Genomic DNA, 144179 nt, shown 5'->3' with positions numbered 1-144179 from the left:
TGCCACAGATCACACATTGCACCCTGGATCACCGGCAAAGAATATAATCCAAAACCATAAAGATATCTCTTGCAGCTCGACTGGAACTGTGGCTGACTGAGCATCAAGTGATCACCTGAAACCAGGCTGGTCTGTAGCTATAACTGTGGGATATGTCTCATGAGACGTCTTTCAACCAGGAAAAATTGCATCTTCTCCTTAAGCACGAGAGCTGTCACTCATAGTGACAGCTGCAGATGGAGTGAAATAGAACCTCTGGCAGCAAGTGATACATCACTCCTCAGCGTCTCCTAGGAAGGTGGCATTCGGCGCAGGTTTTCAGGATGTTCGCCACGTTGTAGGGAGCACATGACCACGCCAGAGGTCATACTGCTTGTTCAAAGCTGACCTTGGGTGCAAGTGGTGAAACAGGTCTCCACAGCTGGCATGACCATCCTGTGGTCTTATGATCTGGACCTACCTCATGAGAGACGCTTTGAACCTTGGTGCCAGACATAATGTAACACCACAGTGAACTCAAAAGTTGTTTCCCAGAAATAAAAGCTGCTTCTCCTTGATATTACATCATCAGTAGAGCGCTCACTTCCACAGTGTTTACCCGCCTCGCCGGGGTCTCCAGAGACCCATGTGTGTAGCAGATTGGTGACTAGTGATCTCACGAGCCTTCTTCTGCCCCTCTCGGGTCTCAGCAGACCTGTGGAAGGTGAGAGCACATGGGTGGTGTTCTGCCTCCACCAACCACCACATTCCCTGCCAGCTTGGATCTTTCTAGATATGCATGCCGCTCTGACCATCAACTCTCAGAGAGTCACTGTCAGCACACTGCAGGCACTGCTCCCCGTGTACAGTGGTGAGCAGGCTTTGGTCAGGGAGGGGTACGAAATGTGGAGAAGTTGGTGTGTGAGGGTGGCAGTACCCTGGCAGAGATTTCTTTTTAGCTAGCGTGGCTGGAGGAGATTACAGAGGATATATGAAGAGGGTTTCAGAGCAACAGGTAGTTTACTTTTTGTTTGAAGAATGGTGAGTGAACGCAATGCACAGAAGGTGGTGTGGGACGATAGGTAGGACGCCTGGAAGGGATTGTTTATGTCAAGATGAGGGGCAGGTGGCAGACACAAGGTTCTGTTTTACATTTAAGTGGGGGAGATATGTCTAATGCATTTGTGTGTGGGTTGTGTGGCAGAATGCCTGCTTCTGTATAGCACTCCAAGATTCCTCTACCCTGTGCTTCTCTTGTGAGCAGGAGAAAAGGGTTTGGGGACTATGCATAATAGAAATTAACAGATAGGAACAGTGAATAAAGGGATGTTTTCACCTCGATGTACTGAGTGATAAATGGACAACTCTACTTTCGCTGTCTATTGGATACTAATTAGAAGCCATTGGTGAAACATATCGCCGTTATTCACATTTACTGATGTGTACATCTATATATCAGAGAGAGGGTTCGTGAAGATGATTGGGAGCTGTCGCTAAGTGGCATTCTTCTAACCAATTTGTAACCTTTGTCTTAAAGCCAGAAAAGTCAGCAAAGTAGTCCTTCGGGCGCTTTTCTCTAATTCCAGGCGGATGAGCTATCCAGGGTGCTGATCGCTGCATCCTGCTTTAATCAGTGCTAGAGGCGTTCACTGGGTGATATAAATATTCTTTCTTTAGAGGGCACGAGGATCGCACACCTTACAAATCAGCCTTTACTCCCCCCCCCCCCACACGAGTCTAGTGAGTTGGCCCAGAAACAGCATTAGAACAGTGGGTGGGCCAAGAAACAATGGGTGACAGTCAGTAGACCCATACACAGCACATTGTTAAAGGGTGGACATTATTGCATAGTAAGAACAGGAGAGCCCATGTGCAGCATGTTCTTATAAACTGCCCCCCCCTCCCGAACCCTCTACCCCACCCCCTTTTCCTTGGCAATAGGCCGCGTTCTACGCGAGTCGTGATCACAGTGGGCTGGCCCATGCAGTGGAACAAGGACCACACAAACAGGGTCTGAGAACCATGTACGGCAAATGCAAATGATCAATACGGGACACGTGCAATGTGTGAGTGGACCCTGCGTTCTCCATGCCTAACCACTGACACTGTGCGACATGGTGCGTGGACTATTGGTGGGTACATCACGGTACGCAGGCAGCGAGCTGATGTTTACACGTGGACACTCCATTGAAACAAGCTGTGATAGAGCCTTCATAATTACAAAAAGGGGGTGGTGATGGACAGAGTATCTGAGTTAATCAGAACACTCCTACCCAGTCAACAGATCAGGGCTTGATCCATCACCGTTTTTTAGCTCACTGCACCATCCCAGTGATAGAGCCTTCAGCAAATTCGGTGAAGGCCTGCACAGCTGTTTCCTTATTCTCATTGAAGAAGTACAGTGGGGTCTGCTGTACCTTCTCGCCCTGCTGGTGTGAGGAGGGATCAATGCAGGGCGTGCGGAGGGGGAGGGGAGCCTAAGGCGCAGCTGTGATTGGGCGAGGGGGTGGGGGTGTTACTTTCCGCCGGGGCAGCTGTCGGCAGAGGCTGCACCCTCCGTGTAAATATACGCATCTCGACCCCCCTCGTCTCAGAGGGAGTGAGCATGTCGAATGAAAAAGACAATAGAGCAAGTGGTATATTTTATTCATAACTGCACGAGAAACGGATCGATTCTTTATAGGGAACAGAGAGGCACTTATGGGGATTACACAGCGCGAGCGACTCAGCTCTCAGCCAGCCACGTGACCAGAGAGGGGTCGATGCCATTAATGAATGGGTCTTCTGGTTAAGTGTAGCGAGCGAGCAGTGCTCGCATTCAAGAAAAACAACGGAAGCTCCGCGTGCTCAGTTCAAATCAAAGCAAGTGAAATGGTGCTTTTAATGTGATTCTTTGTCTTTCTTGGATTTCAGTGCAAGTTTTTTTGATAGAATTGGAGGCCGAATGGTATTTGGGAATCTTAAAATCCTCTCTGGCTGCTGCATTTTGTAAGGTTTGCAGTTCGTTTAGTACGTATTGGTGGGCAGTGAGAAGTAGGCCATTGTAGTAGTCCAGCTTTGCCATCACCAGGGATGTGACAGGTGTTTTTTGCAGGTACATTGGAGTGAAAGGTAGAATCTTTTTTAAGGTCCTCAGAGTAAAGAAAGTTAAGGAGATCACTGCATTGACCTGGTCTGAATAGGTAAGTTTATCATCCATCAATTCCCCATGGTTGCGAGTCTTCCTCACGGGAGGGAGGGGAGCCCAGATCCTGCGACCAACATGATGGGGTCCAAAAGGAGTTTTGAGCTCCGAACAGTAAGACGTCAGTCTTTGCTGAGTTAAGTTTTAAGCAGTTTGCATCCATCCAAGAATTAATGGCCTGCATGCAGTCACAGTATCTGGGCACTGTGTCTTCGTCATCTCTTTCTAAGGCGATAACAATCTGGGTGTCATCTGCATAAGAGGTCAGGACAAAGCCAAATGTTTTTATCTGGTCAACCAGTGAGGTAACATAAACATAAAAAATAGTCAGGCTGAGCGAGGAACCCTGTGGGACACCGCACAGAGGAGAAAAAAGAAGTGAGGTAAGAGTGCCCATATTGATCGACTTCTAACGATCCTGGAGGAAGGATTTCAGAAGCGCATTGGCTAAGCCAGTAATCCCAATATTAGTTAGGCAGTCCAGCAGCCTGTGATTAATGGTCTCAAAGGCTGCAGAGAGATCGAGCAGGATAAGGGCTGCCCTTTTCCCCTGGATGACCACAATCCTAATCTCCATGGTAGCTTTGATCAATGTCGTCTCTGTGCTATGGCTACTACAGAAGCCAAATTAAGTGGATTCTAGAAGATTTTTACTTTGGATATACTCACTGAGCTGAGAGTTCAGATAATTTTAGCTCGGAGAGGTAAAATTGAAAAGGGGCGGTGTTAGAACCGGGAGTCTCTGGTTGGCAAAGGTAAGTACCTTGGCCCAAGTAGGGACCCCTAGCTCCCGTCAGGGCAACGGAATAACCCTCTGAGATAACCCCTGCTCACCCTCTAGGTAGCATGGCGCGAGCAGTCTAGGCTAAACTCGGAGACAATGTGGATAACATTTGCACTTAACACAACAGCAATTCCCAATCCACCACAAACTGAGACCACACAGGTAAGTATATTTAAAATATAACTTTATCTAGTTTCAGCATGTAAATGAAGCAGTTGCATGATAATCACTTCTTTAGAACACATAGCATTTCTAGCTTAAAGGTTGCATGTAATTCTCTAGGATGGTACTTGTAAATAGGCAGTTCTGGTCATTCAAAACAATAGTCTCAGGTTCCTAATCATAAAATAGTCTCTAGTCCCTTAAATCAGCACTGAAGAAAATATGGCCACTGATTTGTACCTCTGATGCTCTCAACATGAGCAAAGACTACAAGGCCCACGTGTACTTGTATCTGTGGGCTTCATGCACTGTTGAAGTTCCCTCGCGAGGCCCAGGGACTCTTTCTCGTCCCCGGGGCAGCCTCGCGTCTTCCTGAGATTCAGGCGCACCACTGCGCACCAGCCGTGCAGACTGCACGCGTCCCCGCCCCGGCCGGTCCCCTTTCCTCTCCCGCCCGCTCTCGACAATCCAACGAGCGGCGGGGGAGGCGGTGAAGCTCACCTGATGGAGGGACGGCGGGCCAGGGGTGCGGGACGCTTCCAGGTCCCTCGGCGGGGTCAGAGCTCTTCCCCGGTCCCGGCGGTGATTTTGGGCAATCCTTCGGCACCTCCCGCAGCTTCAGCGGAGGCAGCCAATCCGGTCGCGGCCCTCAGTCGAGCCCCTCTGAGCGCGAGGCCGCCAACCAATGGCAGCGCGGCCTCGCCGATGACGCTCCGCGGGCTCAGCCAATCACGGCACACCACAGCTGATGACGCTGCGCCGCGCGGGCCAATCCCGTTGCGGCGTTAGTGAGGGGGCTCGGCTCCCTCAGCCAATGGGGTCGCGGCGGCTTCGTTCTTCGCCGCGGCCGCTCCTGGTCACGAACAGCAACTTCCAGGGGTGATCCTGGCCCCGGGCTGCGACGGTGATTTGGCGGCAAAGGGTTTTAAAGGGCGCTGGTCAGAGTGAGACCCCCCTCTCGACCTTGCCACCACCTGGGAGCAGATTTCACGAGGGGAGGCTCCACAAGCCTCCAACCCTCACGATTAATGTGCCGATGAGCACACCGATCTCCTCCTCACGCTCCGCAGTCCAGCACCACGCGTCCCGGGTCCCAACAGCACGATTTTGCCGCTGTTTCCTGGGATAGCTTTAGGAACCTTTAGCCCTGGGTTCCAAGCAGGAGGCCAGCTCTTCTCAGGCCCTTGGAGATTCAGTTGTAGACACAGCACACAGCAGAGTCTTGGCAGTTTCAAGTAGGCAGGGTCACAGCACACAGCAAAGCCCCTTTTCTTCTCCTCAGCTTCCAGGTAGACAGTAGAACAGGTCAGCCCTTAGAGCACACAGCAAGGCAGTCTTCCTTTAGTTCCCTAGCTGTCCTCCTTCCAGCAAAGGTTCCTTCTTGGTTGCAGAATTTCAGAATCTAATTCTCTGCAGACAGGGGTCCTTTCCTTATACCCCCCAATGTCTTTGAAGTTCTTTGTGCATGGAGGCCCTGGGTCCAGTCTAAACCAGTTCTGGGGGTTGCGGAGCACTGAGGTGTCTCTGGCTTTCTTCTTCCTGTCAGCTTCAGGGCCAGTGGGGTCAGTTGACCACCAGGAGAGAGCTAATGTGGGGGAGGTAGGCAGGCACAGCCCAGCACTTATCTGGCATTCCTTCCTCCCTCCTCCCAAGCAGGCAGATGTGCCCTTTCATCCCCGGGATGGCTCCGACCCTCTCCTCTGGGGCTCTGCAGCCCCTTCCTGTCACATCCAGACCAGGCAGACATTCCACAAACCCAGGCACACAGAAAGGTTTAGACAAGAGAACAGCCACTTTCTAAAAGTGCTATTCTCCAACACAGGATTTAAAAACACCCTTCACTAAAAGATGTGTCATTAAATTCTGAGTCCAGGGATATCTTTCACTTATGTCCCATCTTGTTCCTATGGGAAGATAGGCTGGTATCACATGGGCCTAGCCCCCCTCCATGTTACTCTATGGAGCAAGATAGCCTTACAGCAGTGAGCACACAAAATGGCTGTAGCCCACTACCAGAGCATAGTACCTGCACTAGCACATGCTCTACCTTATCCATACACTGCACCCTGCCCAGGGGGGTACCTTGAGCCTTCCATAGGGGTGACTGATGTGCACAGACAGGGAAGGATTAGGCCTAGCCAGTGGGGACACTGGCCAGGCTGACATGGCAGTCATTGACTGCACACAGGCCCTGCGCTGGCAGGCCTGAGTCACCTTTTAAAAGCTACTCATGTGGGTGACGCAATCTGCGCTGCAGGCCCACTAGTAGCATTTGTCATCACCAGCCCTGGCACACACAGTGCCCTCTACTAGGGACTTCGTGGTGATACAAATATGCCAATTAGGTATACTCAATCAATATCACAATTTACAGAAGGAGCACTTACACTCTGACACTGATCAGCAGTGGCAGAGTGTCCAAAACATCTAAATCAGCAAAAACGAAATCCAGCACAGCATCAAAACACATGAGTCAGAGGCAAAAAGATGGGGGAAGAACCACGCCAAAAGGTGTCAGGTCTAACACGTGTCCCCTCCAGCTGAAAGTGGGGAGAACTACCCAACCTCTTGGGAGTCCTCATCACTAAGGCGGAAGAATCTGGACAGACCGTCAGCGTTGGCGTGTTCTGTACCAGGGCGGTGCTCCACCGTAAAGTCCATCCCCTGTAGGGAAATGGACCACCTCAACAATTTTGGATTCTCACCCCTCATCTGCATTAACCATCTGAGGGGCCTGTGGTCGGTCTGAACACGGAAGTGAGTCCCAAACAGGTAGGGCCTCAGCTTCTTCAGAGCCCAGACCACAGCGAAAGCTTCTCTTTCAATGGCACTCCATTTTTGTTCCCTGGGGATCAGCCTCCGGCTAATGAAAGCCACAGGTTGGTCTCCTCCCTCATCATTGATCTGTGAGAGGACTGCTCCCACGCCTTGCTCTGAAGCGTCAGTTTGCACAATGAACTCACTGGAAAAGTCAAGTGCCTTAAGCACCGGTGCTGTGCACATGGCAGTTTTGAGGGTGTCAAAAGCAGCTTGACAGGCCTCAGTCCAAGTCACTTTCCTAGGCTGATTCCTAGATGTCAGCTCTGTCAAAGGGGCCACAATGGTGCCATAACCTTTGACAAACCGTCTGTAATACCCGGTGAGACCTAGAAAGGCTCTCACCTCAGTCTGGGTCTTGGGGGGTTCCCAAGCTAGAATGGTATCAATTTTTGCCTGTAGGGGCTCCACCTTGCCGCTCCCCACCTGGTGTCCCAAGTACACCACAGATCCCTGCCCTATCTGGCACTTACTGGCCTTGATAGTGAGGCCTGCCTTCTGCAGAGCCTTCAACACTTCAGTGAGGTGTTGCAGGTGTTCCTCCCAAGTGGAGCTGAACACCGCAATGTCATCCAGGTAGGCTGCGCTGAATTGCTCCAGCCCTGCCAGTACCTGGTTGACCAATCTCTGAAATGTGGCGGGGGCATTTTTCAACCCAAAGGGCATGACACGAAACTGGAAGTGTCCTTCTGGCGTTGAAAATGCTGACCTCTCCTTTGCCCCGTCAGTTAAGGCAATCTGCCAGTACCCTGAAGTCAAATCAAAAGTACTCAGGTACTGGGCAGCTCCCAACCGATCCACCAGCTCATCAGCTCTGGGGATGGGGTGCGCGTCAGTCTTCGTGACCGCATTGAGCCCACGGTAGTCCACGCAGAACCGAAGTTCTGGAGGGCCACCGGGGGTAGCAGCTTTCTTAGGCACTAAGACCACTGGGCTAGCCCAGGGGCTGCTGGAGGGTTCAATAACCCCAAGCGCCAACATCTTGGAAACTTCTTCCTTGATGCTAGCTCTGACCTTGTCAGCCACCCTGTAAAACTTCTGTTTCACAGGCATGCTGTCTCCAGTGTCCACATCGTGGACGCACCATTTGGTGACACCTGGGGTCAGGGAGAACAGTGGGGCGAACTGACCCAAGACTTGACGACAGTCCTCCTGCTGTTCTGGGGTCAGGGTGGGGGAGAGGACCACACCATCCACTGACCCATCTTGTTCCTTGACTGCCAGGAGGTCAGGGAGAGGATCACTATCCTCCTCCCCTCCAACATCTGTAGCCATGAGCATAGTCACTTCAGTTCTTTCAAAGTGGGCTTTGAGGCGGTTCACATGTAGCACTCTCAGGGGCTGCCTGGGAGTCTTCAGGTTAACCAAATAGGTAACCTCGCTCTTGCGCTCCACCACCTTATATGGGCCAGACCACTTGTCACGGAGCGCACAAGGCTCCACTGGCGCCATCACCCACACCTTCTGACCAGGTTGGAACTCAACCAGAGAAGTGTTCTGGTCATACCACCTCTTCATTTCCTCCTGGCTAGCCTCCAGGTTCTCTTGAGCGAGCTTCCTGAAGCGCTTGGTCTGGTTGCGGATGGCCAGCACATAGCTGAACACATCCTGAGGGGTTTTCCCACGGGATTTCTCCCACCCCTCCTTCACCAGAGCCAGAGGCCCTCTGACAGGGTGGCCATACAGCAACTCAAAGGGACTGAACCCTAAGGATTTCTGAGGCACCTCCCTGTAGGCAAACAACAGGCATGGCAACAAGACATCCCATTTCCGTCTCATGGGCTCTTCCAGGCCCATAATCATGCCCTTCAATGTGCGGTTGAATCTCTCAACCAAACCATTTCCTTGAGGGTGGTAAGGAGTGGTGAATTTGTATGTCACCCCACACTCACTCCACAGGGACTTCATATATTTAGAAATGAAGTTTGTCCCACGGTCCGAAACGACCTCCTTCGGAAATCCCACCCGGGAAAAGATCCCCATCAGGGCACGGCCCACCACTGGGGCGGTGACTGTCCTGAGCGGAAGGGCCTCCGGGTACCGAGTGGCATGGTCCACCAAGACCAGGATAAACCTGTTGCCTAGGGCTGTCTTGGGATCCAGGGGCCCCACGATGTCAATGCCCACCCGCTCAAAATGGGTGCTCACCACGGGGAAGGGTTGGAGGGGGGCCACGAGCCTCCCTCCACTCTTGCCACTGGCCTGACAAGTCTGGCAAGACTTACAAAAGGCAGAGACATGCGTCTTCATCTGGGGCCAGTAGAAATGGGTGACAAGCCTGTGATAGGTCTTGTCTTGCCCCAGATGTCCTGCGAGAGGCACGTCATGAGCCAGACCCAGTAGGAAGTTCCTGAAGCGCTCCGGTACCACCAGCACACGGGCTGCACCGGGCTCAGCGAACTTAGGCTCACTATAAAGTAAGTCATCCTCCCAGTAGATCAAATGCTCCTTGGACCCCAGGCCTGCGGCCTGGTCGGCAGCCTGCTGCCGCACACCAATGAGAGAAGGGCACTCCTTCTGAGCCTGGCAGAATTCCTCCCTGGAGGGACCACCCTCTTGCTGCCACTGGGACAGCTCAGGCAATTCCCCTAGTTCGGCCACCTGCTCCCCTGTAGGTTCCAGGGCATCCCCTTCCGGGTCTGCCTCCTCCTGGACCGTGGGAACAGTGGGGGCCGGTTTCCCGCGCCCTCTACCCCTTCCTCTCTTGGCAGGTCCCTGGGCCATTGTTCCAGGCTCCAGCTCTGTTAGACCGCCCTCTCTTGCTGTCATTGCACGGGTGGACACACAGATCCACGCAGGCAAACCCAACATCTCCAAGTGAGTCCGGTGCTCCACCTCTTTCCATGGGGAGCTCTCCAGGTCATTACCTAATAGACAATCTACAGGCAAGGCATCACTTACAACAATCTCCAAAATACCGGAGACTCCTCCCCATTCAAATGGAACTTTCGCCAGCCTGCAGTAGCGCACTGAACTGTCAGCTGCCACCACAGGCCGGAGTACCTGGGGAACAATTTGCTCTTCAGACACCCACTGACACCTAACAGATGTCACGCTGGCCCCTGTGTCTCTCAGAGCCTCCACCACCCGTCCATTGATGGTCACCTTCTGCCCGTATTTCTTAGTGTTTTGGGGCAGCAAGGTTTCCTGGGCCATCTCTTGGTCTCCTAGAGAGACAAGGGTCATCAATGCTAACCCCTCCTCCCCACTAGAAATCAAATCCCCTCCCAAAGCTACACTGGCTATCGCCGGAGCTGGAGCTGGAGCACCAGTGGGTGCAGATTTCTTCTTTGGACAGTTTGGAGCAATGTGCCCCACCTCCCTACATGCATAGCAAGTGAGGGTCTTCTTGTCCTGCGGGCCCTTATGGGGCCAGGACTTCTTAGACTTGGGGGGTTGAGACACCTTCTCTTGGGAACTACTTTGGGGCCCTTTAGAAGACTCCTTTTGATTACCCGTGTCCCCCCCACTCTTCTGCTGGGGACCCTGTCCACCTTTGGCTGGGGTACTTACCACCCCCTTGTGGACCCTGGTGCTAGTCCACCGGTCCGCCTCTTTAGCAAGCTCACTGGGATCAGTTAACTTGCTATCCAAAAGATGCTGGCGCAGCTCTGGGACACACAAACTACTTAAGTGCTCCCTACTAATCAAGTGACACAACCCCACATAATCAGTAACTTTGCTGCCCTTCATCCAACCTTCCAGTGCACGCGTGTACATACTCACACACTCCACCCAAGTACTTGAATCAAGCTTCTTGAAGTTCCTAAACTTCTGGCGGTACTGTTCAGCAGTGAGCCCATACCTGAAGCACAAAGCCTCCTTCATGGCGGAGTAGGATAAAGCATCCTTTGCTTCCAAGGGTGCCAAAACATCCCTCCCAGAGGCCTCAAAATGCTTCCACAATCCTGCTCCCCAATTCTTCTCAGGCACCTCATTCATCTTTAAGGCAAGTTCATACGCTCTGAACCACGCATAAATATCCTCACCCCTCTGATAATTCTGTACCAGATCCTTTGGTATGTATACCTTACCCGCCTGTACTGGTTGTGCGCTGCCACCATTAGAACTGGACCCCCTCTCTTTATATTTGAAGTCCAACTCCTTCATGCTCCTCTCATGAGCCAATTGGAGCTTCTTTTCCTCCAAAGCGAGAGCATGCCTTCTCTCCTGTGCCGCTCTCTCCTGCGCCTCTTTCTCAACTTCTAGGCGCAGTCTCTTCTCGTCGGCTTCCGCTTTGAGCTTCAAAAGCTCAATCTCATGGGCCCTAGCTCTCTGATTCTCCTCCACCTCCTCTGGAGAAATTATCCTACTGGAGTGGGTGCTGCCGGCCCTAGACGCTGGCTTCGCCACTGGCAAATCACTAGGCAGAAAAACAATCTCCTGTGCGCCACCCTCTTCAATAGTAGCTTCTGGGACACCATGTTTGGCCTCCCACCAGGCCCTCAGAGCTGTCCGTAGCTCTTCCTTATTTGCGCCGCCCCTTACTGGGCATTCAAGCTGTCTGCAGAATTTTCTCAGTTGCTCCTTGTTATAGGTGAGCAACTCCTGGCTTTCAAATTCCACTTCCCCTTCTGCATTCATGCTTTGCGCGTTCTGAGACATGTTACCTCCTACCCTTTTTCAACTAAAAAGGTTTCACCAAAAAGAAAAAATCCTGCGCAACCTGTTCCGCTAAACTAAACTAGTGATGTACAAGAAATCACTGCAGGTCAAGTGCAATTATTAGTTCAAAATCCGCACCGCGAGCCACCAATGTTAGAACCGGGAGTCTCTGGTTGGCAAAGGTAAGTACCTTGGCCCAAGTAGGGACCCCTAGCTCCCGTCAGGGCGACGGAATAACCCTCTGAGATAACCCCTGCTCACCCTCTAGGTAGCATGGCGCGAGCAGTCTAGGCTAAACTCGGAGACAATGTGGATAACATTTGCACTTAACACAACAGCAATTCCCAATCCACCACAAACTGAGACCACACAGGTAAGTATATTTAAAATATAACTTTATCTAGTTTCAGCATGTAAATGAAGCAGTTGCATGATAATCACTTCTTTAGAACACATAGCATTTCTAGCTTAAAGGTTGCATGTAATTCTCTAGGATGGTACTTGTAAATAGGCAGTTCTGGTCATTCAAAACAATAGTCTCAGGTTCCTAATCATAAAATAGTCTCTAGTCCCTTAAATCAGCACTGAAGAAAATATGGCCACTGATTTGTACCTCTGATGCTCTCAACATGAGCAAAGACTACAAGGCCCACGTGTACTTGTATCTGTGGGCTTCATGCACTGTTGAAGTTCCCTCGCGAGGCCCAGGGACTCTTTCTCGTCCCCGGGGCAGCCTCGCGTCTTCCTGAGATTCAGGCGCACCACTGCGCACCAGCCGTGCAGACTGCACGCGTCCCCGCCCCGGCCGGTCCCCTTTCCTCTCCCGCCCGCTCTCGACAATCCAACGAGCGGCGGGGGAGGCGGTGAAGCTCACCTGATGGAGGGACGGCGGGCCAGGGGTGCGGGACGCTTCCAGGTCCCTCGGCGGGGTCAGAGCTCTTCCCCGGTCCCGGCGGTGATTTTGGGCAATCCTTCGGCACCTCCCGCAGCTTCAGCGGAGGCAGCCAATCCGGTCGCGGCCCTCAGTCGAGCCCCTCTGAGCGCGAGGCCGCCAACCAATGTCAGCGCGGCCTCGCCGATGACGCTCCGCGGGCTCAGCCAATCACGGCACACCACAGCTGATGACGCTGCGCCGCGCGGGCCAATCCCGTCGCGGCGTTAGTGAGGGGGCTCGGCTCCCTCAGCCAATGGGGTCGCGGCGGCTTCGTTCTTCGCCGCGGCCGCTCCTGGTCACGAACAGCAACTTCCAGGGGTGATCCTGGCCCCGGGCTGCGACGGTGATTTGGCGGCAAAGGGTTTTAAAGGGCGCTGGTCAGAGTGAGACCCCCCTCTCGACCTTGCCACCACCTGGGAGCAGATTTCACGAGGGGAGGCTCCACAAGCCTCCAACCCTCACGATTAATGTGCCGATGAGCACACCGATCTCCTCCTCACGCTCCGCAGTCCAGCACCACGCGTCCCGGGTCGCAACAGCACGATTTTGCCGCTGTTTCCTGGGATAGCTTTAGGAACCTTTAGCCCTGGGTTCCAAGCAGGAGGCCAGCTCTTCTCAGGCCCTTGGAGATTCAGTTGTAGACACAGCACACAGCAGAGTCTTGGCAGTTTCAAGTAGGCAGGGTCACAGCACACAGCAAAGCCCCTTTTCTTCTCCTCAGCTTCCAGGTAGACAGTAGAACAGGTCAGCCCTTAGAGCACACAGCAAGGCAGTCTTCCTTTAGTTCCCTAGCTGTCCTCCTTCCAGCAAAGGTTCCTTCTTGGTTGCAGAATTTCAGAATCTAATTCTCTGCAGACAGGGGTCCTTTCCTTATACCCCCCAATGTCTTTGAAGTTCTTTGTGCATGGAGGCCCTGGGTCCAGTCTAAACCAGTTCTGGGGGTTGCGGAGCACTGAGGTGTCTCTGGCTTTCTTCTTCCTGTCAGCTTCAGGGCCAGTGGGGTCAGTTGACCACCAGGAGAGAGCTAATGTGGGGGAGGTAGGCAGGCACAGCCCAGCACTTATCTGGCATTCCTTCCTCCCTCCTCCCAAGCAGGCAGATGTGCCCTTTCATCCCCGGGATGGCTCCGACCCTCTCCTCTGGGGCTCTGCAGCCCCTTCCTGTCACATCCAGACCAGGCAGACATTCCACAAACCCAGGCACACAGAAAGGTTTAGACAAGAGAACAGCCACTTTCTAAAAGTGCTATTCTCCAACACAGGATTTAAAAACACCCTTCACTAAAAGATGTGTCATTAAATTCTGAGTCCAGGGATATCTTTCACTTATGTCCCATCTTGTTCCTATGGGGAGATAGGCTGGTATCACATGGGCCCAGCCCCCTTCCATGTTACTCTATGGAGCAAGATAGCCTTACAGCAGTGAGCACACAAAATGGCTGTAGCCCACTACCAGAGCATAGTACCTGCACTAGCACATGCTCTACCTTATCCATACACTGCACCCTGCCCAGGGGGGTACCTTGAGCCTTCCATAGGGGTGACTGATGTGCACAGACAGGGAAGGATTAGGCCTAGCCAGTGGGGACACTGGCCAGGCTGACATGGCAGTCATTGACTGCACACAGGCCCTGCGCTGGCAGGCCTGAGTCACCTTTTAAAAGCTACTCATGTGGGTGACGCAATCTGCGCTGCAGGCCCACTAGTAGCATTTGTCATCACCAGCCCTGGCACACACAGTGCCCTCTACTAGGGACTTCGTGGTGATACAAATATGCCAATTAGGTATACTCAATCAATATCACAATTTACAGAAGGAGCACTTACACTCTGACACTGATCAGCAGTGGCAGAGTGTCCAAAACATCTAAATCAGCAAAAACGAAATCCAGCACAGCATCAAAACACATGAGTCAGAGGCAAAAAGATGGGGGAAGAACCACGCCAAAAGGTGTCAGGTCTAACAGGCGGTAATTGTTTGAGTCTTTGGGGTCAAACGTGACTCCTTTTAGAAGTGGGAGTACAGAAGCTTTCTTCCACAGGGATGGAAATGTGACAGCCAGACCTGAACATAAAATGTAACATGGGCATGAGCATTGAAGCAATGATCTCTGCCGATAACTTGTCCACTTTCGAACGACTCCAATAGTGAGTGGGACCTGTGGCGGAGGCATTGAGTATTTTGACAACATCCTCCAAAAGGGGAGGGGCGAACTCACTGAAGGCATCTTTCTCTGATGGTGGTGGCAAGGAGGCCGAGTCGCCAGGAGAGCTAAGGGCTACGGTAGAGAATCTATGGCACACTGCTTCTACTTTATGTAGAACAAATTTGGCCAGCGGGTTGCAGAACGATTGGCTGTTTTCAACATGTGTTTTGATATTCGTGGTCAACTTAACAACCGCCTTCAACAATTCTTCAGTTGAATTTTCGGCTTCTTCTATCTTGTTAGTATAGTAGGAGATATTTTCTTTAGTAATGAGACTTTTGTATTTTGCTAAGCAGAGTTTGTATTTAACCTTTTTGCATCCTTATAGGCAGCTCTCCATTTCTTTTCCTGTCTCCTGCAGCTTTTTTAAGGGCCCTGAAGTCAGCAGTGAAGCACGGGGCCGAAATATTAGACCATTTGGATTTAATCCATTTTACTGGTGCCAGGGAGCTGGCAGCGGTGTCCAGACACTGGGTATATTGAGAAACAGCAACGTCTACATTATCTGGGAGTTCAGGGAGAGAGCTATTTAACAATTTGGAGAGGAGGTCTGGTTGAATAGTATGCCAGGCCAAGGACGTCAAACTAGTTGGACCGATTTTGGTTGAGGTGTGATGATTGATACGAACATCACAATGGATGGCCGGTCTGAACAGACGAAAGAGAGAGCTCTGAAGTTGTCTAGAGCGGGTTTATTGGTGGAGATTCCATCCAGTGTGTGTCCGGCCTGTTGTTTGGAGACTTCACCAAACTGAGGAAAACCAAGTCCGGACAGTGTATGCAGAAGAGTTGCTGTGTCTGTCCTGACAGGCTTCTAGGTGGAAATTAAAGTTGCCTAGAACCGTTTAATCAGTAGTTAAAATGTGCCCCTATAAACGGCTGCTGATTTCCTTGGATAAAACTCATCTAGGACCAGGTGGTCTGTAAATGTCCAAGCCTTTGAAGGACTGAGTTTTTGAAAGCCTCGTGCTCAAGGAAACTGCTTTGCAGTGCAGAGAGGGAGCAGGGCTACAGCTTATTGTTAGTTCAGCTCTATGAACTATTACTATACTGCACCCCCTTTTCAGCAGCGTACCTGATTTGTACATTACAAAACCCTCGGTTAGGGCTGCCATCATGTCAGGATTGCAAGCAGAGTCAGCCGAGATTCAAGTGATGAAGGCCAGAGCAGGACTGTCTGTTTCCATGAACAGTTGGAATTCGGCGCTGTGCTTTATCAATGATCTAATATTGGTCAAGGCACAGAGTGATAACTCACTGAACATTTTGGCATCGGTTTGAAGCCTGTTTGGTTTAGGACAAACTTCTGGAACCCTGCTTGGCGGGGCAGGGGCAGGAGGGTGGGACTCCACCAGAGCTACATAGGTTCTGCAACTCTGGCAGGTGTGAAGGGCATCATCAGATACGGGAATGCAGTCAATAGTGTGGCAGTCAGCACCCTTACCTGGGTCAAGTGTGAGCAGCTGGTCTCTAAAGTAGATGAATGTTTTTGGAACTGTCCCCAAGCCGCCAGGGGGACTAGGCTGGCACTAGGCATGGTCAGGGCACGGACAGGTGCAGAAGGGCTTGGCGTTGGGGCGCTCCAGCAGTGTGTCCCTGCTGAGAGGACGCGCTCTAGTGTTTCTCAAATAACCTGCCATGACAAGAGGGCATGGCGGGGGTGGGGGTGACTTGCTGAGCAACAGCACGTCAAGCACTAAAATGAAGCGGCACAGTAAAAGCGAAAAAACGGGGTCCAGCAACCCCTGCAACCAGTCGCAGTCTCCCATGCAGTACTGGTTGCTACTGGTAACTTAATACAGATTAAAATAAGTGGGAGAAAGTAAAAACATAAAACATTTAAAAGAAAGGGAATCACCCTTCCAATATTCCCCACGCAAAATGAGGGAGCCAGGCACCTCCCATAAGATGAAAGTGCTGAGCCTACAAGGAAAACAACTATGGGCACTCACTGTGTCGTTCAGCTGCGTGGATGCTCTCTGGATTGTTCCTGTGCCAATCTTCTGAGCCACAGAGCTTTTGAGGTGGAGCTCCTCAGCCATGTGCCGGTCCCAGATGTCATCCAGTCCTTGGAAAGAACCCTGTGCGCAGTTTTATGCCAAACCCTGAAGCTACAAGTTCTTGTAGAGAAAGACTTTGTCATGTTCCCTACAAACCTCGCGGTGAAGGGTTCTGTATCCCTTGTCAATCCGCAGGGTCACAGAGCCCTTACGGTGGAAATTGGTGTATCCTAGCAATCGTGCTAGTGCTTTGAGCAATGTAGGCTTGTGGTGAAAGCTGATTGATTTCTGTGCCTTGATGGAGCAAGGATTCACACGTATAGCGACTTGCTTGTATCAAGAACCTCAAATAATGTTAATAAGAATAATCAACCTGTTCGTGTTACTAATATTGCATATTTTACACTACACGGGGGTGTCCCAGCGAAGCTTGCATATGTGTTTACTAACCTTAATACGCTTGCCTCTAAAATGGCCGCTGCTTAGCGGGAATTTCGTCTGCGCATGCGTCGGTCACACTCACGTGACGTGACGTACTTGCAGTTCTGGTGGGAAATCTTTGCACCTGCGCACTAGCTTTAAAATGGCTGCTCTGTGTTCTCACATGTCCGATGCTTGCACCGCAGCTCGTTGCTATATTGTTCGTCTTGCACTAATCGTAATGCTATAGTTAATATAAAGTAAGGGGAGTCATATAGGGATTCCTGGTATACAGTGTAATCAATTTTTCTGTATTTCTAAATTGTTTTCCTTTACTTTCCATGTATCGAGTCTTTTTGGGCCGGGGAGATGCTTCACACTCCATCTTAGAAGTCCCTACTGCGCATGTCATCCTAGCAGAGGGAAGAAAATCTTGTACCAGCGGAGACCAGCCAGCTGGCAGCCACAGTCAAGATGCTCCTGGGAATCGACCTGCGACCCAGCAGTACGAAGCTGAACTGTACTGCATTTGAAACAATTGTATATAAATTTGTATAATCCTTTCTTAGAAGAAGAGCACATATCATGGGAACCCCAAATTCAATAGGCGGTCCCAAAATATGTAACTTGGGGCTTGTGAAAGTCAAATCCTGGTTGGTGTGTTGACCTGTCCTACCTGTGGACCAATCGAAATTGGGGTCTCTTACACTTGCAACATTTGGGGGGTGGTACACTGACCCGAAAACAGTATAACTAGCCTAGGTTTAGCTAGAGAATTTGTCCGACTTGTCCGAATAGCTGACCTGTCACTGACCCTACGCACTCAATAGCTGATCCTGAAACAGATGTGTTGCGAAGCACTCTGTCCGATTGTCTCACAGACCCATTGGGGTTTTGAGAACCTTAAATGCTGGAGGAGCACTTTGCTGGGGAATTCGATAACCCAATCGGGGTACTTGATCGATAACTGCAGAGAGGGTGTAGCGCAGGCGTTGCAGCTGAACTGCGGGTGGTGGTCTTACCTTGGTGGTCCTGTCCTGATCCTAATCTAGTTTTCCTGTCCTGGGTTTCCATTCTGCACCTGTTGGCCTACTGGCGACCATATTTCCTTGGGTTTCTCCTGTCCTAAAACTGACCCGTGGCCAGGGTTGGTCTTCACACCGTTCTAGGTAAATATAGCGCTGGGGGAACCTATTCTGCATCCTTCATTCTTTTTCCTTGCTTTAATAAAGACGTGTTCTTGCATATTGATTTTCCATACTTTCTCTTTTTGGCTGACAAATGATAAAGTCTTTCATTATAGTTGTAATATTAGCATGTTCCTTTCTTCCCCGTCCTATCAGAGAAATTGTGACGTACAATTCATGAAATATAGATGTTCCTTTTTCTTTACCCTCCTTTAGCCAAATAGAGTGATTGCTCTGGAATATTAGTGTGTTCTACTTTTACCTTCCCTCCTATAGTTACATGTTATCTTCGAGTCTACTATAAATGTATTCAAGTTCTTCTGTTTGCCCACTTTTGCCAGGGTATACAAACTGTGACATTCTAGCAATGTTCCTTATTCTTCCCCGTCCTTTAGTTACTCCACGTCAAGTCTAAATTCCTGAAAATTCTTACTAGCATGTTCCCTGTTCTTACCTTCCTTTAGAGTCCTAAATGGTTGGTCTGATTTATTTCCTCTATGGATATGTGCTCTTTATAATCTTAGTTATTGACAGTTTACTTGCTGTGAATCTCATGCTTTCTGATCTTGATGAAAACTAGATAAAGGTTTTGAAACTTCTTGAGTCTGTGGTTATTATATGAGTGCAAACTATAGTAAAAAGGTATTTTGTATTTTGGTGTCCGCCTTTCTTTTACAGCTAGCTCCCTGATCCATTGTGATCATAGGTACCCATAACGTGGATTGGTAAGTTGGGTACATTGGTAACAAATAGGAAGGAACTAGGCTACTGGTAGTAGAGTGTAAGGTTACACGATTAATAAATATGGTGAATTGAATTTATGGGCCCAAATGTGCATATGGTAAAATTATAAGTCGGGTGACCTGCGCGCTCTATCAGTAATTTTCTGGTAGCAGAGCTATGGTTAGGGACTAGTTAAAGTTAGGTAGGACTAGTTAAGATAGGTAGATAGGTTATTTGCTGCTAATTGTGAAAATGTTACTGCTAAAAGTATCAATCGATCAAATATTGATGTTTATTGCTTTGAAAATTATGAAATGTTTTTTCTTGCTGCTATATTGATTTATGTACTAATAATTCATTAGTGATTGTTATATGTTTGTTTGGAATCCCCGGGGGAAAGAATAGCGGGTGGTGAGGAGAATCCACGCCGTAGTGAGGTCACTTACTCCAGGAAAATTGGTGCAGGTTAGGTGGAACTGGAAGCACTAATTAGGGTTTTCTGTATAAATGTATGAATAAATGATAGCAAAGAGTTCGCTGGCAAAACTTCTATTGTGATATAATCTAGTAAGGGTCACACGGAAGAGTAGCAGGTTCGTCTAAGCTTGGTTGATAGCAAAGGGGTTCACTGGTGAAACTTTTGGCTTAGTACATATCCCGGAGTGGATGAGTCAAAGGAGTAGCAGGTTCACTAATGCTTGTGTGAAGAGTAGGCAGAAGGGTTCTACTTGCAGTATTTGAAAAGTAAATAGAAGAAGTTTACTTGCAGTGAAACAAATCTTTTCTATCTAGACACTCGAGTACAGTGGCGAATGTGTTTGTGTTGTAAATTAAACAGAGCACTTGCACTTTAAAGGGTAAAAATCGAAGGGTTTCTTACCTTGTGAAGGAGGGAGTCAGTTGCGGAGCTGCGCTGACGTCACTCAGTGACGCGCTGGTATTGGTTGAGACAGCGGGCGTGTAGCTGAGGTGGAATTGTAAAGGAGGGGTGAGCACAGGAGCGTGAGAACTCATTTACGATAAACGCCGCGCACCCATTGGTTGAGATTGTTTGAAAAAACGCATTTGATTGGTTGCAGAAAAATAAAAGACGCTTTTTGATTGGAGGTGATTTTGTAAACAAAGTCGCTTGTGGAAAAGTATATGTAGCATCCGTCTAATCCAGAGACTAGACCTGATCCAAAATATATAGGATTCGGAAAAGATAAGTCGAAAGGTCGTAAATATAACATTATGTACGGAAATAAGAGAAAAATGACCTTAGTAAGCAAGGTGAAAAATTATTTCAAGAAAGACAAACCTATCAAAACTAGAGAAGTAGTTGTCATTCCACCGCCTAATACTCCCGCATCTTTTATGATGTTTGACAGGGGCTACCATACTTGCGTATGGTTGGAAAATTGGGTGGAATATACTAAAATTGACGGGATTTTGGCATTTCCGTTAGATTGTACCTTTAATAGCAGAATTCTGTTCAATTTGAGGACCCGAATGAATGATTTACATCCCAGACCCAGACTGACGCAATATGAGGCCATGGAAGAATGGGAGATAGAGGCTTTTGAGCGAGACAGACCAGAATGGACAAGGGGTTGACTAAATGGTATCCAAAAGTAAATAAAGAGTCCCGAGAAAAAAGAATGAATGAGTGGAGACAGAACATGATAGTAGAAGGACTGTACCCTGTAATAGCACTAGAAGCGCCAATGGGAGAGAAAAGGACAGAGAAAACAAAACATTTGATGACCAGTGAGGATTCAGATGATGATTATTTGGAGGAATTGTTAATGAAGAATCCACCTCCTTATAATGAAGGATCAAGACCAGTAAGTGCGAGTGACACCTGTCTAAGACCTCCTTATCAGGAGGAGCCAAGACCTTTAAGTACAGGGAATCCATTCCTGAAACCTAACTATGGTGAGGGACCAAGTATGACACATCCAACTGCCCCGAATTATACTCCTACCCTAACTCTGCAAATAGTGCATGAAACCAGCATGGAAAGGGTATTGCAGGAGAGGGAACGAGAGGCTCTAGCTAAATAAAGAATAGAATTAATTCAGAAAATCTCCCAAATGAATACAAGTCCTGATGCTTTGACAATCCCAGTGACTATTGGACCAGTTGTTCCTTTGTACGGGGATAAGCAGAATAGCCCGAAGACTCCTATGATTACCCCATCTGTAGTACAGCCAAGAAAAGAGCCCTTAATTGTAGATGATCAGGCAAGTGAATGTGAATCTGTGATTTCCTTGATGGATTTACCGATAAGGGAACAAGAAGGGGGTTCACGGAGGAAGAACACTCTTTTCAATTCAGGAGGAGTGCAGATTGAGTCAGCTTCTGGTACTAGAAGTGCCACCGTAGTGACTCCTGAAGAAATTGAAAGATGGAGTCGAGAATTAGAGAAACAAAATCCTCAGTCGAAACCATTAGATATTTACAAATTAAGAATAGAATTGGAAGAACTGATAGCTGGGAATGTGGGTTTGGACAGGCTAAACACATTTACTGAAGAAGAATTGTTATTCATTTGTAAGAGTCTGACCCGTAATACCTGAGTGTTCCATGAGAAATTAATGGACATCGCGGCTAGTATGGGAATAGATATTGGTAAATCTAAAGTGTTGCAAAAACCCTACAGAGCAGAGTTCTCAGACAGAGACTTAGAAAACATGAATGTGTCAGGGAAAAAGGTACAGATCAGAGAATTGCTAAGCCTGTTACAAAAATGGGGAGATTTAGGAAAATGGAAAACCAGGTGGGCTAAGAAAAAAGAGGATAGTAGATCAAAGCAAATGACATCTGAATATGTCTTAAAAGAAGCTGAAAAGGCAGAGAAATTATATCCTATGCGAGAAGTGCCAGGGGGAAAATATGTGCATGTTCCATGGTCCCGACAGGATATTGTGTCCTTTACCAATGACTTCCCGAAATTGCGAGAAAAACCTGTAGATTGGTACAGACAGGTAGAAAGATTTGTGAAGGTTCAGAAATGCCTCTGGAAAGATTTGGATGGTTTCTTTGACATTGTAGTTCCTGTAGATTTGTGGACCGAATGTAAAATTGCTATTGATTGGCCTAGTGAGGAATTCCCGAGGGATCCTAACACAGGGGCTCCTTCAGCCGAGGTAATGAAAAAATACAACCAGGTAATGTTGCATCTCAAAGGAAAGGTGCCTGCCAAGGAAACTGATTGGACCCGAATAGATAGAACTACCCAGAATAGAGATGAAACTGTGCATTCCTATTATGAACGACTGTTACAGGTGTTCAAAACATACAGCGGATTGGACAACATTGAAATGAAGGACATGACCCACTTCATTTATAGATTTGTGCTAGGGTTAAGGCCTGAGATTTCACAATGGATCAAAGACAATAAAATCTGTTGGCAGTCTAAACCAATTGATGAGGTCCTGAAGTATGCTAAATATTTCGAAGATGAGATGGCAGATAAACGAAAAGCATTAAAGGAAAAGGTCATGTGGGCACAGGTAAAGTTAGCGGAACAACAGGAACAGCAGTTAAATAAATTGACAAGTAATCAGAATCAGGGCCCCGGCGGTGGGGGAAAGCCCAAAGTAAAGATGAGCAGGGAGGAGGCCAAAAAGAAGTTCCCCTGTCACGGGTGCGGACAGATAGGTCACTGGAGAGACGAGTGTCCACATGTAAAGAATGGAAATATTCAAATCAATGATTTAAATCCACAGACGCAGAAAGAGACTCCACGAAAGACCCAGCAACAGGTAAAGTAAAATCAGTTGCCGCATGCCCCTAGACCTAATTATAGGAGCAAAGCACAACAGGGCGATAACACCGGGGTGTGGGAAGGAAGGGAGGATAGAAATGCAGCAACTTCACAATTTCTGTTAAATGACACGTTTCTCTGTGAGGACACCTACTGACGGTGCCTGAGGCAGGAGGCCGAGGAGTGCGTGCTTGGCGCCTCCTTGCTGGTGGGCCAGACAGGGCCATACATTGAAGGAAAGGTTGAAGGAAATGATGTCACCTTTCTGTTGGACACTGGTGCTACCCGTTCTACTGTGAGAACAGCAGACGTTCCAAACCTACCCCTCTCAGGAGAAGCGATCCAAGTAGTGGGCGTTTCCAATCAGCTAATTAGTACCCCAGTTACTGAACCTTTGGAAATTAAAATTGGGAATTTTAAAGAAATGCATAGATTTGTGGTGTGTGATTCCAGTCCTGTAAATCTGCTAGGATGAGATTTGTTGTGTAAAATGAATTGTACTATCTTTTGCACACCAAATGGCGTCGAAATCCAGACCCCAGACGAAGACGGAATATACAAATTAATGTTGGCAAGACCCGATTCAGAAATTAAAAGACTGACAATACAAGACTTACCTGAAGAGCTCCAAGAGACAGTGAAACCGAAAGTGTGGGAGTTTACTGGAAAAGATGTAGGATTAATGGCAAATGTTGACCCAATTAAAATAGCCATAAAGGAAGATGCAGTCTACCCAAATACTAGACAGTACAAAATGAGTGCTGAAGTAAAAGCAGGAGTTGCTATTGAAATAAAAAGATTATTAGAAGCCAAAATCATACAAGAAGTGATGAGCAGCCCATGTAATTCACCCATAATTGGAATCAAGAAACCTAGTGGTAAGTACAGGGTAGTACAGGACCTGCGCAAGGTTAACAAAATTGTGGTTCCTTGTTGTCCTGTCGTGCCAAACACTGCAGTGATTCTATACCAAATTCCAAGGAACGCAGGATGGTTTACCGTCATTGACCTATGTCATGCATTCTTTTCGATTCCATTGCATCCAGACAGCAAATTTCTTTTCTCATTTGAGTTCGACAGTCACGTCTATGTCTGGAATCGCGTCCCTCAGGGGTATACAGAAAGCCCCTCAATTTTTAATCAGATTCTGCAAAAGTGCCTCGAAACCCTAATATTGCCCGGGAAATCTGTTCTGGTGCAATATATAGATGACCTCTTGGTGGTGTCTAGGAGCAGAAATGACTGTGTTATTGACACCATTGCCTTGCTGAACCATTTAGGTGAAGGGGGACATAAAGTATCACCTGAAAAGCTGCAGTTCTGTTCCACCTCAGTGAAATATTTGGGGCACCAGATAGAGAAAGGTATCAGGAAAGTCACCTCTGAAAGAATAAGGATAATTCGAAACATGGAACTACCCAATACCCAGAAAGAAATCAGAATGTTCCTTGGAGTTGTAGGGTACTGTAGGCAGTGGATTGTGGGATTTGCCGTCCTAGCGAAACCATTGATAAAAATGACAAAGAAAGGAGCAAAAGATCCTGTAGAGTGGGATGACGAAAGCATAACAGCTTTTACAAAACTACGAGAATGTCTGTGTACTGCTCCTGCATTAGGAATGCCTGACTATTCAAAGGATTTTGCACTGTTCTGTGACACACAGGATAATTGTGCGCTTTCGGTCCTAACCCAAATTCATGGTTTGACTCGACGTCCAGTGGCATACTTTTCTTCCACATTGGACCCAGTAGCAGCTGGATTACCTGGATGTTTGAAAGCTGTAGCTGCAACTTGCATGAGTTTGGAGCAAAGTGAGTCCATAGTTATGGGACATCCTGTAACTGTGTATGTTCCACATTCTGTTGTAATTTTGCTGACACGAACAAAGACCCAGTACCTCACCCCTAGTCGGCTGACTAAGTATGGGAGAATCTTTGTAGGTGCAGGAAATTTGACCATCGAACAATGTAACATTTTGAATCCAGCTACCTTAATACCTAGCTCATTCGCAGCTGAGGTAAGGGAAGAATTTGCACATGACTGCATTGATTTAACTGAGTTCAGTACAAAACCACGGCCAGATATAAAGGAGAACCCTCTGATTAGTGAAGACTATGAATTGTTTGTGGATGGCTCATGCATGAGACATGAGGATGGTGGCCTAAGCGCTGCCTATGCCGTATGCACAGTGAGAGGTCCAGTGGAAGCATCCTATTTATATGGAGTCAAGTCTGCACAAATAGCCGAATTGGTTGCATTGAGAAAAGCTTGCAAAATTGGGAGAAATTTGAAAATAACCATATATACTGATAGCCAGTATGGTTATGGGGTTGTGCATGACTTCGGACAGCTGTGGATGCAAAGGGAGTTCCTGACTTCTTCAGGCACCCCTATCAGAAATGGAAAATACGTGCAGGATTTACTGAAATCAATCCAGTTACCAAAAGAATTGTCTGTGGTCAAGTGTGCTGCTCACAAATCTGTCGAAGACAAAGTGACAGCCGGTAATCGATATGCTGACCAGTTAGCCCAACATTGTGCAAAATACTAAGTTTCAATAAATGTAAAGGTTGGGGGAAACGGAAACAGTTGCCAACTTCTGATGATAGAGGGAGTGAATACATGGGAGGAAGTGAGAAATTTACATGAAGCAGCAGAACCACAGGAGAAACAAAGGTGGAGAAACTTTGATTGTCGAAGGAGAAATGCAGATGGTGTCATTGTTTAGTTGGATGATATGCCTGTGTTGCAAGACTGTATGCTTGCTCCTATGGCTAGGCTGATACATGGAGACACACATGTAGGCAGAGATGCGATGATTCGCATGTTCCGCCAGATTTGGTTCAATTCGAAATTCAGAAGCGTAGCAGAAGCACTCTGCCAGAGGTGTTTGATCTGGCAACAATTTAACGTAGGAAAGAAAACTATAGTATTACCAGGGAAAATTAGAAAGGCAGAAGGCCCTTTTATTAGACTACAACTTGACTTCATTCAGTTGCCCCCTTGTAGAGGAATGAAATACCTACTTGTCATTGTCTGCCTATTTTCGAAATGGGTGGAAGCTTCCCCTGCCCGTAGAAATGACAGTATCACAGTAGCAAAATTATTGCTCAGGGAACTTATACCTCGGTACGGTTTCCCAGTCTTAATTGAATCTGACAGAGGAAGTCATTTCCAGAATGAAATAATAAAGCAAATCTGTGAAGCTTTCAAGATCACGCAAAAACTGCACTGTGCATATCGCCCAGAGGCTTCTGGAGTGGTAGAACAGATAAATGGCACAATCAAATCAAGATTGGGAAAGATGTGTGAATACACTCAATTGGAATGGCCTTATGCTATGCCTCTTGTGTTGATGGGACTCAGAAGTATTCCAGACCGGAACACGGGTTTGAGTCCCCATGAGATCTTGATGGAAAGAGCAATGCGGCAAGCCTGGGTACCAGGATACAAAATAATAAGCATATCTGATGATTTGGTACTGGAATACTGTAAAGAGCTGGCTGACCAAGTACGTTCTATCTCTCGCCAGGTTGGGGGAGAAGACGTCGCCAGGCCAACGACTCCAGCAATTGACTTGAATCCAGGTGACTGGGTCGTAATAAAGAAGCACACTCGGAAAAGTTGCCTTGAACCAAGGTGGGGAAAGCCACGACAGGTGATCCTGGTAACCACCACAGCTGTAAAGTGTGCAGGAGTACCTCGCTGGATCCATGCCAGCCACACGAGGAAAGTGACTGAACCTGACGAAACTGAGGCTGAAGGTTGCGCAGCTGAAGGATCCCGAGAAGTCGGTCCTGAAGTAGCTGAAGAAGAACAACCGAGCTCCAGTCCAGAAGATTGGGTACCGATAATCGATCTAACAATCGACCCTATACGAACTAGAAGTCAGGCCCATTTAGACAGTGGGATAGTGAGGACGAGACAGGTGAAGAAGAAGCTACTCAGATCATCGAAATCCACGTTAAATCTGATTCTGAGGAGGACCAGATAGGGAAAGAGCAGGTAATTGACACTCCTCCAAGAACACCAGTGTCAGAGGAGGGACAGATAGAAACTAGGGCGGAAGTTCAAGCGCAAGAAAATCAAGAGCTCGAAGAGCTTGAACAGGAACAGATAGGATTAGACAATTGTGTTCAGGAAAAAGAAATCGAAACAGATCAAAGCCAAAATCAGCACACACCTGAACAAGGCCAGTTTAGGGACCAGGCAGAAGAAACAGATGAAAGACCTGGACCTAGTCAGTTAGGGAACAATACAGAGGACGAACTTGATCCCAATGTGCCACAACTGAACGAAAACAAAAGGGTGTTTGACGAAGGCTAAGACACAGTGCCAGTTAAAAGACTCAGAAAAGGTGACTCAGTACCTAGATTTGTGAAAAGACTGAGATTGCTTCTAAACACGGTAAACGAGGACCCTGAACAGATAAATGAGGTCTCGAGTCAAACTGACCCAGTAGTGACAAAACCAAAGAGAAGAAGTCCTCGCATCAAGAAGCTGAATAACAAGTACCCGAGTCCTGAGTGGACTTATTTTGTCTTGGAGGAATTTGAGAATCTGGAAATAAGTGACGAAAGTGATGAATGTGATGAAGAATTGATTGCTGAACAGACCAGTGAAGAAGCAAACCCAACCTGATAAGTTACTCGAGTAAGCAAGCTGTGCAGAGTTACTAAGAGGGGTTGAAGCTACTTTTGAGCCAAAAATGTCTGATTCTTCTGAGAATGGGAGGCCGAGACGAGGCTGTTTTAAAACATGCTGCCAAGTATGTTTATGTAGTGTAGCAATAGTACTGATACTTTGGATAGTACTAACAATAACTATTCCCTCTATGATGAGTAAAAACTCGAGTCTGTATCCCAATAATAATCTATGAAGATAACAACCTAGGCAATTCACTATTTGCTTGTCAATAATGATACTAGAGAGGAAAAAAATAATAAGCTAATGACATGTGACGTTATTGCTTTTTATTCATGTAAGAAATTTTCTTTATATATAAAAAAGGTTTACACATAAAACCACATTATTTAAAATGGTGTTTAGCTTGTCAATGAAAAGCTACAACATCAACAATTCAAAACATAAATTAATACAATTACATTTCATTTAATAAAATAAAAGACACAGAAATAATTTTCAATGAAAACACACAAATGGCACAATATTAACGTTAGTGGCACAATGACACAATATTAACGTTAGTGGCACAATATGCCACTAACGTTAATATTGTGCCATTTGTGTGTTTTCATTGAAAATTATTTCTGTGTCCTTTATTTTATTAAATGAAATGTAATTGTATTAATTTATGTTTTGAATTGTTGATGTTGTAGCTTTTCATTGACAAGCTAAACACCATTTTAAATAATGTGGTTTTATGTGTAAACCTTTTTTATATATAAAGAAAATTTCTTACATGAATAAAAAGCAATAACGTCACATGTCATTAGCTTATTATTTTTTTCCTCTCTAGTATCATTATTGACAAGCAAATAGTGAATTGCCTAGGTTGTTATCTTCATATGTTATATCCCTGACCTAGGAATTGTCTGTAATCGGTCAAACAGGGGGTCCTTGTTATTTCCACTTATTTTTACCAATAATAATCTACCTGATGACACTGTAGAATCACATACTAGAAGTACACCACGAAGAGTAGACGTACTATACAAACCATTTAGCCTGAGGCAGACACAGTTAGATTTAGAAGCACCAGATGAGGAAGGATTACACTTTAACAAAATCAGGAACAAAACTCATTTAAATGTTTTCGCGAACCTGTTAGTACATTATGTCGAAGCTATGGAAATAGATGACTGTAACGTTTGCATGAAGCTACCCACTTCAGTAGCTGAAGGTGTGAGATATCACCACTTGCCCTTAACCTATGGAATTTCCTGTAGTATACTAATTAGCTTATTTTATAGAAGAGGACCTTTTTGCAGTATTATTACTCAAACCTTGACGTGACATTTTCAGAACTTCCTGTTCGAAGAAACCTAAACCCTGTACATACAACTAGAGACGTAGCAAAATACATGAGTGATTATTTTCTAACAGTAGGTAAGATAGACATAGATGACTCACATAAAAATAACTTGACCTGTTCATTGCATGAAAAAGAAAAAGAATTCCTAAATATGGTAGAGAAAAGAAGAGAAAATTTCCAAAAGAAAGCCAAAGACAAGAACCAGAAAATTCCCAAATGGGCAGAGAGTATAGGGAGCACCTCAAATGGTGGAGCTAACACTGCGATGTTGCTGGACTTCGAAAAGAAAGGGAAACTTTGTCTTAAAAGAGAGAAAACTAGTTATTATAACAATATTTTCATTGGTTCTAGTGAATGCGAACACAATTACAAGGTAATTGGAGGTTGGGGTTTCAAAGATGGGTCAGAGCCTGTGTTTCCTGGAATTTATTTTATATGTGGAAATAAGGCTTATTTCAAATTGCCAGACCATTGGTACGGGAGTTGTTATTTTGGTATTGTCTTTCCAAAGATATACCATGTGGGGAAAATCACTGGAAGCACTGAAAAGACTAATGAATTAGCGCGTACTAAAAGAGAAAGTTCTGGTGAAATAGTAGGAGATATTTTTAGTGCACTGATACCTACAGTGGGAGTGGTTCTGAACACACACAGAATGTGCAAATTGTCAACAGTAGTGAATCGGTTATTTACTGACACTGCTGGAGGTTTCCTGATGGTCAATACCGAAGTGGTTGCGATCAGATCAATGGTTTTACAGAACAGACTTGCTCTTGTCACCCTATTGGCAACAGAGGGCGGAGTCTGCAGAATGCTGAAAGCACAACATTGTTGCACTTACATACCTGACAAAAGTGTAGAGATCAAAGGGTATGTGAGGAACATTACAAATTTGGGAAAAGAGCTTAAACCACTGGAGGTTGACAGTGCCTGGAAGAGACTTACTGATGGTCTCTCCGCCGTGGGTCATTGGTTTGCTAACTTAGGTAAAAGTTTTTTGATTCAAGTACTGATGCCAATTGCGGGAATAGGATTAGTAGTATTCATCATATTCATTTGTTGTAAATGTCGAAAGCACCAAAAGAAGTACACTGTGAACAAAGGAGGAGTAAAGAGAAATGTGGATGATCTTGAATTAGAGGAACTGAATAATCAGATTTATAAAAGGGTGAAAAACTCTCACCCTAATAAAGAAACTAAAGAAAAACTGAACAGAATGTTTGAAGAAATTGAACTTGGGAAAATGTGAGAAGTTGGCATCTGGTTCCATGAATTTGTGATGATATAAAATATCATCAAAGAGGGGATTGATGGAGCAAGGATTCCCACGTATAGCGACTTGCTTGTATCAAGAACCTCAAATAATGTTAATAAGAATAATCAACCTGTTCGTGTTACTAATATTGCATATTTTACACTACACGGGGGTGTCCCAGCGAAGCTTGCATATGTGTTTACTAACCTTAATACGCTTGCCTCTAAAATGGCCGCTGCTTAGCGGGAATTTCGTCTGCGCATGCGTCGGTCACACTCACGTGACGTGACGTATTTGCAGTTCTGGTGGGAAATCTTTGCGCCTGCGCACTAGCTTTAAAATGGCTGCTCTGTGTTCTCACATGTCCGATGCTTGCACCGCAGCTCGTTGCTATATTGTTCGTCTTGCACTAATCGTAATGCTATAGTTAATATAAAGTAAGGGGAGTCATATAGGGATTCCTGGTATACAGTGTAATCAATTTTTCTGTATTTCTAAATTGTTTTCCTTTACTTTCCATGTATCGAGTCTTTTTGGGCCGGGGAGATGCTTCACACTCCAACTTAGAAGTCCCTACTGCGCATGTCATCCTAGCAGAGGGAAGAAAACCTTGTACCAGTGGAAACCAGCCAGCTGGCAGCCACAGTCAAGATGCTCCTGGGAATCGACCTGCGACCCAGCAGTACGAAGCTGAACTGTACTACATTTGAAACAATTGTATATAAATTTGTATAATCCTTTGTTAGAAGAAGAGCACATATCATGGGAACCCCAAATTCAATAGGCGGTCCCAAAAGATGTAAATTGGGGCTTGTGAAAGTCAAATCCTGGTTGGTGTGTTGACCTGTCCTACCTGTGAACCACTCGAAATTGGGGATTCTTACACTTGCAACATTTGGGGGGTGGTACACTGACCCGAAAACAGTATAACTAGCCTAGGTTTAGCTAGAGAATTTGTCCGACTTGTCCGAATAGCTGACCTGTCACTGACCCTATGCACTCAATAGCTGATCCTGAAACAGATGTGTCGCGAAGCATTCTGTCCGATTGTCTCACAGACCCATTGGGGTTTTGAGAACCTTAAATGCTGGAGGAGCACTTTGCTGGGGAATTCGATAACCCAATCGGGGTTCTTGATCGATAACTGCAGAGAGGGTGTAGCGCAGGTGTTGCAGCTGAACTGCGGGTGCTGGTCTTACCTTGGTGGTCCTGTCCTGATCCTAATCTGGTTTTCCTGTCCTGGGTTTCCATTCTGCACCTGTTGGCCTACTGGTGACCGTATTTCCTTGGGTTTCTCCTGTCCTAAAACTGACCCGTGGCCAGGGTTGGTCTACACACAGTTCTAGGTAAATATAGCGCTGAGGGAACCTATTCTGCATCCTTCATTCTTTTTCCTTGCTTTAATAAAGACGTGTTCTTGCATATTGATTTTCCATACTTTCTCTTTTTGGCTGACAAATGATAAGGTCTTTCATTATAGTTGTTATATTAGCATGTTCCATTCTTCCCCGTACTATCAGAGAAATTGTGACGTACAATTCATGAAATATAGATGTTCCTTTTTCTTTACCCTCCTTTAGCCAAATAGAGTGATTGCTCTGGAATATTAGTGTGTTCCACGTTTACTTTCCCTATAGTTACATGTTATCTTCGAGTCTACTATAAATTTATTCAAGTTCTTCTGTTTGCCCACTTTTGCCAGGGTATACAAGCTGTGACATTCTAGCAATGTTCCTTATTCTTCCCCGTCCTTTAGTTACTCCACTTCAAGTCTAAATTCCTGAAAATTCTTACTAGCATGTTCCCTATTCTTACCTTTCTTTAGAGTCCTAAATGGTTGGTCTGATTTATTTCCTCTATGGATATGTGCTCTCTATAATCTTAGTTATTGACAGTTTACTTGCTGTGAATCTCATGCTTTCTGATCTTGATGAAAACTAGATAAAGGTTTTGAAACTTCTTCAGTCTGTGGTTATTATATGAGTGCAAACTATAGTAAAAAGGTATTTTGTATTTTGGTGTCCGCCTTTCTTTTACAGCTAGCTCCCTGATCCATTGTGATCATAGGTACCCATAACGTGGATTGGTAAATTGGGTACATTGGTAACAAATAGGAAGGAACTGGATTACTGGTAGTAGAGTGTAAGGTTACCCGATTAATAAATATGGTGAATTGAATTTATGGGCCCAAATGTGCATATGGTAACATTTCCCATCAACCATATAACCTAGATGTTAACACATTCCCTTGACCCTGCCAGGATCTGATCTCTTCCAGTACCCGACTGTGACAGTCCTCTGAGCCAAGCAGCCCTATAGGTGAAATATCCAAGCTCCAGACCCCTGGGTCATACCGACTTTAAGGTGAAATGGCTCTTTATGCTAAGCCCCCCGAGCAGCATAACTCTACAAGTGAAAGGTAATGTAGCCATGTGCTACTACCCTGAGCTGTTTACGCCTATATGTAAAGGGCTCTGTATCTTTCTGTATTTACGGTTATATGTGTGCTCCATCAAAAGCCAACCTGCGGTAATCATTTATGAGGACCTTTTTCTACCACACCTAAATCCATAAGATCGTCAAAACGGATTTATGTATCAGGTTAAAAATTCCATGCTAATAAGTGTATTTCACCTCATCCTCAAAATTATATTTTTGCCACTCAAGGATCCTTTTGTTTTATAAGTATGATAACCCCTGCCTTTTTCTTTTCCCTTCACTTCCATTATTTATTCTCCAGCCACCCTCATTCACTTGCATTTTAATTTCCTGTTCACAGTGTCCATGTTTGTGGACTTTTACGGGAGTTCCTGGGCAGTTAGGCAATAGCAGCCGTTCATCACTGGTTTCCAGGGTCCTATCCCTACTGTTGGACCCAAAACTGCCAACCAAGTTTACTTGACTTCCAGGGTACCCAAGTATAGCAGTCCAATGGTGTCCACTCAGTACTTAAGTTTAAGAAAACAAGAAGAACTTTAATACTACATACACTGGAAACTAGTCAAGGAGTGGCAATGGGGAACAATACCCACTGTGATTTGGGCACAGTGTCTAGAGGCAATGGAAGTGGACAATCACAGGAGGCTTACTGTAGTGAATATTGTGGAGTTTGCAATTTCTCTTAGTAACAAGCTCAGTATCCCTCCCAGTTGAGTACATTGTGCTCACCTGTTGAGCGCATAATACCACAATACTTTTGTATCCAATGTGTAATAGTTCATGGCCTCTTTGTGTGAAGGCATCTCCTGCATGATTTGCTGTCTGAGGGAGCAGGCCAATTTCATGGTGGTGTACAGCACATGGCTCGTCCCGTGCAGACGGTGTGTCCATAACTCTGGCCAGCCGACGGATTTCTGTATGTGATGAGCACCGATGCTTGGGAGGGTTCGGTAAGCTGCTTTTCGAGGCAGGTAACTGGTGCAAAGGCCTGCAGTTAAATTCACTACCACCTCTCCCGGTCCTCTGCAGTGCCTGGAGATGAAAGTAGATGCTCTCCTAAGAAAGGTAGGTTCACTCGGTGTTTGTTTCTGACCACAGAGCCCAGCTCTGGATCGTGCTCTGGATCATGGAAAGGCCTCTGTGTGCATGCATTATAGTCATGTGTCCCTAGGTGGGAATAATAAAAATACAGCTTGCTATATGGACTTTCAGGTAGGGGCACACATTCTCCAGACCCACGCATGTGAACTTTCTCTGTTTCAAAGCTGTTTATAATCTCTGCTCCTGCCTGTCTCCCTCACGTGCAGGGCCTCATACAGAGGATTTTTTATAACCCTGCTGCACTTTATTATTCTGTCCACAACCCACCCTTGCAGACCATTGCACCATACCTATGCCACCTTTTGCACCCACCTGTTCTTTCTCACTTTCACAGTCTCCACATTAGCCCTGTCTGTTACTATTGGCTGGTTTTTAATTACACCGTTGTCAAACAGCTCTATTAGTAACAATATACATAGAGTGGGGTTTGGGCCTGCCCCTCTCAGCCATTCGTTTTTTAGGTCTCGTCCTTTTCCATTGCGAAGCAATGGGAAATGGGGGAGAATTATAGTGCTTGATCGGCTAGTGAAACCACTGGCGTTTCTTCCAAGTGCATGTGAGGTCACGTGGCCACAAAGCGGGTCACGTGACCACACAAGCACGAGCATCTCCCTAATCCGCCTGCCCCCACCAGGCTCGCATTCCCGCCCCCTCACCAGGCCGCACATCTGCCTGCCACACTTCTCCTCCCCTCGCACGCATTCCGCTGCCCCTCCTTTCTCCCCCCGCCCCCCCCCGCCAGAAGCCTCGCAAAATCACCCCTCCTTTCTCCCCCTGCCCTGCTGCTCCCTTGATCCATTTTGGCTCTCTTTAGGGCTCGCCTGCTGATGCGCTTCAGGCCCCTTCGCTGCTAACCTCGCCATTGGTATGCACAGCGCACTCTCTCCCCCCTCCCTCCTCCTCACAGCGCTACACGAAGGTTGGCACCCCGGCTTGTCTTTATCTCTCTGCCCTCTCCTGCTTCACCCCATCATGCTCTCTCACAGCTGTTCTTTCCTCCCTCTCCCTGCCCTGTAGCCCCGCTGCAACCCCCCCCCCCGCACGCAGCATTTTTAGTTTCACTTTCCGACTTGGCTATTCTTCTTTTCCTTCCGTCCACACTCTCTGCCTTGCGCTCCTCTCCCTCCCTCGCAATCCGTTGGCACCAAGGCCCTTTCCCCTCATGCTCCTCCTTCCTGTTTCTTTATCTCTCTGCCCTCTCCTGCTTCACCCCATCATGCTCTCTCACAGCTGTTCTTTCCTCCCTCTCCCTGCCCTGTAGCCCCGCTGCAACCCCCCCCCCGCACGCAGCATTTTTAGTTTCACTTTCCGACTTGGCTATTCTTCTTTTCCTTCCGTCCACACTCTCTGCCTTGCGCTCCTCTCCCTCCCTCGCAATCCGTTGGCACCAAGGCCCTTTCCCCTCATGCTCCTCCTTCCTGTTTCTTCCTGCTGCTCTCCTCTGGCTCGCGCCCCTGCCTTATTTATCAGCATTCCACTGTTCCTCTGCCACACTTCCCTTTTCTTCCGTGCTTCTAGATCATTGTTTGTCCTGTTCGTGTCTTACTCCCTTCTCCTGTAGTTTCCCTGTTCTCTTTACTCAGTGCTGCTCTACCTCCAAATAACGTCTCTCAGTCGTCTTCTCTCTTGCTTCCCTCCCTCTTCCACCCTATCCCATTGCCAGGGCTCCCGCTGTCTTTTTTGTCTCCTCTCTCTCGCTGTATGTCCCCTCTCCCTCTTCTTGCCTTCTTGCCTTGTGACCGGAGCCTCAACCACGCCTTATCAGTGTCATCAATCATGATAGATACCAGGGCAATGGCGGATGACTCACTCATCTACTCTGATTCCGATATGTGTGCACTGTCAGGAAACAACATCGGGTTTGAAGAGGAAGCGCAATTGAAGAGAGACTGCTTGCCGGCTGCAGCAGAGAGCTAGAACGGAGCACTTTAAAACGATGCTGCTGCACCAGACAAAGAGAAGATATTGTTTTAAAGTGGTGGTGCTGTAAGTACAGCTCACCGATTACAGTGGTGCAGTGCTAATCTGGGCGGACCAAATCACAACCCAGCGGTAGTACATATGTGCATACCCCTCCTCAATCATCAATAATGTCCAGGCTAGGGTAATGGCAGATGACTCACTTATCCACTCTGCCTCAGCGATCGGGGGAGTGTTGTAAATAGCGCTTCACACCACATAGGCGCTATTCTGAGCACAGAAGCAAAAAATATTTTTCCACAAACATTTGGAATTAGAAGTGGGCAGTTTAAACGTCATGCCTCTCACTCTAAGACCTCAGCTGAGGGAGTCCAAGGGTTTGCAAAGCTGCCTTTGGATTCTTTCTGAAGAGGAAGCCGAACCACTACAAACAAGAAGTGCATGTGGTCTCGTGAACGCTCCGCCTGCCTGCGGAGAGCTTCACACACTTCAAAGGCTCCGCTCCCGCCCCCCGCCTGCACTTCGCACTCTCCGACTTCCCCTTCCACCTCCCACGGCCGCTATTCCCATTCACGCGCCATCTTTACTATTTGCTCCCGAGCCGCATTTCCCCTCCCCCTCCAATGCCAGGAGCTTGTTTTGTAAATATGCGTTGACAGCTGGGGTGGACAGATAGACAACCAGAATATATCCTGCTGGCTGGAACCCTTTGAACCCAGGGGGGGGCTCTACCCTGCATACATATTACACTATCGCTGTATTCTCCGAGCCCTGTCTTGCCTGCATGTTTACAGTGTCTCAAAGCGCTTTGAAACGGCAGACAGGCAGCATACGAGCGCTACATGACAATTTTTCAACACACAAAACAGTTCAAACACTCTTTGTCACTGCTGTTCTTTACAATGCTGCCCTTATGTGTTTGAAACCAGACCCCTGACCCCCAACCGCACACTAGCGCCCACAAATCTTAAGAGGCGCTCAGACCACCAGTCCGGTAATAGCGCCAGAGGTACTTGAGGCTGGGGTTGAGTTTGCATGACATTTTATTTATTTCCCTATGCGCTTTGTTAGCATTAAGTGCAAACTTCTAGTTTCACAGAGCACTGTATAGACTGGATCGCTTCTGGGTGCTATATTTAAATGTAATGCTCTGAAGAATGTCCCAATGACAACACAGGAAATGAAATTGATATAAAGTAATTGCAGATCACACGCTTTTCAGGTTGGGCAGGTCCACCCCCTTTAGATTCATTTGCATCAAGGTATTCGTAGTCTCTCAATTGTCATTCATTCATGCTCAGCACTGTAACTTTTCACAAACATATGTTGATTTTTCTTTAAGTTTTGTAAAAAAAAGCATCTACTCACAGTGTAGACAAGGGCACAGATCAAAGGGCAAGGGATATAATTGCCTCTCGAGGGGCGCACGCACCCCCGCACAGGAAGCAAGGCTCCGACGGACCATGTTAATATGCCTGAAAGCGTAAGAGCTACCCCGACAAATCAGCTCGTTCAACATTTAAAAGTGCTCGGCCCCCGTTGAGGGATTCATTTCACGCGAGGTATTATGGTACTTGTGGTTTTTATAATTTCAATTCATTCATCCATGTTTTTTCACCATTGTAATTCACGACATGTACGTACTTTGCTTTATGCTATACTAATCAGTTAAAAAACCCACACACTTCCTGCAGCAGATGAGCCAAGAAGTGAGGGGAGGCAGAGCCTCGCAGCATCCCTCCCTGCTCCAGGCACCAGGGCCCCCTCCTGGAATTGGAGCCTCCCATATCCTCTGCTGCGTCAGCCCCCAGGGACGCTAAACTCCCATTGCTGCACCCCCCACATCCATACTCCTTCTTTCACCTCTGCTGAGATTTCATACAGGGGTTAGAACTCCTGCTATAGGCTCCTGCTATTGCTTTGCCCACAAGTATGTATTTACTCTACCCTTCCCCTGTGAAGTCATGACTCTCTTGCCCTTCCATTGCAAAATGCTGATTTTAGCCCCAAATACAATTTGTCCCATATGCCTTCCTTTAAACTGCTGTATTTCCAGATCGTGCTGCTACATTTAACTAGACTTAACCGCACAACAGTTCATGTAACTTTAATATTTTTATAACTTTACAAACTTGTTTTTTAAGTGACATCGCACTGGAAATGTCCAATGTCAACCTTGCGCTTGTCTTTCTTTTTTGCGATGTCACTCAAAGTTCATGTTAAGATAGAAAAGTTTGAGTGACATTGCACTGAAAATGTCAAAACATAGCATAGCATAGCATAACAAAACACAACAAAGCATAACAAAACACAGCAAGCATAGCATAGCATAACAAAACACAACAAAGCATAACAAAACACAGCAAAGCATAGCATAGCATAACAAAACATAGCATAACATAACAAAACATAGCATAACAAAATACAACAACACATAGCATAGCAAAACACAACAAAACATAGCATGGCTTAACAAAACATAACAAAACATATAGCATAGCAAAACACAGCATAGCATACCAAACACAGCAAAACATAGCATAGCATAACAAAACATAGCATAGCAAAACAAAGCATAGCATATTAAAACACAACAAAGCATAGCATAGCATAAAACAACATAGCATAACAAAGCATAGCAGAGCAAAACATAGCATAGCATAACAAAACATAGCATAGCATAACAATGCATAGCCTAGCAAAACACAACAAAACATAGCATAGCATAACAAAACACAACAAAACATAGCATAACAAAACAAAGCATAGGATAGCAAAACTAAACATAGCATAGCATAACAAAAAAACAAAGCATAGGATAGCAAAACAAAACACAGCATAGCATAACAAAACATAGCATAATATAACAAAACATAGCATAACATAACAAAACATAGCATAACAAAACACAACAAAACAGCATAGCTTAACAAAACAAAACATAGCATGGCTGAACAAAACATAACAAAACATAATAACATAGCAAAACACAGCATAGCATACCGACACAACAAAACATAGCATAGCATAGCAAAACAAAGCATAGCATAGCATAGCAAAACAAAGCATAGCATAATAAAACACAACAAAACATAGCATAGCATAGCAAAACATAGCATAGCATAACATAGCATAGCATAGCAAAACATAGCATAGCATAGCAAAACATAGCATAGCATAACAAAACAACATAGCATAGCATAACAAAACAAAACATAGGATAGCATACAGCATCACTCAGCACCACCACAGCATCACTCAGTGGCACCACAACATCACTGAGCTCCACCACAGCATCAATCTGTGCAACCATTCAACAACAACTGGTTCAAATATGTTATATCAATGTTTCAAGCTTTATTACAAATGTCACAAAAAGATGTTAATATTTGACATATGTTCTTGGATTTTCGTCACAATAAAATACACTGAACATAATCTTCACAAATGTTATTTACAAAAGTTTAAGCTATTGCCATTATAAATTACAATAACTTTTATTTAAGTATTAATTATTTTAAAAAATTATAAGCCATTGTTATTTGTAATATCAATACATGTAAGTCACGTAAATACAACACATATTGCATTACAAATGCTATAGGTGTCACATTTGCGAGAGTTATAACTGTTGGCATTGTAAATGACAAAGCTATTAATTTCGCAATTTTCAAAAACAAAACCAAAATAAAAAATGTGTCATTTACAATACCAATAGCTCTAACTTTTCTAATACGAGACCTATTGCATTGCAAATGCTTGTTTGTTTCTACGGCCTCCTGCAGCTCATGTGAATCATGCCTGGGCTCAGCCCAGTGCAGTACTCATCTCTCACATCATGCTGTTGGCCCTTTGGTTGCATCTTCCCAGCTCAAATTGAGTGCTTGCATTGAACTGCACGAAGGACTGCTTACATCTACAGCCCTCTCTGTGTGCTCCAGCTGACTCCCTTCCTTGTGTCTCAATTTAATGTAGTAAAGCTGCATGCATTAGCAGCACATTAAACCTGACATCCCGGCCTTGCCATTGCTGTTTTGAAGCTTTTCATCATGTTGCGTATTTTTACTTAGCCTGTCCTCAGGTCAGATTATTCTGGGTTCTGAATTACTAGAGTTAGTTCACCAAGTTTTTTTAGGCCATGTCTAATTATCCATGTTAGCCCCCGAGTCAATAATCCCCAGCATTTCTCTGTCCACTGCATTCTATCGCTAAAGGTGGCAGACCTCATGCAGTTTAGCCTCGCTCTGGCTCTGCACCTGCGCATGAGCAGAGGTCTCGTGACCCCCGCCTAATCCGCACGCGGAGGCTGCAGCCTACCAGGCCATTTACAAGTATTTAATTAACCTCTGCTTGACCTTATGGATTTTTCACAGTGGCTGCGGCCTGTGACTAATTGTCCTCCGCCCTGCCTGTCAGAGGACCAGCACACGGGATGAGCCCGCTTGCTGTGCTCCCTGGAGCGGCTGCATCCATTCTTGGATATCTGAATTCAGCTTGTGGACAATTTATAAATCAGCAGCCTGACGTGTTACCCAGCCGCGCCAGCTTCTCAGATGCCCTGCGTGGCAAAATAGGTCATCTCTCGAACTGAGGTGGGTGGCTTTTTAGGTATCAAGAGATTTGTCGACAAGCCGGCGCCTCTGGGAAGTGATGGGCCAGAGGGAGAGTGGGTGGTACTGGTAAAGCTGCCTTCAGATGCCAGGTCACCTGCTGCCAGTCGACCACAACTTCAGATGGCATCACTTGCCTATAGCAGTACCCACACTGGCATTTAGCATAGACTCTCTGCAACCATTGACATGGTTTTTAATAGCACAACGCAGAACCCACACGTTCTTGTGGCAATTTGCCTTGACAATCTAATGGCCTACCTACGTGGGCCCAGAATATTTCCCAGCGCCTAATATTAATCCAAACATTCTACCCACTTTAGCATGTCACTGCATTTTATCTCCTTGCACACGCTGAGCCATTTCTGCTCAGGTTTGACCATTTAATGTAATTTTAATGTCAACTCAGTAACAACGCTTGCTTCATCAACGTCCACTGAGAACAAGGATGTAATAAGCTCAAAATGAGTTTTAGGGGAAAAACCTTTTTAATATTCTGGTGCCCTTCGCCCAGGGATGGGCCTGGCTGGCATGATTATAATACAATTGAAGGTAATCTAATGGCATCAGACATTTGTAAACACATTAGATGAAAAACTTTCATTATGTTGTTCCACATTGTTAATCATGTTGTGTTGTATGCTGGCACGGCTCGGCGGTGGGAAGAAGGGGGTAGTAAAAAAACATTAATTAATCTTACCTCTTTGCCGCCACGTCTCTTCTCGTTGTCCCTCCTGTCCGCGCTCTGCTCCAGCCGGAAGCAGGAAGCACCCAGGCCCCCTTGAGCCAATCACAATGCTGCAATGCAGCGTTGTGATCCATCTGAGCGCCGAAGGCTTGGGAATGTTCTCCTCCAAGGCAGTAATGCAGCCTGCGTGAACAACATGCAAAGTGAAAATGACGCTTTCACCAGACTGAGATGGCTGGTCAAACTGTCATGCGCACTGATACCAGTGCAGACCACTCCCCGTGGGTGACTGTTGTCCCCCTGGCTCCACCCGAGACTCTGGGGCACAAAATAAAACAATAATAAACAACAGTTTATTATCGTTTTCTTTTTCTTTTCTTTGGGCTGCTGGAAGGGGGGCAATGCTCCTATGCCATAGCGGAGGAGCCACCGCTGGTTGTATGTATGTGTAGGTATAGTGCAAACCTAGCCAAAAGGCAGCAGAGAGTTGTACCGGGTCAAAGGCGAGCACACATTACACAAGACGTGAGAGCGGTTCCTGGGTTCTGAGAGCAGATGTGTATGATACAGGATTGTGATGCACTGTTAGATGCTTCTTCTACTCAGTCATAAACTGACCCAAGGCTCGATGAGGTCCTAATGGATACAGGGATGCTACAGATACTGGGTGCACAGACAGAATGACCTGTTGCTTGGCGTTTTCTTTTTTTGTCTCCATTTTGTTGATGTACTGACTGTGGGCGTGCAGAGAGTCATTGGAGATGGTGAGCTTGTCAGCCAGATAGTTGGCAGTACTTGAGATGATGGCTTTGTACATGGTGGTGCTGGTTTGCAAAGAAGGCGAGCCTCCATTGGGATGGGGGTGATGTGGTCATATTTCTCCAAGCCATGGGTGAGACATGCTGCTGCATGTAGAGTGCCCTCAGGAGGACCATATGGTGTATGGGAGGCCCATCGAGCACAGTGTTTGTACCATCCAGATGCAAGAGTAGGTGGACTTGACAGCAATACTGATGTCTCTTTCTGAGATGAACAGATCCACTTTCTTTAGTGTAGAGAGCTGATACCAGGCCGTCTGTTTTCTTGGCAATGTGTTCCTTGAGGGTTGGGTTGGTATTCAGGATGAATCTAAATGACTTTCTTTTGGGTGTAAATAGCTATAGATTTTGTAAGCTATAAAACTACTTTACACGGAGGGGCGTAAAAATGCCTGCAGTCTGTTGCAGCAATGAGTACCTTGAGGCCGGGGAGGAAGTGATTGAGTATTTATTGCTGGTCCTAAAATGTCCTTGTATCTTTCTAGTTGGGAATCCAGATGAACCACAACCCCACATGGTAGCTACACCTTTAAGTAGATATGCCATTGCAAAATCCCTTCCCAGAAGGTGAACATACACAGGTGGACAAGTGTGGCGCAGCAGCCAGGGCGGTTGACTCCGGAGCTCAGGGTTCAAAGTTCAGTCCCCTGCGGAAGCTCAGCTCAGCATCATGTGACTCTAGGAAATAGCTCATTTAGGGCCAGATGTAGGTAAAGTATATTAACCGATTCTAAAATACCGAATTTTATCGATTCGGTATTTTAGAATCGGTAAATGCTATGTAGTAAAAAAATCGGTAATAATTACCGAATTGGTACGATTCAGTATATACCGAATCGGTATTTACCGATTCGGTAATTCACATTCATTCCTATGGGCCTAGAGGCCCATAGGAATGAATGTGAATTACCAAATCGGTAAATATCGATTCGGTAAATGATGATTCGGTAAATACCGAATCGGTAAATACCGATTCGTTATTTACCGAAACCTCCCCATCATCAGAAATGGCTCAGTACCGGTCGGTAAGCCTGAAATTTACCGAATTTCGGGTTTACCGACCGGTAATGGGCCACCTACATCGGGCCCTTAATCTACCTGACAGCCCCCAGCACCTTGACACCTTAAGGGGGTGATATGTTTGCACTTAACAAATAGCAATTGGTATCATTATTATTATTACTGCATTCTAGCTGCTTATTGTATCACTCATACTTCCTAATTGGAAAATATTAAAAGATCAACCACAGTTTACTTCTGCATTTGCAGTGATTGTGAACATAAGTAAATGCTAAGACCAGTGTCCTTGATGCTAAACATCAATACTACCAAATGGACAACATTAAGGCCATATTTTCAATCCTGTTCCACATAGTCAGAATTCACTTAATTTTAGCCTGGCAATTGGGGTATGGGAAATGTAATATGGCCATTTTATTAAGGTGGTTGACTCTTTGATTACACAAATATATTGGGCCTCATTTATGAGCCCTTGCGTCACTTTTACGCCGCCGGTGTGTCACTTTTTGTGACGCACCAGTGGCGTAAACAATGCGCCTTGTTGCGCCATATTTACAAAGTGACGCATCTAGGTAGATGCCTCACTTTGTAAACCCCTGCGTCACATTATACCTGTGCCAGGTATAATGTATGCAAAGGGGGCGTATTGACGCAAGAAAGGGTCGTAGAAGTGACGCAGTGAAATCTATGAGATTTCACTGCGTCACTTCTAGGACACTGTTGCGTCAAAATCTTGCGCCTGCCTCACAGCAGACGTAAGACTGACACATGCCCTTTCACATGGGGATTGCCCCATGTGAAAGGAAGCATTGCTGGAGTTGCGTCACTTTTGTGACACACTCCAGCAATGCGTCACTTTTGCGCTTACAGATACGTCAGAAATACTGACGTATCTGTAAATCCTTGCGACATGATGCGTCATATATTAAATATGACGCATCAGGAATGTCGCAAGGAGTGCGCACTGAGAAGTGACGCATTGCTGCTTTCACGCAGCGATGCGTCATTTCTCATAAATGTCTCTCATTGTCCTAGGGGCTTTGTGAATTCTCTTAGGAGATGCCACCAGTGAAAGTAGGCGAATGTCTACAACCACAGACTCCTAAATTCATATACCCTTGTATGCAGAATTTCATTGTGAAAATAACTGAAAAAATGTACTCCTGTGAAAGGAAGCAGTAAGAGTGTTTTTAAAGAGGACTGGGCAGGGGACATCTGAAATTGAACAAGGGTGTACGGAGAGGAGATCCCCATGGAGAAACAACAAATGTGCCAATACAAATTAACATCACATTTACATTTGCAGAATGTTCCTCAAGCTGGGAATCCTGCATGTGTATAAAATCATGTGGACAATCCCGAAAGACCATGCCTGCCTTAGTTTTCCAGGAGTACTTCTGAAATGCATGGGAAATTCCATAACAGCCTGCAATTTGCTCCAAATACAAGGACATTCGTTATGAATCACACCCACAGACGCATTGAGTCTCTATAATTGAAACTACAACAGTGGAATTAGATTATTAACTACTGTATGTTATTGATAGATTTTTGGAGGATGGAAGAGGCTCAGAGCATTATCTTGCAACACAACAAGAAGCACAGGAGAAAGAGTGAAAGCATTTCTCATGATGGGACACATTCATGGTATACATCTGATGAGTTCAGAAATGCTGCCAGTTACTGAGCCAGATGAATCAACACTCTTTGTCCAGGACCTTGACCATCTTTACCTGCTGAGCCCGACCATTGACCACGCCAAGCATGCGCTAGGCAAAAAATTTACTTGAAAGCACCCCCTATCCCCAGTGGCACAACAGCCTGCTTGGTATGGCCTGGTTAGAGGTCCAGAACGTATGTAATTAGTGCTGTTTGGAAAAGCCTTCGGCCATTACCATTGGGCACTCTGTGCCTATGTCTTGTGCCTAGCATGTGCTAGGCACGAGCCATGCCCTATAACCATGCCTGTGTCCCTTATAAACTGTGTATGAGCTGAGCATGGCGGCAGGTTATACCCAGAGGGTATATACCCACTCCTCCTTCTAGCGCTTCATGGACCTGCGTGGACCTGCGTGGCCTGGCAGTACCTTCATGAGGCATCTGGAAAGAGCACAGACCTGGGCACAAGTGGATTTGAAACTCCACATGCGTATAGACACTTTTCCACATATAATGTACAATAAAGAAAGACGGTATCCAGGTTAAAAAAAAGCAAAAAGGAAGAAACTGAGTAAGGAAGGAAGGAATCAAAATGTACTGTACAGGGTCATATTTAATGATACAATTCACATCACATGAAAGTGGACGATCAATACTAGTCATTTTGCGTTACAGGAGTGGTATTTTCTTTTGTGCAAGCCGGTCCCCTTATTATGTCTAAGCCTTTTCTCATCTAATTATGCTCCAAGCTGTTTTCTTCTGGGACATAACCCAGAAGCCATTTAGAGCAGCTTTAATGACGCAGCGAGAACAGGCTGCCCTGTTCCGCTGTGCCACTCCCAGGGGGCCCGTCTGGAGGTGCCATGGCGGGAGAAGCTAAAGGGAGCCTGAGGAAAGGGAGCAAAACCAGACAAATATAGAAATCACCTGCAGCTGCCTGCAGGGGCCCGGGGCAGAGAGCGACGCAGAGAATGAGTAGATTCCTTCTTGCACCTGAGATATATATATCTCCAGATATTCATTCATCCTGTAAGCGACAGAGCTGTAGGACACAGATATCCCACGGGACGTTTCACCTTTTCCGTGGGAGGTCACCTGGTTTAGAGTTTGACTGGTTGTCACTAACACTTATAGATCCCTACCTCAGCCATGGACTGCTGCTCAGGAGAAAGATGCAGAAGTTATGCTCTCATTCATTTCCCCCTCAACGGAGTAACCTAACTCAGGTCCTAGAAAGAGTAGGTGGCAGTCTATTGGGATTTTATATGTCTTGGAGAGGGTGGGGTATATTGACCACTTATGTTTTAAAGACCAGAACAAGGCCTAGTCCCTTCACCAGCACTGGTATTACAGGGGCAGTAATCGGCTCATGGCTAAACCATGCATGTCTAAAAAACGCGTAGGTGTTTTTACCACGCATATGCGTGGGTTAGGCGTTAGTGGTTGTTAGCAGTCTATACTCTGGGCGGAGGGTCGGAGGTGACTTCCTGCCTGACTGAGGAACGGCTTGGTGAGTACGATTTTTCTATTTTATTATTTTTTATTTTATTTTATCTAGGATTTTAGGGCTTAGGGCGAGTGGTCAGGGTACTTTTTATGGCTTGGGGTACGGTTTTAGGGCTCAGGCTGGGAGGCTGGATTGTTTTTTACGTCTGGGGGTCAATGTTTTAGGGCTAAGGGCAGGGGGTCGGGTCAATTTAAAGGTTGGTGTGACGGTTTTAGGGCTCAGGGTGGGTAACTGGGGTGTTTTTTAGGTCTGGAGTCAAGGATTTAGGGCTTAGGGCAGGTGGGGCCTAATGGCTTAGGGCAGGGGGGTCTGAGTCGATTTTGAAGGCAATGGGGAGCGTTTTAGGGTGAAGGACTGGGGTGATTTTTAGGTCTGAAGTCAAGGATTCAGTGCCATGGGGAGTCTGATTCGATTTTCAAGGGTTGGGACGGGTTTTAGGGCTCAGGGCATAGGGGTGCTGGGTTGTTTTTAGGGCTGGGTTGGGGTTTGTTTTTGGGGCTGGGGTCTGCATTTAGGAGTCAGGGCAGGGGGCTGAGTAGAGTTTAGGGCTGAGGTCGGGGTAGAACTCGGGACAGGTGGCTGTATTTTAGAAGTCGAGGTGGGGGCTAGGGCAGATTTGTAACAACGCATATACCTTTACCAATGATACCATTACAACTAAATTAGTTGTAAAGGCATGCGTGGTAAAGGCATGAGTGGTTAAAAAGTCAAGTCAAGTCAAGTCAGGTCATTTATATAGCGCGCTACATACCCGGAGGGTCTCAAGGCGCTTGAAGAAGGGAGGGGAATTACTTGTCAAATATCCACGTTTTAAGTTGCTTTCTGAATGCTAGGTGGTTCTGAGTAAGGCGAAGGTGAGTGGGAAGTGAGTTCCAGGTTTTAGCTGCCAGGTAGGAGAAGGATCTACCTCCCATGGTGGTTTTGTTGATGCGAGGTACAGTGGCAAGGGCTTGGTTGGAGGATCGTAGCTGGCGGGAGGGGGTGTAGAAGGACAGTCGTGTGTTGAGGCATTCGGGTCCGATTTCGTAGAGTGCTTTGTGTGCGTGGGTTAGGAGCCGGAAAGTAATCCTCTTATTGACGGGGAGCCAGTGGAGGTTTTTCAGGTGACCAGAGATGTGTTCTTTACGCGGGATGTCTAATATGAGCCTGGCAGAAGCGTTCTGGATGCGTTGGAGTTTTTTCTGGAGTTTTGCGGTGGTACCGGCGTAAAGGGTGTTTCCATAGTCCAGTCGGCTCGTGACCAGAGCGTGGGTGACTGTTTTTCTAGTTTCGGTGGGGATCCAGCGAAATGTTTTTTTGAGCATGCGAAGAATGTTGAAGCAAGATGAAGAAACGGCGTTGACTTGTCTGTTCATCGAGAGTGAGGAATCCAGGATGACGCCCAGGTTCCGTGCGTGATCCGTCGGGATGGGTGCTTTTCCAAGGGCCTCTGGCCACCAGGAGTCGTCCCAGGCGGAGGGGGAGGTGCCTAGGATGAGGACTTCTGTTTTGTCTGAGTTCAGTTTCAAACGGCTGTGCTTCATCCATTCGGCTACTTCTTTCATTCCTTCATGCAGGTTGGTTTTGGCAGTGTTAGGGTCTCTGGTGAGTGATAGGATCAGTTGAGTGTCGTCGGCGTAGGAGATGATGTTGAGGTTGTGTTGGCGTGCGATGGCCGCGAGGGGGCTCATGTATACGTTGAAGAGGGTGGGGCTGAGTGAAGATCCTTGTGGTACGCCGCAGATGACTTCAGTGGCCTCTGACTTGAATGGTGGAAGGCGGACTCTCTGGGTTCTTCCGGTGAGGAACGAGGTGATCCATTCCAGTGCTTTTCCTTGGATTCCGACGTTTCTGAGGCGTTGTAAAAGGGTGCTATGACAGACCGTGTCGAAGGCTGCGGAGAGGTCGAGGAGGATGAGGGCGACTGTGTCACCATTGTCCAGTAGAGTTCGAATGTCGTCTGTTGCTGCGATGAGGGCGGTTTCAGTGCTGTGCTTGGCTCGGAAGCCGGATTGTGAGGAGTCGAGGGATTTGTTGGTTTCGAGGAATGCAGCGAGCTGGTTGTTGACCGCTTTCTCGATGACTTTGGCCGGGAATGGAAGGAGTGAGATAGGGCGGTAGTTTTTGAGTTCGGTGGGGTCAGCTGTGGGTTTCTTCAGGAGGGCGCTGAGTTCGGCATGTTTCCAGCTTTCCGGGAAGCTAGCGGAGTTGAGGGAGCAGTTGATGACATCTCGAAGGTGCGGTGCTATGATGGAGTCTGCTTTGTTAAAGATGTGGTGAGGGCATGGGTCTGTGGGGGATCCTGAGTGGATAGAGTTCATCAGACGGATGGTGTCAACAGTGGAGATTGGCTTCCAGTCATTGAGGATGTTCAGGGGGGGTGGGGGTCCTGCAGGGGGTTGGGTGTGTTGGTCTTCGGGTCGGTTGTCGAAGCTGTTGTGGATGTCTGCAATTTTGTTGTGGAAGAATGAGGCTAGGGAGTCACAGAGGGCTTGAGAGGGGGTGATGTCGTTGGAGTTGGCCGAGGGGTTGGTAAATTCCTTGACGATGTTGAATAGTTCCTTGCTGTTGTGGGCGTTGTTATCTAGTCGGTCCTTGAAAGCGGCTTTCTTGGCATTCCGGATCAGTTGGTGGTGTAGTCGGGTGGCGTTTTTGAAGGTGTCCTTGGTGCTGGTGGTTGGGTCTTTTTTCCAGGCCTTCTCAAGGGAGCGACAGAGTTTCTTGGATTTCTTAAGCTCATCGTTGAACCAGGAGGTTCTCTTGCTGCCTAGTTTGATTTGTCGTTTTTTCAGTGGTGCTAGGATGTCGGCGCTGTTGGATAGCCATTGGGTGAGGTTGGTGGCTGCTTGGTCTGGGTTTGAGGAGTGGGCTGGGGGGTTTTGAAGAAGCGATGAGGAGATCTGGTCGATGGTGATTTTGTTCCAGTTTCTTTGCAGAGTGGGTTGGGGGTGGTTGTTGGAAGTGGGCTTGTTGTAGGTGAAGTGAACGCAGCTGTGGTCAGTCCAAAGGAGAGCTGTGGTGTGGCTGAAGGAGACATGTTTGCTGGAGGTGAAGATAGGGTCGAGTGTGTGACCTGCGATGTGGGTGGGGGTGGTGACAAGTTGCTTAAGTCCAAGGTTGGCGAGGTTGTCCAGAAGGGTGGTGGTGTTGTGGTCGTTATTCTTTTCAAGGTGAAAGTTGAGGTCTCCCAAAAGGATGTAATCCTCGGAGGGGAGCGCGTGTGGAGTGATGAAGTCCGTGATGTCTTCACTAAATTGTGCGCGGGGTCCTGGTGGCCTGTAAAGGAGGGTGCCTCTGAGTGTGGTCTTGGGGTCGGTGTGGATCTGGAAGTGAAGGTGTTCAGAGTTGGCGAGATTGACGTCTGAGCTGGTTGAGATGCGGATGGATTTCTTATGGACGATAGCGATGCCTCCTCCTGTGTGGCCGGTACGGTCCTTGCGAGTGATCTTGTAGCCTTCCGGGATGGCAATGGTGATGTCTGGGGCTGAAGAGGCATTCATCCATGTTTCTGTTAAGAAGGCGACGTCCGGAGAGATGGTGTCTAGTAGATTCCAGAGGTCAATGGCGTGTCTGTGGACCGAGCGGGTGTTGAGCAGGATGCATTGTAGGTGGTTGGGGTCGGATATCTGTTGTGTGTTCGTAGATGAGGAGTTGTTCTTGGTGCCGTCGAACTTGCAGGAGTTGCAGGCAAAGGGTCCATGGGTGTGTCCAGGAGCGGCATGGACGCAGTTGGGGGAGCGGTCGGGGTTAAGGGCTAGGAGGGTGGAGGCGTCGTAAGTAATGCGAGAGGGGTGGACCTTACGAGGACCAGGGGCTCTGGCGCTGGGCGCGGGCCAGGCACGGACGGGCGTAGACGGGCTTACCTTTGGCGCACCTTCGGCACGGCCGTAGCGCGTGGACGCTGCGCGTTGGGACATCTGTACTTAAATGGTTAGTGGGGGGGCGGAGCATGGGCGGGTCGGCTGGGAGGCGGGAGCGGGGAGGAGACACGGGGCCCAGGTAAACAGACAACAACAGCAAGATGGCGGTGGGGTATCCCAGTACAAAGCAGGGGCACAGTCGCCGGTTAAAAAGCCAAAAACACTGCACGAGCGCTGCTTAATTAATATATTAAATTACCGTAATGCGGCAGCAAAGAGCAATGAACAATGGACAGGTATGCCGATAAACTGCACGAGCACTGATGAATTAATTAAAATTATCGTAATGCTGCACTAAATCGTAAAGAATGATAGGCAGTCTAAATATCGATACCAGGCGCTCCAGGCGCTATGCTGTTGTAGAGGCGCTCTCTCGGGACAGGCAGGGATCGAGGGGGAGCGAGTGGGAGCGACCGCAGACCAGAAGATCCAGACGGTCACAGGGTCAGAGGGGGACGGGTCATCCAGAGCAGTCCTAGTGTGTGGGCGGGTCGGCTGGGAGGCGGGAGCGGGGAGGAGACACGGGGCCCAGGTAAACAGACAACAACAGCAAGATGGCGGTGGGGTATCCCAGTACAAAGCAGGGGCACAGTCGCCGGTCAAAAAGCCAAAAACACTGCACGAGCGCTGCTTAATTAATATATTAAATTACCGTAATGCGGCAGCAAAGAGCAATGAACAATGGACAGGTATGCCAATAAACTGCACGAGCGCTGATGAATTAATTAAAATTATCGTAATGCTGCACTAAATCGTAAAGAATGATAGGCAGTCTAAATATCGATACCAGGCGCTCCAGGCACTATGCTGTTGTAGAGGCGCTCTCTCGGGACAGGCAGGGATCGAGGGGGAGCGAGTGGGAGCGACCGCAGACCAGAAGATCCAGACGGTCACTGTTAGGACCGCGTTGTGGTCGCTGTTAGGACCGCGTTGTTAAGGCATGCATGGTTGGGAATTACATGTTTCCGACATACAACCCCAGAAAAGTAACTTTTCACTGAATAGCTAAGGTATTAAATACAATTAAAGGTAAATGATCTTTCCCACCTCCCTTGAATCAGATAAGTAGTGGCCTTGTCCAGACAAATGCTTAGGTGGACTGCACTGGCTCATCGGTGCATTTCTGTGTGTGGTGCTGTTCACTGCTCATTCTCTTGTTCTTCTCCATCTCAGACCAAGTCAAGTCAAGTCAAGTCAGGATATTTGTATTGCGCACATATCACTACTAAAGAGTCTCATGGCGCAGAGACAAAGTTCTTCTCCTTGACACTTATTTGAAGTGATAGAATGACATTCTTATCTGTTAAAAACAAGCTTGCTGCCACTCAAATATGGCATCAAGAATACCTCTCATCTCTGTCTCATGAGTGCAAAAAAACAGTTTTTCCAAAGAACCTTCACCCACTAACCTAGCCAGTGGCTTGCTTCTTCATTGGGTTCCCACCCAAGATGCCTACTCCATCTCAGGTGTTCTGTGATGCCTGAAATACAGCAGAGCGGGTTCTTTTGGGAATTTGTGAGTTAAAACATCCTCAAGGTGATCCATCCCTTAAGTATATTTTAATCATGGATACCTTGCATAGGTTTAAAATTGGTGATAGTGGATGTTATTTGAGATTATAATGGTCGCCCACATCCTAGGACATGTTTCAGCCAATACGTGCTTGCTGGGTCACAATGGCTTTCTTCAGGATCAGGTTGCTAGGAAAAAAACAGGTTCCCAGTGCCAGATCTCTTTCCTAAAACTGTACCATGAGTGGCACAACTTCCGCAACCTCTGTAAGTCCCTAGTAAATGGTCACTGGGACTGAAAAGGGTCCAATATGGCTGCAGCACAAATTGTGCCATCCTAGAGACCCCTGACCAAGACTATGCAAACTGTCATTGCAGGCTGCATGCCTTGGTGCTGAGAAAACTGAAGAGTCGACATGGCACACAGCCCTGTGTGGATGCTCCCATACACTGTATGAGGTATATGTAAGTCACCCCTACTGCAGGCCTTACAGCCCTCAGGCTGGGTGCACTGTATCCCATGTGTGGACATATCTGCATGAAAAGATTTATTTATTTTAAAAGTTTTATAAAGCGCGAGCATGACCCAAAAAAGGGTATCAGAGTGCTGTACATAGGAGGGTACATGGCAAGAGTTTTAAGACAGGTTGCAGTACAAACTTGGTATGTCCCTACAATACTTAAGACCATTCATGCATATTGTAAGTGCACAGGGAAGCTGCAAGAGTTCATGAGCTGGATACTTGTCATCACAAGTTTCCTAGCTCCATCATTGCTTCATTGTATCCTAAGATGTTTGGTACCAAACATCTCGTCTTAATAAATCCTCACTGATACCAGTGTTGGATTTGCTCTGTACCCAGCCCATCCAGCCTGGGTACAGACACATCAGCCATGCTCCCATGGTCATGAGGCCCTTGTAACCTGCTTTACTTACCTTTAAATCCCATTGCAGTGTGCTTTCAGGTAGACCTTCTTCATAGCGCACCAGCTAGCAACGACCTCAGCACTCTGCTCTTGGCCGAATTCGGGACGCTCCTCAGAATCTGCTGGAGGAACATTGGATCTGACCTTGCTACTTACTTAAATCCAGAAAGTGAACATTAATATCCAACTATACGATTTTATATGCATGTTTCTATTTTCTCCCATTGGCTTCAATGGTGCGTAACTGTGCACAAGAGTAATTTATCTAGCAAACTTGAAAAATTCATATCTTGAAAAGAACTTACAATAGAATGAAGTTCTTGGTCTGAAAAATTGTATACAATTCTGTGTTATTTTTGCAAATTGGACTCGGATTTATTCTTGAGTGTGTGTATCATTTATTGCCTCTGTGAGTACAACAAATGCTTAGCACTACCCTCTGATAAGCCTAACTGCTCGCCCACACTAACACAAATAGAGCGTTATTATTATCTACTTTTGCTCCGTATGCCAATCTGGGTCACTTTGGACTCTCTGCACAGTGTCATTCATTTTAGTGCACTATATAGAGAGCATACCTGTCCCACGCAGGATGACAAATGCAAACAGAACAATTGATGGACAGAATGCAGAACAATGTCATACATTTACCCCAGTACAGAGATCTGGGCCTAAATCCATCTGTTTTTTGCTCACCATGCCATTCCAGTTTGGATCCAGTCATATGCAAATCAGTCTTGACCCTGCTCCCAAATGGACACAGTCCACCCCAAACTGCCAAGCCAGGTCCTCCCTTGACTTGAAACAGGCATCCTAGGGCCAGTTTCAAGGTTTTACCCCTCATCAGCCAGGATAGCTTGATTCCAGTGGCATGGAGAGCACGGGACCCACGTCTGGGCATACCCTTCCCACTCAGGGTGACAAATTCAAAAAGAACAATTGATGCACAGAATGCATAACAATGTAATACATTCACGCCAGTACAGAGATCTGGGCCTAAATCCATTATGTGTTTTGCTCACCATTCCATTCCAGTTTGGACCTAGCCATATGCAAATCAGTCTTGACCCTGCTCCCAATGGGAGCAGTCTAGCCCGAACTGCCAGGCCAGGTGCTCCCTAGTCTGGAAACAGGCATCCTAGGACCCATTTTGGGGTTTCACCCTTCATTCATCAGGATAGCTTCACTCCAGTGGCATGGAGAGCATGTGACTCACGTCGGGGCATACCGGTCCCACTCGGGGTGACAAATGCTAAAAGAACAATTGATCGACAGAATACAAAACAATGTCATACATTCACCCCAGTACAGAGAGCCAGCTTCCTCCAACCAGAATGAAAGCTAAGGTGCAAGTAAGCTGGCTGGGAGGTGACTCATTACAGGCATATTTATTAATTAAACAATACACTGTTTACAAATTGTTAGAAATTAGGTTTATGGTTGACTGGGGTGGGTGGCCCTAGTCAAGCAGCAACCACAATCCTAGTCAGGGTAAGGCACAAGCAAACCCCAAATTAATCTGTTCTCACCCTTTGGTGGGTTAGCGCAGAGCAGTAAGGTTTAATTTGAAGGCAACGTGTAAAGTATTTGTGCGACACTTCCAACAGTAAATGTGTGAAAACACCACATAAAAAGATCCCACACCAGGTTGAGAAGAATAGAGTAATTTGTAATGAATAAAACAAGACCAAAATGACAAAACTCTAATCAGTAAAACCGGAGATATTAAATTTCAAAGTTTTCGGTTGAAATAGCACCGAAAAGAATGAAGTGCCAACAAGAAATATCTGGTTTCATCGGACGGGGACAAAGTCATTAGTTCAGGCCAGCCGCGATGGAGCGTAGCTGGCTACAGGCACTTAGGGGCCTATTAGGATGGCGGACGGACCTGCGTCCGTCTGCCACCCCAGAGGAGGAGGGACCGCCCGCAGGGGCAGCGGCGGTCCCTCCATGCTAATTAGGATGTGACCGCCACCCTGGCGGTCACATTCTGTATATTTAACATTGCGGCGGGTGCTGCTTGAAGCAGCACACACCGCAATGTTAAAAAAGGCATGTTTACGTTTGCATGCACGAAGCTGCAGGCACCGCGTGGTGCCTGCCACTTCGTGCACGCAAAGGCAGGGGGGTACCATAGGTACCCCCCATGTGCACCCACCGCCCCCCCTTCACCTCTGGGGGCCCGCAACGGGCCCCCAAAGTAAACACCGTATGCCTTTCCACAGCGAAAATGCCGCCGTGGAAAGACATAGGAGCACAGCCATCCTAATATGGCTGGCGGTGTCTGATAGGCACCGCCAGCCATGTTAGAGATTTTGCGCCGCGGTCGGAAGGCGACCGCGGCGGAAAAGCGGCGGACTGAAAAAAGATGCCCCAGCCATCCTAATCTGGCAGGGGGTCTTTTCTCAGTCCGCAGCATATAATCCGCATCCTCCCGGCCAGCGGTGGCTTCCGCAGGCCCGGAGGATGCGGATTATCCACTATCATAATGGGCCCCTAAGTTAGGCCCCTGAACAGAGTACCATAAATCCTGGTTGTGGAGCTTTGCTTGTATCTGGATCAAAGAAGGGCTCCACAGCCGAGGCGATGCATCGGTTTCGAGATCAGGTGAGGCTGCGTCGGCGGGGCTTGCAATGTGAAGTCCTGATGTTGGGGATGCGGCACACAGCTGGCGATGTGTCGACTCTGAAAGAGAAACCCACTTCCTATAGAAACTATTGCTCCAAATTCCATCCAGACTCTATTTTCTGATCTGTTCTAAACAGATCAGAGCAGAACATTGGAAAACAGCTACATAAAAATATCACAGCCACTAAGAAGTGAAAAGGGCACCTGCCCAGTAGTCAACCACCATCTTCTGGCCATTAAGAAGAAGTAGAGGCGTGGAAGTTCCGACCACATAGTGACGAGCAGAAAATCAGGCTAAGGAATCACTTGGCTGGAAGGGTTCACACACCCAAGAGGTGAAAAGAGGTTAATGCAAGGAAGACTTGGTGAACAGGGGCTCCACATAGAGCAAAGGGGCAGATATTCATTCAGTCTACCAGCATTAATAAGCCTCTTTGTGCCATTCACCTGAATGAGAAAACCTGGGCCAAAATGGAGCCATAAACCATGGTACAGGTGAAAAGGAAGTTCTTCAAGTGGAAAAGAATGAGCGAGATGTCTGACTGTCTATGTTTGAAATCTACATTAAACTGCACAAAAAAATTGTTTGCTCTGGTGAACAAAATCTATACTGCTTCGAATAAGCTGCTAAGAAACTAGCTCAAAGTATTTTATGCTTAAAATTGTTTTGCAGTTTAAAAGAATGTTTTCTAAACATATGTTTAGGAAACATTTTTAAGAAAAGAAAATAAGAAAATATTTGCACTCAAAAAAGGAGGTAGAAACAGCAAAAACACTAAAAAAAATTCATTAAAGACAAAGAAAGTTAGAGAACCAAAAAATGAATAAGTCATTAACCCACAGCGCGTTGGTCGCACGGGATTGCCGGCGGCCAGGACCTGCAGGCAAATCCTACTATGCATGGCCAAAGGGAGATTGACTGCCTCCAACTGGGTGAAGTGTTGAATATGTGGATTATGCGGCTATGTGAATATGTGTATATGGGTGGAGTGTTCAATATGAAGACTGGATTGTGGAGTCAGAAGATTGCAGCCCATAAATTCTGGCGTGGAGTCTGGAGAGTGGGTTGTGGACTAAGCAGCATGTAGTGTGGACATAGGAGAATGGAGCGTGCACTGCATGCAGTCTGGAAAGTGGAGTGTGGAGTCCTAAGAGCGGAGTGTTGCATTATGAGAGTGTTGTCTGGAATTTGTAGAGTAGCATGTCAAATTAGGTGAGTCATGTCAAATTAAGCGAGGCAAGGGCATGTGCAGAAAGTCAATGTGCTGGAGTTGTATTCATATATTCTTTTAATTTATTTCTGCTGATGATCAGTTAGGCTGGATTTTCTTCCTCCAACACAAATATTTCAGAATTTCTCTGTTTTGTTTCTGTACAGATCTGCGATCTGTTGCCTCCCACAGGAATCTACTGATCCAGTTTAGTGTAAGTAAAGTGTTTTTGAGTACTATGTAACAATTATCGTAGAAGACAAGTGTAAAAATACAGTTGTAATATATACAATTCTGTACAATAGTGAATCTTTGGTAAAAGCAGTTTCTTTTGTTGGCTGGCTTTCAAGAGCAGTTCTCATATTTTTTTTACAGCTACCATTTTTAGGGCAGCTGCAATTACAAGGAAAACTAACAGGGCAATCCGTTCTAGAAAGTGGAAATTTGCTGAGAGTTAATCTCTCTAGAAAATCCAATTTGGTTGCCTAACTTTGTAAAGATGTGAAAAAGACTTGCCAAGTGCCTGGTACTCAAATAGTGTACTTCTTTCCTCAAATTTACTCATTATAGAGAGGTTTGTAAATATATCTTGCACACCGATGAGGTCAATTTGCTTTTTGAGATGGTTGCTTGCTAGCACCTCCTTGAGTGCAGCAAAGGAAAACCTCTCCATGTTAACATATTTTATACGGTTATTTGCCTACCCCAAAAAGGAAGCCAAAACCTATTTTTATGAAGTTTGAGCACCTTATCCAAAGCCCTCTTTATACCACCTTTTTGGATATAAAGTTCTCTTTACTAACTGTCCACCTATCTGGTTATTGTAAGATAAATTTGGTAATGAATGAAAAGTGGATCCTTCTTTAACCATGGTAAAACCAGAAAACATACATTTGGGACTCAAAAGCTCAACCATAGGGCATATGCAAAGTAGATGCTGTAATAATGCCTTCGCCCCTTTTTTTGTATTTTATTTTTTTTTGTCCTCATTTGCCTGTACCTCTTGCCCAAGGACTGTATAGCCAACCACCTATTCGTGCGACCAGGAGTGGAGCGCACTCACTATCACCACGTCGTTGGGAACCAACTTGGCGGGAGACTAAGTCTGGGTTTACTGAGGCTTTGGTGGCGAGTGGCGACATGCCAAACCCATCACAGACTCCATCAAGGTAGGAACTACCGCGAGGCCCAGTTCATGTCTAACGAGACCGCCACAATGGACCCTGAAGTTTGGAGGCATAATCATAGGACCGGGGGGGGGGGGGGGGGGGGGGACCCCGGTACACTAACACCAAGAAGATAAGAGGTTTCAAAAAGTGAGGTTTTTACTGCTGCAAGATCTAGCCAGATCTACCTTTGATCTTTCAAGTAGAGATGACAACCAACTGGCATGTGTTGGCGCCTTGGAATCAACCCAAAATTTACATATCTGCCGCGGAGCGAGTAAAATTGCATAAAACAGTAACGGCCTTGCTGTGCCAGTCACATTATCAACCATTCCAGAGATTATCAATGTTAGTGTACAGGTTAAGGATACTTTAAGTATCGAGCCCAGTGTAGCCAGGACTTCCACCCAGAAAGCCTTGATTGAAGGGCAGTCCATAAACATGTGAACGTCTGGTGCGCCCTGGAGACTACACTTATTACAGCATTTACCAGCTTGGAACTTTGCCAGCTTTTGTGGTGACCAATAGGCTCTGTGTAACGTGAAAAGGTGGTTCCGCCTCAACCATGCAGGCTTGACAGTTTTATAAAGAAGAGTGAATGATCTTGTCCACCAGTCTTCTCCTTGAAGGTGCATATCCTCCGCCGATAGTTCATCGGGAAGGTCACGGTCTCCGTCCACCTCCTCCAATATTGCCCAATACCAATGTGCCACCTCTTTGCCCCCCTGAGGTTTCTCCACCAGCTGTTGTTCTAGCACACTACACCTCCACACTAGGGCATTCTTTTGAATGAGCTCTCTAGACCAGCTTACTAGTTGTATGTATTTAAACCTTGATAGCCTTAGGCCTACCTTTTCAAACAATTTATCCCATAATATTAATGCCCCGCCAGCCATCAAGTCTCCCCATCTCATTATCCCCCCCTCTCTTAGTGGTATCGAGAGGTTATCACCTAGACACGGGGGGAGCCCCGGTGAACCCCAAATTGGAGCCAAGTTTGAGTAATAGGCCAGCCTTGCCGACCTCTTGATCTTTGTCCAGGCTCTGGCTAGCGACTGCAAGACCTTCAGCCTCACCTTTTTAAAAAACTTCTGTTCTCCAAATTTAAATAAAAACCCATCCAATGGCAGGCCCGTTCCAATTAACATGGCCTTAAACATTCTCCCTACTGATGAATCTGTTGGGGTTTTTAGTAGCATTCTGGAGAATGATAACTGAAAGGCCCAGGCATAGTACTGTATGTCTGGGAGAGAGAGCCCACCCTTTTCCCTCCTCCTCCTCAGTTTCTTCCAAGCTATCCGAGTAGCCTTATAGTTCCAAATGAACGAATTGATGTCCTCTTGACATTTCATAATTTGTTTTGGCTCGAATGCTAAAGGAATGCTGTTAAATATGAATGTGAGCTTCGGTATAATTGACATTTTTATAAGGCTCACTCTCCCATAGATCGTCAATGGGAGAAAGGTCCATGCCTTTAGAAGTGCCCGACATTCTCGGGAAACCCGATCCAAATTAACCTGAGCTATATTCCTGACTTCCTGGGTGATCTTAATTCCCAGATAACGCATTGAGGAGGTTATATCCAGTTGTGTGTTGTTAATATTCCACGCCATTATTTCGGTTTTCCCTGCATTTATCTCGTACCCCGAGATCTGACCAAATTCTTCTGCTCTCTTGACAACTATCGGAAAGGCCTGAATGGGGTCTGACGTATATATAAGAATGTCGTCTGCATACATACCCAGACGCTTCACCCATCCACTAAACTCAAAGGGGGTAATACTCTGTTCTTCTCTTATTATCTGCGCAAAAGGCTCTAGATAAAGATTAAACAGGAACGGGGAAAGGGGGCAGCTCTGCCTAGTTCCCCGTGAAATCTTAAATGGCTCAGTAAGTGCATCGTTGACTAAAAGCTTGGCGGTAGGAGCTCTATATAGGAGCTGGATGGTTCGACAGAAATTCTTCGCCCCTTTTGTCCATGCCTTAAACCTTTACTGTTCACCATAATTCCTACAGATCTTCACGGGTGTATGCCTTTTATGATGATCTAGCATGTTATGATGGTAGTTGAGCCCAGTATCCCACTTATTGTATCATTTACCAGATTATAAATTCAGAGATGCATGCTCCTTTGAATGATGACCATGGCTAGGACAAGCTGTCCATCCTGGTTGTATTTGAGCTATGAAGAACTGCAAAGCTGGTTCATACCCAATCATTAGTAGGACTGCTTCCACAGTCCATACAGATAAGATGCCAGATGCAACAGATGCGGGCAGGAGGAGAAGAGGGGCAGCGTTATAACTCTAGTGAGTAAATGATTTTGCATTACATCATTCTTTAGCAAGTTCAGAATATGCAAGAGTATTAAAAAAATTCCAATGTCCCTCTTCCCAGTGTGAAACATATTCTATAGTTTTACCACATCTAAGACAAAGAGTTTTCCATAGAAATATCTCCTCGGTATTTCCAAGCTTGTCCTAGATTGAGATAACCATATTGGGGTGTAGTCAACGTTGCTCTGGGTACCACCTTATCCCTATGTCAACTTGGAAGTGGTGATAACCTATCAGAGAAAAAGTTAACACTTGCCAAAAGCATTTCTGCTGTAGCCTGGTATTGTGGTTTTTGTCCAATTATGAATTTATTTTCAGCATCATAAGTAGACCTATTTTAACAGATGGCACCCCCTGCATATTAAGTACAAAACTGATTTTAGTAGGGATACTATTGATGATAGAGAAGTTTGCCAGTACATTCCCCATGGACTAGCTGAAAAACAGAGGGTAAAGACAACGCATTGTCACAAACAGATTTGGATGACAACGTGAGATGATAAAATTGTTCAAGGAGTGCAACAAACGAAAACAGACTGCAAAAGGTTGCAGCAAATGTTACCTTATTTTTTCAGTTAAGATGTTATTAAACTCATTCCTTTATATTATGTACTTATTACAGGATTGTTACCGATTATTGCGTATTTTTCTATTAGAATGTCATTTGACAGCTTTACCACTATATAGCTTGTGATTGCTGATATCTGTCTCCTTTTCTTCCTTTCTTTCTTTTTCCTTTCTCTCTTCCTTCTTTCGTTTCCTTCTTATTCTGTCTTTCTATCTCTAAAAGCAAAAATGCTATTTTTCCTATGGTACTTTTTGACATTGTTTCCCTTTCATATTGGTTTTATTCTTTGCACTGTATGTAGTATTAAGTATTTGCATCTGTTGATACCATTGGGATTAGTTTTTACTCTCTTTATAATATTCTTTGTACCATGTTTACTATATATATCTCAATAAAGCTTTCTAAACTTTAAAAACAAGTTATTAAACTGTCAGCCAAGTGAACAGCAGTTTAAGTGCTGTGCTCCTGTTTCAGCAAATCTCCTTAGATCCAAATAAAATGGGTGCAAGCCATTCAACATTTTAGATAAATGTATTCTTATAAATCTACAGAGGTCAAGATATCTAAGCTCTATGCCAGTCCAACTACTGAGCAAAGGACTAGGATTGTCATGTTAAAGAAAATATGCTTCATAGCAGTATATTTTGACTCTTCTGAAAATCTGGTTGTAAATGGGCTAAAAACTCTTCAAAACTTTTAGCCAAATTGTAGAAAAACTGAAGTCTGTCCATGCTAGACTGGATCTATTCGAGAATAGAGTCTCCAGGGGGACAACTTCTGCATTTTATGTGCTGAGTAATAGAACCACTTCACAGCAACTGGAGCAATCCAGAATTAAAAAAAATCTGTACAATAAAATAGCTCTGCAAGGAATAATATTTGTATTAAAAAGTGAAAGAATTTAGTACATTTAGATCAGCTGTTACTTTAAACAGTTTCAGGAGTAAGAGAGCCTGCATATGCTTTGTGTCATTGTCACGAGAAGGCCCGGGACTGCACCAATTAGTTGTCCTACATTTAAGGTTGCCAGTTGGCACACGCATTTGTCAGAGAAGTGGCAGGTATATTTATTATTAAGGGGAAACCTTCATTAATGTACAGGTGACATTTCATATTTGTAATTCCATGAGCATGGAACATCTGATTTTTCTTGAATAATCTTTATCCTTTCTGGAGTCCTTCAACTTTTACATATTGTACATTGGCTTAATATTTGTAGCGAGTCGTATTTTTATTGGTATTTATAATGTTTTTTGATTACTAAAGCTGCTATCTGTAACTGACATTTTTATCCCTTTAGGTTGTGACTATTCAATAACGGTAATTCTGCTTAGCTACTCAATAATGATATAGATTTTTTAATTATGCATTCCATGCCTTTCTTAAATTATGCATTCCATTCCCTTCTTCCTTCAACTGACGGCAGAGTATACTGTTTCTTAGTCAATCAATCAATCAGGACATTTAGTCGGTAGGACCTTAGGTTTAGCTTTGATTACATTGGTCATTGTTTTATATTGTGTAGGGTCTTACATGGAGAAGTTAGCATCTACTGCCAGGTAACATTCTAGTTCATTTGTGTGCTTTATAGTGCATATATTATTGATATTTATATTGAGTACGAGTAGTTGGTCTTGTTATGTTGATATCTCTTCTTTGACATGCGCTATTGTTTTTGCGGATATTGTATGTGGTATATACGTATGTATATCAGGTTTTTCACAATGTGTATATACTTTTCATAATAGTTATTTATTAGCGAACCCTGGTTTTACTCTGAAATTTCATGATAACATGTATTGTCACCATCTCAATGAATAATCCTCAGCGTTAATACTTGAAAAACAAAGGGACTAAAATAGCCCTTGTGAAAGGAAAACGCATATAACCTATCCATTTAAGTGGAATCAGGTGTATTATCACTCCAAGATGCACATCATTTTTAGACACTTGTAATGGCCACATTTTAATAACATACCATTGTAGCTACAGTACAGTATCTTTTAAAATAAGAGGGTATTCATTGGGATGTATGACGTTACAACGCATACTTTTACAACGCCTACCATTACCACGCAATTTTTACAATGCAGGATCCATTACAACGAAGTACCATTACCACGCATGTATTTACAACGCAGGTACCTTTACAACGCATACAATTACAACGTAAGTATTGGTAAGTATATAATATTTTTTTTAAATGTAAATTAATTAAAATTAATAGAATTTAATTTAATTTAATTTAATTAATTTAATTTAATTAATTTAATTTAATTTAGTTTAATTTAATCAATTTAATTTAATGTCATTTAAATTTAATTGTATTTAATTTTTACCCTGTACCCCTTTACCCAAAATCCCAAAACTGACCCTTAACTCTAAAAATACCCCTTTACCCAAAAACTCAAAACTGACCCTGAACCATAAAAATACCCCGTTACCCAAAAACCCAAAACTGACCCTGAACCCTAAAAATACCCCTTTACCCAAAAACCCAAAACTGACCCTGAACCCTAAAAATACCCCTTTACCCAAAAAAACCAAAACTGACCCTGAACCCTAAAAATACCCTTTTACCCAAAAACCCAAAACTGACCCTGAACCCTAAAAATACCCCTTTACCCAAAAACCCAAAACTGACCCTGAACCCTAAAAATACCCTTTTACCCAAAAACTCAAAACTGACCCTGAACCCTAAAAATACCCCTTTACCCAAAAACCCAAAACTGACCCTGAACCCTAAAAATACCCCTTTTCCCAAAAACCCAAAACTGACCCTGAACCCTAAAAATACCCTTTTACCCAAAAACCCAAAACTGACCCTGAACCCTAAAAATACCCTTTTACCCAAAAACCCAAAACTGACCCTGAACCCTAGAAATACCCTTTACCCAAAAACCCCAAACTGACCCTGAACCCTAAAAATACCCCTTTACCCAAAAACGCAAAACTGACCCTGAACCCTAAAAATACCCCTTTACCCAAAAAACCCAAAACTGACCCTGAACCCTAAAAATACCCCTTTACCCAAAAACCCACACTTATAATATTTTAGATAAAATTATATACTTACCAATACTTACGTTGTAATGGTATGCGTTGTAAAGGTACTTGCGTTGTAAATACATGCGTTGTAATGGTACTTCGTTGTAATGGTTCCTGCGTTGTAAAAATTGCGTGGTAATGGTATGTCGTTGTAAAAGTTGCGTTGTTAAGGTTGTATACCATTCATTGTATTAAACCATAATCTGATACATCGGTTGGTGCAAATTGTTAGCAGTAGTGCAGGAAGTGACACAGAAGTCGATAAATACAACTTGCCATATAAAAGGATAGGTCAAAGCATGCAAAGGACACTTTAGATACTATTTTAATGTAGAAACGCCTATGGCAGACCTAGTGAAAATAACTGTATGGTTTTCTTAGTGATTGTCAAAATTAGGTAAAACACAAATATGGCGGCGGGAGGCAGGCAAGTCTCAGGGTTTGGATAGCTTTTCACTAGAATTCTGTCAAGACAGTTTTGATCAGTTCTTTCAATGTTTTCATGAAATTTATAATTAGATCATTGATTTTGTTGATACTATGGTATATATTAGGAGTGGGCAGAACTCGCTGTATTTGACTCAGTGGCATTTCATGTAGTTACATAAAAACTCTGTGAGATTCTACGGAGTTCCGCCAACCGAACAAATAGGCATGTTGCGTTCCTTGTGCTGTGATTTAGTGCCAGTAGTGTGTTGTACACAGAAAAATCAGTGCAAACGGCACCACAATGTTGTGCCAGAGAGTGCAGCTACTCACGTTGATTTTGCTGCAGCTCTAGTAGAGTTTCTACTCGAGCGGCAGCCGTCTGACTGTGACTGCCCTCGTTAGAACAATCTCGCCTGGTGTCCTTCTAGCAACTGAAAATCATGCTACAAGGTGCTAAATGTCACTCCCCAGCTTAACATTCTGGAGCCGCGTGTGAGAAAAAAATCTGCCACATGGTGTATTTGGCAGTATTTGCCCGGGATTGGCAGAATCTTGGCAATTCCGCATTACATTTGAAATGCGGTGTTGGCATGATTCGGCCAATTCCATGTACGGACGGAATATTCTGCCCACATCTGGTATATATTCACACTCCTTTCATTGCTATAATCACTAACATATGAGGAGCTCATACACCTGTGAAATTTTGGACCAGTCACTGATTCACTTTTTAATGTAAATAAGGCTAGGCCCTACCCTTCAACATCTTCATTATGGGAGCGGAGGGAATTATAGAATATTAGATCTGATTATTTCAGGTCCTTTTCCTACCCAGGAATTGAATGAATTGTCCTTGACACTGTAGAGGGGATTCTATAGAGAGTTATGAATAACTTGTTTGTAGGTGATCAGTTAGAATAGTATATATATGATGTTATATAGATTAATATATATTTTTGATCATAGTCTGATTGGTTTGCAACACAACTTAAATGCACTGAATGAGTATGCTGAAAATAATTTCCTGAAAATTAGCATCTCCAAACCAAGGTGGTTGCCTTTAAGGGCAGAAAACGCTGTTGGAATCTTGGTAGAGATAGACTAGAACTGACCAACGCATACACTTTTCTAGGCAGAGTGTTCTCGCAGAATCTTGATAACAAACCACACGGTTTTGCATTTAGGGAATTAGACTTTAGCATATGCAACCACACTAAATACATTGTGAAGCTCTTTGGGGAGGAGACATTTTAAGTATTTATTGGAAATTTATGAAGTAAAATTTTCTCCTGCACTCACCTTCGCTCTTGAGTTTATCCCTTTTGAGAAATAGTAATTTCTAAATCTATATGAAGGGAGGATTCTTTGAAAATTATCTACAGCCAGCTCAGCAGTCCTTCTATAGGCGTTGTGCCTGGAATGTGCTTTGGCTAGCTCTTTGGCTCGGGCTCTGCCAAAAATAGATTGACGGGCCTACAGCCTAATCCATACACCTAATGGTGCTCTGAGAGAAATACGAAAGCGCGAAATATTTACAGCATCAAAGAAGGATTACACTTTTATGGTAAATCTCACAATTGCATTAGAAAGACTGGGATGTAAAACTGAATATTTGCAGTAATGGACCCCCGCACAAATAAGATTATTTTTTTTTAAAAATGGCTTTCCAAGATTATGCTATACTTGTGATACTGCTGATTGTATGAATTTAAGATTGTACAAATATTTTCCAAAAATCATAGAACACACACAAAGTTATCTATTTTTATCTTTGGAGCTTAGTGTACCCACTGAACACCTATCTGCAATTATGTGTGTAAGGCAAGCTGTAACTTGCTGATAGAGTGATCAGTTGGTCCTTTGGGATCCTCTAAGAAACCCCCTTTATTTAAATCTACCACCATGGATGCTTATCTGAACCTCTGACGTGAGTTTGCAGTGATTTGTCTGATTGAGTCCATTTCAGAGAAAGCTTTGTGCAAAAAAGTACAATGTTTGGGTAATGGACTCCAATAATGTTTTGCTTAGCTTTGCCCCACACCCAAATGTTGGAGTAATAAATGGAGTGTACTATGACTAACCCCGGGCAGAGCTGGCGTAGTGTCACTACGCCGAGGTCCACCGAGTTGGGAAAAACTCTGAGGAACTCTGCTCCACTCCGCCACCCGCCATCAGCCCCCGAATAAAAAATATTCTACACACAAGACGAAATGTGCATGCGCGTGCGCAGTTCTCGCAAGATGTTCATCCGACTTAGGGGGCTTGCAGGAGAGAGACGGCGAGGAGGAGGGCAGCCCAGGGACACCGCAGTACAGTGTGTTTATTTCTTTTTAAATTAATTGTTAAATATTTTTTATTAGGGGTGGTGGAGGCCGGGAGCCTATTTAGCAGGGGGGGGCTGGCTAACTCCGCTCCACTGCGGAGTCGGAGTTTTGCCCTATACTCTGCGTTCTCAGCGGAGTGGGCAAATCTCTGCACACCCTTAACTATGATAGCAAATGGATCTAAGACTGAAACGTCACCAGCACTGAATTTCTTTCTGGCATAAATCCGGCCATTTTCAATCGAAAAATGCATTTACCCTTGTGAATCAGGATCTGTGTGTCCAGGTGGGTGTGATGACAGACAGTTATTGATTGTTAGATGCATAGCAGTAGACCTGTCCATTGCAGAAACTTAAATATTTAGCCGAGTAGCAAATCGTTAACATGAAGAAACATGCAACAGATGTAAATATCAGAGTACCTGTATTTTTCCTTCAGCTTTGCCTGTGCATAGTCACTGTATTGCAAATGATTTGCATGTGTAGCGTTGGGTATTTTGTCTCATTTAAATACATGGAAAGATTGCTTCCTTGCAAACTCCTGCCTTTCAAAGCCAACTCCTGATTTTTTTTTATTTTAATGTAGTTGCTACATAATTTATGCATTACTTAATCTGTGAAATGTACGTGTATGTTTAAAGGCGTGGATAGCATAAGAAGCGAATTGAGAATGTTGGTGAATACGCAAAGGTTGCGTTGATCACTCCATAGGGAGGGTCCACTATTCCTTACTGATGGAACACTTATGCATGCAGACACATCTGTATAGTTTGTGACTCCCCCTGATGCAAAACTGGTTTTGTGATTCTCTAGTATCACACTCTTTCAAGGTATACGCTTGACTTACACACAGAGAGCGTTAAGTGAATCTAGCGCTTAATATCCGTATCTCCATGGATTCATTGATCCTGTTTGCATATATCACTATGAATGAATTAGTCCCTCACCGACAGCTCCTGTTACTCTATTGCTAACCAGACTGAACACATGCTTGTATATTGATGAAGACTCAGCATCTTATGCATACCTTTAATCATAAGAATCGCATGAGGATTCAAATGTGCTCCACGGTGTGTTCTATTATCTGTGGCCTTGTTTCAGAACATCTGGCTCCAGATCCCAGCACAGATTTAGCCTTTGTTCAAATGTGTTGCTTTATCTTCTCACTCAAACCAATGACGTCATGCATTTGCAAATAAGCACGTGCCGTGACAGGCAGGATTGTTGTTAAGCAACAGCAAACAAAGATGTTTCTTCGCGTGAGTGATGGACTCTTCAAACCTGTCTACATGACAGATGTAATAAAGAGAGTAAAGGAGCAACTCAGAAATGAGGAAAATGCATTTTATAAACTATCTGAAAATATGATCTATGAAGAGGGAGTTCTAAATCTAGTGTAATGTAATTATGTGGAGCTGTGCAGACCTGAGACTAGGTTGTAACCACAGGCAGTGAGACTGGAAGGTTTGAGTTCACATGACCTACTGCCTAATCAATTTTTTGTAGTATTTGCAAAGCTCAAACTGCTGATGCGTGTTGGTCATGCTCCTATTCTCATGTGGTACATGCCTACTTTCTCCTTGCTGCCGACCTTTTGACTTTGATGCCTCATTCAGTCTCCTTTTTTTTGTCAGCATTCCCCACAACAATAACTCTATTTACTGACCTTTATAGAATTATAATATTGTGTAACATTAGATATCTCTAGCTACTCACAAGAACATGGGCAGCACAGGAGCATCTGTGAAGAGGCAGATGTATCCACAACCTTGAAGTCCCCATGATGTATCCTTTGCATATCTACAGTCTGCTCCATGTCAAGTGTATATTTAATATTCCGTGCTGTGTGTAAAGTTGCTGAAGCTTATGTTGTGTATTATGTGTGTGTGCTTCTATTCACATAATAATAGTGCTATTCCATATTCGAAGTTTGACAACTGGTCACTCTGGCCTGAGAGACCACTTAAATGGATCCCAGCCAATGAGCCCCCAAGATATATTCATGCAGTTACTACTGCTTATTCAGGAAGTTTTAGTGGTGTCTTATTTCCTTCAATTTTTTACACTACACACCAATTTTGGATCACAGCTGTATGTAAAAAATATGTTATTCTGTTAGTCAGTTTCACTAATATTTGCAAGTAGTCGTAAAGATGATAAAATCTAACATCATGTAATGCTAGTGTCCTTGCTGTCATGATATCAACATCCGAGCCCTGAATGAGATTCAAATGTGTGCTGTTATTGATTACATGTATTGTGTTATGCCCTGCCTCGGTCTTTCTTATAACCCCATCCTTTTTTATCCTCATAAGTATGCCCCTTCAGACGTCGGTGTGCTGGACATCCCATCTCCTTGTGTTTGCTTTGTTCGCCCTAAGTTTACAGGGCACGCCCAGACGTGGGTCCCTTGCTCACTTTGACACTGGATTCAAGCTAGCCTGGCTGATGTGGGGTGATACCTTGAAATCAGCCCCAGGATGTTTTTTTCCGGCCCAGTGAAGACCTGTCTTGGCAGTTCGGGCTGGACTGTTCCCATGAGGAACAAGGTCAAGGATGATTTGCGAATGGCCGGGTCTGAACTGGGGTGGCGAAGGGAGCTAAAGAACGATGAAGGCTTCAACCCATATCTGTGACTGGGTGTGAGTGTCTGAAAGGTTTCAGCGCTCCATCCATCATCTCTTTGTGTTTGTTGCAAGTTTTAAATAGTATACCAAAAAGAGGTATGCTGTGAAAAGGTATTCCTTCATGAGTGGAGAGGGGCTTGCTCTAGCAAAACCAAGTTGCTCCCTTAGGGTGTAGTGTGGGCGAGCAGCCTTTGGCTTATCAGAGAGGAGGGTTTGAAATATGCAATACACACACAGTCAATAAACGATGCACACGACACAATAAGGAGATCCACCCCAATATATCTTTATATAATTTTAGGCACCAAAATCATCAAAATCAGTACGTTTTGAGTCATAAATTGTTACAGTTTTTAAAAATGGACACAGTGCAATTTCTGAAGGGGTAATGTTATCCCAGGGTGGAAAGACATACACTGCATATGGGCAGTTCACAGAAACGTATCGAACTAATCTCCTGGACTTCAGGTAATTATGGGGCAAAGAACAAGGCAGCACCAACCAGTCACTTTGGACGTCACTGTGTGGCCGGGTGCAGCGGTGCTTTTCAGCGCTGGACGATTTTCGGCACCGGAGACACTCACGGTTTGGGGGGGGGGCTTCAGGCAGCGTCAAGGAGATCCCTCCTGCAAACCCCAGGTGGACTTCCTCTCTGGAGAGCTGGGAGACCACGCTGGCACTGTTGGCCCACTTCAACTCATTCTTGTTGCAGTGGTACTGGCCGGTGTCAGGTTTACACAGTCCTGGATACCACACAATTCTTTCCTTGGTACCTGCAGGGTGCTGGGGTGCAGCTCTGCTGCTTCACAGGAGTTCCTGGGTCTTTGTAGATGTGCTGGCAGTCCTCCCAGTCTCTTGGAGGCAGAGTAGCTTGCAAGGTAAGTCGACTTTGGTGCAATTGTTGGGACTAGGCAAACAGGCCAGCAGGGTTGGCACCAAGTCAGTTACTTCTTTCTCAGTTCTTGCTTTTCTCTGCTCTTCAGTCCTCCTTCTTCTTTTGGGTGGCAGGATCTGATTTCCTGGCAACAGAGGCTCTCCTAAATGCAGATCTAGGAGCATTAGGAGAGTGTGGGGTAGTAGCCAATGGGCTACTTATCTGTTGGATCACTAAGCCTCCTATTTGCCCACTTCCTGTGGGAAGTGGGCATAACCCTGTCACAGAGCTCCAAAGTTTCCCATCACAAAGATGGTAGACTCTGACATTTCAGATCTATCTTCATGTAGCCCACCTTAGGTGTGGAACAAACCTGAAGGTGAACATGCCTTTCTGACTACTATTTTCTCACCTGTCCAGGTGCCAAATGGACCCTGAACATGGGGGTAAGCATCCTCTCCTGTGAGGATTACCAGATTTGCATACCAAAGGCAGTAGGCTCTTTGAAGCCCCCTGCCTTGGAATGCTAATTCACATGTCATCCTCTGGAAGGGGGTGTAAACAGCCTCTGCTCAAGCAGACTTTTGTTTCTGACCTCCTGAGGGCAAAATACATCACTTCTGGGGTCAGAAACATGTATGTGGTGTCAGGCCGGTTAGGACAAGTCAGTCAGCACACAAGAAGTTGGTAGGTTTTCGGGGGCACCTCCAAGGGGCCCTCTGAGTGCATGTATTAATAAATCCATCACTGGAATCAGTATGGGCTTATTAATACACAATGTTTGATACCAAACATCTTTGGGTTAGTTGCAGCCATCTCACAGCTGTGGAACTCATGTTTGACCAGTGCCCAGCACATGTTCTTAAAGTGGCTTCCCTGATCACTTGTACTGGCAGCAATTGAACTGACTAGCACAGGGAGATATCTGCGTATGCAGATATATCCACACATGCATTATAGTGCACCCTGCCTTAGGGCTGTAAGGCCTGCTGTAGGAGTGACATACCTATAGTGCATGCAGTGTCTTCTGGCATGACACACAGGAGATGTGCCATGTTGTGTTATCACTTTTCTCTGCACCAGGACACACAGCCTGCAATGCAGTTTTCATGAGCTTGGTGAGGGGTCCCTTAGGACGGCACAATTCATGTTGCAGCCCTTAGGGACCCTCTTTAGCCTCTTTGCCCTAGGTACCACAGATACCATTTACTAGGGACTTAAAGGGAGCGCTAAATGTATTGCCATTTCGGGAAACAATTGTACATTTTTGGAAAAGAGATCTGGCACTGGGGTCCTGGTTAGCAGGAACCCAGTGCACTTACAGTCAACATTGCATCAAATACCAGAAAAAAGTGGGGGTAACCATGTCAAAAAGGGGAACTTTTTACTCATAACATACTTTGGCCTTTTTCTGCTTGAAAAGGATGCCTTTTGACCTGGCTTTCGCTGTTCATTTTTAGAGGGCAATGTTCTGGAATTTTAAAGATTTGGATTCATCAGTCAAGATTGTTCAAGATGATATGTTGATCTTTTCTAAAACAAAGAAGATCTTGAGGTACCTAAAGATGTATGTTCCAGACTGCAAAGTAAGGTTTTGGATTTGAGTGTCGACAAGTATTTCTTGTTCAAAGGTAAATCACATTATTTAGGGCATTTGATCTCTAATGAGGGACTGATAACCAAGATAGATGTTGTAGGAGTCATAAAGGGTGCATCCCCCTCCCCCGATTCCAACGAAATCGAGGGGAAAAGCTTCTTTTTGCAGAATTTATGCCACTCCTGGCATGGTTACTGTGTAAGGGCCAACAGTTTACACGGGGAGAGCAGCAACAAAAAGCCTTTGATTCATTAAATGTTGCCAGTACTCTTACCCTTAAGCCATACAACTGTGGCAAAGCATGTGTTTTCACTGTAGATGGAAGTGCATATAGTTTAGGGACTGTGTTAAACAAGAGTTCTATCAACACACACACACGCACACTCTTGTTCACCGATATAATTATATGCAGCACATACACATGCATTCAAAGCATCCATGCACAAACACACAAACATTCATACATACACAAATGCATGCACCCTACATTGCAAAAAAAACAACTTACCAGGCTGCAACTTGGTTTGTAGGAGGGAAGCCTCAGTTATTCCTTGAGATTGGAACTGCTCTTTCATCTCATTGACTGACCTTCAGCCAATGAGAGGAGGTGGCAGCCCCTTACTCGTCACAAAGTGGGATGGGATCAATAAGAGTTGCTGACTCTACCCTACTCTTTGGTGAGCATCACTGGTGGGCACTCGGCTCTCGGCACTTCGGGGCTTAAAACTGAAGCACACAGGGCCAAGTCTATCAGTAATGCTCTGCCTTGTCATGATTCATGAAATCATTAGCTGGCAATTTTTAGCTCAGGTAGCCAGGACCCTGCTAATTTAGGGCATGTACAGCACCTGAATGTCTGCCCCGAAGATAAAGAATGTCTGTCAGGATGACTTTCGCTCAGCCTGACAGGCATTCGTCATGTGTTAGGAAAAAAGGTAAAGGGGCAGGGCTCTTAAGCCCTTAACAACGAGCTGCTGCTGTATGTATATTCATTACAGCATATTGTCTGGTTGTTATTTGATGCCCTTAACTTGATAAATCTATTCTCCTATTCACTTTGTGTACTTACTTCATTACTACATTTACCCTTGAGCCAGTGATCTGACAAGCTTTTGGCAATGCATCTGTGCACCAGTGAGAGGTACTGAGAGGGCTGTGGCAGCATTCCAACCCCTCTTCTGTTACTACATGTTCTTTCTATTTGCTTTCTCTTCTTGATGGACAGGAGTAGGCAGTGGGAAAAAAGTTATCATTGTTGGTTCCTCACTAGCTCCATGTGTTCTCTGAAAAGCAGGCATGTGAGTGTGTGTCAAAGCTTGTGTCTTGTTTTGACAATCTAATTTGTGTGTTTATGAGATAGAGTATATTTGCAGAATTGTGTGAGGGTCTGTACGTTGGTAAATGTATGACTAGGTTCATGAGTATGTGTACATACATATGTTGGTATGTGGTAATTGCATAGTGCGAACTTGGACTGAAGGCAACAGAGTACTGTACATGGTCAAAGGCAAAAGCAAAATAGAGCTAACTAGTGATTGGAGTGGTAGCTGGGTCTTGACAGTGGTGTGTCTTCAGGTCTTTATTTAATTAGTACAGCGTTGGGGCAGTCCAATTAGATATAATGATGTAATTCCAGATCTTGTGTGCATTGTTGAAGAAGGTATGTTGCCCTATCTTTACATTTTACACAATGTTATCTGCATTCTAATGGTGTCCTGACAGAGATTGTGTCAAGAGCCACTAGATGTGGTATGCCCGTCATCCAGATAGGCATAGTTACTTGTGATTTATTTATTGGTGAATTAGCTAATATTCAAGATGGTGCTGGTTGGCAAGGGGAGCCAGTGGAGTCCCGTCAGGGCGAAGGTTATATGGTCATATTTTTTCAGGTCCTTGACGAGACATCCTGCAACATGCCTGAAGTCTTAATGAGCGGACAGTGTGGAGTATAAGAGTCATTTGAGCAGGGTGTAACTACAATCCAGATGCAAGAGCACAAGAAATGGAACAGCAGTTCTAAAGTCACTTTCTGGGAGGAACGCTTTAAACTTATTTTAGTTGAGAGGGTTGGTACAAAAACATCTCAGTTTTCTTTGTGATGTGTTTCTTCCAGATGATGTCATTATTCAATTGAAATAGTATTGGATACATGTTTGGGTTTGAATCTGTCCAAATTCATGTTGTTGGCCAGGTTTGGACTTATTTATTTTTGTTCTTGGTCAGGAACACAAATTCTTTTTTAGTGGGATAGAGCTTCACATAGATTCTTGGAATGCAGGTCTGAATGAGATGCAATCAGTTATTGAGGAGTGGAGTGTCCAGAGAGGAGCAGACTTTCAAGTAGAACTGTGAGTCATCAATGTTTCCGTGTATTTTGATACCCCAAGTCCCAAGAGGCTCCATATACAAGTTGAAGGTGATGTGAGACAAGATACAACTCTGCATGTGGGATCTGGGGGTGCCCTGGTAAATGAACAGCTGTGGACTCAACTGGTAAGAGAAGAACCAGTGAAGGGAAACTGCATTAACAACACTGTGTAAATCACACGTGCCGTTTCAGTGCAAGCATTACCATGCTTGCCTTTACCAACTATATGCTTTTACCATTCATATGCCTTTACCATGCTTATTCCTTTACAACAATTTCTATTGTAAAGGCTATGAAGGCATCTATGTAGTAAAGACAGACAGCGGTCTAGCATAGGAACTAGTGGGTGGGGGATGGGAGGTATTGGAGACTTCCTGCAGACAAAAATGGAAGGAACGGTGGTTTGGGGAGTCGTTTTTGGGATTTTTAGGTTGGACTGGGGTCGAGGTATTTTACAGGGCTGGGGTCCAGGTTTTAGGGCTCAGGACGGGAGGTTGGAGTAATTTATAGGGCCGGGGTCAGGGTAGCTTCTAAGGCTTGGGGCCAAGTATTACGGCTCAGGGTGGGAGTCGGGGTATTTTTTAGGGCTGGGTGTGTTCTTAGGGCTCAAGTGGGGGGCTGAGGTGTTTTTAGGGCACGGGTTGGGTTGATTTTAGGGCTGGGGTGGTTTTTGGGCTCTGAGCGTGGAGGGTTTTGGGGTGTTTTAAGGGCTGGGGCTGGTTTTTAGGGCTCAGGGTGGGGGGCTGGGATGTAACCTTTACTACTCATTTACCTTTACCAATTATTCCTTTGCAATGGAATTCGTTGTAAAGGCCTGCATAATAAAGGCATGGTTGGTAACGACGCAGTCATGGTTATGACCACGTTATTAAGGCATACAAAATAATCGTATGCGTTTGTCCATCATGCAACCACCAGTGAAGTACATTGCCACTGCCATTTGGGACTCGAGTATGTTGATGATGGTAGGATGATTGGCAGTATTTAAGGAAGTTGAGAATACCAGCAATATTAGATGGAAGAATCATGTGTATCTGTGGTCAGCAGGGCATCATCTATGGTGTATTCTTTCCCCATGCGACATCATGAGCTGAAGACATATTGACAGTCGTTCATGAGATGGTTGGGGCTGAGCTGATCTCTAAGTAGGTCTGATTCAGCTTTTTCAATGATGGTATTGAAGAAGGGTATATGTAACTGAGCACCAGTAGTTGGTGAAGCCATATGGGTCTACTGTTGGTTTCGTCATGAGAGGGAGGAACTGGTTTGTCTCGGGAGCTCTGGGGAATATGCCTTGAGTAAGGAAGACTTAGGCAATAGTGAGTAGGGATGCAAGACATTATCTGGAGAAGGTGTTGATGAAAGAAGAGGGTACGGTGTCATCTTTATTCTGATTAAGTTTAGAATGTTGGCAAGGTTTACGGCATGCTGCACAGAAGGATAGGTATCAGAGAATGTGCAGGCAGGCCTAGTGTTATCAATCTGCAGCCTAATACTACATTTTTTTCACAGGAAGAGTTTGATGGTGTTGTAATTATCTGTGAAGTGTGGTATAGGAGGGTGCACATTGAATAAAGAAAATGTGTGCTTGTATATTTAGGGATGTAAGTCTGTTTTTGTGTAGTTGTTTTTTTGTTAGTTTCTTGTTCTATGCTATTCTTTCCTAATACTGTCTCCATGCAAGGGTGCATGTTGTGACACTGAATGCATTCTACCTGCTCTCTCTAGCCTAAGTCTCAGTTTAGGAAGTTAGAGAGCCTCATCAGCCCCTGGAGGCAGCGTCTTAGTTAGGTCTGAAGTGGGAAAGAAGCTTTGTTTCTTACCAATAGAGGCTGAAAACTAGCAGGCTTTGATGGTGTCTCTTGGTATAGGTATACAGCATGAGTGTGCTTTAAACTGTCTTATTATGCTGGGTATATCTGGGATAAATTACAATGTATGTTTTCATAAATGCCTGAGACAGTATTTCGCAGATTGCCACAAACAATGGAATCCAGTGACAATGACCTCCTGTGAAAGAAGTAGTAATACTTGGGAATTCAATTTTATTTGGCACACGTTGTCAATCTAGACAGGAGAAGAAGGAAATTATACAAGTTATCCAAATAACAAAACCTCTTAATTGACCAGGAACATATCCGGTCGTAAATCCGAAGGCGGGAAATCATCAAACATACCACTGTTATTAAATATACCAGTCCTAAAGAAGCATATGAGGCCGTCACTGCTGGGATAAATTAATTAAGGGCCTGACCAAGAGTTTGGTGAATGGGATACTCTGTGACAAATGACCGATACTGTGTCTGCTGTAGTCTAGTGCTATATGCAATAACTTAACGCATTTGTACTATGGAGGACGGGAGGCTCTGGATTTGTGGTGCTGTGTTCACTACGCAGATGCCGCAGTTTACCGCCGTGTTTCTGCACAACTCTACACGAATAATTTGCAGCATATTAAATCTAAGCATTCTCTGTCTTCCTTCCCGCTCAGTTTGGTATTCAGTCATGTTCGTTAATGAGCTTGTATTTATAATAAAGCCCCCTTCTGAACACTTTATATTTTTATGCAAACATAACAAAAATTAGTCCAGCTAGGGGGCTTGTGAAAGTAACTGCCAACAAGAAATCACTGCTGCCTCGAGATGCTCGTGTAGTTGAGCGTCACAATGCTATCTGGAGCAAACTGTTTCAGGCCCTGGGAAATACCAAATGGTGGTTCACCCATGCGGGCACCTGGGCGCTTCGCCACCACTTTCATCCCCATCCTTCCGAGGGTTTGAATTGGTGCTGTGGGGCCCCATAAAGACGATGTTGCAAAGCTCCCGACCCTGGAGCTACTGGGAACATCTGCATCTCTGCTTGGCCGGCGGTCTCTTGGAGGTGGACAAGCCCAGCAGGGCTCGAGCTTGGACTGAGCCGGATATCCTGCTCAAGGGCGGCCCTTGCCCCAGAGGACTGGCTTTAATATAGAGCGAGGATTCACACCTCAGACACTGCCCCGTTCACTCCCTAGTGCAGTTTTTGAAATACCAAAACTGTTAAACGCAGGACAGCTGAGCAAATATATAAAAACCTGTTTTCTGATGTATCTAAAAGAACATTCAAATGGATACCTCCTGATGCCAGCTGCTCTTCACAAGTGTCTTGTGACGACCTGTAACTGAGAGAACTTTCTGTGGTATATATTAGCTCTGCTTTCTTTTGCTAATCTGCATAATTGCCTTCGTTGAGCCACTCTCGAAATTGGTCTGTGTTCGTTAAGTCATGGGAAGTCAGCAATAGTAACATACAAAGTATAATGCTTTTCTTTTCATCTAACATTGCACTTTTGTATAGAAACGTTTTATGTACATAGTGTGAGATGGATTACATACATTGTTTGCTGCCCAGTTCCTCACTTTTCTTCAGCGACCATTTACAAAAGCACCACAAAATAATTCAGTCATAAATAAAAATAAATAAATAAATAAAATAAAAAGAAATAAGCAGAAACATCTGTTAGGAAATAATATTATATCACATGTAATAACATCAGGGACCGTATTACAGTAAAGGCACATTTTTATTGTTTGCGCCAGGTGCACCTTTTAGAAGGTGCACCCTTTGCAAACAATAAAAATGCACCTTATTACCATGAATGAGCTGCCCCAAGGATAGCCGCGAACTGTGGCAACCCACCTGCACTTTGAAAAGGGCTTAGGGGCTTAGAGATCCCCTTGTAGGCGGGTGCAGTCAGTGACTGCACCCACCTGCAAGGGAATGTCTGGAGGTCCATAGGGCCACATTTACCTCCAGCAGAGGGCTGCTCTCAGGGAGTGCACTGACAGTGCCCCACCTCTTAAGTGGGGCACTGTCAGTGCACCTCCAGACAGCTTCTTTTCCACTGTGCCTGTGTCTGTAATATGGCGAGGGTGCAGAGACAAAGGGATTCCCTCATTTGCATGTGGCATGCCCCCATGCAAATGAGAGAACACCCCCTGCAGATAGCACCAGAGCTTTATGTGCACCAGCGCTATTGATGGAGCAAGGTTTCGCACGTAAAGCGCCTTGCTTGGACTCAACCCTCTCAAAATAATAAGTAATGTATTAACCAACCTGTTTCGTCTTATTAACAATGCAAAACACAACATTTCTAGTAAGCTGGGGAAGCTTGCATATGTGCCTTTACTAACCGTAACTCGATTACCCCAAAATGGCGGCCGCAACGCGGGAACTTTTCTGCGCATGTGTCTGTCATACTCATGTGACATGACGTACTTACTGCTTTGGTGGGAAAACTTTGAGTCTGTGCTCCAGAACTAAAGATGGCTGCTCTATGTTCTCATGTGCTAATACTTGCATCGCTGCTTTTACTAAGTTGTTTGTTCTGCATAATCCCTAATGCTGTAGGTAAAATAAAGTAATGGGAATGGAGTAGAGATAAGTGGTATACAGTGCATTCATTTATAAAAGTTTCTAAAACTGTTTCTCTTTGACTTTGCTATTAGCTCGTGTTCTGACCAATCGAGTATATTGATGTTCCATCTTGGGTCCTGATACTGGGCATGCGCCGAATTCACCCGAGTCTACAAGCCATGACATTGAATTCCTGCCAACTCCCGACTTGCTAAAAGATGTTCCTGGGAACTCGACCTCCTGAACCTCTAAGAGGATGTCAAATTATACATTGAATTTACTATTGGAACATTCATTGCCGGGTGGAATAAAAGTGTATTGGAAAATAAAATATTGGGCGGGAACATTAATCTGAATATTGAAGAGCATGACCTCATAACTGGTATGGTGTGATCACCTCTCCTCGTCTTTTGACCAATCAAATTCAGGGAGAATACACATTTGCAACATTGGGGGTTGGTACACTGACCTGGAAAATGGTATAACTAAGTTAGGCTTAGCTAGTTAGATTGTCCGACTTGTCCGAATAGTTGACCTGTCACTGACCCAACGCACTCAAAAGGCGATCGAGAGCAGAGGTGCTAGAGGAGCACTCTGTCAGAAGATTCGAGAGCAGAGGTGCTGGCGGAGCACTCTGTCAGAAGATTCGATAACCCAATCGGGGTTCTGGGAAGGAGTCAATAACCCAATCGGGGTTGCTGAGGGAGAAGATTCACTAACCCAATCGGGGTCCGACTGTTAGCTGCAGAGAGGGGTGTGATGCTGGCATTGCTCTTTAGCAGTGGGTGTTCGTCCTGACCTGCGGTTGTCTTGTCCTTATCCAATTTGGTCCGTACTTATCCTGATTTTGGTCTGCACCTGTTCTTTCCTGTTGGCACCTGCACTATCGGGGTCCTGTCTTTTATCCCAGCACGTGGCCAGGGTTGGTCTTCACACCATTCTAGGTAAATATAAAGTTGCGTGGGTATGTCATTGTACTGCTTCCCCCTTCTTACCCTTCCTACGTTTCAATGTCTAAAGAACATTTCATCATACTTTCACATTATCTTGCTTTGATTTTATTCTTATTTGATCAAGCTCTGATTAATTTAGTATTGACACTGACATTTAAAGAAATTATTTAGATAAAGCATTTAAATCTTTCCCGAGTCTGTGGTTATTTTATGAGTGCACATTTTTATTTACTACCAATTTTCTTGCTAACTCCCTTGATCCCTTAGGACTCTAGGTATCAGTGAATAGGATTGGTAAGTCACGGTATAGGCCCTAAAAGGTTAAAAATTAATCACTGGTTAAGCGTAGGTTTACCTGTTCAAAGTGTGTATGTGTTTATGGGCCCAGGTGAGTATGGTAAAATTCTGGGCAGGTGAACCCGCGCTCTATCAATATCAGTATTACAAAAGGCATTGAACAATTGTCTGCGGCCCCTTATGTAATACTAAAGTGCCACAGGGGTGCGCAAACGCCTGTTGCGCCCCTGGAGCACTTTATATAATATGGCCGCTGAGATATTTATAGTGCGCTTGACAAACTGATACCTTCTGTGGCTGCCTCTTGGCAACATCATCAAGGCACAGGGTTATGGTATGTTTTTATCTTTACATTTAAAAACCCTTATGTTGATGGAATAACCTACTTTTTTAATATTAAAGTGTTTGTTGTACTTTTACATGCCCTTTTGTGTATGATTTACATGCCAAATCTTTTTATTGTTCAGCTCATTCCTTGGCTCTGTTACCATGCCAGACCAGTGGCTTTGCTCTCATATAAACTTGCTGGCTTCCTCACCTCTAGTCCATGTAAAAATCCATCTGACGAGCACAGTTTGTGGTCTTTAGATTGCTGATGCACCAAGCTCTGTTAGAGAGGTGGGGCATAGAATGTGGTCCACATCGCTACAGCAAAGCTCTTTGCATCAATTCCATGACAATGACAGGCTATGAGTCATATCATATGTACAGTGAGATTGGTCATGCATTACCCGAAACACCCCCTGCATCATACGTACAGTGTAATTGGTCATGCAGTACATGATACAGCCAGAGCAAGTTGGTGCAAAAGAGTTCTTACCAATTTTTGCACATTCTGAAGTTTGTGTACCCTGCTTCTTAGATTGCTGTTGCGAATATGCACCAATGTGTGTTTCCTGAATGTAAACGGGCATAACTCGCACTTGCGCCTGAATAAGTAAGCTCTGTTCATGGTCTTGAATCGTAAATTCCAGCCCTACTCCATAAAAATGTGTTGGCCAGAGGTATTCATTTATGATTTGTGTTTTTGTGTCATTAGAGATGTAATGTAGCTCAGGTAGACATTGCCAATGCGGGCCAAATTTTTGTGGATGGCATTTTAAAAAATGGCGGATGTGTTGAAGTGATGGTGTTATATTTCAGTAACCATGAGACCTATTTACTTCATTCTGGTATCAATACACAGGTTTTGGGGGTCAGGTAAGACCAATAACTAAAAAGGAGCCCCCTGAAAAAGCGGATGGAAGGCAGACAAGCAGGGGAAAATTACAGCTAAATTAAAGAAACAAATATAGTCTACCCCTAATGATTTATAATAAGGCTCAAAAAGAGTCCTCAATTAACACAAAGCAGATATAGGCTCACAGTAACCAGAAACAAAAACAACTGATGTCAAGACAAGAGCTTATATGAGGATAGTCATATTTCATTTTCCTTTTTCATTATAAAAATATAATTTTTTTTGCAAACAAAAAAAACAGGTTAACACAACATCAAAATCACTGGTAAATCACAACATAATTCAAAGAACACCACACACACCCCAAAAAAAAGTTCAATCATACTCCTCAACAAACATACACATCCTTTAGGCATACATCAACTCAAACAATTCTGACATATTCATTCATAAATCATCCCATATACATTATACTTCAGTAACCAATTGTTATACATATGTAATGTCCTGAATAGTTTCCAAGCTCAGAATCGGAGACCAGTTGACAAAATTACAGGACAGAACATACAACACCAACGCGCGTTTCGGTGCGAGGCCAGGTCTGAGGCCACACCTTCTTCAGGGCACACAGAAGAGGGGAGGTGGGCGAGAAAACAGCATATATCTGAAAAAAATATAAACATATAGCTAATATCATGTACACTTCATTCCTACAATGCTACAAATTTTTGTTTCCACAAAAAAAAAAAATATACATATATGTAGATTTATACTCATGACATCACCAATTTTGCCAACCTTCTGGTTAAATAGGGAGCCTATATACTGCATGATTATTTGATATTTGCAAGACATTAGTATGTCATTGCAAAGGGAACCCCAAGAAACACAAATACCAAACATGCTCAAGAACAGACTTCACAAAAACAAAAACAAATATGTGCATAGAGCGAATAAATCGCAGGGGTAGGAGTAAAAGTACTGTACCGTTCAAAACACCCTCCTCTCAGACAGTTCTCATCAGAAGATATTTATCAGGACCCAATTCAGGACCTAAACTCACTTGCAATAAGTCCCAAGGGAAGGCAAGGTTCTCGTGCACCTCAGGAGTAAGCAACAAAGTGGAAAAATCCTTGAAGATTTTCCAAGGCGAGAGTTCTACAGAGGTAACAGAAAGCGTGTGCCTCCACTTAGAACAAACAAATCCTGTTCGACAGGACTCGGACACAATAGGCTTCTACATATTCACTCCCTTTAGGTTCGCTACTGTATACTTACCCCGATAAACAAGAGACCCGGCTCGGGATAGGTGTTTCCAACAGTAACGCACCCTTGTTCGGTAGCAGGAGGAAATAATAATCCACTGGAAATAATAGGGAGCTCAGGTCCAAAACAAAACCAGATCTGAAACAAATTCAGAGACAACATAAGAACTGGAACCTATAAGTGCCAAGGTATCCAAAACCACCGTTTAGAAAAGCACCTCCAGGCCTCGCGACAATCGCAGTTCATAGGCCTGGTGCTATGCGGGGTTACTCCAAGGTAGATGACAAATCAGTAAATCCTCTCCACGCTTATTAGCTCTAACAGACCCGTGGTCCCAGGGTAGAAAAACATCACGGGCCCCATCAGGTTTCAAGAATCCAGACTATTTAGGAATAACGCGCGACACAGTAAGGACCGGCTATGCGATGTAAGACAGACCTCGCAGATGCTGAACCGCTGAATTCGGCTGCAAGTTTACCTGATAGGGAGCAATGTGAGAACGTTCGTTCAGAATGAACCGGATAAACCAGCTGTTCGTTTTCAGTTCGGCTCCTAAAACGAAAAGAGATGAAAAATAGGACCGACTGAGCACTATTTCTCTAGAAGAATGAAAATATAAACCAACTCTACTTCAAAAATGGGAATATATATGGAAATATTTAGGGATCTGGTTCTGCCCTCGATATACTAAGTAGAGGAGAGCAAACATCAATATATTTAGAACTGTCTCCTACGGTCTCCGAGTTCAAATGGTGGCCCTGTCGGGATAAGCGACCAGTTTAATCACAAGAACCCGCTTCCTATTTTAATCACTTAGCAGGTTCCCGGTTTACGACGGGCATCCCGAGGTAGGATAGAAACGAGGTCCGTTCTTTAAGATCTTAAAGGATCAGGAGAATAAGCAAACCTCACCCATCCTCCATATCCTAAGGACCCTATCCCTCTCAAAAGGAGCAATGCAGACCCCGGAGATTACAGAAGTTCGAACGCGTTCCCATACCTTCACATCAATAGAAAACGGCCGAAAGCAGTCAATCATTCCGACGTGCGGTGACCATCAGCAGACCAAGGAAGATCACGCATGGGCTACAGTTGTGGTTTTTAAAGTTCCCAGCGTAGTGGAGGTCCAATCAAAAATGCGTGCCAAAACTCCGGTTCAAAACGACCAAAGGTAAAGCTCGGGATGGATCGTGGCGAAGAGATCAATCAAGCCAATAGAGGCTGGAGGTCTCAGCAAAACAAAACACACGTTCAGTCTGCGATCGTGCAAGCAGTACAATCCGGACTGGATCAAGATAAAAGCATCAGATCAGGAGGAGATCGAATAAACAATCACTTTGCAGAGTAAATCTAAATAAGCTCTGCATATAGTTTTTTTGTTTTGTTTTTTTAAATGCAGGGCTAATGAACCGGATATCGCCAAAGAATGCCCTCTTCATATAGGGTAGCGCGCCAGCAGCTCAAAAGAGAAAAAAGGAGAAAAATCATTTTCCCCCCCATTTTTCCGGCAAACGCACGTTGGTGAAAAACGAGTCGTTTTTTCCCCTCTAAGGGGACTGCAGCAAACGTTCGCATATGGCAAAAAGGGCTAAGTAGATCAAAAGCAAGCCCATCACTGGAACAAAACAAACAACTTTCAAATGAACAACCGCAGCAAATCAAACTACGGATGTGGGGCAGTCCAGTACATCTATTTTTTAATAAAAAACAATGAGGTAAAGTGCAAAACTCTCAAATGACACCAACCTAGCGTCATCGTCGAGTTCCATATCTCAACTTCAGGGAGTCAAAAATAACATGAGCGACCTCCACTACCAGGCTCAGCCAGCCAGCCAAGGGGTGCCTGATCATAGGTCACCCTCATATCTTACGAAATACTTGGAAGTCCTCTTTAAGATGAAGCTCAAAGCCGCAAGGTTAATCAGGTAAGAAAAAGGGTAAATGACCACAAATCTCATAGGATCGCATTCTCCCATGGACAGTGCTCATTGAGGCCTTTTTTAATAGCATCAAGGAAGAAGATCCAGAACACTTCTCTTTTCTTTCTCAGGGCAGTACTGTCCTTTCCTGGTATATAACGTACTTTCTCAAGTATGGACCATTTAAGGTCCCATTCATTATGTTCAAATCAGCGCTAATCCAATGATGGACAAGTGGAGCCCCACTTTTCGAGTTTTTAATGTTAGATTTGTGTTCGCCAATTCTAAACCGGCATTCACGGCCAGTCTCGCCCACATACGGGAACCCGCAAGGGCACAGTACGACGTGCACAACATTGCAGGACGACAATTGCTCATCCCACTCACATTGATGGTGCGGTTATCAATAACCAGGGAGCTTCCTATCATGGCATGGGGGCAGGCTTGACAGTTTCCGCAGCGATGATTGCCCTCAATAGCCGGAGTCCCAAGATTCCAGTTATTTTCATATCTTTGGGAGCGTAAGGAGTGCCGCAAACCAAATAGTTGCGCAGATTTTTATTTCTACGGAACGCAAACAAAGGTTTAGGTATCACCACTTCATTCTCTCCAATATTGAGGAGGTACCATAGGGAGTTGATGGATTGTCTCACCTTGTGGTTGATGGTTGAATGTTTTGTGATGCACACCAGTTTGTCTTCGGTCACAACATTGCGTTCTTGGAACATCGATTCTCTGTTAAAATATCTAGCACGTTTGAATGAGTCTCTGATTAGTTGTGCTGGATATCCACGTTCTGCCAATTTAAGTTTTAGAATATCAGCCTGATGTAAGAATTCGCTCATTTCAGTACAATTCCTCCGAAGACGGAGGAATTAGCTGAAAGGGATAAAATCTCTCTGACACCGGGGGTGGAAACTTCCGTATTCAAGCAAGGTGTTCTTCGCTGTAGGTTTAACATACAGAGATACAAGCAATTCACCTTCCTCATGTTTCACCCACACATCCAAAAATTCCACTTTGGTGTTGCTGGGATTGGCTGTGAATTTCAAATTAGGGTCGGCTGCATTAACTTAGAGTACAAATTCATTAAGGGAATCCAAATCACCTTTCCAGACGAAAAAAATATCGTCAATGAACCGCGACCATGCTCGCACATTCTCAAAGAATGGAGCCATTTCGTTGTAAATATTGGTCTCCTCGAACTTGCCCATGTAAAGGCAGGCCACGCTCGGGGCACAGGACGCCCCCATGCTTACGCCTTGCACTTAATGGAAATATTCTTTGTTGAACTCGAAGTAGTTTTCACCTAAAACTATCATCAGGCAGTCCATAATTAGGGGGGCATTAGGAAGATCACTCTGATTCATCAGAATCTCTTCCAAGACCTGGATCACTTGGGGTGTGTGGGATGTTCTTTGAATTATGTTGTGATTTACCAGTGATTTTGATGTTGTGTTAACCTGGTCTTTTTGTTTGCAAAAAAAATTATATTTTTATAATGAAAAAGGAAAATAAAATATGACTATCCTCATATAAGCTCTTGTCTTGACATCAGTTGTTTTTGTTTCTGGTTACTGTGAGCCTATATCTGCTTTGTGTTATTTGAGGACTCTTTTTGAGCCTTATTAAAAATCATAAGGGGCAGACTATATTTGTTTCTTTAATTTAGCTGTTTGGGGGTCAGGTAGTCTTATGGAGACAGAAAATAACTCCCCAGAGCAACCCTTCAGCCATTTTCCAAAATGGCGGCTCTATAATGATGTGTTTTAACCATCATATTGGTAATTTATTTTAATCTTGTTTTTGTTCCTGGTGCTTCAAGTAGATGGTAGCAGAGGAACTTTACCTTCTGACAGAGAGTTGCTAATTACAAAATATAAGGACTCCAACAATGATAAAGGTGTAATGTGCCAAACTAATCTGAAAGAAAAGCTAACATCAACTACGATGGGCAGAATAGAGTTCGAGATGCTGCAGCAGAAGTAAGGCAAGCTAAAGTTCACAAAAGATTTAAACTGATGGGTGAAGAGGATCGAATATTTTATCATTGTAACAACAAATGCTAAAAGTCATATTCAATGGAAAAAAGCCTGGAAAAAATTATCAAAAAACAGCAGAAACCAGTGAATAATAACAAGAATTCAAGTATTCTAAGAAAGCAACGGCAACCAAACCCAATGCCTATCTCCTTAGAAGATTGATGGTAAAAGAACACATTACAAAGTATGTAAGTCTCAAAGGGCAAACATGTTTTTATCTGCAGCTAGTTTCTTCCAAGATGAGGTTTTCAGCCAAGTAGCTGATCTAAACAGTGAGGTGAATGTATTCAGCTGATTTGAATGCCCACCCAAACTGCATGTGTGCATACATTAGAAGATATGAATGTACAGTGGTCTCCCAAAAGCAACGTAACTACCAGTCATAAGTTAAGTTGCACTGTTTCAAAAAGCAAATTAAGGGGCTCATTAGGATTGCGGATTTCCCGCATCCTCCGGGCCGGTGGAAGCCACCGCCGGCCCGGAGGATGCGGGAAATCCGCTGCGGACTGAAAAAGACCCCCCGCCAGATTAGGATGGCTGGGGGATCGTTTTTCAGTCCGCAGCTTTTCCGCCGCGGTCGCCTTCCGGAAAAGCAATAACATGGCTGGCGGTGTCTATCAGACACCGCCAGCCATATTATGATCGCGTAGAAAGTATGCTTTTCCACGGCGGCTTTTCCGGCGTGGAAAAGCATACGGAGATTGCCTTCGGGGGCCCGTTGCGGACCCCCTGGGTGAAGGGGGGATGGGGGTGCACATGGGAGGTACCTATGGTACCCCCCTGCATTTGGGTGCAGCGGTGCCTGCCGCTTTGTGCACGCAAATACTGTGCATGCATTTTTAACATTGCGGCGGGTGCAGCTTGAAGCTCCACCTGCCGCAATGTTAAAAATAGAGGATGTGACCGCCACCCTGGCGGTCACATCCTAATCTGTATGGAGGGACCGCCGCTGCCCCTGCGGACGGTCCCTCCTACTCTATGGTGGCGGACGGACTCAGGTCCGTCCGCCATCATAATCGGCCCCTTAGTTTTAAAGCCACTCTCAAGTGCTGCCTATGGGTTTACAACCAGCAAGACCAGGGAGATATGGTCACAATTGATGAAACTGTATTGATCCATAAAAATGAAATTAAGACTTTTCTGATGAAAATGTACAATGACAGAATTTGATTTTGTCTGTCTAACAAAAAGAATGAGGCACTTATGGCATTCTCAGCTGATTTGACTCCTGAAGTTCTTGCTGCCAAAAGAAGATCACAGGATGCAGTAAAATCAGCAGGAACCATTTTAAGAAATATCCTGAAAGATTTAGAATTGAATGCCTGATGTTGTCCTACCATTTTTATATCATTATTTAATATCAGCAAAGCAAAACTACTACAAACTAAAGTTCTTGAGTTTGGAATAGAAACCGACAACATTGATGATGGCTTTAAAGATATAAGTGATGCAAATATACTGTCTTTTACAAATCATGTTTTATGAATTACATCAATGCAAAAAGAAAACTCTGCTACACATGACTGCCCATGCAATCTCTGTCAACTGCAAAAGTACTTGACAATGAATAGGATTAGTGTATCAACAAGTTATGATACATTACGGAGCAGGAACTTGTTAGCCGCTCATGCTGTAAAATCTTGTGAATCCGTCAGCGCACCATTTCAAAGTCACTTTACCAGTAAAGGATCTGCAATAGCTGCTCTTGATCATTTTGGTTTCGAAGACAGCTCTTCTTTGTCTCGAACATTGAGCACACATGATACTACCATGATGCTTTTTCAAGACCGTACCAATAAAGTAGCTGCTGGAAAACAAACTGTGTCGGCTGTAGGCATAAATAAAGCTGCAAACTTATAACCCAACTGCCTTGCCAAAGTGTGAAAAATACTACAAGCCATCCACACATCCCAGTCTACCAGAAAGTTTAAAAGTGGCTGAGGGCATGGATCTTCTACCTGCCCTCAGCAGTACGCTAAGCTGGTTTAACTCAATTTATCATATTGCTTATTTGGTGCGGACTGAAGGATCAAGAAAAGCCAGTTCTTCAGTGGGCTAGAATTCATGCTCTGATCTCCCAGAATACTGTCCCACTGAAGAAGGTTGGGTTTTTACTAGTGATACCATCTCCAGTCACAAACTACGCAACACTATGCACAGCTCTAAAAAAAAGAAAATGTACATGCTCTGCTTGAATACCAACCTATCCTGCTAATTACTTTAGATGAAGGTGTTTTCTATATTGTAGCTATAGTGTGCAGGAAGTGATCTCAGTGGATGTGGCAAAGACAATACACTTATTGAGGCTGAAATCTTTGGAAGCAAAACTGTCCAGTCTGTATTGAGCAGAACTCAATATGTTCATTCGTTAGAAGGTATGTTTATCATATCTGAGGCTATAAAAATATTGTGTGATGGAATGCTTACTGGAACAAGAATAACAAATTAGGATTTGCACATATTATCTCAGAAGTGAATAAGGCACAAAGTGCACTTCATCTAAAATACATATTGCAAAGCTAGGCAATGTTCAATACACTCAGTCCAAAATCAGAAAACCAAGTTGATAGAGTTTGTCAATGAATGTGAAGAAACATCAGAACATTGCAAGAACTGGGGAAATGTTTTACACATGATAGCTCTAGTGAAACACTTGGCATTTGCTGATGGGGAAGGTGATTGGGAGCTACACATGAAGACTGTGGAGTCACTGATTACTATGTTTCACAAATTCAATTGTATAAACTACCTGAGATATGGGTCCTGGTATTTTGAAAGAGTGAAGAAGCAAGAGGTAGGTAGGAAACCATATCTCTACAGAATATTAATCCAAAGACATTTTGTGGTGAAAGACAGAGAGGGAAGGGTCAATCCTGTGGATCTAGGTATGAAAGTGAAACAGACGATCCAGAGATCACAGAAAAGCTCTAAAGGATTTGTTAGTTAGACACGTAAAAGTGAATATGTGGCTCAATGGCAGCTAGTTTACCATGAAGTCCTTTCTATTTGCAATGTTTTGAGAGAGTTAACAAATTCAAAATTAATGTTCCACCGTGAAATTATTCCTCATCACAAACTTGTGGGAAAGAGAGGGGAACATTTTAATATACATGACAGCATTCTTTATTTCATGCAGCAGCAAGGAAACCACTTTTAAATGACTGAGCCTCTGCATCTACACAACTTCGTGACCAAACAATATGTGGATAATGACATGATGAAATGTCTACTAGATGTCCTGGAACATGGATAGAAACTATACGCAGAACTGAAACAGCAGAGATTTGTATTGGAAGAGAAAAAGCTGTTTGACATATTCACTAAAGCTAAACTTTGACACTTTAATTGCCATAGTAAGAGTTTTGTCCAACCAACCACTACAAAACTGGTTACAAAAAAAGCTACTTTTGCAGGCACATAGAGAGATGGATGTAGCAAAACAAAGGGATGAATGATCTTGTTCCAATAAACGCATCATTTGAAGGAGATGCTGCAATCAAACCGGTGAAGCACAAACTTGTACAAGGGCTCGAAAAAACCTTTCTTTCACCTGAAGAATTTCAATTTAAAAAGGTGTCCACATTGAAAACTGCTGTTGTTGTGGACTATATTTCACAATTGCTAATGGTCAAGATTTCATCCATGCAAAACTTCGGAGAGGTAGTTCAGACTGTTCTACTCATATAAAAGTCAGTGGGCACCTTGCAAGAACTAACAGTTATCTTGAACTATCTGTCAAAGACTGTGAGAGAATCAGACAGCTATATACAAGTGGAAATATTGACTTTGCCTGCATCAAAAATTCGACACCTAAGCCTGTGCAACTTGATAAATTCTGGCCATCAGCATCGTACAAGATGAACTTGGAGACGCTAACTCACCAAAACATTGCTGATGCTTCAGTGAACACTAAATTTCCAATTATTGTCAATGAAGAGTTAGTGCCTGCAGAGATATATTCAAAAATAATTAGCTCTATTGTTTCTCACTGGCGCCACAGCTTAGGCAGACCATGTAACAGGTTCCTGAGGCGGAAGCCGGGAACTCAATTTGTAGCGATTTGTTTTAAAAAAACTGTATTTATGATCTTGTATTGTGTTATCTTAAATTAAAATTAAGGCACCCACTTACTTACCCTCATATCCCTGTGCACGCTGGTAACTCAGAACCAACAGCAGCCGATTAGGCGCTGCACCGGCTCCATTCATTTTCAAGGTCGCAATCTTGGGTGAGTCAGAGGGCGAGCAGATTACTTGCTTGGCCCTCCCACCCTCCACAGTATAAAATATGCATTTCTCACTGGCACCACAGCGTAGGCAGACCATGTAACAGGTTCCTGAGGCGGAAGCCGGGAACTCAGTTTGTAGCGATTTGTTTTAAAAAAACTGTATTTACGATCTTGTATTGTGTTATTTTAAATTAAAATTAAGGCACCCACTTACTTACCCTCATATCCCTGTGCACGCTGGTAACTCAGAGCCAACAGCAGCCGATTAGGCGCTGCACCGGCTCCAGTCATTTTCGAGGTCGCCATCTTGGGTGAGTCAGAGGGCGAGCAGATTACTTGCTCGGCCCTCCCACCTTCCACAGTATTAAATGCCACTCCCTTCTCGGAGGCGCAGCGGACGGGCGCAGCGGGCGTGCTGGCGGCGCGCCGACCGCGGCCGGCCGGGGTAAGGGGCACACCACTATGCCCTTTTTGTCTCATATACTGCTTACGAACTGAAAAATCTGCACTCCCAAATGCCCCTCTGCCCAACTAAACTGGCTAGATTGGACTCATTGGGTCTGCTTTGTCCGCGTTTGTCTTTTCCGGAGTCTGTTCCCAAAGCAGCAACAGCCCCTGCCCCTGCTGCTCCGATCCCTGTGGACATCCCTCCCTCTCCTGCTAAAAGAGCTACTAGCTCAAATCTCACGGTGAGCTATCTGAACACCCACTCGCTGGTCAAACACCAACTGGAGATTTTCCAGCTCCTGGACTCGGACAAGCCCGACATACTCTTTGTCACAGAGACATGGTTGAATGAGGAATCTACGCCGGATATTCTCGCGGCGGTTCCTCCAGGCTACTATATCCCCCAAGCCAATAGACCCACTGGTAAGTTGGGTGGCGGGGTGGCAGCCATTATTAAACATCCCATTAGATTCTCTTCAGTAACTACTATCGCGATCCCCTTTGTCGACTGCCTCACTCTTAGACTGGATTCCCCAGTGGCCCCCCTTATTTGTGTTTTAGTTTACCGGCCCCCCAGTCCATGCCCAATTTTCCGTCTAAATTTAGCGAGATGCTCTCCCAGCTGGTCATTAACAACTCTAAAATCTTGATCCTGGGGGACTTTAACTACTGGCTCTTTGATGATAGCGAGAGTGTCTGTTCGTCCACCTTCTCCGACCTGTTGCTGGGTATGAACTGCTCTCAACACATTCGTCAACCAACTCACATCAAGGGCCATACACTTGACCAGGTATGGACTTACAACCTGGACATCTCCTCTCCCCTTGTCCTTCCTTGCACCTGGTCGGACCATTTTATTATTACTTTTTCTCTTGTTATTACTACCCATGTTAGCCGTATCCTTGAGGGCAACCTCTCCATTAGGAACTGGAAAAGGGCCGATTTAGGCTCCTTTGCCACTCTACTTAGAGCCTCCTTTACACCGGAGGACGACTCGCTGGACACCCAAGCGCTGGGCCTGCAGCACTGGCTTGAGTCTGCTAGCGACATTGTAGCCCCACTGAAACAGGTTAGGTTAAAACGCCCCCATGACGCGCAAAGATGGTTTTCAGAGGAACTTAAAGAAAGAAAACTCAAACTTAGACAGGCTGAGCGCTGTTGGCGGCGTGACTATACTCCTGATAAGAAGCTGGTATTCACGACCCTGCTTAAAGACTATAAGCTAGCTATTTTGCAAGCCAAAACATCTTATTTCTCTAAGAAAATTACTGACTCAGCCTCCAAGGCGAGGGACATTTTTTCTATTGTGGAAGAACTTGCACACCCAGATAGGATTACCATCAAACCTTCCCCCTCCCAGGAACTATGTGACTCCCTCAACTCTTTTTTTATTGAAAAAGTTATTAAAATTAAAAATAGTATCTCTTGCTCGGTCCCCTCTAATTTATCCTTCTCTGCTTCAATGTCTGCTGATCACAACTCGCAGCAGATTACACAGATACCACCTATCTCGGAAGACGAGTTTCGAACTCTGTTAAATAAGGTGAGCTCCGGCTCCCCTATTGACTGTTGCCCCCCCCCCCACGTTTTGCGTGATGCTTTTTTGGCCTGCCCTACCCTCTGACTCTCCTCAATAACTCACTCAAAACAGGTTTAGTCCCTAGTTCCTTTAAAACCGCGGTCGTGGTGCCTATCCTCAAGAAACCCAATGCCGACCCCTCCCTCATGAATAATTTTCGCCCCATTTCCCTACTCCCTTACCTCAGCAAAGTCCTCGAGGCCCATGTTACTCACTGTTTGAGTTCATTCATTGAACACTCACAGTTCCTTGACTCCCAACAGGCCGGGTTTCGACCTGCCCACTCAACTGAGTTAGTCATTCTCGCAGTGATGGAGGAGCTGCGGAGGGGGGCAGACGGCAACACCAGCCGGGCTTTGGTACTTCTCGATCTGTCGGCCGCCTTCGACACGGTCGACCATGATATCCTGGTCGGCCGTGTCGAGGAGGCCGGCATCCGGGGTTCAGCCCTTGACTGGGTTCACTCGTTTGTGAGCGATCGTCATCAGGCTGTCCGTCTATCCCAGTTCTCCGCTGACAAGGTTAAGTTCAGGGCCGGACTGGGAACTGAAAGCAGCCCTGGCAAATTTTGCCAGACCAGCCCCCGTCCGGCGCGTAGCGAGCGAGCGCAGCGAGCGAGGCCGACCGCCACTAGGGGGTTTGGGGGGGTTCTCCCCCCAAGAAAATTTTGGAAAACGACTGACCAAAATGGTGAATTTTACAGCACATTTTTGATTACATATTCAAATTGCATCAACTTTCAAAGCACAGAAAATAGTAGATGATGACCTTAAAGAACATCAGGTTACCCACCCAGTCATATGTACCCATAGGACATTCTTTCAGAAAGCACCAAAAATAGACGCAAGTAGTGAATCAGAGAGAACAAAGTGAGACCAGCCCCCACATAGTGGGTAGCGAGCAAGCGCAGTGAGCAACCACTGCTAGGGGGAGTTTGGGGAGTTGAACTTCTCCCCCCAAGAAAATTTGGGAGACAGGCCAAAACAAAGCATTTTTCAACACATTTCTCATTACATATTAAATTGTATTAACTTTTAAAGCATAGTAAATGATTACCTTGTAGAGCACCAGGATACCCAGTCATAAATCACAGACATTCCTACAGAGAACACTAAAAATGAAATGTCGAGCATGAAAGTGCCCCAGCAACTGGTTTGAACCGGGCTATGCATGGGGCACCTGGTGTGCCCCAGGCAGTGTCTCATTTCATTCAACCCATCCTGCCCCAATACACTAATGGCTGTCTGGGGAGGTGCAAGCACCTCCCCTGACAGGAAACCTATTTTCCAGGCCTCCCTCGCTGGAAGGGCTCCCAGCTGCAGGAGGTGAGACTCGTGTCTGTGGCAGCATCCATTTTGTGATGCTGAGGCTCTGGTTAACTTTAACCAGGTACAGTAGTTACAACATGTCTTCTCCCTCTAAAAGGGTGGAATGATACCCCCGTCGCCAGAACTGGCGAGGGGGTAGTATTCCAAAGCGTATGACACCTTACACGACATGTTTCGATAAAGCCAAACCAAAGTTAGCAATAACCGCGAGGATTATAATGCACTTAAGAGTATATGGTATGGCGATATCATAGAACAGCTATAGGGACATGGTTCCGCAAGCTGCAGAGGGGCTCAGCTCATGCTAGGGCACCCTCTCACACAAAACCAAGCACTCTGCCTCCAGGATTGTTAAGGCCTGCCATAGGAGTGACTTACAGGTTACTGTGTGTCTATATAGAAGTCAGATATAGGTATACTATATCTAAGTAAAGGGTGATTACACCACCTTGCCCCAGCTGAGTGATCAGCCAGTTCTGTCAATTTAGAAAGGCCAGCCAGGGGTGGCATAATACATGCTGCAGCCCCTGGTAGGCCTTGGGTGCATCTATGCCCTGGGTACCTAGGGTACACTGTACAGGGACTCACAAGGTTGACCCAATATCCAATGTGGCATGTCCCTAAAGTCCATGGTATCAATTTAGAGAGAGCACAGCTGGGCTGCGGGTCTGATTAGCAGGCCCACAGCCACACTAAAGTCGAAAACCAGTGGAGCTAAAAGTTGGGGTGACCATAGTAAGCAGACCCTACTCTCCTACAATAGAGATAGAGAGAGTGGAGAAAGGGAGGAGAGGGAGAGAGAGGTGGTGAGAAATACAGGGATAGAAAAGAGAGAGAGGGAGGGATAGAAAGAGGGATAGAGAGAAAGGGATAGAGAGTGAGAGAGGAACAAAGAGAGATGTGGGGATAGAGAGGGAGAGAGGGGGGTAGAGGGAGGGAGAGAGAGGAGGAGAGAGTGAGAGAGGGATAGGTATAGAGAGAGTGAGAGGGATAAATAGACAGTGTGTGAGGGAGCGAGAGAGAGGGATAGAGAAATAGAGAGAGAGGGAGGGAGCAAGAAAGTGAGAGAGAGGGAGCGAGAGAAAGAAAGAGTGGGAGGGACAGAGAGAGACAGGAGAGAATAGAGATAGAGAGGGGAGGGAGGGGAGAGAGAGGGAGAGAGAGGGGGGAGAGAAATGAAGGGATAGAAAAGAGAGGGATAGAGAGAGAAAAGGATAGAGAGAAAGGGATAGAGAGTGAGAGAGGAACTGACAGAGATATGGGGATAGAGGGAGAGAGGGGGGAGAGAGGGAGGGAGAGAGGGGAGAGAGACTGAGAGGGGGATAGGAATAGAGAGATTGAGAGGGATAAAAAGAGTGTGTGATGGAGTGAGAGCGAGGAATAGAGGAATAGAGAGGGAGAGAGAGAGAGGGAGGGAACAAGAGAGGGAGAGAGAGAAAGGGAGAGAGAGGGGGCGAGTGTGACCAGAGAACATGGGCCGTTCTGGCAGGTTACTTGCAGTTTAGTTGCATCTCAGTCCTGGTAGATTAGACATAGATACAGGCCAAGTATTGCAAGCAGTTAAATACATTTCCGTTCCAGTTGTTTTGAGAGGGGAGGTTGGAGCTGGATTACACTGCCCTTCCATAGCTGGGAGGGCCAGTTGAGACAGAACATGGGCAGTTAATGACATTTCAGTTCTAGAGGACTTTTACAATGGTTGTGATAGACAGTGACTGTGGGTGCAAAATAATCTCTGATAAATCAACAAACACCATAAGGCAGTTTTACAGAAAATCTAGCAAGTTGCACAAAGAAAAAAAAACACGGGTCAAATAAATTTGCACACATTTTGATGCTGGTCCAAACAGAATATAAACAAAATTGTCTCCGGTTTACAACACAGAAAAACACTGTTCAAGCAAAACCACCGAAGAAACCGATTCTGAAACACAATTACCACATCCAGAGAGTTTAAGTGCCATGATACCCCACTGGTGATAACTATGTTCTATTGGAATCCTAGGTAACATAATGTGGCATCATTTTAACACATTTCAACAAATGGAGTTAATAGTTCCGAACTCACTGTTAGTCAGTTGACTTCATACAGATGAAAGGCGGACTCACTACTTAAATGCTTCAACTTTAAAGGGACACGCTAAATGCGGAACTATATTACCCAGTGGGATAAAAATGAAGTCAGCTAGGCTAGTTCCTCTGACTGTCAGGCTTGATGTGGTAGAGGCTGGACTTTGAAAAGGCTGGCAGGGACTTGAAAAAGTAGGTCACAGGCCCGTGCAGTTGAAACGCCAGTTGTGTGCCATAATAACCCATTCCTCTTGGCCTCCCCTTGCTATATTCAGTGTCCGTGCCCCTTGGGTCAGTTCCTTTATTTAAAAACAAAACCTAAAATAAAGAATAAAATGTGAAATAAATATCAACCCGTCCCTTCAGTTTCCCGCATGCTGGCGTGACTCACTCAAATCTATGTCTATTTTCATATAGAGCCAAGATTTCCCAGGCATTGCCAGTGCACAATACACAGGCATGTTACAGGCAGAGGTGACCTCCTACAGGGTACAAGTTACAGGCAGAGGTGGCCTCCTACAGGACAAGAAGGCAGTCGGCAGAGGCGGGCTCCTACAGGGAAGGCGGCGGCCTGTCAGCGCGCTCCAGCTATAGGCCTGGCTCCAATCACAGAAATAGCAGTATTCTTTCTTTTTCATATTTTTTCCACTGGATGAGGCTTACACAACATTTATATTATTCCTCCTTTGTTGCTGCTAATTAGGTCTTAAAAATAGCTCGACCAGTAACGGGTGCACAGAAGTCAGACTTTCTGGGGGGAAGGCTACGTGATAGGGCCACTGTTTAAATATCACAATGAGGGAATGCCTTAACTTTTAAGTTTCATGTATTTAAAGGTTTGTGGCATTGCTGCTTTCCAAGTATTAGACAATTTCTTTGCATTTGGGTTTATTTGGTTTTGCGTGTTGGAGTATGATAGTTGGTTTGTGGGTATACAATTTATGGGTACATGTTGGATAAAGACAAGTGCTGCAAACATCACAGTGCACATCCCTGATCCGAGGGAGTCTCCGACCCCCCGGCTCGCACTAACCATAAAATCTAGCCAGCTCGCCTTTGAATGGCAGAGTAATGGAGCCCCCTGGATTTGATGAAGAGTGGATCTGCTGGCCTCTGGACCAGCGAACACATGCGGCAGGCCATGAAGTAGACGACATGGTAATGATCACTACTTGGACGGAAAATAGAGGATCATGGGGACTGGGAAGATGCATAGCTGCCAAGGTTTCAGATTGCTATGTGTGACATTTGTGACACTTTCTTGTGAGCACAATTAAGCAAAGACGCCGAGGGAATCATATAAATATCAGAAATTACAACCATTTGAGCAACAAGAAACCCTTACAAGGTTTTAAAACTACTGAAAAGCACCAGAAATTGAAGAGCACTTGAGCCCTTGTAACCAGATCATACTGTTAAACGAATGCGTAACCATGATATTAAACACGTTTTTCAGAGGCAGTACTTTATTATGTTCTGTGCACATAAAATAGACATACACCTTGGTCCGACAGGTGCACAGGCTGAGGCAGGAAGCCATAGGACTGCGCTGCCTGAGCCTGGTTGGACTCATTGATGTGTTGCCTGACGGATCGACAGAAAAGCCAATTAACAACCGATTGCCATAGTCAGGCTTTTGAGTGAGCCCTCATACTCCTCCCAGGTCCCTGGCTATTAATGATGCGCAGATGCAGACCTTCACAGTGTGGACTCCAGTGCCTCTCTGTCCCACGTGGGACACGGCCCAAACAGGATGCGAGGCTCCAACAACATTCTCATCTCAGCCTTTAGTAGTGTTGCAGGGTGGGCGGCAGAAAAACAACTTTATTCCTACCTCAGCCAGCTTTGCCCACTGGGCCCCCAGGATCCCCGTCTAGGGTTCAATCAAATTCAATAGGTCTTGTCTTTGAGGACTATTGTCTCTACCAATCCATTATGCTGTACTCTTTACAGCAACAAAGAGAAAAGAAAAGGTGCGATAGCGCATACGTGATGTAATATATGTGTCATTATGCAAGCGCCTTGTGCATGACCATGCATGCACGCTTCCAAATTGACGCAAGTGCCTCTTTTTTTTTTTTAGAAAAGGAATCGGTAAAGTATAACATAAAAAAAACAAATATTTAAAAAATATAGGACTGAGTGGTGGGGGAATTGGAGGTGCAGTTCTGGGAGGAATGAGATGGGGAGGGGAAAAGCAGCACACAAGGAAGAGGAATACTGTGGGATCCGAAGGAGCAAACAAACGAATGAGAATAACACGGAGCGTGGGAGAGAGGAAGAGAAGCACTCAGGTGAGAGAGAGCAACATGGAGCTGCTCCCATGCTATAGATTATTTGTGTGCACAAGGATTATTAGTGCACGCTACAAAATTGTGATACTTCCCTCAAGGAAGCTGGTGCGCCTACTGCTCATAATACCGCTGTTTTATGCAAGGAAGCTTGAATGGCACCTAAAGATGTTGCACCTCTTCTATTTGAAAGAGGGTTTTCAATTCCATTAATTTGTGCATAGCTCACCCAGTTGAGGTTTGTTTTTTGGTTCTTCTAGTTCTGAATTTACACAAGGTAAAATATAGAACTAAAATACAAGGACTGGAGAGAAAAAAAAGGATTGGTGATGTGAGGCCCTCAACAACGCAAAATTCGTAATTTTAATTACGCACAGCAGCTGAGAAGATGGAGAGCCTTCTCAGCTGCATTGCATAATTAAAATTAGGAGTCAACAGTCAGCTGACTCCACACACTTCCGTGGTCTGGCACTGGGCAAGGCTGAGGCACACATAGTGAGATAGGTGGGTAGGGCGCTGTAGAGTAGTTATTTAAAAACTGCTACTCTCAGGTCAAATCCAATCATGACCCGAAGCTGTCAAAATCGGTGCGCCGCTACCTCTCCAGCCCCACAGGCACTGCAGCCAGGAGCACACAGTTTAGCTTCCAGCTGCTTAATTTATAGTACAGAATCAACACCCAACAGTCAGTACTAAACTCACTGACTCGAGAGCAGCACTTCCGGGCATTGATTAGGCAAGCCTCAGACTGAGTGAGGCACTACAGCAGGCGCTGTAATTATTTCAAAAAGCGCTGGGCAGCTCATCGCTACATATCCAAGTCCTGACAAGTCTCTTACTGTGTGTGTGTCTGTGACCGACATTAGAACTTTCCTTAGATGTGGCAGAACTCGACTAACCGGCCCATGGCAACTTTCATTGATAAGTACACCTATCCTATCTCGCATGTGGAGGTTGGAGCAGCAAGGCATCCGGGATCTGGACTGCTGATTATCAGATAATTCTCCATCGGCAATCTGAAAAGAGTTGCCAATATGGTGCGACCGTACCTGAGCAGGACACTGAGCCCCATCATTGCTGCAGCATGGAAAGCATTTTTCACTCAACTGGGCAGAGTGACGTGGGCCTGTAAATACTCCTACTGTGCTCCCTCAATACGTGTAAGACCGTTGCTTCGCTTTTGTGGCTCTGGACTCGAAATTCACCATTGCTAATTATTGCCTGCCATCTACCACAAAAACACGCTAGAGAACTTAGAGTGGCGGCCACACGGCACAATTGCTCTTCACATACAAAGACAGTAAAATATACATCGTATTGTCAGACCGTTGCTCACTCACCCATTCTGACTTAAGGTAACAGAGGGAAGCGCCTGTTTGTCACGTTGAATAAAACCACGCTACGGTCGCGGAACTGGGCCGGGGCCTAACCAGGCTTTAATTACTTTTAATTCCAGCCCGGTCATGACACGACGCCCCTAGACAGTCACAGTGCCTGCGCCCATTAATTAAATGATAAAGCTAATCACTCACCTGCGGGCGCAGGATGGCAGCCGGCAGACACGGGTCGAGGCAGGCTACAAATAATTTAATTATGGGGCCTCTCGCTCACTCTCTGGCCTCCTCTACGTCGCAGTCACGCGCACTTTCGATTGCGCGACCCCAATGCGCTTGCGCATGATATCCTCTGACCACTGACTCCAGACCCACGCCCCCACCATAAGAGTTAATGATGCGCCACGCCCACGCAGACGTGAAGACGGATACTACGCCGCGCATGGTGCCGACGGTCAGACCACCCAGTGGATTTTTAAATAAATAATATGCTGCAGTGCTGCTGGACACGGATGGACAAGTGCGTGCAGCACCACAAGGCAGCAGCTGCATTTTATGCAATAGTAGTGTGCTTGTTTGCTGCTCGGTCACGCCAGGGCCCAAACCGGCCCCCTCTCAAAAAACCGGCCCCCTGTCATGAAACCGGCCCCCACCCCATCCAGCCGACCGGGGGATTGCCCGGTGCCCAGAATTGCCAGTCCGGGCCTGGTTAAGTTAACATGTGGCGTCCCGCAGGGTTCTTCTCTTTCCCCCCTTCTTTTTAATTTGTACCTTGCCCCTCTCATTCGTTCTTTACGAGGCAGAAATGTCACTGCATTTAATTATGCAGATGACATTCAACTAATCCTCGACATCGATTCCTCGGATCAATCTATCTACAATTTCCAGTCCACTCTGTGTCACATTAGTGACTGGATGGGAGCAAACCACCTGAAACTTAACCCGGATAAGACCGAACTGGTTCTTATCGGGGGTACATCCAATCTATGGAATTCCAACTTCTGGCCTACTGACCTAGGCCTTCCCCCCCGCCCTGCTGATACTGTCAAAAGCCTAGGGGTGGTCATCTGTAAGGACCTATCGATGAAACCCCTAATTAACACGGTGGTCTCTTCTAGCTTCTTTCACTTACGTAAAATCCGTAAGATATCCCGATTCCTAACCACAGAGGCCCTCACCCTGGCCTTACTTGCCCTGGTAATTTCCAGGCTCGATTATGCCAACTCTCTCTATGTTGGCATCCCTGCCTACCAACTAAACCGATTACAGCTGGTCCAGAATCAGGCGGCACGATTAATTTTCAATCAGCCTAGGCATCAGCACGTTCGTCCACTATTGAAAACTCTTCATTGGCTCCCTGTTGCTGAACGGTGCAATTTTAAATTAGGATGCACGATCTTTAAAGCACTGGCTGGCCTTGGCCCAGCCTTCATCTCTTCCCTTTTACAACACCACATTCCCCCCCGGAATCTCCGGTCCTCCCATCTTGCGCTACTCAAAACTTCCATCTTCAAACGCAAGAGACATGGAGGGCTCAAATTCTCGTTTCTTGCCCCCTCCTTTTGGAATGCACTCCCCTTGGAGCTTAGGCTCACCACCTCTTACCCTCATTTTAGGTCCCTCTTGAAAACACATCTATTCCGTAAGGCGCACAATTAATTCCTCTATCTTCTGCCTTCACCTGTTTCTCTCTGCCTCTTCACTGCCTATAGCGCCATGAAACCGCTGGGTGTAAGCGCGCTCTACAAGAATTTTTTACATTACATTCAAGAACGTAACAGCAAACTGGAGAAAGCTGACCTTTGTGGTGTGCCACATGTTGAGGCGGCTGTTCAAAATGGTTTCCAATTGAGTCACTGTACTGTCAAATGACACAGGTGTTATTATTGTGCTACTAAGATTTGTTGCAATGTTCATAAGTCAAGGATTGCCAGAGTTATGGATATGTTATAGAACAGGCGAGAAAAGACACTTACTCCTGCTTCATATTCTGTACAAGAAACGTGACCAAGAGCTGCCCAGTGTTCTTATTAAGGTAAATATTCTTACGTTGATGACACTATAAATAAAACTGGATCAAAACCTGTAGCTTTAATTGCTGAACCTATGAAGTTTCTAAAAGGTTTTACTGGGACAGAAAAAGAATGTGACTTTAAAGAAGTAGAAAAATACCTTGTGCATGTGTGGAAAATGAGTGCTGACTGTCACATCTTTGACGATCTTCTGTACAGTGAGTTCAAGAGATCAGTCCCACTAACTTCATTTTGTGTGCATGGACACATTAAAAGTGCATTCAGCTTGAGCAGAATATTTGTAAATATTTTGGATCTTGTATTTGTAGAGAAAGATTCATCTGAATTTGATTGGGAAGATAAATGGGGTGCTAAAACCTACGAAATTTCTAAAGCCTCAACCCACAGAACTTACACCTACATGTACGTGCAAAATCTGTGCTACAAAAAGATGTCCCTGTTGATATGCTCTTCTCCAATGTTCAACATTCTGCAAATGTACCAAGAGAGATTACCGAAACAAATAAATAAAATTAACTATGAAAATGTGTCTAAAACAGGAGTGTAAACATAATTTTTCTTCATTTTTTGATCATAAACATTGTGGCATACATAAAAGGTTAAAAAAAAATATTATTTGATTCATTTGCCTACTCTTCCTATATTATAATCACCATTTTGGAAAACGACGGAACGGTTTCTCTGAGGAGTAATTTTCTGTCTCAATAAGACCACTTGACCCCCAAAACCTATGTTTTGACACCAAAATTAAGTGCTTAGGTCTCATGGTTCCTGAAATATAACATCATCACTGTAAAACAACATAATTTTAAAATTGTCAATACAAATTTTGGCCCTGTTCTGCAATGACTACCCAAGCTGAATTACTTCTCTAATGATCCAAAAACATAAATCAAAAACCAAAATATCTGGATAAGATTTTTTTTTCAGAGGTATATATCAGGGGCCCGGGATTATGTTGCTCAAGTGCGATAAGGGGGGTTGCTTAAGTTGGCACAAAGAGACTCCAAGCTCCAAAATGCGACATGTAATGCTCTTCGATATGAGCCTAAATAGGCATTGAAATGCTATATAAATGCCATTACAATACAATACAAAGGAGGTTTGTGATTCAGGCGCCATCTTAACTGCCTGATGGGTTCTCAGTAAACCTAACCAATGATCAAATTTCTATCTTAATTGTCTTTACACTTACTTGTGTCTTTTATTTTCTTCGAATGACCTTCTCTTTCTACCCACATTCCAACACTGCTTTTCCTCTGTCCCTTTCTTGGTCCTTGTTGCAAAGTCATCCTGTGCCCTGGGCACCCCCCAAATTTTGCTGAATGGTACTGGTGGTACCTGACTCTGACTGACCCTGGCTTCTGCCTAACCAGGCCCAGGGCCAGTGCAATACTGAAAGAGACACATTTAGAAGACAGTGAAAACTCCTACATACACTAGAGTACACTATGGCATGGGGTACCCCTGAGATTGGCATGACCTACCGCCTAGGACCCTAGTGCATATTAGGGCAGGATGATTGAAACTACCTATCAGCCCCTAGTATAAATAGGGCATTGAAGTTTAGAGGCCAGCAGCTCTTTTGCACTTGCATGTGTGCACTGCTGAAGCCTGAGGTCAGTTTTAAAAGTAGCTCTAGGTGGCAGGACCGCTTTAAAAAAGTAAATTGTGCTCAAACCCGACTTTGGGGTTTGGGGCACTTACAAATGGATACACTCCAAGGTTTTGGCATATTGGGAACCCCAGGGTCTTCTCTAGGTGTCCCAGGGGTGGGGTGTCAGGTATTTATAGAATTGACCCATATAAAATGAGTTTAATATGCCCCGGGGGTAAGTGAAATTTCACATTTCACTCCCTCTATTGTGCTAAAGTGCAGCCCAAATTCGACTTTGATGCTAGGAGCACTGTGGAGGGAGGATCTGCAGAATATGATATGGTTGAATTTCTTCCAAAATGTACATGCAAGAGGTTATAACACGTTCTTGTATGTAAGTCCAGATTCAGCCTTCCAGTGGTCTATCCTGATTGGTCAGAGGTAAGTGGATTAGCCAGGCTGCCTTGAAGAGGTGATAAAGACCCCCTGGGATTAACCAGCTCTGCTGGGACTGCAGTGTGCCAGTGGCATAACACAGGTCACCGCAGCCCCTGTGGTGCGGGGGGCCTAGCTGCAGGGTGCCCCCTTAGCACAGTACTCAGGCCTGACAGCTACATATTAAATATGGAGCAGAGGCCCCTCTATGTACCTTGAAGGGGGGCTCCCTCAACTTTTGTTACACCAGTGCAGTGTGCTGCTACACAGGAATGCCAGAGCAGGGGGAGGAGCCGTAAACCATGGTCTTCAAAGAGAAGAGAAGGCCTTAGTGTCATTTACAACTCTAAACTTTTCACCTCAGACAGAGCTAGGCTTAGGGAAGGAATGCACAGATGTAAGGGGGAGAGTTTATGAAAATTAGCCATCCTAGGGGTGTGTTTAGCCAGCTCTTCCCTCCCTGCTGGAAAATCAGCCATTACCAATTTCGAGGATTTGGTGCACTCTGGGACAAAATAACGCCACACTCTACAGGATGTGGTCATATTCTTGGGGAGTTGGCCTGCTCCCATTGGTCAGCAGTGACCTCCTGCTGGACCCAGAGAACTGGGAATACGTATCTGAGAGGGGCAGAGCCTCTCAGATCTGCTGCTTGAAACTTAAGGAAGCAAGATGTTGCAATGCTGAGAAGTTGGGGTGGCAAGTTCTAAAGCCTGTCCTCTGAAGACTGCAGCAGCTGAAACTACAGCCCTGTGGATTACCTTGCTGCAAAAGGACTAAAGAGTGGACTCCCTGCAAGCTACGGGTTAACAGAGCTCACCTGGACCATCACCACCAAGGATCCTCATCTTGGAGAACACCAGTGGATTTGCAAGGGTTTTGTCCAAGTGGATTGTGGGAACTGAAGTCCTCAACTTTCAAGGACCATCTTGGAGATTCCAGACCCTTGGAGTGAGTTTGAGACACTTTGGGGCCCCTTGAGGAACTTCAGAAAGAAATTCAAGAAGTGTGGAGTACTTTGGAGCAACTTTGAAAAAAGCTCCATAGAGGGACTGACTCAAACTGGCCAGCCAAGCTGATTGCCTTCAACGCGAGCCTGCCAAACCATCCAGGTTCGTCCCGCTAAAAGCTCCGTAGGTCAAACTGCCAGAGTTTGACCAGGAGTAGAAGAAATCCAAGGCCGGTGAACCCTCGCCGAATCTGGCCTGGTGAAGAGCATCGAGGGACCCCGCGAGAAAAAGCTCCGTAAAGGTTTTTACGTCCGAACGAAGAAAAGGTGACCAGGAGCAACCGCGAAAGCCAAGCCGCCTGCCTTCAACCGAGTGTCGACCTGGATCCTTGGTTTGCCCCACTGAAACGCTCCAGAGGTCGGACTTCCATAAATTTGACCGGGAGCTCATCGCAAGGCTATCCAGCGAACCCTCACCGAATCCGGACTGGCTGAGAGCTTCAAGAGACCCCGGGAAGAAAACCTCCAGAATGGTTTCTAAGTCGTAAGGTAAAACCTGTGACCGAGACTTACCGCATTGCGGTCGGCCTGAAACTATGACTTTGAGTCGGTCTACTGCGACCAGATATCTCAATAAGGTGCTATATATTTCTCAGTGCTATATAATGCTAAATCTTTGAAAAATCATATCTCCGGTTTCCTACATTGGATTTTTGTCATTTTGGTGTCATTTTAAAGATAAAAATATTTCCTATTTTGATAAATTGGTGTTGGATTTTTATTATGTGGTGTGTCTAAATTATTCACTGAATTGGTGTTTCTAAATGCTTTACATACCTCTCTTTGAAGTTAAGCCTGCCTGCTCGCAGCCAAGCTACTAAGGGTTGAGAATAGGAATAATTTTCTAAGATCTATGGGCCTTATTGCCAGTGGCAGACCTACATTTGCCCCTACCAATAATCCAGTTTCCAACATTTAGTGGTAGCGGTGGGATGAGGACTTGTGTTTAAAAGTACACCTTTCAGTAAAGTGAATTAAGATTATAAAGATCCTCTAAATTGCCTTAGAACAAAACTTTTGAGGTTGATTTTTGGAATTTGGACTAAACTGTTTTTAATCCATTGTTTTGATTCTTACAAATTGTTCTAAGTCGGTTGTGCCTAGTTGTTGTGACTCAAAACTAGGGAACCATGGAGCTGCACCTGGCTAAACTGTCCCAGTTCAAGATAGCTGATCTTAGGGTACAGTGCAGGCTTAGGGGCTGCCTGCTTCCCAACTGGATTAGAAAGGCAGGATTACTTAAGGCCCTCCAGGCCTGGGCTGGGGTAGCTGAGGAGATTCATGGGGGGGGGGGGTGGAGGGTGTTCCCTCCAACCTCACCCACGAGGAGGGTGGGTAGGGTGCCTCTTCCATTATCTCTACCAGTGGCCATATGATTCCAGATGGTGGGAGTGGGGAAGGGTCCTGTACTCGGGCCCCCCCTGTACCTTATAGCGAGACAACTTGAGGATCAATTAGCATCGATTGCCTCAGAGAAGGAGAAATTGGAATTGGCTAAGAAGAAATACGAGACGGAGGAGGCGTTCAAAGAAATGGTGGCAGTGAAAATGATGAAGATTTTGAGATGTCCAGGCATGGTGGATTTGATCCCAAACTTCCCAAGGGTATTGTGCCCAAGTACACTGAGGGGGATGACATTGGCAAGTGGCTAGCAGCTTTTGAGAGGGCCCCTAAAATGAGTAGGGTCCACTCTAGGTATTGGGGTACACTCCTGTGGGAGTTGATTCCAGTAGCTGGGAGGGATAGGCTCCTGACCCTGAAGGGATAGATGCAGAATCATACCAGGAGATGAAGGCATGCTTAGTCAAGAGATTTGGTCTGACTCCAGAACAGTACAGGGTGAAGTTTAGAGGCACCCAGAAATTGAGTTCAAAGTCTTGGGCGGACTTTGTGGACATTTCAGTGAAGGCACTGGAAGGCTGGATTTTTGGTAAGAAAGTTGACACATATGAGGGGTTGTATAATTTTTTTCTGAAAGAACATATTTTGACTCATTATGCAGAACAGAAGTTACGCCAGTATCTAGTGGACTCTAAGCTCACAGACCACAGAGAGCTGAGGGAAGCAGGTGATGAGTGGGTTTGAACCCAGGTTTCCATTCAGCGCCAGGGTGGGGTGACTATTGCAACCCTTGCTGCCTTACCTCCAAACATGGACAAGTACAGCCATAGGCCTAAAGTGAATGGGACTAAGGTTGAGGCTATCAGAGACACTGGGGCTAGTGTAACTATGATCCTGGATGAGCTGGTGCCTCCAGAAAGGTTGCTACCTGGTGAGGTTCACCAGGTTACTTACGCAGACAGCACTACCAAACTCCATCCTATGGCTGTGGTGGATTTGGAATGGGGAGGTATAGCAGGCCCTATGAAGGTAGCTGTGTCTAAGGTGCTGCCCGTCCAGTGTTTACTGGGCAATGATCTTGAAGCCTCTGTGTGGTCAGAGGTGGAGAGAGGACTCAACCCGCCTTCAACAGCGAGCCTGCCAAGCGATCCAGGTTCGTCCCGCTAAAAGCTCCGTAGGTCCAACTTCCAGAGTTTGACCAGGAGTAGAAGAAATCCAAAGCAGGCAAACCCTCAACAAATCCGGCCTGGTGAAGAGAATCGAGGGACCCCGCGAGAAAAAGCTCCGTAAAAGTTTTTAAGTCCAAACGAAGAAAAGGTGACCGGGAGCAACCGCAAAAACCAAGCCGCCTGCTTTCAACCGCATGTCGACCTGGATCCTGGGTTTGGTCTGCTGAAACGCTCCGGAGGTTGAAATTCCATAAGTTTGACCGGGAGCTCATCGCAAGGCTATCCGGCAAACCCACACCGAATCCGGTCTGGCTGAGAGCTTCGAGGGACCCTGGGAAGAAAAGCTCCAGAAAAGTTTCTAAGTCCGAAGGTAAAAACTGTGACCGGGACCAACTGCGAGTGGTAGTCGCTCAGGGCTCCATCGCAGTCGGTCTGAAACTTTGACTTTGAGACGGTCTATCACGACCAGATATCCCAATAAGGTGCTATATGTTTCTAAGTGCTATATAATGCTAAATCTTTGAAGATTTTAAATATCCCCAGTTCCCTACATTGGATTTTTGTCGTTTTGGTGTCATTTTAAAGATAAAAACTAATTCCTATTTTTATAAATTGGTGTTGGATTTTTATTATGTATTGTGTCTTAATTATTTACTGAATTGGTGTTTTAAAATGCTTTACATACCTGTCTTTGAAGTTAAGCCTGCCTGCTCACAGCCAAACTACTAAGGGCTGAGCATAGGAATCATTTTCTAAGACCTATGATGAGTCCTATCATGTGTTAGTGGCCTTATTGCTAGTAGCAGACCTACATTTGCCCCTATCAATAAGCGACTTTCCAACAGTCCTTTTCTCCATCTGTCATGGTTTCCTGTCCTCACAGCACTCTGCTTCTGTTATCGGAGCTTCCTGGGAACAAAGGCAACGCATTCCCATAATAGTGTTAAGAGGCTACAGTGATCTTTTGAGTTTTCTTTCATAGAGCACACTATAACATTGGTCACATCTAGGCACAAAGGTGATTTTGACTGCGAGTAATTGCCTGTGAAAGGCACTAGATTATTCCACAGCAGTGAAAGGTTCTCACATTCTCCTGCATTGTGTGCAAAAATGTGAACTTCCCGGTTTGAAGCTGGCCCAGAGTCCGTGCAGATTCAATGCTTGGCCTACCTAAGTCTGCCATCATCAGTCCGATGATTATGTGGTAGATAGCATGGCTTATGCATGGATATGAAGGCAAACAGTCAAACCAAAGATTTAGTGTTTGAAAGATGGGAACAACTAGCTCTTAATTTCTGTAACACCTGGTTGGGAAGAATGTAAAAAGTTGCGAGGTGGGAGAGTTAAGTACGTAAAATGAACATGAACATGTGCCTAAGCCTAATGAGAAGATAGGCATCAAAAGTACCCTGAAAAATAGAGTTCTGTGGGAGAAGGCCTCAAGTGAGGGTGCTGGTCTTTAAAAGTGGGGGATTAGGATGTGCGAGGAGAGTGGAGAGAGGATGGGACGTTTGGTGAGGTTGAGCAGCATGGTAAGACAGGTGGAAAACCAGAGTGATTCCTTTGATAAGTGGTTGCAGAGTTGTGGGGACGAGGTTGAAAGATGGAGATGGAAGTGCAAAATGAGAGCTGTGGAACTGTAGACTGGTTTAGCCGAAACAATTTTTGTTCACATCATGTTTCCATAGCTTACATGCATATTCCACAGCCTGCATGATGGCCCAGTGAGCTTCATGCTCGACCTTGACCAATGCTATTCTCTGGAAGTCAAGAGTTTTAATACTGGCACACAGTTTCCGCCTTCCAAAGGTGGGAAATTGAGTACCATAAATTAATAGTGACTTTTAATTAATAGTGCATATAAATGGCAGAAGTACATCATGAAGCACTACATAAAAACAAATGATTATGTCCTAATCTTGTTTTCATTACTTAATTTGTTTTCCTTTTTCCTTCTTTCATCCTGTCTTTCTATTCTTCTGTTCTTCTGTTTTGTTGCTCTCGGTTCACACATGAGAGAGGTGTAGTATTATTGCCAGACGATGTGACTCTTGTGGCGCTATGGTGAAGGGATAGAGGAAGGGTGTGGGATAAGAACCTTGGTGGGCGGGCTATTATTTTCTTTTCACTGGACTTTTTCTGTAAAGTGGGACCAATAAACACTCTTCTTTTTGTAATGTGCTTGAAATCACATGTTGGCGATCCAGGAAAGAGGGATTCTCAAATTTTCCCCAGAAGCGCTAAGGGCAGATCATTCTTCTCCCTGTGCCTTGGGTCTTCAATGTAAAAATGTGGGAGTATTTCGTTAGAAGCTAACTCACCAAATCCCAGAAAATCAGAGACAGTACATAATATAGGTGGACGCTGACAATACAAGGTCATTGAAGAATGGTGCTGGAGTGCTGCTAATTATCAAGCAATTGTTTTGAAATCCCAGTACATTCAAAGGGTGAAATGATCATTCCCAAGCGATGTGTTGGCGGAAAGGTGCTGCTACTTGTTTGCCGTTTAGATTAAGATTAAAAGCAAATGCTGTTCCAAACCATGATTTCCTCTTAAAAGTAAAATTTATTAATGACAGGTGCATACTCCACTGATGAAATGGATGTTAAACAATTTGAGTAACAGATCAAATAATGAAAGGGGACCTAACTCCCACCTAGATACGCTCCTCACCTAAGAAACATGTTTTTCACCCACCTCCACACTGGTTCTTGAAGTCCTCATCGGTGCAGGCTACAGCTTTCAATGCCTAGACTGTGCAAGCAAAATAGGAGGTGAACTTGGAGATTTTATATGGTCGATGATCACTGGACAACTGTACCTGCTTGAGACAGCGGCAGAATTTTGCATGCTTTACAGCTCCCACAGGTAAAATAAAAACCTAGTATGTTACTGTTATTCACTTTGGTGTTAATCAGGCTGTGACTCAGGATGTCCTGAAGGGGAAACAACCCTTACAACGCAACTATTACAACGCACACCGTTACAGCGCACACCATTACAACGCAGGATCCGTTACAACGCATGCCTTTACAACGCATGACATTACATAGCAGATGCTATTACAACGCATGCCATTACAACGTAAGTATTGGTAAGTATGTTATTTTTTTAAATCATTTTTTTAAAATGTAAATTAAATAAATTAATTTAAGTAATAGTATATATTTAGTTTTGGGTTATGGGGTACAGGGGTATTTTTAGGTTTCAGGGCTAGGTATGGGTTTTGGGGTACAGGGGTATTTTTAGGTTTCAGGGCTAGGTATGGGTTTTGGGGTACAGGGGTATTTTTAGGTTTCAGGGTTAGGTTTGGGTTTTGGGGTACAGGGGTATTTTTAGGTTTCAAGGCTAGGTTTGGGTTTTGGGGTACAGGGGTATTTTTAGGTTTCAGGGCTAGGTTTGGGTTTTGGGGTACAGGGGTATTTTTAGGTTTCAGGGCTAGGTTTGGGTTTTGGGGTACAGGGGTATTTTTAGGTTTCAGGGCTAGGTTTGGGTTTTGGGGTACAGGAGTATTTTTAGGTTTCAGGGCTAGGTTTGGGTTTTGGGGTACAGTGGTATTTTTAGGTTTCAGGGCTAGGTTTGGGTTTTGGGGTACAGGGGTATTTTTAAGATTTCAGGACTAGGTTTGGGTTTTGGGGTACAGGGGTATTTTTAGGTTTCAGGGCTAGGTTTGGGTTTTGGGGTACAGGGGTATTTTTAGGTTTCAGGGCTAGGTTTGGGTTTTGGGGTACAGGGGTATTTTTAGGTTTCAGGGCTAGATTTGGGTTATGGGGTACATGGGTATTTTTAGGTTTCAGGGCTAGGTTTGGGTTTTGGGGTACAGGGGTATTTTTAGGTTTCAGGGCTAGGTTTGGGTTTTGGGGTACAGGGGTATTTTTAGGTTTAAGGGCTAGGTTTGGGTTTTGGGGTACAGGGGTATTTTTAGGTTTCAGTGCTAGGTTTGGGTTTTGGGGTACAGGGGTATTTTTAGGTTTCAGGGCTAGGTTTGGGTTTTGGGGTACAGGGGTATTTTTAGGTTTCAGGGCTAGGTTTGGGTTTTGGGGTACAGGGGTATTTTTAGGTTTCAGGGCTAGGTTTGGGTTTTGGGGTACAGGGGTATTTTTAGGTTTCAGGGCTAGGTTTGGGTTTTGGGGTACAGGGGTATTTTTAGGTTTCAGGGCTAGGTTTGGGTTATGGGGTACATGGGTATTTTAAGGGTTCAGGGTAACGGGTATTTTTAGGGTTCAGTTTTTAAATAAATAATTTTAAATAATTTAAATAATTAATTTTAATAATTTTATTATTTTTAAATATTAGTTCTTTAATAATAATTGTTCTTTTTAAAATAAACTATTTTTTAAAGTATATATATTTACAAATTAATTATTAAAAAATTATTTAATTTATTAAATTAATTCAATTTTAATAAATTAATTTTTTAAAAAAAATAATATACTTACCTATACTTACGTTGTAATGGTATGCGTTGTAATAGCATCTGCTATGTAATGTCATGCGTTGTAAAAGCATTCGTTGTAAATGTATCTGTGTTGTAAAAATTGCGTTGTAACGGTGTGCGTTGTAAAAATTCGCGATGTAACGTCATACATCCGTCCTGAAGAGATGTGCTCTTCCTAAAGGTGACATCAGGAAGATCACTTCTGTGCCTGGCTAGATGTTCATCTGTGTCTCACACTGGTCAAAACGTATTTAACCTACATTTTACTTCCCACGCCTGACTGATGTAAGAAGTGATAAACCTCATGATTGTGGGTCCTGTACCCTGGTTTATTTTAGGTGCCAGTAGATCCTCCCTTATGACTTGCTCCCCTTTCTGCAGGCTTGTGATGTTATCTTCTTGAAGTAGCCCCGTTCAAGAAATCTACTAGTCATTGTGGTCTTTTCCTTTTGAAAGACTTGCTCAAAGCTGCAATTACCTTTCGGTCTGAGTAGTTCGCCTAAGGGAATGCTCTGAATTAAATTCATAAGGTGGCAACTGCTTGCATTGAGCAAGCTGTTCCCTTCTGTTTCCTTACAGAAAAGGCTGCTATCTAATTTCTTTTTATTTTAATAAACAATTTCAATAGGTTTTCACGGCCACAAAGTGGCCAACAATAGACATGGCACAGATATTGTACATAGTATAACAGTTTCATATTGCAACCCTAAAACCAGAGCATATGCATACAAATAATGGTTGGTCTCCCAAATGTGGCAACTTGAGTATAGTAGTTCATAAGTTCAGCCACTTTCCTCACACTGGATCATGCTTTCGGGGGCTGCCCCTCGCCTTAAACACCACACATTTCTGTTGGGCACACCAATCCACTCCACAACGCCACTGTGCAAGAGTAGGGGAGGAGGGACTCAACCATTTTGCTGCAACATCATGCTTTGCATCAAGGAGGGCCATACCCAGAAAGGCCCTTTCAACCATAGTGCTCTCTAATTTCCTATTGTGTACTTCAAGTTGCAGATCTAAAAACTAAATCCTAGATTTGTGTGTGCAACTAGCAGTGAATTGTCATTGAGAATATTGGCAAACTTTGTGTTTCCTCAGTGTCACCCCTCCAGATGCAAAAGATGTTGTCTATATACCCTAGGTTGCCCTATGCAGCTTAAATTCAGTTAAAGATTGCCGCTCTGGTTCACAAAGCCCTGCATTTCAAAACTCCCAGGTACCTAGCCAGGGCCGGACTGGCTACCGGGCAGTTAGAAATGCTGCTGAGCTGGTGGGTGATTTCGTTAATAGGTACCTGCGTGAGCTAAAGAAAATTTGTTTTGCTTTCAGTATTTCGCAGCACACGCAGGTCTCTATGGACGAAATCAGCCTCCACTGCAGTAAAATCAGGCAGCAGCTCGGCAACATTCCTAACTGCCCGGTAGCCAGCCTGTACCTAGCGCAAAAGCTTGAATTATCCTGTGGTGGTAGAGCCTCAAAAAGTGCTAACACTTTCCTCTTGAAACCACTCATCCTTAGCAAAAAGAGAACTTGTCACCGAGCCTTCTCCGGCGCTGCCCCAAAGATAGAGAGCTCTCTCCCACCGGAAGCACGCAGAATCTCCTCAATGACTGCTTTCAAACTGAAAGGCAAAAGATTCCTAATGAATAAATTCTTACCTTAATTGGGCTAGGTTCACCTGATCAAAGCCATTGATCCTACACCCATTGTACCATCATTTGTTGCTGCCCTTCCTTACCGCAGAGTGTGCCCCCTGCGGAGCCTACTATATACCTGTTTATTGTATTACTCTCCTTGGCTAATTTGTCTTGTAATTATGTGATTTTCAGGGGTTTTTTTTGTTTCTTTTTTTGTTTATTCTTACTTGATGTCGACATTGCATTTATGTCCTTCCTTCCATCCTTTTGTAAAGCGCTCTGATATCCTTTGGGATCTTGTTCGCGCTATATAAACCTTTATAAATAAATTATAAATAAACTTGCAATTATCCACAACTCCTTTTGGCCCTGTACCCACAGACGCTATAAAAACTATACAAAAGAAATCTCAGAACTTATCACTTTTGAATCAATTAACAACACACCCTCTCTAATCCAGAGAGACTTTTACCAACCCAGTAACTTTTACACAAAGACAATGAAGGTGTCCCTCTTTACACTCCCAAACACTCTGGCAGTATATCAGTGAACCAACCTACTTAAAGGCAATACATTTTATCCCATCAGCTTCACCGACAATCCTCCACAGTGTTCCGATACCCTCAAACTGGACAACCCCTTCGATATCCCCATCTTCATTCTTCACACCACAGCATTGCAGTCAACCAAATAAAAAACAACATTATGCTCTTTCAAAAGCCTGTCCATGGATGTCAACTAAGAAGAACTAATCACCTTATTATACTCTCTAAAACCCATGTCAGATTTGGAGTTCCTCTTGGAAAAACACTTCGCTGAAAATCAATGAAGAGCTAAACGCTTCACTAAAAACAGAATTCTCCAAACCTAAATCCTCAGCACCTTGGTACACCAAAGAAATCTCAAAGAACAAGTGGGCCATACAAAGATAGGAAAAGAAATGGAGACAGAACTCATCCAACTCAAAACTCTCTACACAAAAATCTCTCATTGACACAACTCAAACACCTTCTTCAAGGCTACCAGATATGAAACAACTAACAGAAGCAAATCACTCTTTAAGGCGGCCTTCCAGCACTGCATCAGGCACTTCCAGACCCTGCAATCTGACTGACCATCAGTCAAAAATGCAACTCCATCAATCACTTAATCAAAGAAAGAATTAAGAAAATCATATGGTACATTAACATCATGAAACAGGCACCCACACTTTTTCGTAGCCCCATCATTCCACCCGAAAGTAAATTATATTTAACCTCCCATCATGCTCTGAATTCCTCAAAAATCTGAACTAACTAAATACCACCTACATTAAAATTAGTTTCTATCTACATCCATCATTAAACTTTTACCTACAGACAACCTATCCTCTTCCCAGCATCTTCAACTTCACTCTCTCCAATGGCACCTTCCCAGATGCTCTGAAGATAAAGTAGCTCTTTAGCCTCCTGAAAAAAACATGCCTTGGACTCAGATCCTCTCACCACACTGTGACGCATCATCAATCTGGAAGAAGAAGTCTCCATCCAGATAAAGTGCAACAGGAACAGTCCTCCACAGGACTAGTGCTCTGGCATCAGACCAGACTGCAATGTAAAGACTGACACTCTGCAAGTAGTTAATGTCACCCATTAAATCATTCACAGAAACCAACCCTGTTTCCTTATCCTGCTCTTCATCTCTGCAGCCTTCAAAATAGTAAAGACCAAATATTGATCTCCTCCCTGTAACCCAGTATGGGCTTTTCTAACACAATCTTACAATGGTTCAGCTCTTACCACAACAACCACTACCAACTTGCACAGATAGGAACCGCAAGATTGCAGAAACTACCCAGGTTTCTAACCCCTTCTCCATCAACATCAGCCTCTAAAGACACTCTGTCTCACTGACAACATCAAGATCCCTCAATACCAAACTTTTCTCAGTCTTTGACATTCAGTGACTCATATCCTACCTCAAACTATCTAAAAAATAGATGTAAAGTACCTCCCTAAAACTCAACAAGATAAAGACTCATTTCCTCTTTTTCGATAACATCTCCAAACAAACACAAGTATGCGCCTCTGGAATAACTTCAATGATTTCAACCTACAGCTGCCATTGCAAAACCCCCTGGATTACCCCTTTGATACTGATCTGACATTTAAAGAACACGTAACCAGGAAAATGAGGACAGCATGGTATCTGCATATCTGCTCTCCTGCATGAAGAAATCAGAACTCCTTCTTCCAGAACCCAACTTAAAAACGATGCAATCAATGGTACTTTGTCACCCACGGATGGATGCAAATCTCCACTCAATGGCTTCCCCTACAAAAACCTTGCACCTCTTGCACCAATTACACTCTGCAGCTAGTCTCCTCAAGGGCTCCAAAATGTTTGACCAAATCACCTCAATATTCAAAGAACTAAACTGTTACCCTGGAAGACTAGCATAATCAGCAGCAGAGTGTACTTTGGCATATGACAGGGCAACACAAGAAGCCAGGACATCATGAAGCTGGAGATAAAGAGGCCCAAGAAGGGAAAAAGAGAATTAGACAGACCATAGCTTTGACGATGATGGAGACTACTCCGTCTCTACGGGTGTCAAACACCTCCAATGGCCTGACAGAGTAAGGCAGATGCAAACTTCATTGTAAATATACATAATTTGTCATGTTTAAAATTTTCATTGGACACTATAAAAATAGATGGTTTCCTGTCGACGCGTTTCGACATGTGAGCTGTGTCTCCTTCAGGACTGTACCATCGATATTCTGTAAAATGATAATTGTGAACATATTTTACTTTTCAGTTCTTTTCATAATGAAGCAGTTTTCAATCATTCATTTCATGTTAATGGTACCGCTAGTCAGTCTTTCGTATATATTGATGTACCGCATGTGTGCTCAAAAATTAGCTGTGAACCCATTATATGCATCTATTACATCTATAAACATTAGCATAGGATTCTTGAGATAGAGCATAAACATGCTTCATGGCTCTTCACATTGTCAACATTTGTTATGTAACATCAAAATTTTCTTATTTCTTGATACGAACTGGGTGACAAACTTTTATTAGAGTGGGCTGGCATAGGTGTATACTGTGCTGTACATATAGTTTTAATGCATGCAGAGAAGAAAGGGAATACCCATTAAGAAATAATATCGTATAGGTCTGTACAGTCATGGGGGGAATTCTACCGACTATGCAGAATGGAACGCTAACATCACCAAAGTTTGCAGCGGTGCATTGCCCTGCGGGAGGGAGTATCCAGCATTACATTGCATGATATGCGCACTGATCCAATGGTAGGTATTCGCTAAAGGCAATGGATCTTGCACTTATGTATTACCTAAATAAGGGGGATTGTTTAAACATATTGATGTTAACCTACCCTTGTTCCTATTTAAGACACAGAGCACCACAGATGTATATCAAGGTGACTTTTCTTTCCCTTATTTGCGGTAACCACTTTTTAATTTACATTACATAATCACACATTCAAATATCTCACCTTCTAGTGTGTCAAAGATTGACGTGGATATAATCTAGGTATTTCTTTCTAAAAGCGGGTAAAAACTGTAGGCATACGCAGGTCACAGAGATATACAGAGACTTAATATCTGAAATGGTATATAAATGGAATGTGTCACATTACATATTCTCGTTTAATTGGATGGCACAAATGCGTTACATTGTAGCACTGATGTTTGTTACCTTAAGTTAGGTGTTTCGTGTCTAGTTAGTAGTAAACCTCGTATAGTTGCATGTGCTGTCAGGATAATAAACGAACTGTCCTCTTTCAGTCTATGGCTTAGAAAAACGCTGATGCATGTTGTAGACCGCACGTATAGCCGACCCTGAAGTTTAAAACAATGGTTGTTATGGCGTGTGTTTTCTTTTCCCCAGTTCTAAAGTTAAAAGGGACAATAGTTCTTACCGAGTCGATATTATTAGCCAATCTAATCCGAGAGTTTGCTATAACACGCGGATGTGCAAGGGAACGGCCAGGCTTAAGGGAAGGACGTTCTCATGAGTCCCACGGCGGGTCAGGTGAAAAGATACTCTATGGTGAAAGGGACAAGGCTGTAAGAATTAAGGAATATTAACTCTACCCTCCCTCTAGCTGTAATAAGCATGTGCAGTGTATAAACGATTCTTACCGGCAAACTTTCACAACTTTAGTTGTCTGTCTCGAGCGGTGCAGCGTGGGGACTAATAGCGGTATCGTATATCTGTGTCAAGAGGCAAGGGAAAAGGATGAAGGAAACGGTTACTAGAGCGGGTGTGCACGCTAATCTCTTTTGCGTGATAGAGTTAACGCTAATGTTGCATTTCTTCTCTTACCGGTATCTCTGGTCTGTAGACCGCGTGTGTTGTCTTCCTTCGTTTGATTAGGATTTGAATGTGTGATTACCCAGGCCTTTTATGTAAACGGTCTGACTATTGGTGGATACGACCCGTTTTTCTTAAAGGGATACAGCGTCAATTCTCAGTCATAACCTTCTCGACTATTAACACATTTATAAAGTTATGATCTGTTTTCCTTAAGCAAATGCAATGTTATGTATCAGACCCTTAAGGGGTTTGCTTAATTTGTTTCTTTCAGCTGTTCTGACGTAGGTTTTCTCATATCGCGTTCATTTTGGAGTATAAGGGGGAGGCCACTTTGTATTCAATTTATTTACAGTGTAAAGCGAACCTACCTTATGGACATCAGTTAACATTAATTTATATGTCACAGACAGACCTCATTCAAATAATACTGTTTAAGCTCATTGGAATCGCATTTAGAGTAGTTGTGTTTTAGAATATTATTCAAATTAAAGGATGGCATTCGACCACGGTAAATCATTATTCAGGCCATGAGAAAATGTTTTAAGCGAAAAAATCCAGAAGACTTCTTTCTTCTTTCTTATTTTATCGCCACCCGTATTGTCGGGTGTATGTATTTTCTCAAGAATACGCCATCTGATGTCAGTTGAGGCATGGCGATATTCTAAGTAATGGCTCACCAGAGGAGATGTCAGTTTCTGTGTCTTAATAGCTGATTTATGTTCCGTCAGCCGTGTTCTGATCATGCGGGCAGTTTCGCCGACGTACCCTTTGTTGCAGGGACATAAAATCAGATAGACAACATTGCTTGTCTTGCATGTCCAGAGTTCCTTTGCTGTTATTTTAAAGTCATTGGGCATTAGAGTATCTCCTGGAATGATTCCATCACAAGATTGGCATGTGCCACATCGAGAGGTGCCTTTGTAGGCATCAATGCCTGTTATTGATTTTTGTATAAAGGGGGTTCTTGCCATTGGGCTGTCAAACCGCGATCTGACTACTTGATCTTTTAGATTCTTATTTCGCCGGTGTGCATACATCGGCTTGGCAAGTTTGGGTTTGGATAAATCTGTGTTTAATAGGTGCCAGTTGGCGTTGATAGTTTGTCTGATGGTGGCATTCAATGTGGAATGCTTAGTAATGCATACCAGTTTTGGTTCTTGTGTAGGTTTGTTCTGTTTGAGAAGACTCTCTCGGTTATAAAACCGGGCTCTCTTGTATGCTTCTCGCACCAGGCGTCGTGGATATCCCCTGTCTAAGAATTTTTGTTTCATTTTTATAGATTGATGGTCGTAATCTTTAATGTTGGTACAATTTCTCCTGACACGCAGGAATTGGGAAAAGGGGATTCCATCTTTTTGACACCTGGGGTGGTAACTTGAGAAGTGGAGGAGGGTATTCCTCGCGGTGGGTTTCGTGAACAGATCCACCTCCAGTTTGTTTGATTGATTTTTAATGTATATATCGAGAAATTCTACCTGGGATTCATGTACATGAGCAGTAAACCGGAGGTTACTGTCGGCCATGTTGATCCATTCCAGGAATTCTCGTAGAGTCTGTTCCCCATTGGTCCAGATGAAAAAGATATCATCTATAAACCGGTACCAATGGGAAACAGACTCATAGAAAGGGGCCATTTCATTATATATATGGTGTGCCTCAAAAAGGGCCATATATATATTTGCTATGGACGGAGCCATGGCTGCCCCCATGCTCACGCCCTTAGTTTGCTGGTACATATGGTCCCCAAACTGAAAGACATTTTCTTTTAGTACTAAGGTGAGGCATTCACAGATGAATTGTTTGTTGCATGGAATGCTGTGTAGGTCAATAAACCACATAGTAGCCTCCACTGCTTCTGTTTGGGGAATATTGCTATACAGCGCTTCAACATCAAGAGTGACTAATAGGTCACTATTGGTGTTGAAGGGAAGGTGTTCTATCTTGGTAATGATCGCTCCAGTATCTTTAATGTATGATGGAGATAATGATACATATGGTCTTAAGATGTTATCTAAGTATTTTGAGATGGCCTCAGTGGGGGTGCCTATAGTGGATACAATGGGACGATAAGGTGGATCTAATTGGTCCTTGTGCATCTTAGGCATCCCATAGATACATGCTATCTTCTTTTGTGATTTGTTTAGGAACTCATATTCCTTTTTATTTATTATGTTTTCCTCTAGGGCCTTTGTAGTAATTTTTTGGATTTTATTAATTACTCTCATTGTAGGATTGTTTGTCACTTTTTTATAGAAGAGGGGGTCATTCAACATGTTTAACATGTTGATTTCATACTTTGTTGAATCTATAAGGACAATGCCCCCTCCTTTGTCGCTACTTTTGATGACGACAGATTTATTGTTCTTTAAGTTATTTAAGGAATCATGTTCATCTTTAGATATATTGTACCTGGGTTTCGGTATATATCTAAGAGCTTGTTCCAATTTGGTTATAACCACTTTTTCAAAAATAGCCACTTCTGGGCCTAATTGGTCCAAATTCGGGGTAAAAGTCGAGGGTAAGGCCACAATATTGTTAGTCCCCATGTCTACATCAGTGTCAGGTCTATCCTGAAAGAATTTCTGAAGTCTTATCTTCCTGAAGAAAGAATGTAAATCCTGATGGAGTTCAAATATATCTACATTTGTATGAGGGACAAAAGTTAGGCCCTTTGTCAGTAGAGATATATCTGAAGTTTCCAAATGATATTTGGAAAGATTAAAGATCGGTATTAAATCCATTGTTTGTGGTATTGTTTGTGACGTGTTTCTAGGTAGTTCTGGTGTTCTGGAGGATGTTGGTGTGTCTGATATTGACCTCGAGATTGGAATTGGAACCGAACTCGTTGTCGGCCCCGTCTTGCCCCGCGGTGGCCTAAAAAAGGCTGCCGAGTATTTTTCCGTCCCTGTTGGGGATTATATGGGCTATCTTCTTGATAGTTTGAATCTATATCTGAGTCTGGGTCAGACGAATCCGAGAAGTTGTTTATTCTCGGTTGGTTATAGTTAGCTCCTCCTAATTGGTACTCAGTATTATAGTAGTTTTCTGTTAGGTAGGGATAGGTGCGTTCTAATGTAAAGAACCTTTTATCTTTAGTGAATTTTTCCCCTTTTCTTTTAGAGAGATATTCTGCAAACGACGCAATGTCCTTTTTAAGTGCTTCTAATTGGGTATCTGCATCTTCAATTGTACTAGATCTTTTGATTTTTTCCTCAAGATCTTCTATTTCTTTTTTTATATCAGCCGCTAGCTCTTTAGAAGTTGTCACAATAAGGATCATAAGGTCCCTCGAGCATCTACTCGCAATCATGCTCCATTTATGTAGGAAGGCTTTAATGTGTACGAATAAACCGGGAATATTTCTAATTCGTAGTCCCATGGGTATAATGCCTGATTTCAAATAATTCAACATAAATTCCCCATGGGCTTCTATTCTTATGAGTTTCTTTCTAAGATTAGACAATTTACCCACATCACTATTGTTATGGGTATTAGACATGAAGCCTCGACTAGAGGATGCTGAGGTCCCTACTAATGTTTCGAAATCTGCATCTGAAAACCCAAATGTTTCCATTTGTGCCATATTGGCAGGGGGTTGGAAATAAAGGAGGTGGGGATGTTAAGCGTTAGATATGTATAGCACAGTAGGACACAATTATAGCCAGCGTTAGGGGTTCAAAAGCGATGAGCAGTGGCGGTAATATAATAACAGAACTATGGCCCCACACGGACAGGCCGTGGGTAACACTATGTAAAGAAACAGGAGCCCCCTGGTGCGAATAGCAATCCTGGGTCAGGGTAAAGAGTACATGTAAACAAAAATTCACAGGCAGGCACATAAGTTACTAGCATGTACACGTGCAGATAAGATTATCTACAAGAACATTAAACAACTGCTTTCTCCAATAAACTTGGTTTTAATTTCTTTTACGTTTTCATAAAATATCATACGATAAAAATGTATTACAATGTTCAGGGAAAATGCAAACTTCATTGTAAATATACATAATTTGTCATGTTTAAAATTTTCATTGGACACTATAAAAATAGATGGTTTCCTGTCGACGCGTTTCGACACGTGAGCTGTGTCTTCTTCAGGACTGTACCATCGATATTCTGTAAAATGATAATTGTGAACATATTTTACTTTTCAGTTCTTTTCATAATGAAGCAGTTTTCAATCGTTCATTTCATGTTAATGGTACCGCTAGTCAGTCTTTCGTATATATTGATGTACCGCATGTGTGCTCAAAAATTAGCTGTGAACCCATTATATGCATCTATTACATCTATAAACATTAGCATAGGATTCTTGAGATAGAGCATAAACATGCTTCATGGCTCTTCACATTGTCAACATTTGTTATGTAACATCAAAATGTTCTTATTTCTTGATACGAACTGGGTGACAAACTTTTATTAGAGTGGGCTGGCATAGGTGTATACTGTGCTGTACATATAGTTTTAATGCATGCAGAGAAGAAAGGGAATACCCATTAAGAAATAATATCGTATAGGTCTGTACAGTCATGGAATTATGTGAAAATATGTTCACAATTATCATTTTACAGAATATCGATGGTACAGTCCTGAAGAAGACACAGCTCACGTGTCGAAACGCGTCGACAGGAAACCATCTATTTTTATAGTGTCCAATGAAAATTTTAAACATGACAAATTATGTATATTTACAATGAAGTTTGCATTTTCCCTGAACATTGTAATACATTTTTATCGTATGATATTTTATGAAAACGTAAAAGAAATTAAAACCAAGTTTATTGGAGAAAGCAGTTGTTTAATGTTCTTGTAGATAATCTTATCTGCACGTGTACATGCTAGTAACTTATGTGCCTGCCTGTGAATTTTTGTTTACATGTACTCTTTACCCTGACCCAGGATTGCTATTCGCACCAGGGGGCTCCTGTTTCTTTACATAGTGTTACCCACGGCCTGTCCGTGTGGGGCCATAGTTCTGTTATTATATTACCGCCACTGCTCATCGCTTTTGAACCCCTAACGCTGGCTATAATTGTGTCCTACTGTGCTATACATATCTAACGCTTAACATCCCCACCTCCTTTATTTCCAACCCCCTGCCAATATGGCACAAATGGAAACATTTGGGTTTTCAGATGCAGATTTCGAAACATTAGTAGGGACCTCAGCATCCTCTAGTCGAGGCTTCATGTCTAATACCCATAACAATAGTGATGTGGGTAAATTGTCTAATCTTAGAAAGAAACTCATAAGAATAGAAGCCCATGGGGAATTTATGTTGAATTATTTGAAATCAGGCATTATACCCATGGGACTACGAATTAGAAATATTCCCGGTTTATTCGTAGACATTAAAGCCTTCCTACATAAATGGAGCATGATTGCGAGTAGATGCTCGAGGGACCTTATGATCCTTATTGTGACAACTTCTGAAGAGCTAGCGGCTGATATAAAAAAAGAAATAGAAGATCTTGAGGAAAAAATCAAAAGATCTAGTACAATTGAAGATGCAGATACCCAATTAGAAGCACTTAAAAAGGACATTGCGTCGTTTGCAGAATATCTCTCTAAAAGAAAAGGGGGAAAATTCACTAAAGATAAAAGGTTCTTTACATTAGAACGCACCTATCCCTACCTAACAGAAAACTACTATAATACTGAGTACCAATTAGGAGGAGCTAACTATAACCAACCGAGAATAAACAACTTCTCGGATTCGTCTGACCCAGACTCAGATATAGATTCAAACTATCAAGAAGATAGCCCATATAATCCCCAACAGGGACGGAAAAATACTCGGCAGCCTTTTTTAGGCCACCGCGGGGCAAGACGGGGCCGACAACGAGTTCGGTTCCAATTCCAATCTCGAGGTCAATATCAGACACACCAACATCCTCCAGAACACCAGAACTACCTAGAAACACGTCACAAACAATACCACAAACAATGGATTTAATACCGATCTTTAATCTTTCCAAATATCATTTGGAAACTTCAGATATATCTCTACTGACAAAGGGCCTAACTTTTGTCCCTCATACAAATGTAGATATATTTGAACTCCATCAGGATTTACATTCTTTCTTCAGGAAGATAAGACTTCAGAAATTCTTTCAGGCTAGACCTGACACTGATGTAGACATGGGTGTTGAGGCTTCACCACGCTCCTGCGTAGATTGTTTCCTTTTGTTGCTGCAAACCCCCAACTCCCCCTCGAAGAAACTCGAGCACCAAGGATATCAACTCTTGAATGCCCGGATTTATCCGCAAGGGAAAAGGGGAAGTGGATTGAGAAACAAAGAGAAAAAACACAGGAGCTCTTCTGACTTCTACTTTGTTTCTCGGTTAAGTGCGCCGGGCTTTCAATAACTGTGGTACAATTACAACCATAATCAATATACAAGATTATCTCACTATCTCCATCAGTTATCAAGGATTGTTCTCATTCAACATACCTTTTGAATATTCAGCCCTGGCTCACACTTCAACAACAATTACAAGTTCTTTTTCTCTTGAAAAAACCTTAAATGAAATAAACATTAATGATAGTCTGTCCTAAACACGTTGAATACCATGAAATAATTAGCGTTCAAGAATTAGTATATTAGTAAAAACTTAAGATTTTTCAACAACCTGCCATACCTGTATTGTTGTTGTTATTTACCGAATTTGGGTTCTGGTCTGAAAGACAAATAAAACAACAACAAGAGAAAGATACCACACCCTAAACCTGTCTAGATATGATTAACTCCTCTTGTCTTGATCAATGCTTGTTGTTAAATTCACAACTCTGTTTTCACATTTACTAGGTTCTCATTGCACCATTTGTCCTGTGTTGTTTCAATCACAACCTCAGATTCAAGTTTACCTAGTTCACATCAAATAATAGTCTAGTTAAGTTTCTTCCTTAAATGTTCCAAGGCTTGTTTTTTTTTATATTGTCCAAGTCTCAACCTCGTTCTGTTTTCAAGTGTCAAAATAATCAGATTGTGCATCTAGTGATTGATGTCTTTTTCTTACTGCAGGTACGAAGGAGTTAAAGAAACCTTACTTGGACTCCAGCCGGAGATGACGTGCTGAATGTGCAGGGAAGCAGAAATGAAGGTCTGTTCAAAGAGATGAGTTTCTCTGCGTGCGTTGGGAAGGGGAAAACTGCAGATGCTGTCTGGAGCGCTCGTGAAGTCGGGTGAGTCTCTCGGCAGGATCCGGTCAACAGGAAAGCAACCAGGAGGAAAGAGCCGGGGAGAGAAGGAGTGCAGGAAATCAACCCGGAAGGGCACAGGACCTCGGGAACCAAAGACCTGAGCCAAAGTCTTTCAGGGATGCACGTGGTGAGTCTCTGATGAAGCGAAGCACCGGCTTGAGCTCAGAGCCGACTTTTATAGCTATTGGCATGCTAATGAGCCCGAGCTGCACGCGCAGAGCTCCAGTCAGTTTACACGTGCCAACTCCATCATGTATTCAGAAATTCTACAGTGGTTTCTTTTCCTCAGTAAAATAAACAAACATTGGCAAATGCACATGCAATTAAAAGAACCCTTACATTTTATTTAATACAATCTTTTACTTTGGTAGAAATGTTTGTTACAACGGAGGTTTCATAGTTTCTAGTTTTCCTTGAGAAACCAGACCCTAATTGAATATTAACCCTTAACAGTTCTCCCTCCCAAAGGCCGCCTAACTGGTCTGGGTTTTTCTGGATGCAAAGCATGGAACCTTCTAATTAAGCGTCCAGCATGAATATTTGCTTCAGGTTCCCAAGATCTCTCGCTAGAATCGTAACCCTTCCAATCTATTAGATAATATAACCTGCCTTTGATTCTTTTAGCATCTAATATCTTGTGTACTTCATATTCTAAATGATCCCCAATTACAATTGGTGGAGGGGGTTTATCTATTCGAGTGGAAGGATTAAAGGGTTTTAAAAGGGAAACATGAAACACTGGATGAATTGTATATTCATCAGGAAGTTGCAATTTTACTGATACAGGATTTAATACTTCCTCTATTGAGAACGGGCCAATAAATCGTGGTTTCAATTTTCTGGGGCCATCTAGTTGAATATTTTTTGTTGAAAGCCAAACCTGGTCTCCCTGCTTATAATCTGGACTAGGTAATCTATGTCTGTCGGCATTCTCTTTCATTTTACATTTATTTCTGGCCAGGTTTTTCTTAACTTGATCCTGAATTCTTTGTAATTTGGCTAACCTTTCAGTTACTGCTGGCATTTCTCGATCTGTATTAGGAATTATTTCAGGCAAAGAACGTGGATGTTGGCCAGTCATAAAGTAAAAAGGTGAACAACCTAAAGCAGAGTGCAATGTGTTATTATAGGAGAATTCTGCTAGAGGCAAAGTCTCGTCCCAATTTGATGATACAGTATTAACTAAACATCTAAGACTCTGTTCTACATGTTGATTGACACGTTCAGTTTGACCATCGGTTTGAGGATGGAAAGCTGATGAAATCCCTAGTTCAATTCCCAGATAATTGCTAAGTTTTCTCCAAAACTTAGATACAAATTGAGGTCCTCTGTCTGAAATAATTTTGTCAGGTAAACCATGTAATTTTACTATTTGTTGCAAAAATATCTGACTAAACTCTTCTGCCGAGGGAATTTTACGTAATGGAATGAAATGTCCCATTTTAGATAGAAGATCTACCACTACCAAAATTGTGGTGAAACCATTAGAGTTTGGCAAGTCTGTGATGAAATCTAAACTAATGGTATGCCAGGAATAAGGTGGTATGGTCATTGGTTGTAGATATCCTTTAGGGGCTGAGTGAAGAGATTTTTGACGAGAACAAACTGGACAGGTGCTTATGTATTGTTTAATGTCACAAAACATATCCTTCCACCAGAAATGTCTCTGACAAAGTTCCAGAGTTTTATTAACTCCTGGATGCGCCGCTAATCCTAAATCGTGATTCCATTTGATTACTTCTTGACTTAATTCCTTATCAGGAAGAAACAATTTCTTTTTATGAAAGAATAAATCATTATCTATGGAATTGTGACTCTGTGATAACCATTCTTTCTGATCGAGTAGTCGCACTTTATCCTTAACTAATTCTAGAAAGGTATCTGATGAGATTTCTGCACAGACTTTTTCCATTGGTATTATGCTTTGCGAGTTTTTGCTTGCATCTTTTTGTTTATCACATACTAATCTTGAAAGAGTATCCGAAAGCAATTGTTTCACTCCTGGACGATAAGTGATAATGAAATCAAATTCACTGAAGAATTGCAACCATCTCATCTGTCTAGGAGTAAACGCTTTCACTGTGGAATAAAATTGTAAGTTCTTATGATCAGAATAAATTGTCACAGTGTGTTTTGCTCCCAGAAGATGATGTCTCCATTCCTGCAAGACTGCTTTTACAGCTAGCAATTCTCTCTCGGCAATAGTATAATTTTGCTCAGCTGGCAATAATTTCCTTGAAAAAAAGGCTATTGGATGTAAATGGCCTGACGTATTATCTTTCTGCATTAAAACTCCTCCAATAGCAGTTTGAGAAGCATCAGCCTCAACAAAAAAAGGTTTATCCGGATCTGGGTGAGCCAGTATGGGAGCTGAAGTAAAAGTCTTTTTCAAAATTTCAAAGGCTTTTTCTGCTTCTGGAGTCCAAGAGAAAGTTTTCCCTTTTTTCAACAAGGAAGTGATTGGTACCACAATTGCCGAAAATTTTGCAATAAAACGTCTATAGAAGTTCGCAAATCCTAAAATGCGCTGAACATCTTTTACTGAGTTTGGTGAGGGCCATTTAAGAATTGCCTCAACCTTTTTAGGGTCCATTGTGATGCCCTCATGGGACAACCAATATCCTAAGAATTCTACTTTTGAGGAGTTGAATACACATTTCTCCAGTTTAACAAACAGAGCGTTATCTCTGAGTTTTTTCAGCACCAATCGCACGTGCTCAGTATGTTCTTCTTGATTTTTTGAGTAAATTAAAATGTCGTCAATATAGACTATGACGCAGATGTCTAAAAGTTCGTGCAACACTTCGTTGATGAAATATTGAAACGCTGCAGGAGCGTTACATAAACCGAAGGGCATCACAGTATACTCAAAAAGTCCAAATTTGGTGCGAAAAGCAGTTTTCCATTCGTCGCCCTCTTTTACGCGTATTAAATGATAAGCACCGCGTAAGTCCAATTTGGTGTATATACTTGAACCTTTTATTTGGTTTAAAAGCACCGGAATCAATGGCAAAGGGTATCGATTTTTAATGGTTGCCTTATTAATTGCGCGATAGTCTATGCAGGCGCGCAAATCACCAGTCTTCTTCGCCACAAAGAAAAGAGGCGACGATACTGGCGAAGTAGAATGCCGAATGAAACCTAATTCCAATAGCTCGTCTAAGTATGTTCTCAGATACTTATTTTCTGGTTCAGTTAAAGCATATATTCTACTGCAAGGTAATTTTGCCCCAGGGACTAGATCTATCCTACAATCATAAGTCCTATGAGGCGGAAGAGTGGTTGCCTTTACTGGGTCGAATACGTCATTAAAATCTTGGTATTCCGCTGGCAATTCAGTATTCGAGGATTTTTCAACAGCACAACAAAGTGGCATGATAGGATCTTTTAAATCTTGATAGCAGTGTAACCTACAATGAGCAGAATCTAAAGTCACTGTCCGTTTAACCCAGTCTATCTTAGGATTATGATACTCCAACCAGGGAATGCCAAGGATTACTCCAAAAGACGGGGTGTCAATTAAATCAAACACTACATACTCTGAATGACCATTTTCCGCAATAAACAATAATGGGGTGGTATTGAACCGAATCAGACCTGAGGACAAAGCTGATCCATCCACAGCTCTTACTGGTTCTGGTTCTTTTTTGGGTATCTGAGTTAACTGTAAAGACTTAGCTAAGGTTATATCGAAGAAATTCCCTGTAGCTCCAGAGTCAATAAGCACAGGAATGCTGTGTCTTTGTTGAGTGGTCAGAATAAGTAGTAACCTAACGGTAAAATGTTTAGGGACTTGAGTTAAGGCACAGGGTGCAAATTGTGGGACCTGATTTAATGCCCTCCTCAAAGAATCGGTCTCAACATTCTTTGAGATGATTAGTTTTCCGATTCACAATCAGTAGTGACAACCGACACCTTCTTTTTAACTGGTCTTACAGGACAGTCTTTTGCAAAGTGACCGGCTTTACCACAATACAAACAAAGATTTCCCTTTCTACGTCTTTCCTTTTCATCATTTGACAGTGGTCCTTTTATGCCTCCTATTTGCATTGGTTCTATGCAAGAGGTTTTGTTATCAACCTCCTTTCTTTCTGATTTAAAGTGAAGATTTTTAATATCGTGTTTAGATCTTTCACCTTTACGCTCTCCTAATCTGTGGTCTAACTTGACTACAAATTCCTGAAAATCATTAAAATCATTTGGTAATTCTACTATATGAGCTAGTGAATCTTTTATCTCGTCTCTTAGACCCCGGTAAAAAAGGGAAATTCTTTTCTCAGCTGGCCAATGAGTTTCTGCAAGTAACCTATTGAATGTCGTGATATATGTTACTAAATCCTTAGAACCCTGACGCAGGCTTAATAGTTCGTTATCAGATGCTTGGAGGAAAACATGTTTAGCAAATAAATTGGTCATCGCAGTTTTAAAATTATTCAAGTTATGCAAAAGAGGATCATTATTATCCACAAGAGGCATGGCCCAATCAGCAGCCACACCACCCAGGTAAGAAATAATAAAAGAAACCTTAGAAGTATCATTAATAAAAACCTGTGGTTTGCACAAGAAATGAAGCTGACATTGACTCATAAAAGTCGCAAACTTATGAGAATCTCCGGTGAAACGTTCAGGGTTTGCCAAGGGAACAGGGGTGGGAGTAACCACTGTTAACTGCACTGGTTGATTGGACTCAGAGGACGCATGAGTTCGAGAAGACACTGAACCAAACATTGTTGCACCAAATTTAGGTGCTGCCAAAACAGGACGGCGTCCCTCATCTGAGGAATCCCTCCAAGTAGTAAAACCAGATTTTGTTTTGTCTAATTCTGATCGTAACAACTGGTTCTCCGAACGTAATTCCTGCATTTCAGTATTTAACCTTTGAACCAACTGAGTCAACTGTTCCACATCCATTCTAGAGTAACTTCTAGGTTTGCAGCAATTAAAGGAAACAGTTTGTGGCTTCGCTTTCTGTTGAGGCTTCACCACGCTCCTGCGTAGATTGTTTCCTTTTGTTGCTGCAAACCTCCAACTCCCCCTCGAAGAAACTCGAGCACCAAGGATATCAACTCTTGAATGCCCGGATTTATCCGCAAGGGAAAAGGGGAAGTGGATTGAGAAACAAAGAGAAAAAACACAGGAGCTCTTCTGACTTCTACTTTGTTTCTCGGTTAAGTGCGCCGGGCTTTCAATAACTGTGGTACAATTACAACCATAATCAATATACAAGATTATCTCACTATCTCCATCAGTTATCAAGGATTGTTCTCATTCAACATACCTTTTGAATATTCAGCCCTGGCTCACACTTCAACAACAATTACAAGTTCTTTTTCTCTTGAAAAAACCTTAAATGAAATAAACATTAATGATAGTCTGTCCTAAACACGTTGAATACCATGAAATAATTAGCGTTCAAGAATTAGTATATTAGTAAAAACTTAAGATTTTTCAACAACCTGCCATACCTGTATTGTTGTTGTTATTTACCGAATTTGGGTTCTGGTCTGAAAGACAAATAAAACAACAACAAGAGAAAGATACCACACCCTAAACCTGTCTAGATATGATTAACTCCTCTTGTCTTGATCAATGCTTGTTGTTAAATTCACAACTCTGTTTTCACATTTACTAGGTTCTCATTGCACCATTTGTCCTGTGTTGTTTCAATCACAACCTCAGATTCAAGTTTACCTAGTTCACATCAAATAATAGTCTAGTTAAGTTTCTTCCTTAAATGTTCCAAGGCTTGTTTTTTTTTATATTGTCCAAGTCTCAACCTCGTTCTGTTTTCAAGTGTCAAAATAATCAGATTGTGCATCTAGTGATTGATGTCTTTTTCTTACTGCAGGTACGAAGGAGTTAAAGAAACCTTACTTGGACTCCAGCCGGAGATGACGTGCTGAATGTGCAGGGAAGCAGAAATGAAGGTCTGTTCAAAGAGATGAGTTTCTCTGCGTGCGTTGGGAAGGGGAAAACTGCAGATGCTGTCTGGAGCGCTCGTGAAGTCGGGTGAGTCTCTCGGCAGGATCCGGTCAACAGGAAAGCAACCAGGAGGAAAGAGCCGGGGAGAGAAGGAGTGCAGGAAATCAACCCGGAAGGGCACAGGACCTCGGGAACCAAAGACGTGAGCCAAAGTCTTTCAGGGATGCACGTGGTGAGTCTCTGATGAAGCGAAGCACCGGCTTGAGCTCAGAGCCGACTTTTATAGCTATTGGCATGCTAATGAGCCCGAGCTGCACGCGCAGAGCTCCAGTCAGTTTACACGTGCCAACTCCATCATGTATTCAGAAATTCTACAGTGGTTTCTTTTCCTCAGTAAAATAAACAAACATTGGCAAATGCACATGCAATTAAAAGAACCCTTACATTTTATTTAATACAATCTTTTACTTTGGTAGAAATGTTTGTTACAACGGAGGTTTCATAGTTTCTAGTTTTCCTTGAGAAACCAGACCCTAATTGAATATTAACCCTTAACAATGGGGACTAACAATATTGTGGCCTTACCCTCGACTTTTACCCCGAATTTGGACCAATTAGGCCCAGAAGTGGCTATTTTTGAAAAAGTGGTTATAACCAAATTGGAACAAGCTCTTAGATATATACCGAAACCCAGGTACAATATATCTAAAGATGAACATGATTCCTTAAATAACTTAAAGAACAATAAATCTGTCGTCATCAAAAGTAGCGACAAAGGAGGGGGCATTGTCCTTATAGATTCAACAAAGTATGAAATCAACATGTTAAACATGTTGAATGACCCCCTCTTCTATAAAAAAGTGACAAACAATCCTACAATGAGAGTAATTAATAAAATCCAAAAAATTACTACAAAGGCCCTAGAGGAAAACATAATAAATAAAAAGGAATATGAGTTCCTAAACAAATCACAAAAGAAGATAGCATGTATCTATGGGATGCCTAAGATGCACAAGGACCAATTAGATCCACCTTATCGTCCCATTGTATCCACTATAGGCACCCCCACTGAGGCCATCTCAAAATACTTAGATAACATCTTAAGACCATATGTATCATTATCTCCATCATACATTAAAGATACTGGAGCGATCATTACCAAGATAGAACACCTTCCCTTCAACACCAATAGTGACCTATTAGTCACTCTTGATGTTGAAGCGCTGTATAGCAATATTCCCCAAACAGAAGCAGTGGAGGCTACTATGTGGTTTATTGACCTACACAGCATTCCATGCAACAAACAATTCATCTGTGAATGCCTCACCTTAGTACTAAAAGAAAATGTCTTTCAGTTTGGGGACCATATGTATCAGCAAACTAAGGGCGTGAGCATGGGGGCAGCCATGGCTCCGTCCATAGCAAATATATATATGGCCCTTTTTGAGGCACACCATATATATAATGAAATGGCCCCTTTCTATGAGTCTGTTTCCCATTGGTACCGGTTTATAGATGATATCTTTTTCATCTGGACCAATGGGGAACAGACTCTACGAGAATTCCTGGAATGGATCAACATGGCCGACAGTAACCTCCGGTTTACTGCTCATGTACATGAATCCCAGGTAGAATTTCTCGATATATACATTAAAAATCAATCACACAAACTGGAGGTGGATCTGTTCACGAAACCCACCGCGAGGAATACCCTCCTCCACTTCTCAAGTTACCACCCCAGGTGTCAAAAAGATGGAATCCCGTTTTCCCAATTCCTGCGTGTCAGGAGAAATTGTACCAACATTAAAGATTACGACCATCAATCTATAAAAATTAAACAAAAATTCTTAGACAGGGGATATCCACGACGCCTGGTGCGAGAAGCATACAAGAGAGCCCGGTTTTATAACCGAGAGAGTCTTCTCAAACAGAACAAACCTACACAAGAACCAAAACTGGTATGCATTACTAAGCATTCCACATTGAATGCCACCATCAGACAAACTATCAATGCCAACTGGCACCTATTAAACACAGATTTATCCAAACCCAAACTTGCCAAGCCGATGTATGCACACCGGCGAAATAAGAATCTAAAAGATCTAGTAGTCAGATCGCGGTTTGACAGCCCAATGGAAAGAACCCCCTTTATACAAAAATCAATAACAGGCATTGATGCCTACAAAGGCACCTCTCGATGTGGCACATGCCAATCTTGTGATGGAATCATTCCAGGAGATACTCTAATGCACAATGACTTTAAAATAATAGCAAAGGAACTCTGGACATGCAAGACAAGCAATGTTGTCTATCTGATTTTATGTCCCTGCAACAAAGGGTACGTCGGCGAAACTGCCCGCATGATCAGAACACGGCTGACGGAACATAAATCAGCTATTAAGACACAGAAACTGACATCTCCTCTGGTGAGCCATTACTTAGAATATCGCCATGCCCCAACTGACATCAGATGGCGTATTCTTGAGAAAATACATACACCCGACAATACGGGTGGCGATAAAATAAGAAAGAAGAAAGAAGTCTTCTGGATTTTTTCGCTTAAAACATTTTCTCATGGCCTGAATAATGATTTACCGTGGTCGAATGCCATCCTTTAATTTGAATAATATTCTAAAACACAACTACTCTAAATGCGATTCCAATGAGCTCAAACAGTATTATTTGAATGAGGTCTGTCTGTGACATATAAATTAATGTTAACTGATGTCCATAAGGTAGGTTCGCTTTACACTGTAAATAAATTGAATACAAAGTGGCCTCCCCCTTATACTCCAAAATGAACGCGATATGAGAAAACCTACGTCAGAACAGCTGAAAGAAACAAATTAAGCAAACCCCTTAAGGGTCTGATACATAACGTTGCATTTGCTTAAGGAAAACAGATCATAACTTTATAAATGTGTTAATAGTCGAGAAGGTTATGACTGAGAATTGACGCTGTATCCCTTTAAGAAAAACGGGTCGTATCCACCAATAGTCAGACCGTTTACATAAAAGGCCCGGGTAATCACACATTCAAACCCTAATCAAACGAAGGAAGACAACACACGCGGTCTACAGACCAGAGATACCGGTAAGAGAAGAAATGCAACATTAGCGTTAACTCTATCACGCAAAAGAGATTAGCGTGCACACCCGCTCTAGTAACCGTTTCCTTCATCCTTTTCCCTTGCCTCTTGACACAGATATACGATACCGCTATTAGTCCCCACGCTGCACCGCTCGAGACAGACAACTAAAGTTGTGAAAGTTTGCCGGTAAGAATCGTTTATACACTGCACATGCTTATTACAGCTAGAGGGAGGGTAGAGTTAATATTCCTTAATTCTTACAGCCTTGTCCCTTTCACCATAGAGTATCTTTTCACCTGACCCGCCGTGGGACTCATGAGAACGTCCTTCCCTTAAGCCTGGCCGTTCCCTTGCACATCCGCGTGTTATACCAAACTCTCGGATTAGATTGGCTAATAATATCGACTCGGTAAGAACTATTGTCCCTTTTAACTTTAGAACTGGGGAAAAGAAAACACACGCCATAACAACCATTGTTTTAAACTTCAGGGTCGGCTATACGTGCGGTCTACAACATGCATCAGCGTTTTTCTAAGCCATAGACTGAAAGAGGACAGTTTGTTTATTATCCTGACAGCACATGCAACTATACGAGGTTTACTACTAACTAGACACGAAACACCTAACTTAAGGTAACAAACATCAGTGCTACAATGTAACGCATTTGTGCCATCCAATTAAACGAGAATATGTAATGTGACACATTCCATTTATATACCATTTCAGATATTAAGTCTCTGTATATCTCTGTGACCTGCGTATGCCTACAGTTTTTACCCGCTTTTAGAAAGAAATACCTAGATTATATCCACGTCAATCTTTGACACACTAGAAGGTGAGATATTTGAATGTGTGATTATGTAATGTAAATTAAAAAGTGGTTACCGCAAATAAGGGAAAGAAAAGTCACCTTGATATACATCTGTGGTGCTCTGTGTCTTAAATAGGAACAAGGGTAGGTTAACATCAATATGTTTAAACAATCCCCCTTATTTAGGTTAATACATAAGTGCAAGATCCATTGCCTTTAGCGAATACCTACCATTGGATCAGTGCGCATATCATGCAATGTAATGCTGGATACTCCCTCCCGCAGGGCAATGCACCGCTGCAAACTTTGGTGATGTTAGCGTTCCATTCTGCATAGTCGGTAGAATTCCCCCCATGACTGTACAGACCTATACGATATTATTTCTTAATGGGTATTCCCTTTCTTCTCTGCATGCATTAAAACTATATGTACAGCACAGTATACACCTATGCCAGCCCACTCTAATAAAAGTTTGTCACCCAGTTCGTATCAAGAAATAAGAAAATTTTGATGTTACATAACAAATGTTGACAATGTGAAGAGCCATGAAGCATGTTTATGCTCTATCTCAAGAATCCTATGCTAATGTTTACAGATGTAATAGATGCATATAATGGGTTCACAGCTAATTTTTGAGCACACATGTGGTACATCAATATATACGAAAGACTGACTAGCGGTACCATTAACATGAAATGAACGATTGAAAACTGCTTCATTATGAAAAGAACTGAAAAGTAAAATATGTTCACAATTATCATTTTACAGAATATCGATGGTACAGTCCTGAAGAAGACACAGCTCACGTGTCGAAACGCGTCGACAGGAAACCATCTATTTTTATAGTGTCCAATGAAAATTTTAAACATGACAAATTATGTATATTTACAATGAAGTTTGCATTTTCCCTGAACGTTGTAATACATTTTTATCGTATGATATTTTATGAAAACGTAAAAGAAATTAAAACCAAGTTTATTGGAGAAAGCAGTTGTTTAATGTTCTTGTAGATAATCTTATCTGCACGTGTACATGCTAGTAACTTATGTGCCTGCCTGGGAATTTTTGTTTACATGTACTCTTTACCCTGACCCAGGATTGCTATTCGCACCAGGGGGCTCCTGTTTCTTTACATACTGACAGAGTAAGGCACCACTGTGACGATGGTTCCTGCCAATGCTAGAAATGTCCGCTGGGCCAGCTGATTTTTCTACAATTGGCGGATGACACTCCCAGGGCACAAGTCGGGGTACAAGCGGGTGGACGGTGTCCCCCACTTCTTTCACAGGGTGGATGCCGTCCACCCTGCCAAGAAGTTGGGCCCCACTAAAAAAGATGCTGAATTTGTCCCGGTGTAATTTTCAAACACCGGAACAAATTCAGCAGCGCCTGCACGTTGCTGTATGCTTTCGATCACAACAACATGCAGGCGGGGACGGGGCTTTCTTATTTCTGACTCCTGCTGGGCCTTTAACATAAACCGAGTCACAGGGGTCATCAGGCCTCCTTCTGTTGGAGTTTCCTGGCTGGCAGCATTCAGGCGCCTCACACCTGATGCAAATGCAGCAGAGGGAAATCAAAGGCTCGCACCTTGTTAGCACTTAACTAAGAAAGGCAGCTTTTCACTTTGTTCAGGCTCTGTTTAGGAGATTTGCGTGCACTGTTAGAACGTCAGATGTGTTGATCTTTCCCAGTATTTGCACAAAATAAATAGCATGTATATACGCTTACTACCCTTAAGGAGGCATTGTAATAATTTAACCCCTTCGCTGCGGCGGCTATTCCGCCGCAGCGCTAAGGGGGAGGCGGGGCCGCGCGGCGGTCCCGTGCTCGTGACGGAACCGCTCCATCATGGCCCAAAGGTGAGCTGTGCTTGTGACGGAACGGTTCCGTCACGGACCCGCCCGCCCATTAGAACGTCAGCGCAGGCGCGAAATTCGCGCCGCGCAGGCGCGGCGAGCGGGCCGTGACGGAACCGTTCCATCACCAGCACAGCCCACCCGAGGCTCGTGACGGAACGGTTCCGTCACGAGCATGGGAGGGGTTAAATATAACGATTTTTTTATAAACACTATGGCTATAGAAAGCTTAACTCTGACAAAAGGTAACATTCTTTTATGTGTAGCGTACAAAAGTGTGAATCTTTTGCCTAAATCAGGAGGGTTTGCACATATACTCGAAATGTGCTCAAATGTACTCATGATAGACATGTTAAACATATATGTGAGGGCTTAAGATCTAACATCACTTCTTGTGATGCCAGTTCCTGTGATGTCACGCACTGTGATGTTACGCGCCGTGATGTCATGCGATACGATGCCACTTGCATACTAATTAACTAGGTTAGTCCCCCTACTTCTTTTTTTAGGACTTGTGCCCTGGACACCCCCGTCAGTGCGATGGAGTAATTGTGGCTGCCCGAGGCCACCCGGTGGCCATCAGGAGGGCGGGCCCTTAGTCTCAGAGGGCTGCCCCTGCCCCTTGCTGTGGTCAGCCACTCCTCCCAGGGCAGGCGTGCAGGTAGGGCTACCCGGGATAGAACTTCAGCCTTAGTGTGAGGGGACCCCTTTTTGGGTCACCCAACTGGGATTGCAGCGCCTGCCTCTGTATTTCTCGACTTTGTTCATTGTTGATACAGGACGACTACTCCTTCCAGGTAGCAAAGCATGGGTTCTTGTTTTCTATATAAATGCATGGAGGCAGGGCGGAGAACCATTCATTAGGTACTCCAGCCTTTCAAGACCCAGAATTACATGTGTGGGTCTCAGGAATTGGACACACGGCTTCACGTTCACGTCTCGTGTGGTTGTACTCCCCTGGCTTGCGCTGGAACAGGCTCGTGAATGAACTCGAGTAACCTTTAGATTCCTTTGGAGCCCCTCCCAAGGTGAGAAGTTGGCCTGAGGTATTGAGGTCTCCAATTCTGGGGGCACCTTGGATCAGTCTGAAAAACCCCTTTTGGCGGGGGTTGTAAGTCAACCTTTTAGACAAGCTATCCTTGAGGTAGCATGGACTAAGCAGCCGCCAGGCTAAACTAGGGGGCATGTGATGCCAGCTGTTTTACCATTGCAATCCTGTATATCAAATGTAAGGCCACCTCGCAAGTTACATACTATAAATTTATGTATTTGCACTAGAATACCCCTCTGTACTCTTCGTGAGTGTAGATGCACAAGCGTTAAACAAAGCACAGTTTACAGTTGATTATGCTGGTCGTTTACCTAGGGGTATGACCTCACGAACCTGGGTTAGTCTACACTATTGCGGTAGAGGAATTTGTACCCGGGGGTATTATGTAGATTAGTGTCAGAGGGGCATTGGTTTCAGCAGGCATGTCATGATGCAGGTCAGGACCATAGGGGGGCACTTGGTTTCAGTCAAAGCAATCCCTTGGTGGTGGTCGTAAGTCAACCTTATAGACAAGCTATCTCAGTGGTAGCATGGCCTAAGCTGCTTCCAGACTGAAACCCAAGGGGGCAGGGAAGCCATCTGTTTTACCACTTCAATCCGTTATTACCATATGAAGGGACTCCACCCAAGTTATAGTATAATATATGTATCGATCCCTACAATAGCCCCTGTGCTCTTTGAGTATAGCAGCACAAGCGTCAACGTAAACACAGTTTCTCTATGATTATGCGGAGGACGGCGTTACAGCAGTAGTTGTAACTTAACCTGGGTGTAGTCTGCTGGCGCTTTGTGTGTAGGTGAGTGGTTGTGTCTCAGTGGCATGTGCTGGAACGCCTATTGTATGAGACGAAGCGCCCTCAGCAGTGGGGCCCCCCCCCCCCCTCATCACTTGGTCATTTACCTGGTAGTATGACCTCACGAACTGGGGATGGTTACACTAATGTCGTAAAGGTATAGGGACCCGGGGGTATCTGCAGATTAGTGGCAGAGGGGCCTTGGTTTCTTCAGGCAGGTAATGTTCATGTCAGGATCTAAGGTCAATTTGAGGTGGAAAGGGTCCACCTCTCACCTGTCGTTCTGGTCTTGTTCCTATTGGACTGACGAGAAGCTCTGCAGAGCAAGGGTTGCAGGTTCCCTAAGAAGCGAAGTGGTGGGGGGCCCGGACGGCGACGGTAGCCGCGGCCGGGCTGTGGCGGAGTTACAGGGCAATCCGGAAGCAGAGAGGTGCAACACTGTACTTCAGCGGGCACATAGGGGTGCCAGAGCCTAACCTCGAACCTCATGGGAGGTCCAGGAACCCGTGTCGGCGCCCCAGTAGTCCTTCGGGTGGTTGTGGGCCTGTGCAACCGGGGGTTTGCCTAGATACGCCCCACAAGGGGCGTGAGTAGTGTGATTACCATAATGATGTGGCAGTTGGGTGGTTCGCCACTGTGCTGATTGGCTTATCAGGGGGGTAGGTGGCGAGAATGCGGCCTGCCCTTGGATCGCCCATAAGATAACCCACCGTGATTACATAATGTTGTATGTAATAAACCTGCAGCAACTTTTCCCAATCTTAACACTTGTGTCTGTGTGTTATTTGCGGGATGTTGTGTATGTTGGGGCGGGGGGGTTTCCTGTTGCCCTGATGTGACTATGTGGCTGCCCGAGGCCACCCGGTGGCCAACAAGAGGGCGGGCCCTTAGTCTCAGAGGGCTGCCCCTGCCCCTTGCTGTGGTCAGCCACTCCTCCCAGGGCAGGCGTTGCCCGGCTGGAGGTGGGCGGGACGGTGACGCACGTCCGGGGCGGCAGGCAGGGTGAGGGGGTATATATTTCCCCCTCGCCATTGTTTAGGCCTCTTTGCTGCTCCGGACGTCGCGCGTACTACTTCGGGACACTCTTTTCCCTCCCTACCTCTAACCCAGAGTGTCAGCTAGGGGGGGCTCCTGAGGGAGCTTTAATGTGCTCCTTTTTTCGTTGCAGGCGGAGTTACAGGGCGATCCGGAAGCAGAGAGGTGCAACACTGTACTTCAGCGGGCACACAGGGGTGCCAGAGCCTAACCTCGAACCTCATGGGAGGTCCAGGAACCCGTGTCGGCGCCCCAGTAGTCCTTGGGGCGGTTGTGGGCCTGTGGGTTTGCCTAGATATGCCCCGCAAGGGGCGTGAGTAGTGTGATTACCATAATGGTGCAGCAGTTGGGTGGTTCACCACTGTGCTGATTGGCTAATCAGGCGGGCAGGTGGCGAGAATGCGGCCTGTGTTGAAATCTAGGCTGTGACATAAACATTATCGGCGCCATCTTGTCCCTTCCCAGACTCGTACGGGCACGTAAACAGCAGCCATTTTGAATGCCATGGCCTCTCTGCCCACTGCTGATAGCCAACGCGTCTCTCTCCCCCTCACTCTCCGGCCTCGCAAGCACCCCCCCGCGCTCTGACAGCCCCCGATCCCTCCTGCTTGAGCCCTAAACACACCTCCAGCGCAACCCTGCCTCCGAGCCACATCCCGTGCTGAACCCCCACACCCTTTCATCTCATTCATAAAACAGGCCCTTTGATAACCTCTTCCTCCTTGCCCGATTGTTCGGCCTGATCCCAGGCCATCACTTCACCCGGCAGATGCAGTTTATTGCCCTACAGTAGGACCTCACCTCACATCAAAGGAGCGGGGATTAATCAATGCCCTCACACCCCTAGATCCGACCAATCGCCCGCATTTCTGTTCCCAGCGGAATGTCCAGCTGCGCGGTAGCTATCATGCCGAGATTAGGGGTAGGAACTCCTACTCTAGATGTGTGTGGGAACGGGCCTGAGCCGGGGATTCCGAGGATGTCTTCCTGTATTTCAAAGAAATGTTACGGATGTAATGTATGCAATAAAGCCATAAAACTGTGTATAAGAGGCCAGGCCTCAGAGATGTTGTTAGAGCACCTCGAGAAGATACCCTGTTGTCTGATTTGACGTGTTCTGTTCCGTTGGAAATAAACTCCTGTTTCCTGCCTTCCAGTCTCCAGCGCCTGCCTCTTTATTTGGTAATCGTGAGTTGGGTGAGAAGCGGCTAACGCCGGGCAAACCTAGAAAGGGGGTAAAACGACCTGATCTGCCTGAACCCTTTTTCGTCAATTGGCGTCCCAAACCTGGGGCCCATCAGCGACACGTGGATCCAGTGGGAGAGGTCCCGACGACGGAGTGAACGACTGCAACGATCGGGAAGTGCACCTGCCCGATAGACCCTCGTCTGGCAGCCGATCATCCGAACTTCACTGGTTCCGAGCAGACCTCTCTCGAGTGATCTACGGTCCTGACTGGGAACCATCAGGAGTGCCACAGCAATTACGGAGAATAGAGGATGATCGGGCGCTGGAAGCGGAAGACGAGAAACTGTCCATACGGTCCGGGTAAGGTCGTGTAACACGACAAACTGGGAAATATTTGATTGTTTGATTGGAAAATACTAGTATTACTCTCCGAATTGTTGGTTCTCTTGGAGATTCTCTGTCTGCAAACTGAGAGGGATAGAAGTATTCTCTCTTCCTTTGCAGGTAGTGAAGGGTAGGTAACGCAGGCTTTTGCCCCCCGTTGTAATCCGTCGTGCCTATCTTTCTCCCCCACTGATTGATTGTTTGCCCGAACATTGTTTGTTCGAGGATTGTTTTCTCGAGAATTCTCTGTTTACAAACGGGGAAGGATAAAAGTATTCTGTCCTCCTTTGCAGATAGTGAAGAATAGGTAACGCAGGCTTTTGCCCCATTGTAACCCGTCGTGCCTATTTCTTTCTCGCCACTGATTGTTTGATTGTACGGACATTAATTGTTCGATATTGGTTCTCTCTTTGGGTATTCACTATTTTCGAATACTGCAGAATAGAAATACTCTGTTCAGTCTTCACAAAGTAGTGAAGGATAGGTAGTGCAGACTTTTGTCCCCGTTGTAACCCGTCATGCCTATCTTCTCCCCATTGGTCAGTAGTTGGTTCAGCCCGGACCGCTTATTAGAGGTGGATCATCCGGCTCCTCTGGAAGGCACCCCTAATAAGGATATGTTTTTAAAATATGGACTAGTCGCCGTAGCTTATAGTAAGTTATGGAATAAATACACTAAAAAGGATCAGGAAAGTCAGTGGCCACTGATAGGATCCTTCGATGACACAAAAATAAGCGTGCTGGAAACAGCCCTTTGTAACAATAAAACCACGCCCACTATGCTTGATAGTTTCGGCATGTGGCGCAAAGAAGCAGAGCAACGAAAGAAAAGAGAAGAAGCGAGAATAGGAAAAGAGTTACGAAAGGCAGCCCACCTGGCCGCTAAGAAACTAGAAGAAGAGATAAAAGAAAGGGAGGAAGCCAGACAAAAACAGGAATCTGAGTCGACAGGCCAGTGTCCTGTTAGGACCCCCTCTACGCTCTACCCTGAGCTGACCTCCAAACAACGGGCGAACGATGAGCTGCTGCTAGGTCCTCCGATCATCTATATGCCCCCCCCATATGCCCCCTCCCAACCCCTAGTACAGCACTTGCCAGCTCCGAGTGCAATTGAGAATAACCTTGAAGCTAGTGCCCCAGCCCTCACGGCCTCCGCTCCGGCCGCATTAGTAACAACATCAGATGAACCCGAGACTAACAAGCAGCCACCGGCTAGACCGAATAGATTGAGCAAAGATGAACGGGAGGGAATTGACAAGATAGTAAAGGCACTGGTAGACCGGAAGGAGAGCGAAGAATACACGATGGATATGCACAATTCACATGCCGGTAGCCACAGACGGCATTTCATTTTACGGTTTAGTTACCACACTCTGAACGCATATGAGGATAGGTATCAGAATCGGGGTCCTGCTAAACTGACAGCATTATATAGAAAAGTCGATATTGGAGACGAGTCCGAGCGTGACGCGGCGGACCTCTTCATGCAAACGCTTGAGGTTTTCCGCCACCTCACGGAACAGAAACCAGAAGTTAAGAGTACAGTTCCCGAGACGACTGGGTCCTCATCAGAAGTAGGCAACACTATGATGCCTATCAGAGAAGCCGCCCCCTACTGGGTTCCCCCACGAGGTCAGGGAACGAACGACGATATCAACCATGCAGATGCAAAGGGGCATAATGACTCTAGCGGACATTGACTTGTTTTTCGGGTTATGTCTGCCGGCTGACGTGTGGAAGCAAATCCAGAAAACCGACCACACAGATCTGTTCGGACATACCTGGAATCAACTCAGTGAACTAGATAGGCAACGGGAACCCGGAAAGAAACCTGTAAAAGACATACTGGAACTCCCGGACAAAATAGTTCAGAAGCTAAAGACATTGATCCCAGAGAAGAAGGTAGACTGGTCGGTAGTCCCAGCTTGCCGTCAGAAACCCCAGGAAGACGTATCAGAATACTTCTCCCGATTTGAGACGGTGTTCTCCGACTACAGTGGCCAAGACATGACCACTGCAACCGGACAACACCTATTTGTGCAAAACTACGTAAAGGGTCTATCGCAAGAGGTCTCCCAAAAGTTACAGACGAGCGAGAGTAGTTGGGGGGCCTCCAAACCTGCAGCTATCCTTCAGATGGCTCAGTATTACGAACACCAAAAGAACGAGAACGAGAGGGCGACTGAGAAAAATAAAAAGGACTTGAAAGAACGAGTGATGATTGCTCAATTGCAGGGAGTGACGACAGGAAGGGAACGGTATAGAGGAAACTACCAACCAAATGCACCCCCTAGAGACCGCACACCCACACCCGGCGCTCCACGAACAGACCTCGATGAGAACCAGTGTGCGTTTTGCAAAGGATTTGGCCATTGGAAGTCTCAATGCCCGGTCCTCCTGGAAATGATTAAAAATAAAGAGACAAGGGACATGGCAAATGGCCCCAAGACTAGAGGGCAGGGACGAGGGCACACCCACGACACCAACAATGACAGACCTGGCAGACCGAACACATTTGACCGCCCCCGACAGAATCAGTGCCAACAGTCTGACTGCGACAACACTCACGACTTTGCATAGGACTGCCAAGGGCAAGGGAGGGATCCAGTCGAGCTCTATGTTGACCAGCAAGGTCCTTACGTCACCGCTAAGGTCCTAGGTACAAAGTATCCATTTCTGGTAGACACTGGCGCGACACGTAGTGCGTTATCTAAACGACTGATTCCAAGGGCACCCTTGTCTGGCTCACACATAACATCAATAGGCTTTGATGGAACGCCCTCCACTAACCCTTTATCCGCACCAGTTTCCTTCGACTTGGACAGTAACCCCACTGACACGACGTTTCTGCTTTCCTCCAACACCCCCGATGCCATTATGGGACTTGATTTACTAAAGCATTTCCGAGCTACTATCAGGTGTTCACAGGACGGAGTTCGAGTCATTCTTTACGATAACCCGACTCTGCTCAGACCTCATCACGCACGACACATGTTCTCCATCTCTGACGCTGACGCATCCTTACTTGACTCCCTACCTCTGTATCTATGGGCTAAAACTGACGCTGATGTAGGACGAATGATGATCGACCCTGTGCGCATAACTGTCCGCCAAGATGCGATACTCCCAAAACTCCCACAATATCGGATATCGCCCGAAGGTGAGAAGGCACTGGTAATGATTATCCAGTCCCTGGTAGAGGCAGGAGTGGTAGAGGAAGTAGTCAGCAATATTTGCAACAGCCCTATCCTACCCATTGTGAAGAAGCAGGGCGAGGGAGATGAGAAAGCGTACCGCTTCATCATCGACCTTCGAGAGGTCAACAAGGTAGTTGTACCTCAGTACCCTGTAGTCTCAGATATCGCCACCATTCTGACCCTGATTCCTTCCACAGCCACCACCTTCACTGTAATAGACCTCAAAAACGCTTTCTTCTCCATCCCCATCCACCCGGACAGCCGCTACCTTTTCGGCTTCACGTTAAAATCCCGCTCATATAGATTTTGTAGAGCTCCCCAAGGCTACACAGAAAGTCCCAGCATCTATAGCCAGGCCCTCAAGAGACAGCTGGATGCCGTTCAGCTACCGGAGGGAGTGGTGTTGATACAGTACGTCGATGACATCCTTTTGGCGGCCGACACCACTCCACTTGCAGTCACAGCCACCATCCAACTCCTGCACTTCCTCGCGGAAAATGGCCACAAGGTCTCCAAAAAGAAGTTGTAATTCTGCCAACCCCAGGTCACCTACCTAGGCCACCTCTTGTCTAAAGACGGGAGAAAGCTTACACCCGATCGAATTCAGGCCATTCTAGAAACCCCCGTCCCAAAGACCCAGAAACAAGTCCGCTCCCTGGTAGGCCTCACCTCCTTCTGCCGGCAGTGGTTGCCAAATTTCAGCCTCATTGTAAAGCCACTACTTTCCCTACTAGCCAAAGATGTCCCCTTCCCACTCCCTTGGACCCCCGAATGCCAATCCCCCTTCAAAGAGCTTTGAGACGCCCTTTGTTCTGCGCCAGTCCTAGGAACCCCCGATTACACCAAACCCTTCTCTCTCTACACTCACGAAAGGGAGGGGTGCGCTTTGTCTGTCCTGACGCAAACTATTGGCCCCAAGCAACAACCATGTGCCTATTTCTCTGCCACCCTTGACCCCGTAGCGAGAGCCTTGCCTGCCTGCCTTCGAGCCGTAGCTGCCGCTGCTGTCTCTATCCGACAAAGTGAGGGGATCGTACTCTCG

Source organism: Lissotriton helveticus, chromosome 5_1 (assembly GCF_964261635.1).
Source record: "Lissotriton helveticus chromosome 5_1, aLisHel1.1, whole genome shotgun sequence".
Classification (NCBI taxonomy): Eukaryota; Metazoa; Chordata; class Amphibia; order Caudata; family Salamandridae; genus Lissotriton; species Lissotriton helveticus.
The sequence above is the reverse complement of the archived record's forward strand: the minus strand, read 5'-3'. Positions refer to the sequence as shown.